At 40.5% G+C, this 144,179-nt stretch overlaps 2 protein-coding genes across 2 annotated transcripts; one reads left to right on the top strand and one right to left on the bottom strand.

The window, feature by feature from the left end:
- The first annotated feature begins 10,296 nt into the window (after positions 1-10,296).
- LOC146587765 (uncharacterized) lies at positions 10,297-12,730 on the top strand. The gene is made up of 2 exons (XM_085319105.1): positions 10,297-10,512; positions 12,191-12,730. The coding sequence occupies exons 1-2, from the start codon at positions 10,297-10,299 to the stop codon at positions 12,728-12,730; spliced, it is 756 nt and encodes a 251-aa protein (XP_085175231.1).
- Positions 12,731-23,651: 10,921 nt separating this feature from the next.
- On the bottom strand, positions 23,652-141,395 carry GRK5 (G protein-coupled receptor kinase 5). Its single transcript, XM_085319104.1, has 17 exons — positions 141,244-141,395; positions 121,180-121,292; positions 120,282-120,377; positions 82,001-82,113; positions 71,775-71,852; positions 53,032-53,132; positions 49,356-49,448; positions 45,449-45,512; positions 44,774-44,914; positions 43,703-43,893; positions 38,491-38,528; positions 37,586-37,675; positions 36,009-36,217; positions 29,160-29,297; positions 26,680-26,817; positions 25,664-25,795; positions 23,652-25,101 (listed from the first exon to the last, which is right to left on the bottom strand). The coding sequence occupies exons 1-17, from the start codon at positions 141,393-141,395 to the stop codon at positions 25,003-25,005; spliced, it is 1,986 nt and encodes a 661-aa protein (XP_085175230.1). The 3' UTR covers positions 23,652-25,002.
- Between the last annotated feature and the right edge of the window lie 2,784 nt (positions 141,396-144,179).

Here is a 144,179-nt window from a genome sequence, read left to right as displayed (position 1 = left end):
ATAACTATTGAACCTTGATTATGTTACCACATTTCTGAGGTAAACAGTTTCCAATACAAGAAAGGACAGACATGACACAGATGAGGATTTTTTCTCACTCACAGAAATGAGGGCTGYCCTCTTCTGTCTTCTTCAGGACAAGGATTTGATCTTCAGCAACAAAGTCATATAGAAAATTCGTATTTATAAAACTGTCCTTGTTTTTCAAAGATCTGTAAGAAGTTAAAACACMATCAAAACAGATGAATCACATCATGCCTCTGAATTTAAAGGGATGCTCCCACATACTTTTAGACACATTACTTGCCCTGCTCCCTTAGCTCATTGAAGACATTTGGGTCACACTGGGCAGCGCTGAACCTCAGTCATCCCTGAGAGAAATCAGAGAAACAGAGCACACTTCCCAGTGTGCTGCTGCTTGCTGTCTTGAGCCTGCTCAGAGGTGCAGAGGCACTATTAAACAGAACTGTGGGTAATCTCCAGCTTCACATCACAGCACAAGAGGAACACTGTCCATCTTATGGAAGATACTAGTCAGAGCTTCAACAACATGGGAGGTTTTGCAGGAGGTACATGAATCATTTCTTGTGTTAGTGAGCTCCTCTTGAACTGTGGCAATGAGGAATGGGCAGACACTTGGCACCAGTAAAATGACTACTGCTTTGAGAAGAGAGTTTCTTTAAAGAAAGGGAACTTTTTCCATGGGGATTTTTTTTATTTTTGTCAATGAGACTAGAAATTAGGGTTTCAGCTTATCCCTAGTGTAGCTGTTTTGACATAGATGGAGCTACAGCAAAAGTACATTTGGCTATACCTTGCAGTGAATCCTCTACAGAGAGCCTTGGCTTGACGCGGGTGGGCACTGCTTTGGTTTAATTTGCTAGTCAGTCTTTCCAAATGCATGTTCCACTAAGGCTGAAATCACATTTATTTCWACAGATAACAGCACTTATTTAAAAGTGATTTAATCAAGTGACAGCTTTTGCATCTGTTGTGGGTTTCATTGAATTAACACTGTTAATAGATTTGCATTTTGGGGACATCTCTTAGATAAGCCTGTTTGAATTGACAGAAGCCAGAGAAAGTCCTCACTATTATATTAACACTAGGATTTTCAGAAGCTTAAATACTGCCTAAAATTACAGCTAGAGGCAGAGGGTGATTTTCAGAAGCATCCTCCTTCCCATGTTAGCAGATGGAAGATGGTCCCATCTTATGGCCATCTTTTGTATCTAGTTTTGGAAAACTTGGCTATAAAGGAATGATGCATAAAGTTCAGCCACAATCATGGCAGACATTTGAAGCCTCATTGATTGAGAAGCAGTTAAAAAAAGAAAAAGAAGTTTTTACCATMCTGCCAGCACCTTTCTGTGATTCCTCCTCTGAGCCCCAGAAYTGTGCAGGTTAACCTTTAAGGTTAACTGTGCAGGCAAACCCTTAGGCTGAATTTGAAACCTCTTTGGAGCGGGAACATCTGTTCTGTGGTGCCTGTGTGGCTTCCACACAGTAAGAGCCGGAGCAAACACAACAAGCAGCTTCTCCCCTGATTCCCCATAAATGTCCAGCCCTCAGGGGCCCCTTACTCCTCCTACACCCCTGCTCCCCTCGTACCCGGTCAGGAAGCAGCGCTTGCAAAGCCAACTGGCAGGAGGCAGGGCTAGCAAACGCAGGCARTGAGTTACTGACTTTGCGCCGGTCTTACCCTCGTCGGCCCGAACGTGAGGGGCGGCGCGCGCGGAGCCGTTGGCCTGACGCGCGCGGAGCCGTTGGCGCGGGCGCGAGGGGCGGCGCGCGCGGAGCCGTTGGCCTGACGCGCGCGGAGCCGTTGGCGCGGGCGCGAGGGGCGGCGCGTGCGGAGCCGTTGGCCTGACGCGAGGGGCACGGGGCCGGCAGGGGGCGCCCAGGTCCCACCGCCCGCGTATGGCGCGCGGACGCACCTGGCAGATGATGGATGTTTGCATCTTCGAGCCTGCAGGAAGTTTGCGTTTTTGCTTTGCTTTGTTTTGCTTTGTTTTTACGCTTTGCTCTGAGTTGTTGCGTTAGATGTTTTGCACGGTGGTGCAATAACAAGTGTTATGTGAACAGCAAGGGGACTGCACATCCTTGCCTGCCTGCAGAGATGCTGTCCACTCTGGGCTGCTCACAGCACTGCTTGCCAGGCACAGGGCAATGGCTTTGTTATGGTAGGCTTTTAGGAGGTGCTGTCTAAAAGTGCTTTTTGCATATTAAATGCAGGCATGGCAAGCTCTGCTCCTTGACCATTTATCTTTAGGCAGAAGTGTCATTAACGTCAGTCTGTTTTATACAGCACTAGAAACTAACTTCATGTGTTTGCAGCATTTCCAGTGTTAGACACTGAACAGAAGCAGAGATTACTGTTATCTGGATGAGGTTGTATGCTAGGCAGCAGTGAGAGAAGAGAAAATCCAAATGTGATAGACAATGGATCTTGTGCTTCAGTTACATTGCCAGCATCTGGCTCCTGGGTGAGTGAGGAGGCCACCTACTAGCTTGCATTACAAGAGCAACAAAACATTGATCAGAGGGTTTTAGTGACTTGTAATGGCTCAGCACACTGCTTCTGGACATATAGGTATATGGAAAATGCTACATACTAGCTATTAGCCTGATCYAGCAGCAGGGGTTCTTTGTGTTACCTACCTGCTGATTACAGAGTTATCTAATTAGGTTTACTTTTCTATAAGGCTTTTGTAATATTAAAATGTTGTTTCTTRGATTTTGTTTTTGTCTCTTATTTTGAGCGCCCTGCAGAAGGAGGATCAAAGTGAACAGTCAGTGGGCGTTAGAGCCAAAGTGAATTTGTGTACTGAGTATCACCCGTGTCTGATCCGGGCAGTGCAAGGTCCATGCTTCTGAGAAGTAAGGGGTACAGCTCAGGAACTGCAGAGCTCTGCTTCTCACTGAAAGTAGGAAACATCACCTTCTCCCTGTCACCATTTTGCTGCTTTTAACTGGCAGAAGGGTCCCACAGTGCCTGCTGAAGTTGCAAGAGACAAGGGCAAGGTGATGTCCCAGGGGACATCTGGAAGGAAAGAAGTGTGTCAGGATATTTTTGAAGGGTTTTGCCTGTATTCAGATAGAGACAGAAAAAGCAGACATAACTGATACCTTCTTTTTAGCTAAGCAGGAAGCAGCTGCACCAACATTATCCCAGCAATAACATTTTTCTGGACACCAAGGGAACCATCCTACGGAAAAAAACCTGGACTTTCTAATCTTCCTCAATTCCCATCTCTCTGCCAATGATATTTTTGGTAGCACTGATAGGAGCTGACATTATGGATAGGCTTTTCATYGACTTACAAATACTGTCTTGATCCTGGATATTGCCCTATAGTAGTTTCTATCTAAAGAGAGATAGAGTTGCAGACAGAGCTGTTTCCAGAATGTGCAGATGATCAGGATACCAGGCACTCATTACATATTGGTTTGTGGGCAAAGAGCATCCCTTATTTGCCCTATTGACTTGTTATCACTGATGTGACCTATACATCAATACTTATCTCTGTTTGCTTTCATCTCCTTGCAAGCAATTCTCACAGACAATCACCCTGAGATGGAAGTTTAAAGCTGAGCTCGCAGACTGTTAACTTCTTTGGCTGGCACTGTTTCTACAGGTGTCTTGGCCAACTGTGACAAAGATGCACTTGATAGAGTGGTTTTCAGAGCAGCAGAGATCAAGGTGAGGAGGCCAGTTCATCCCTCTTTGGGAGAGGGGCAATTCTACCTTCCTGTCTTCTGTCTTTGCTCTGTATTGCTGGTATTATTTTGTACAGCTGCTAAGCTTGTCAGCTTTTCATTGCTCTTTAATGTTTTTGCCTCCCTGGCTGCTGTGGTATTTCCAAGCACATGGGGTCCCTGAATGAATGTGGGAAAGCCGCTTCCTGACACTGTTCCTCAGCATGGTTCATATATTCACAGTTGGTTCACATACGGTCACGTATGTACGTACGGTCACAGATTAGCATAGCTCAACACAGTTCAGGTACAGAACACAGACCAAATGAATGCATCTGGTCAAGCTGTCACCACCATGTTTATGACTTATGATATGACTTTTGCCTCATTTTGTCTCTCCCTTGGATTTTACTCACCTGTARATTTGCCAATGGTTCCTTGCATGTTAAAAATTGCTACAGGATGAACGTGAGGGATGAGGCACTTTGAGGTTGTGGATAAGCACATTAGTTTAATGCTTCTCAAACACCTGGCAGTGTCGACACTATCTTTTAAGTGGCCTCTTTTAGTTTTCTGAATTAGTCTCTCAGAGAGGGAGGAGGTTGCTTTTATAATTTTCAGAGCCCTCCCTTGAGGATGTGGAACTTTGTAACTGTGCTCCAAAACTGCCTCCAGGATCAAGAGGTTCAGGTGAGCTCGTTCTTAACATAGGATATCTGCCAGCTGGGACAAGGACACCATGCTGAACACTGCCAGCCCAGTTGCAGAAGCTGCAAACAAACAAACAAAAGCCCTGAGCACCTCATTCTGGGGAGCACAGTGGCAAACTTCACAGCTTCAAAGCTCCTTTATTCTGTGACACAAAGGATCACACATATCTGCTCCAGTTGAGATACCTACAGGGCAAAGTTTGTGCAGAAGGACAGCAGAATATTAATCACACTCACGTTGTGCAGACAGTTGCTCCCATCTACTTCACACGTTCTGAAAGATCTGGGCTGTTCTTCTCTTGTAACTCTGCTCTTAGATTATGCTCTCTCCCCTAGGACTGCTGTTAGATTATTTATTCCTTGCCAGTCTGTTATTTAACATCCACTTTTAATACTTTACTTCCTGAACTCTAAGCATTCCTAATCTCTTTTCTGTTCTTCAATCTATAGTCAATTAAAAAAAAAATCAGAAGCACTGAGCAAYATAAATGTAACTGCGGCTCAACTTAGTCAGCAAATGTTTGCTTCAGGTTTTAAGCTGGTGATTATGACAAAAATCTAGCCATCTGGGCCAAGAGTCTCCGGTGAAAATCCAATAGTAAACATGCCACGTGAGGCAAGCATTTGACATTAGCAAACGAGTGCCATCTGTTTCTTCTTTTAAGAGTATTAGCCATCTAATGAAGGAAAAGAGATGCATGAGATTGATCTGAGGTCAAAAGAGTGTAAGATCAGAGTTTTGATTGCCCAAATAAAATGGATGTGTGGAGTCACATCCCCACATACTGCTTTTTTGCAAGTGAAAGGGAGATACTGGTCATAGACACAGTCAAACCACCCAGCTGTCAGAGGGCTCCTCTGCAGTCTCACCTGACTGCATCTTACTGAGAATTTGAACTAGTTTCCTAGTCTCTGTTCATGAACATTACAAATCGATACTTTTACTTAGTGAAATGGCTGTAGGAGGGTGCTAGGTAGAGTTCTGTATGGGCTAACTACTTACACAGCAGCTCAGAGAGGTTTTGCAGAGCTGTGGGCTGTTTCAGCAGGACTTTTGCTAGTCTTAAGGCAAACTCAAGTATATTTATAGTACAGGACAGTGTACTGTAGCAGTGACTTCCATTTAACAGCAAGAATGAAAGATTGCACTGAGCCATTCACTTTGTCCTCTTTCTGAATTTGCCTGTGCCCACAGTATCACAGGAGATAAACAGTGTTTCCTCTTTCAGGATTTTGATGCATATTTTATTAGTTTTTAAAGCTGTATCTGCTAGATTCAGGGGATTAGATGAAAGTCACAGCTTTGATTTAAAAATAAACAACAGCAAATGCCCCTTGATTGGAGTTAGCTCTAAAAATGAATTAAACCATTACAAAAATGTAAAAAACTTTACAAAACTTTCTATGCCATTTTTAGGATTTAGCTCGTGGTATTTTCAATGGTTAGGCCTTTCAAGTGGTCCTTCATATTGAGAGTCAGCTTCGTTCCAGCTTCCCCTCTGTTCCAGCCTGAGAATTATTTATCTCAGAGCCAAAGTGTCACAGAGCCAATGCTGCAGAAGCCTCACTTTTATTAAAGGAATAGATCCTCCAGTAGCTACCAGACCTGCCTCATTTGGGATTTTTATCATACAAAGCAGCCCATGTTTGAAGTGGTAGGTTGAACAGTATGGCAACAGCCTCATGCTGCATGCTGTGYAGAAGCAAACCAGGGATGGGGGGAATACCAGTGATATTGAAATATTAGTAACAGATACAAGTAATTATTAGTCATGAATTAGTGGTAGATATGGTCACAGGTGTCAGCTTGCTGCAGTGATTATGAGATGATTGAGTTCAAGACCCTGAGGAAGGCAGGGTGAGCAGCAGATTTAGGACTATGGCTATTAAGAAGGTAAACCATGCTTGACCAAGCTGATTGTCTACTCTGGCAAAATGACTGACTATACGGATGAAGGGAGATCAGTACAATAATATATGTTGACTTTAGTAAGGGGTCAGCACATTACAGTTACAGAAGTTACACTTGGTGTAAATGACAAAAGAGGCTTTTCTAGTTTGTTGTATAAAAGTATATAGTCTTTCAAATGTTATAGCTCCATGAAGCTAGTACCCTGAGAATGAACCAATACTTTTATAACACAAGTTAAATATCTTTAACTAGGATTTAGTTATCACACTGATAATACATAATGATCATTTAAAAAGTGTAGCTTTTTCTTCTGTCTTGAGGAAATCAATTGCGTATATAAATAGTGTGATATAATATATTATCTGGTGGTTTTGGATGATTTTGGACCCCACGTCCAATTTTGGATTTGGATTTGGACTTCTATTAACATCTACCTGATTCAGTAGTACCATGAAAAATCAAACATTTTTCTTTTGCAATTTATGATTAACTAGGAATGTTATCAATCATTCACCTACTTACGATGTTTAAAGATTGCATAGAAAAATAGACTAGTTCTTATATTTTGGAGGAACAGTGAAGAAAATACAATTGTTTAACAAAAGTAGGTGTCACAGAAAGTTAAGTAATTCCTTGTATGAATTTTCTTTTCTCTATTTTACTCCTAAGGCACAAGAGCTGAGATTAATTGCCACACCCCATTCATGCAAAGAGCTATAAACTGTACTAGCTTATCTGACATTAGGAATGGAATAAGAATGTGACTTTCCATTTTAAAATCCATTTAAATCAATTTAAAATGTTTTTAAAAGAATGCAAAAGTTACGATATAAGGTGAATAACTAACAAAGCCTACATGGTGCTGAAAGCCATGTTTCCTTTCACCAGAGGATCACAGGATATTGAAAAGTTTCATGTTAAACAGGATAGAGAGCTTGGCTGAAGAGAGAAGTGCATTGGCCCCATGGTATGCTATAATGATATGGTATGAGAAAGAACATGGGATTATAAAAGAACAGTCTTTATGAGCCCTGATTTTAGACTGTGGGAGTAGAATCAGAACCTCCGATTAAAACAAGAATGTGRGACTTTCTTTAAAGCCCCATGCAAGTAGCATATTGTATGCAGCACTCTCATATTGAGAGCAATTACAGATTAAAAGCTGCTAGTGTCTCACTTCAATGAGGTAAATGCTTGCAGTGGAGAAGAGGGAATGAATTTTGATAATGAGAGGTTTTCAGGCTACAAGTTTAAATGGAAAGAAGGAACTCTTTACTGAGTCTACAATAACTGGTACATTTGCAGGACCCCTGCAAAGCCTACACAGTTACAATAGATCACATCTCCTAAAACAACTGTGTCAACAGTAGCTATTCTGCACAATTCTTATTTCTGTGAATCAGATGACAAATGTGGGCAGTGTTACCATGAGTTGTAAAATAATAACTCTCTTTGTCACAAGTGAAATTAGTTTGACTCCTGCTGTTTCTGTATTTATTTCTCCTCCTTCTCTTTGCAGGGTAAGGCATATTCTGCTACCAGCCAGATTTCACACTGCTTGTCTCTACATGGCTGAAGCAATTTAGACCTGGATGTGGTGACCTGGCTTGAATACTTGAAGGGAGAACCACCTCCTGCCTGCCTATAGGGACTTATTGGTCCAGGTTTGCCTGGAACATATCCCAGAAAATACTTTGGCTCTGAGAATATCTGAAATATCTAGGAAGGAGGGCTTATATATATATATATATATATATGTGTGTGTGTGTGTGTGTGTGTGTGTGTGTATGTGTGTATGTGTGTATATATATATATGTGTATATATACACACATACATATATTTTTCTGCTAAACTGGACTAGGAGAGACTTTTGGAAGGAAATAGGGTGCCAAGAAGCCTTGTTAATTRTCTCAGGTACTACTACTCAGGCCATATTATGCTTATGTATTAAGGTACCATTATGTATACAAAAATACAGATCATCAAGGCTGTACCAGGGATGACTCCTATTTTGTGAGCACTGTGACATCTTTACATGCAAGATCCTACTCTCAGCGTAGTGTTTGAATCGGGTGTCGCTCGCACAGAGCAAGGGACATAGATCGTTCTCTGTGATATTTAAGTGTGGAGGTAGTTGAAGTGGGCACTTATAACTGAGAGTTTTGCTATTTGGATGAGAATCRTTTTTCCCCTCAAATAAGAAATGCCAGGGACAGAGGTAGTAAAAAGTGGTGTTGCATCTCTGCATTTGGATATTGAATAACTGTTGATGTAACTGTTTTCATAAATTCTTCACTTACGCCTGACCTGCTTTTACCTATGAGCAAGGTAGGTGTTACTACTGAGGATTCTGCCCTGAGCCTGCCAAGCTGCCATCTGCCTGATAGTCTAAAGCACTAACCTGAATCCAACTGATTTTGTGGATAAGATCCAAAGCTCTTTTCAGCTCTCAGTTAGCAATCTGAATATATGCATGCAAATATTTATAGATACCCTGGAGGTGACCTAGAAGCCCTGGAGGCTGAGGGTATTGTAAGCCCCCTCTGTCTGCCTTCCACAAATGCCAGTGAGCGCAAAAATTACTCAGTGGCATGTTATGGAGAAGAGGCTGTTTACCCCTCACTACCATTGCTCTGCATGCAGACTAGCTACTGTGGGGCAGTGGATGGAGGTGCTGTCCTCCAAATGGCAGGAGATGCCATCTGAAACTGTTATTGAAATTAGTAACACGCTACTGGAAAGAATAAAAGCAGCGTTCAGCTGGTTTGAGAAGTATTACAACGAGATTGGGGCAAAGTCCCTAAGTGCTTGCAAAGCTCCCGAAGTTGCTTTTAAGCCTCCTGGCTTGACCTGCTTTTGTGTGGACTCACTCAAGAGTGTCAACACTGTTCCTTTCAGGGAGCTGAAGTGGAAGAGAAGAATCCAAGGTTTCRCCAGGTCTGAAAGTTCTCTACAGTGTCTTGGGGGAGTTGTAAGGAAAAGAGTGACTGTCATCCACTGCTGGGCAGGACTGTTCCTTTGCATAATATTGGTGCCATGTACAATGGGAAGCCCTGTACTGCCAGGATTCATGATGCATCAGTTATTATGACTACATATACTGGTCTTGTTATAGCAGATGATACCATTAACTTATCTTTCAATCAAAAATATGGAGCTCTTTCCCTGCCTACTGTTCATATGTGTTTTCAAAGCTTTGGCTGAAAGGAATCTTACCATGGCCTCTTGCCAAATCTGCAACAGTACCAGGCTGTTTGAAGACAGTTCATCCATCTCCAGGTATACAAGAACTCAGCTACATAGACAGCAAGGCAGTCTGGATCTCATTAGATCTCCAAGGCTGTAGCCCATCTCCAACCTCACTGAGGAAGCCTAGTGGCACAGGATTTCTTGGAAGGATATATATATTTTTTTGCAGCTGTTTACACTATCTTTCTTGACCTGTTGGTTAATTGGATTTACTCACCTTTTGTCTCAGGGAGCAAAAGCCMTTCATATCTTGCTAACCTTGGAGTACATGTTCAGAAGGGCAATGATCTACCTGCTCCAATGTCAGCCAAGTGACAGCTCTTGCATGTGGGCTGCTGATCTTCTTTAATTGCTGCGTCAGCAGTCACATTAGGCTGTCTGTGATGAACGTATGAGAGTTTATTGACAGAAGGTACAGCTTTGTAATCCCTGCAAATTCCACACCCATCTGGACCCTTTTGCGTTCATGGTTAGGGTTTACTGCCCTTCTATGAAGAGCTTTCAGAGGATAAATGCAGCATTGATGGTCTGAGGGTTTCAGGCCTCAGTGAAGGCACTGCTTGCCTAGGATCTCTAAGAATACAGTCTAGCAAGAGCTGTACTTGCCAGAGTTGTTAGACTGACTGCTGTGTCTGCTAGTACTTAGCATTACAAGGGACTCACTAGTATGAGCTTACGCATCAGAGAATACAGATCACTTCTAAACTCTTCTGAATTGCGCTGAAATGGAGGGACCTGCCTCAATAATATGTCTGAGAACTTGCAATATAAAAGGCTCTCAAATATTCCATTTCAGTGAAAATCCAGCTGACCTGAGACAATTCCATCGCTCCAGAAACTCCAGTTGCTCTCGCAGGATGACAAAACAAAGGTGGTCTAACAGTATTAGCATGTGTACTTTGCCCGCCATCCCAGAATATCCAGGCTTCCAGGACATTAAGGTTTGTATGCAAAAGTTCTTTTTGGAATTTATGGTAACTACCATCTGTTTTTCTGTTATAGTCATTCCCGTATTTCATGGTAAGTTGTTATTTGATATGATACTATGTTTTGGGCTGTGTCTTGGTATAGAAAAGCTTGACCTGAAAGACTTTTCTTCTACTTCATGATCAAGCTGAAATTTGTTTTAAATTTTTTAAGGCTTGAGGTTATTAAGGAGAGATTACTTTTCAGTCAAGTTTTAGCGCTTTTGAATTACCTAATTTGTTCCAAAAGTGAAGTCACTCTAGGCATAACCAGTAGTTTTGCTGGGTCTCTTCCAGAATGAAGTGTGATGGAATAGTTAGAGATCAAAATCTTGATTACATTTCAGTTTGTGGCCTGTCCAACTCACTATTCCTAGTTTGAACTCAATGTTTTTTATTCATCAGTAGTAGGCAACATGCCAAATCTTGAGGATGGAGTGYCCTGCTAAAACATTGCTGTGCTCTGACACTGGATTTGTGGCTGAACCCTTAGCAAATTATCTAACTTAATTAAAAATTGTGCAAAACAGCATGAATGATATTTTTTGATATCAAAAACATTGTTGGAGATAAAAAAAATTGCAAAATGTTCTATGATATACTGATGTATAGGTTATCTATATACAATGAAGTCCTTTCCTTTTTTTTTTTTTTTTTAATTGACTTGAAACAGTAACATAATACCAAGCAGTTCTTCCTTCAAGCTGAATGGCAAAGATTTTTTCAAAGTAAAAACCATGATTCCGTCTGACTTAGTGAAGAGAATCCAGCTCCTGGTAGCCTGAAACAAGCTGGGGTGTCTTAGAGTAGGTGTGATAAAGGTAGAAAAGGTAGACCAGTAGGTTTGAAAACCCAGAGGACACTTAAGTGTGGACATGCAAAAGTAATCTTACTGCTGAATTTGTAGCATATTTGTTTGAGACTCATGGATTCCCTCAAAGTAAATAAAATAGTATGGATTTTTCCCTAAAATTCCACTGATGTTAATGGGAGCTGGATCAGGGCCTTTGTTTGATTATTCAGGTAACTCAAGTATCAAATTGGTTGGTTACCATGGAGATAGGCAATTGATGACAGGAAGRGAGCAGAAAACTCCATGCACACCTATGATGTCTTGTAAGATAACAAACTTTTTAGTTTATAGAAACATATTTTATGTGAAAACTGCAATTTTTATAACAATACACTGTGATTCAGAGCAGAGTTACTTGGGAGCAGGGAAAAAAAAAGATCTCTCAAAAAGACAATTCATTTTGATCATGTGAAACAGCATCTATAGATTGATGAGACCTGAGAAGGATAAATCTGAAGTTTTGTTAATACAGATAGCTGAGGGAATATTTGAGGAAAATTAGATTTTTTGAAGAGGCTGCATGAAATTGTAATTGTAGGTCAGGAGGTAAGTGGGAGGTAAATGTTCAGCATTGTTTAACCTGGGGCCAGCAGACTTCTGTTCCAGACAGGGGTTAGTACGAAGCACCTAGATCTTCAGGGAATTTGGGTTTTGATCCTAAAATCTTCCATAACACTATATACTGACTGGAATCATAAACCTAATATCCTTTTGCTACTTAACSCAGCACATTTTAATTCAGATTCCCCTTTTCCTTTTACCCCTAACCCTGCCACTCCCTTCCTTTCATGTTTTAAATAGTTATCAAGAAATTATTCAAGAAGTCCAGCCTGCAGTCCACTTTTCTGGGATTTGGGGAAAAAAGAAAAGAGCTTCTCATCACAGCTGAGCAGTTTTCCAAATACAGCTTCATCAATGCATTGTTTGAGTGGCTCTCCGGGAGGCTATTTGAAAGGCTACCAGACATCTAGCAGTGGCTTCCGTGACAAACCATTGCAAGAGTATTTTAATGAGAGGCTAATGGAGCTCAGGAACTATGAAGGTGAGAAATTGAACAGGAAGACAAAGGGATTTGCTGATGAGAAACAGAACCCCTTCCTCACCCACCGAGGATGTCGGCGCAGAAGTAGTTGCGGTGCTGTGATACTGACCGGGCACAGCAAGAAAACAGAAGAATCCTGCAACTCAGAAAATCAAGTCAACAAAATAGTGTTAGAGTGTAATGATCAAGAGAGAACACAGAAGGTCTTGGACCTCTACAAGAGTGACTACTTGGACATTTTGACAATGCATATCATTGCTCCATTAGAAGCATTCATGCAGAAAAAAGAGATACAGTAGATAGCTACAGCTATTCTTGCAGTCCTCAAAACCAAGAGGAATAGTTTCTATTCAGTACCATTCTGACTGAAGTAGTCCATGTGTGTCGCTACTCCTTGACACAGTAACATGCTTGTTTGTAGGGAGAAATATTCTTTCGTTTTGTGTTCTTGATTGATATTGTCTTTGTTTTCAATTATTTTCCACAAAGAATGATTATAATTGAGAACTAAAGTCCTGAATTATTGTGCATAGAGATATTAGTATTTTAAATGCATGCACATATTACTTGAATTCTTATTTGCCTTCAAAAAAAGTAATTAGTGTCAGAGAAGCAGCCTGGTTTTCTAGGTGTAGGTTTCAGTGCATAGTTTTTATTAATTAATCTTAAGAAAAACTACTCTGTTTGTCCAGTTACTCTGCTGGTTTTAAGTTTCCTGGGTTTTTTACCATGTTACTTTGGCTCATATCATTTGTGGTGATGTTTTGCATGGATTGTACAACTTCATAAGAAATGGTTGATTTTTCCCTTGTTGCCACATCTGGTAATCAACAGATGTCTCACTGCAGCGGTGTTTGATATATGAAGAAGCAAACACAGACTTAAATTTCACTTTTTAATGTGGTCAACCATTATGGATTCATTCCCACACCCACAAAGCTTTGACTTAAAAAGCACTTCAAGGACAAACAAGCAACACAAGATTTAAGCAAGAATTATGGAAACAAGTGTGAAGGTAGGCTCCTTCCTTCATAATGTAAGTGTGAAAGCACCAGAGCAAATTCCTAATGGAATCTCAACTTCAAAATGTTTATTGTATTTTATTATTTATAGTGGTCATCTAAGTATATAATGTCAGCTGCAGCTGAATTTTTCTATTATGTGAAATGTCAGTGTTTAATTCTACAATGCACTGGATGAATGTCTGATCCAAAGCCAGGTAATTATTGCAAGCTTCCAAAAAATTTTTGATTATGGTATGATTAGCAATAAATTCCTCCTTACTGTATCAGTCTGAGTCAATGCTTTTTGCTTCAGATCTTTTTTTTCCAGAATGAAGGAACAAGTAAGGGCAATGGAAGGTATTAGGCACTGAATGCACCAATTGCAAATTCCCATTGTCAGAATCGAGCAACTACAGGGACAGTGGTCAAAGCTTTCTGTCAAAATCCAGACCYAGAGCTCCTCTGTCTGTAGGTACACACCTTGTAACAGGTGACTGAGACAATTCTCCTTTCTCTTGGTGGGAGCACAGTGGGAGTGGAAGCCTCAGCACAGCATGCACTTGCTGTTAATACACTCTGGACTTTTGCACTGCATGAAAGGAATTGGGAGCTTCCTTCTCACCACAGAGATGCCCCTCCTTTTCTCTTTCAAATGGCACCTACTTTCTTACTTGTTTTCACAGGCAGTTTGGTGGTAAAGGGTTTCTGAAGATGTGTGTTTTCTTTCCTTCAAACCTGCTCCTTTATATTCTACTTCATCTCAAAGAGGAGTGAACAAAAAGGATATTATATGGGAGARTCTTAGAGCAGAAGAAGCAAGATGCTCTTTCCTCTCATTTCTCCTATATCCTTTTGCCAGTGTTTCAGATTTCACTAGTCCTGTCCTGAACAGAAATGTTCTATTCATCCCTGATGTGATCCCGTTCCTGACGAGTCCTGACTTCCCTCTCCAACACTTCGTGCATTCCAGTTCCTCCCTCCCAATTCCTCTGTTTTCTTCAGCCCCAATTAAATTTGCCCTTGGATGTATCTTGTCCCTTCTACAGTTCGTATGTTCCCTCTTTCCAGTACTCACCTCTTTGTGGAAATACTTCTTTTAGTTCACTGTCTCCTCAGCTCTGGGCCTCATATTTCCATCTTTGCTTCTCTTTCCCCTTAGTTTTCTGAATAGCTGGGGTCAGAGCATGTGAATGAATGTATGTGGAGAGGACAAATGGAGGAATTTTTCATGTCCCTCATCCTTCCTCCTTTCTTCCCTAGAGTCAAGCTCGGGGAAAAGAAACAGCTAAAAGTCATTCCACATCCCTTTCCCAGTCCTGAGAAAGCACTGGAGCTAGCAGGATTCAATAGCATCTCTAAGTGAATTCAGATGGGATCCTAAAAGATCTCGGCCCTTTGTGTATGGGATAAAGTATTAAATACTTAGACGTACTTAGACTAAAGAAATTTTTCAGAATTCACAGTTGCCTTACTGCTGCAGATGGAGGGGAGTAGACAATTAGGTGAGATTTTTCCTCGAAAGAAAACAGCTCAGCTTCTTCTTCTCTTTTTTTTTTTTTTTTTTTTTTTTTCTAAGATTTAAATGAAGATCTGAAACACATAATGTATTAGCAGATGCCATGGAGGGGAGGCATATGGTCTTCATTGTAAATCCGCAAGAGGTTAGTTTCTCCTCTGTAAGTGTGTACATAATAGCACACTATTAGGTGAGGGCACAATAACAACAATACGTAAGGACAATGAAACAATATAAGTAGCAAGCAACCTTAATTCTTGCATTTCTTAGCTGCATGGTTTTACACCCTTGAACGTGTTCTTTTAACATTTAGTTTTTAATGTCTTTTCCTTCATACAAGCTTTTTTTTTAAAAAAGGCAAACTTCCTACCTTTCTGCTCTTGATATTTTAGTCATTATCATGCCACAGTGACACTCAGATGGATTATTACTAGGTTTGGAAGACCCAGAGCTTCTCTGCAGACCTCTGCCAAATAAGCTAACAGAGGAACATGGAGTCCTGCAATGCTAGGGAGTTGCTGATGTTTGCTAGCAGCAGAGGAAAAAACTTTCATTTAATTAAGAGAAAATTCTGCAGTGATGAAAAGAATGATGTATAATTTGAAAGAAACTACTTCAGAGGTCAGGCAAAACCTAACCAAGCCTATAAAGAGGCAATTCACACAGCTCAGACTCTGCAACAGTTACTCTTCTCCACTTGGAACAAATCAGAGCACCAATTTTTAACAGGCCTGTTTACATTTTATTTTTKACTTTAACTTTATACCAAAAATGTAATAATATTACAAAACTCAACAATTTAGACTCTGACTTGGCAGAAACTTGTGTTGCCTTCTCTCCCAGAAGCATCTCATAGACTGGAAATTGCAGTTAGACCCATTTATGGTATTTTTCAAAGCCCCTAAAGGATTAAAAATGTTAGCTTTTTAAAATTGGATTGCCTTCAAAATAATGTAATGACTTTTCTCTGAGAAACTGCACATCTTATGCCAGAGATCACAGGAAAAGTCTGAGGAAGATTACATCTGCCGAGAGGGAACGTATCTAAATGTCACTGTACAGAAAGGGCATCAAGATACAGAGAGAGCAAAAATACTAACTTTTAGAGAAGTAGTAAAATATCGCCTCAAGTCCACTCAGATTGTTAAAATCTCAAGAAGAATGGCTTGGATTTGTTTGGAAAGTGTTAATATGCATGACCTGCATTGAAGTAGCTTATTATCTTAGGTTTTACTGAATTTAGCTGCTGGATGTAGCTGCTGCTTTCATGCAGATAAACTGTTCTCACAATGTTATTTTGTGAAACTTGATGCAAACCCTATCTGTCATCTGCAGTCTTGCAAAAATATTCTTTATGCCTCTTTGAAAACTCCTTTTCCTCTTAAAGAAAAGCAACTGTAATGCTTTCCTGTTGGTGATTTTGTAGCTAACTGTTCTAGATCCTTTATGCACACAGCAGCAAAAAGCACTTTGTTGAAATTTGTTGTTGTTTTCTTGCTCTAAACACCTCCTTTCTGCCTAACTGGAGCTAAGCAAACTGCTCTATAGGACCTCATAAATCAGGCAGTGCTCTCTTAAAAAAATAGTTCATGTCTTCTGYTGTCTATGTCCTTACAAGTGATTTTGTCATCCTTTTCTTGGTACTCATTTTTAAGTTTGTAAAGAGTTGTGTAGGCTGTCATCTTGTAGTGCATCTTACATTAGCCAGAGGAAGGCTGTCTCAGGGAAAACAAAATCCTGTTTTCAGATGAGAATCTGAACTTCCTCGAAGTTAGATAGAACCTTGATTTAGTTTTCAATTCCCTCTATCTCCATGAAGATATGATGGAGCAGAAAAGAAAAAAAAAGAGTGTTATTAAAAACATAAAGCCACAAAGGCACCTAGCAAGATATGAGTTGCACCCCACTCCCACTGAAACTAACTTCAAGTTCCCAAGAACTTGAGGAAGCTCAGTTTGAATATATGTCTTGTAAAAGCAAAACGTATCATTTCATGTATTTAAATTAAGGAATTTATTAAAAAAAAACAAAGCCAAAAACCCCCAATCAAAACAGTGGTTTGATCTAGATACAGCAGCACTGTGACATTACTAGGACATTATGTACGAGGAATCCAAGCAGCCATAGAACACAGAAGCCTTTATCTTCAGTAACAATCTCAAAATGAAACTAGTGTCATCAAACAATGTTAAAGATCTCCCTGGAAAGAGAAACAAATCCAAATAGKACCCCCAACCCTCTAACCCTTTGGACACTAGGATGATTTTTTTGTACACTACCAACAGCCACTAGCTCTTCTAATTGAAAACACTTGCTTTAATTTATTATGAAAATGATTTGTTGACTCAGTTATGAAAGACAGCTTTTAACATTGCTTTAGAAGTGTCTGCTCTTCTTATAGACTACAGTATTAGAAGTGCCAAAAAACATTTAATTCTGGATATGCTCTTGAAATTCAATTAGAAGGATATTCAGTGTATGTTCATATACCAAATATGATTTCTAATTTTTAAAGAAGGTGAAAAGACTAACCCTAATGTGAAACAACAATTTTACAATTTAATTATTAGTCAGATATGGGCAACCACATGATAGTTCATGAAATCTTTAGGTCTATCTACATTGCTCAGAAACACAAAATAAAGTTTTTACATCCTTCATCTTCAAAAGGCTAAAATGTTAAGTCTTTTAAAAGAGCGTCCAGTATTTAAAATAAATGCAATCAAGGGAAATTGCATTCAATACACACAAAGTAACTCATCTGAGCTGGCTAATAAACATATTTAACAGCTGTGGGGTGACAAGGAAGGAAAACACATTTGCCATCCAGCCACTATCTGAAATGTTTCTTCTCTGACAGTGAATTTTCTTCAGTGGCCTGCTGATTTTCCAGAAAACCTGGAGTTCACCTTTGGAGTCCTTTGATCCCAAGAACGTGGTTACCTCTTTTTTTCCCTAGATGGGCAGTGAGCTGACCCAGTGTTTACCATGCATACACCACTGTGTGTACACAGCATTTCACCTAATCGATACCTAGGAATTCTGTTGCAGGCTTGGCCAAAAAAGAGAAAAATTGTGAAGCTGAACCAGTGAATGTTATTTTGTTCCCTTCTTCATAACTACTTATTTCCAATATAAAAAAGAGGAAGTGTTTGTGTGATTGCTGCAATTACTAGCTAGCTCTTAAATAAGAAGTGAAAACTGGAACATTTGTACTATCATCTTCTGTTGGAGGTGTCTTTACAGAAGAGAAGTGCATCCCATTTCAGCATCTGTGAGGAACTTTGGCAAACCAATAATAAAAAAGAACTCTTATTTACAAGAATCATATCCCTAGAGTCACGTAAATAAGAGCAGCTATGTCAAGCCGACTTCACTTATAATAAGAAAGAATTAATATTGATCTGTTTTATGCATAGACTACAAAGTGCTTTTCATTGATAGAGAGCATCACTGCATGTTTAAGAGTTGGAAAACAAAATTGCACAGAGGTTTGCCCAGGGTAGTGAGGAAAAACATGGGCAGAACAGGAATAAAATCTATCACTTCTGGCTCCAATAAATAAATCAAGGAGAATACTTTTACAGAGGCAATGATATTCATTTTAATGAATAGGCTGAAATCTCTTTAAAATTGTTTCTTTCATAAAATCCATTTGACAGTACTCTAGCTCAGCTGATCCAACCAAGTTGCTTGTAAAGCATCTTGTATTTGTATTATTACAGAGATGTCAGGGGACGTGAGCATATAATACAGTAGCGTGCTGCTGGCTTTCTCCTTCTTCATTGAATTCCTTAAAGGAAATAATATGCAAAGTACTCTGGATAAATTTCTTTCTCTTTTCTTTTTACTGATAAAGACAGAAAGGTATTACCAACCAGCACTGCATAAATGATATTAAGTATTACTAAGAGAGATTGTCTCCTACCCAACACATAAAGTGAAGAATTGTTTTAGACTTATGTACTCTTTCTCTCAAGTTTAGCGCCATGCTGGTAGTAGTTATTATTCTTATTCTAAATGATTAGTAGTATTTTAAATTGCAGGTTGTATTTGTGGAAAGTTTGACACTGACATCTCTGGAATCTTCTGTTTCCCAAGTAGTCACTGAATGGAAACAGCTTCTCTGAGTCTTCACAGCCATATGTACCTCCCTTCAGCCTGAGACAGACTAGGACAATCCTCAGCAGGAGAATCTTTCAGTCTGTTCACCACTGGACTTCTCTTCTCCAGGGCCAGACAAGAAGGCCAAGTATTGTTTTTATGAAGATGGCACCTGTTACTTAGATATTGAATAATTTTATTCTGGACTCCTTGAGCTTTTGCAGGTCCTTTTGTGCTTCATGCTATACACATTAAGGAAGGTGGGCTAGATCTCAAGGAGCACACTAACCCAAGAATGTTCATTCAAAGCAAAATCCAGTCTTTTCAAAGATTGTATGGAAAATACCTGGAAATGTCTGATGAATTATCTCATCTGCACTGAGATACTTAACAAGTGAATATTACAAATCTAAACAGAAAAGTCACAAGTAACTGCGGACCAGAGGTTGAAACAGCCGTATCTTGTCCTCAATGAAGTCAGGTTTCACAGGCCAAATCTGAGCCACCTGTTCCACGGCTGTCCATGAGAAGCAGCAGCTATGCTATTAAGGTGTGCATCTTGTTTATTGCTCTTCCAAAAAAGTCTATGATGAGAACTCCCTACTGAGGCTCAGTCACGTGGGAACACTGATCTGTGCAAAGGCTGTTCATACAGGCTGAATGGGCACCTACTTGCCTCTTTGAACTTTTACATCTGACTTGCTCACACAGACTATACTGCCTTTGAGCCATGGGCCAGACCCTCTACTTAACAGGACCTTGAGTAGTTTCAACATACTCTAGAAACTTTGGGTTACACATGACCAACCAAGGAAGAATGTGAAGTGATGTATAGTAACTGCCATTTGACACTTAATGGAGATACACACATTAAGGTAGGTTTCACACTGTACTTCAGTGCTCATGGCCTCTTGTCTTTTTTTGTCCTTCTCCTTGTGTTATTGGTATTATGGACTAGTTTTCTAGTTTTCATTTTAAATGAGTTATCGTGACTGAAAAAGATTAACAGCAATTGGATTTGAAATGTGAGGCTTTGACAGATAAAGAATCTGGTTTGGAGTCTGAGTTCTACTTGAACAAAATTAAGAATCAGTGTCTTAGAATAAGACTCTAGCAATGTTAGCAAAGATTATCTATCATTTATAGCACTGCTAGCTATAGTTTCTGGGGGAGCTGATGACTGTCAGCTGGGACAGAATCAAATTGTTACAGGCACCTGGAAGTGCCTCTGAACTGTCAGCTACCAGACGRCTATAATCAGTATGGCTGGATGAAAACTGCAACATTGAATTTTGCTCTTCACTAACATTCAGTTTGATCTGCAGTATCTGTTTGGTTTGATTATCTTCACACCTTTTCTATCTTAACACATACATTTCTGTTCACGAACAATATGAGTCACAGCCATTCTTGTAAAAAACTCTTTTTAGATATTCCAGGTCAAGTGTGCGTATGTAAGAGTTTGTTATTTGGTATTTTTTCTTGATTACTTATAAGTCTCAAAAGTCTGTCATCCAACCAGAGCACAAGAAGAATACTAGAAGACGTAAGTAAATCTTGAGGCATCACAGAAGATGAATAGAGAATTTTGAATCATAAGGCCCATMGGATAATAAATGTTTATCAAACTACTTAGTAAAGACTTAAAAATAACAGACTGATTTGCACAGTTCAGGATTGGTATGCAAAATTATTAAAAAGAACTATATTTGCTCATCAGTCTGTTTAAAACAAACAAATTCGAAGTTGTGCAATTTTCRAAAGAAATTGTATTGTAATTGAGAAGTTGATACAGAAAATTAATCAAGTTGGAAAGCTATTAAAAATGGCTTCTTTCTACTCCTTTGTTTTGCACAAAGCCACCTCAAAAACTATTCATGCTGAATCAAAATACTGTATATTCCTTTGTAGATGCTCACCAAGATTGTATGGTGAAATTACAAGCTTGTTTTCTTCCAGAACTGCTGAACACCCATGGTTCCCAGTGTTTTTTCAATGAAGTATAAGTGTTTGACTCCACAGAGACAAATTCTAAGTGTCTGTGGGAGCCTGGCTGTGCACGGGAACACCTCAGTAGGGCTGCAGCCCTAGAGCTGTGTGCTGAAATTGCACTTGGTCACACAAAGGAAATGAAGGACTGTGGTCTGTCCTGGCCTTGGGTGTGAGATGAGTGAAGTAAGAGTAACAACAGCAACAAACTGCACAGTTTGTTATTGTAGGCAAACCCTGACCAAACGTTTCCCAGTTTGTCAGCTCGAGTGATGTATGACATTGATTGAATCTCTCAAGTCTTGGATACTGAAAATGTATCACAATATTATAACACTGTTAAAAAAATTGTGGACAGGATAGTAACACTTCAGGGAAACAGCAGGAAATCTCCCTCTTGGTCTCTTACACACTCTCTGTTCCCCAGGGGCTGGGACTTCATTGCACGGTTGACTCTTTAGTACGAGCTGGACATAAGAATCCTTCTTCCATATCATCTGAGAGTTCAAGATATCTAACTATAGAATGATCTACTCCAAGGATTTTTACAAGCTTTCAGGACTCACTGAACACAGTTCTTACCCACTGCAGCATTCTGCAATGTCCTTGTGCTGAGTAGCGAACTGTCCCAGTGCAAGGACAGCAGAAAGGGCAGAGAGGGGCTCCCTTCTCAGGACAGATGTCGTGCAGGGCACAAGCCTGGTAGTCTGTCTACAGCCATACTGAGAGAGGGTATCCACATCCAATAATCATGTCATTTGCTTTCACTGTTGTCTTATCAAAAAGTCATCCACCACTAGCTAAGACTGATCGTCTAAGCGGTATATAGCTATGTACAACTATTTGCAATTTGCTTACCAGCTTTCAGTAAAGGATTTGTTATAATTAGGATTGTATTTCCCAAATGGTAGATGGTAAAAATAAAAGAAGAAAATTTAGTCTTCATGTTACAAATTGCTAACATGTAGAAAATGAAACTCTGGGTGAAAAGCTGTGGTCTTATCAGCTTTATCTCATGAAATATTGGGAAAATATGAAACATGGGCTAAGCCTTCAGACAACCCCCTTTTTCTCTCCCCCAGAGTGGTAAGTAGATATTATCAGTTACATTTTTCTGATGGGAGAATATGCCTCTCTGTTGTTGCAAAGTGATATAATAGCAGTGGTAGAAGAAGAGCTTAGTCTTATGCTCTAGCTGTTATCCAGCACCCCTCTTCCCTAGTCTATGCACAGGATGAAGTCAGCTGGGAATGTACAAGCATATTGCACACAATGCTGTTAACAGGTGATGACTTAGAGTGATAAAAACAGGTTGTAGTTGCATGACATTAGCAGTTGTCCAAGAACTAGTGTGTGTCTTGTCTCAAGTACACTGATATACACCAGTGATWTGGCTAAGATCTGTTCTTCCACTTCTCACCTACATTTATTGAAATCAGGTGAAATCTCATGTGTCATTGAAGAAAGCCTGTGAAAACCTCCCAGAGGAAGTATGTCTTTATCCAAAGCATGTTAAAATGACTAATCAGGTTCTTGTGCTTTAACATCAGGCTGAGAATAGAGCTAGAGATAACAGGCCCCTATGGGCATTGTAGCTTTCACCCCTGCAACATTTCATTCCCCTCCTGAAACCATTATAGTTTCATTTATAGCTGATCCAGAATGAAAATTACTCAAAATTTTCATCTCCTCTTTTCTCCCAACAATCTTGCACCTTGCCTAAGATCTGCAATGCCATCATCTGACCTAGGAGAGTGGCTGAAGCTCTCCCTGAGCACCATCTACACTGGGCATAGGAACTTCCTGGACACATTGACCTGAAGGAAGAAGAGAAATGTATTCTTGGTGATATTATGGCACATTTACAAAGCTTCCCTACATGTCTCCCAATGATCAAGAAAACTGGAGGCTTTTGGAATGATGTGTGCTTTCATCTCAACACATTTTGCTCCTGATAAAGGCTCCCAAGTCCTATCTCCCTTCTTTGACTTTTTTCTCATTTATGCAAATTCTGACCCTGTTCTATTACTCTCCCTCATKACCTCATGCTGTTTTAGTAAATCATGTCATTTTTCTCATTCACAGCTTTGCCACTACTGACTTGCATCTTCTTCCTTTCTTCACTGGCCGGATAGAACATATACGTGACAGTGTAATGAGTTTTGGCTACTTAGACTTCTGCAGGAATAGGTGCTTCCTCGTGCCCAAGGATAGCTATACCATTAGCCAACAGAGTTTCACACACACAGGCTGACAATCAGATGTTCCCTATTGACCCAAAAGTGTAAAACAATCAGTGCAGTCTAGCCAACACTGTAAAGAGTATGGTGAACTAACCTGTTTCACAGGTTACACTTTTGGACTATTCAGACCTTGYCTGCAACTGGGGGACAAAGTTTTTCCAATTTCTCTTGAAGAAAAGCAAAGATATTTTATGTCTGATCTGGCATTCTTAATAGCAGATACTAGCTTACTTGAGAAGAACATAATTCTGGTGCCTAAGGTACTGCTACTGATCCTGACTGATCCTATTTATACTAGTGGGAAGAATGTTTTCCACAATGGTTAAAGGATCTGGACAAAGAAGGATGGACCAAAGGTGGGAGCTATTATTTCATAATTGACATTTTATTCAATTAAGTGGAGGACTTAATTGATAGGATGAGCCATGGTTTGTTTGGCATGACACTTCACACATAAAAGAACTGTAAATGCAGACACAACCTGCAGGTTCTACTACTTCTCAAAAATGGAGAAAGGTAAAATAAAAATAGATGTGATGTGACATAAGCAGGTCAGATCCCATTCTAAACCTCCATAGGTCAGCTCTAGGAAGCTGACATGAACTCATGGTCAGCACAAAACAGCCTATTGAATTTCTCTCTTGCTACCTGTTGGATATGAGCAACTGTGGAAATGCCTTGAACTTCTGACTGTAACACTGAAATCACTTAGAATTTTGCTCTTATTTCAGTGGGTGCAAGTTTCAAGTCCTTGAAAAACAAATGATCAGTTGTTTTCCTGGTCACCTCTCACTCAATTTTGTTCTTTCTCTCATTAGAAATAGCACAAAAACAGTGAAGTAAAAGGGCTTAAAACAGTATTCCCTTTCAAACTAAAACATTTATGATGTTCTAACAACATAAGTAAGTGCAAATCWCAGCTGTGCTGGTCCCATGACATCAAAAACCTTAGGCTTAGCAAGTAGCATTCTTAAATGCATCAAAGCCTTATCAGTATCTTTTAGCATTTTATGTGAGACATTACAAATTAATGAAGTGGAGAAATGTATGCAGTGTTGCTGTAAACCAAATATACAGATGTAAAATAATTAAGAATAAACTGTTCCATAAAAATGCATGTCAATAAAACTCAGTCTGATAAAGTGGAATATGAATAATTTTCTAGAATTACTAAAAAGAACAATTTCTCATTTGAGGCTCTGGAAGTCTTGAGTCACATTTCTTTTTCTTAAAAAAAAAAAAAGTCTTAAAACACATGGCTTTACAGCTGCTGCTTGGAAAATATACACCTCCAAAGTCTGACTTTCATTTAAATACAAATGTACAAAATGTAAACTGAGACAATAGAGAAATTTACAAAACTTTTCTTTAAAAATAATAAAGACAAAATTCAGTTCTAGCATGATGCTATTTAAATACGTGCAAGTAGTCATGTTCATTGAATTTCTATTGCAATGTTCTAAATAGACAAATTTGATTCACACAGTCTTGAGTGCCACCTCCAAAAACAGACCTGAGTGGAAATTTCTTCTTAAAATGTGAGGCTCCACTGGAAGAAAATCTCCATTTTGGGGAGATCCTTTTTTTTTTTTTTTTTTTTTTTTTTTTTTTTTTTTTTTTTTTTTCACTCAGTGGTGGATGCTCTCTCATCCATAGAAGCTCCATAGATTATAGTGGAAGGATGCAACATGTTGTTTCATAAAACTCAGTTGGAACTAGCTGCTTCCAGTGGAGTTTGAACTTACATGATTTGAATTTATGTGGTGATTTAAACTGGCTTTTGAATTTGGAGAACTCTTTGAATTGTTCTGATGCTGTAGAAAAAGAAAGAAAACAATGACAATCAGATTTACAAAAAATCCCATGCTTTCCTTTTACCCAACACTGCTCATATTATGGTTATATTGTACTAACTGTACTGCAGGATTTTTGTTTGAAGATCCCTGGATGTAAAATATTCTTCACTTTCTTACCTGTGGTCTCTCTAGGTCAGAAGGAGCATGGGAGTTCTTAAGAAATGCAGAGAAGACAACACAGTCAAGCTCCAGGAGTAAATTCAATGTGCTGCAAACCGTCAGTATCTGCTAAACCTAAATGTGTTTAATAAAAAACCTAGAATACTGCTGAAAAATAGTCTGTGTGGAAGTTTTTAAGCATGTAAAAAATGTGATGAGTAATCCTAGGACTTCTAGTGGTAAAAAGTCACAAGAGGTAGATGGGAAACCTGGGACATGCAGTATTAGTCAGGAAATGTGACAGTCATCTCTCTGTAAGACATAGTATCTTTCTCCTAGCAGAAATATCACTAAAACATGGCTGTGACATTGGGCATCTAGACTATGGGAGGTTCCTTGTGTTAGTCATAAAAGATCTCACCTGTCGTTTAAATATTCTCTGTAGCAATCCTTTCTTGGGTGGCTCTGGGGGGTAGCTTTTATTTAGGTCTGGCGAAATAGTACCATTTGGTCCAAACACATTTAGTTCTTTGAAACACTCTGTTTCTATCATCTAGTGAAATACAGTAAGAAAGACAGACAGAAAGAAAGAAAGAAAGAAAAAAGATAGAAAGAAAGAAAGAAATGATCCATCAGCATTAAATATATTCCAGTAGTGCTAGGTTGTTCAAAGTCAGGATCAAGTTCATCAGCTGCTATTAACAGCTTGGCAATGTGTTAGGAGAGCTAACAGCTGAACTCCTGTTGGTGGCTRCAGAAGGTAAATGGGATACAAGAAAAAGAGAGTCTACTCTCTACGTTTCGCACATTGGTGCTAATAGACTTCTAGTAAGAAGTTGCCTGATAAAGCTTTCTATTCTTCTCTTCTTTTTTCTGGATAATATTAGGTAAAGACAGGCACACTCAAAAAATCCCAGTTATTAGCACCGCTCCACCAAAGGGAATCTGGCATTTGATCCACACTTGTATTATGAATCTGGCTCTGTTTTGATAGCAAAGATCCAAGACTGAAAATCCTAGAGCAGTTCAAGATCCAGAGTCAACTGGTGCAGCTGGGACCCACAGCAGATACAAAACAACGGGTGAGATCAGGATCACAAACAGAGACACATTAAGACATTCTCACATTAAGACTGCTATCCCTTCTGCAGAAGGTCTCCAGAGCTGTTGTCAAAATGCCTCTGTGGAAATTCAGGAGAAGGAAGTGCAGTAGGATCCTCGCCAATTTACACAACTGTGCAGAGCCAACAGATACAGTCACCTGAACCTGACATCTGTGGTACATTATAGATCTTGAAAGAGTCCATTTGTAACTTATGAAAGCATTAGAGTCTGGCAAGTTAGCTGGTAGCTATATATAATTGGAATGTACAGCTCCTCTTAAACCATCTGTGTTAGGGGTTTTATTGGGATAACTTTGCTACGATACGTCCTTACCTCATTTTGCCACGGAATAGAGACTGATCCTGTGGAAAACTTGGAATAGAAATCATCATCTGTTTGGTCCAGGTTTACTCCTTTCACTGTGGAGAATTGCTCGATGTCTAACACATCCTTGCAATATACTGCTCTGGGCTATCTCAGCAGGAAAAGAAACAGCAAGAGAAAAAATACTTCTGAATCTGACCATGTGCTTTTATTCATGGATTCAGTCAAATGAGAATGCCTAACAACAAGTAACTATTTGCATCCTGCTTTTCTAGACTTGCTCTGCCTGCACGTTCATCATCAAAGGCCAACTTTGCTTTAAGCTTGTTAAGTATCCTACTTTGAAGTCCTTAAGGCATCACCACAAAGTGGGTTTTAGTCATCCATATAGCATATGGCTAGGAGCTAAGGGAATAAGGACAGAAAGAGTAATAATCAAAAATCGATATTTCAGAAGTCTTTTCTTTTAGAGGGGGAACAAGAAAAAATTTGAAATGTTTATGAAAGACACACTGGAGATGGCTCTGAAATGGTACCTCAAATAGAACTGTCATTCTGTTCAGACAGCTGTGCGTTTTGCAGCTTGAAACTTTAAAGGAATGTATAATAATTGCTAAAGAAAACAGAAGAGGTTTGGCATTTTTCCATTGTTTTTATTAATAGCTCAGCTGCTGGAAGCTGTCCAGGATCACCTCTATTAACTCTCTTAACTTGGCTACATTTCTTCAAACAAATAGTCAAACATCTTTACCTTTTTTAAACTACTTAATTTTCTGAGATGACAGGCAGAACTCTACAATGACACTGCTTTTAGCTTTTATTCCAGCAAGAAACCATAGGAAGCAGAAATACTTATTCCCAAGTTATCATTATAGTTAGTGTGGTTATGTACATGCCTAGAGAGTTCCCACCAGCAACACAAGGCGCAGGAGCACCTGAGGGGCAGGCAGCTCCTCAGGGACTGCCCAGCCTGCAGAACTCAAGCACATGCTGAATTTTGCTCTCTTTGCCTGGYACCATGGCTCTGAACCCAGGGATCCCGCTGTGCAGTATTTTGTCTAGAACTGAGCAGTGTGACCAAACCAATCAAAGTGATGCCTGCCGAAGACATATTTGCCAGAGGCTGCAGCCCTCCACACCCCTAATGGCTGCAATCCACAAAATTATTGTGGAGAAAGAATAGTCTAGAAGAGGATGGAGAGACGTGGGTTGGATTACAACCTCTGCCACTGGCTGTAYAGCTTTGGGTGATTCAGCTGACTCCAGCAGAGGCTTGGAAACCTATGGATGAAGGGACGAGTAATTTAAATTAGGGTCAGCCCTTGAGTTCCCAAGAAATAGCCATAAAAATTTATGTACCTCTGCCTTAGCAAAAGCATCTATACGAGGTGCCTTCTAGTCCTTACATGCCTCAGTTAAGCTTTTAATATACTTTGGTGAATCCCAAATTTGAGCCAGAATTTTCTAATTTTCTACATCAGAAAGAAGTAGTAGCTTGTCTCCTGTTTCATCCCACTGAAGCAGGTCATAACACCATGGGCTAATTGGCAGGAATAACTAGGCCACATAGTAAAGTGTAAAGCAAAACCAGAGCAGCTAAAGTAAACTTCTGCAGCTTTCAAACCACTTTGGTTTGGTTGAGTTCACAGTAATGTGAACGAAAGCTGCCAAGATGTTACTTTCGTTAATATGTTAAAACAGCAGTGTTTACTCAGAGCCGTATGGAAACTTTAAGGATAGAAGGCCTAGCCAGAAAGACAGGCCTCCAGAAGGAAAATAACCAGATAATTCTGTGCACTGGGATAGAGATCCATGCCATAAAGAAGTGGAAAGTTTTGTTATTGCCAGTGCAACCAAGACTTTCGGTATGTGCAAGACTGGTAAACCTGAGGAAGAAGGTTCCACTTCCCATGAACACCGACAAGATCAAAATGCTATCTCAGGTCCAAGCACTCTGTCCTAGGTGATGCTTGATATCTGAACTTGGTTTGGACTTTCTGCAAAGAGCGCCTACTTTCATAATGAGCAATCCATTCCTCAYAGTGGTTTGGTCTTTTTAGTGCTAGTCTCACATTTGTGTATAAATCTCTGTGTCTGTATCTATACATGTGGCTTTCATTGCTTAGTTTTCTGAGTGCCATCTGGTTWGGATCGTGTTTTTTTCTTACATTACTCCCATAGATAAGTTTGGGAACCGACGCGTGAACAGATCAGGCACTGTTTCTAGCATCACACAAGAAGACTGCAGTAAGGCAAGTGAGAATGAATCAAGTCCCTGGGTAACACCCTAACTACAAGTCCACTCATCTTGCGTGCACACACCTGTCTACAGAGCAGCTCTCCTCCTCCCCACAGCCTCCCCCCTCCAGCTCCAYTGCTTGTCACATCGTTCTATGGCTGCCACCCACAGAAGACAGGTCTAAGAAGAGGACATTATTTTAGAAATAAATTTGTAACAGGCCTGTGTATGTTCTTTCCATTGTACTCACATCAGGGACAAAGGGAGGATCCAGCATTCCTGCTTCTAACCTCTTGAAATTCATGCTCTTGAAAAAGGGATGCCTCTTCACTTCTGTTGCACCTTCCCCTTGACATCCCAGCCGCTGCTTCACATCTTTGGTGAGGAGCTGAAACATGCCCAGAGGAATGGTAAGGAAGTTAGAAAAATAAGAGCCTCACAGTGATACTTTTTTCTCCAGGATTTTTTTTTTTGAATGTGTTCAGAGAAGAGTACAGAGGGGAGTTGTAATTATTGTCACGTAATGGTCAAAGCTAAATGGATTAGGATCCACTCTTCTAAATGCTGATCATGAAAATTACCTGCTGTAGAGTGTTTACAAACAAAATAGAGATTGCTTCTTCCTCTTACTTTCAGTGAGCACTTTGGAGAATAGATCTGGCATGCTCTCATAATGTATACATATATCTCCATATTTATCAGTTCCCACGTGCTTTTTCTCATTTTTTCGCATGTTACTCTTGTCATAATAATTTTCCTATGTTGCTTAGACTGGGTTACTTCACCATCAAATTCTATTTTCCCCTACCCATTACAGTATATTCCAATATAGCACATCACACATCAACCCAATTGTTTTTGTTCACTAGCCTGTCTCTGTAGAAGTCAAGGGGAGTTTCATCCATGGCTATACGTCTCCACCCAGAAGATGCACCAGTGCACTAGCATTAGTAATTATCCTTAGTTCAGCCTTGCTTGCTTTAAGAGAAGGGCAATGTATTACTTCTACACGCTACAGTGAGACCTGTCTACTTGCAGCGTACACTTTATGGAGCAGCAGGGGCTTACTCAACCCAGTATCCTTGGTCTATTATATAAAAAGGCCTGCATAAACACAAACACAGACAAAAAAGGGGGATAGCAAGCRAGGACCAAAACTCGTGGGGGATCTTATATGCAAGCAGAAAGGAACCAGCTGGCTCAGTGGAAGGCCAGTACTGGCAGTGACCAGCCAGTGGATGAGGACACAGAACATGCTGCTAACTGACTAAAATGTCTCTTCTTTTAAATCATATTCAAGAATTGAATGGGTCAAATCAATGTTTTAAAAGACGGCATCTAATAGTTGAAGAGAGACAGAGCTCAGCATACAATGACTGGTGCAACAGCATGCAAATGTCCACTTGGGACAGGGGCTTTTCTTAATGTACCACTGATTTCAGGTACTCTGCTGAAAAGTGAAACTAAATGTGGTTAACGAATTTGTTTCCTTTTATTTCCTCCATTTGTCTTTAAGAAAGCCTGCATGGATATTTGCTTAGCCAAAGCAGGGGCAAAGTTTGCAAAAGAATAACTCATAACTCATTACGATCTGCCTGGAGATTTCAATTGCCTTTAAAAAGATGCCTATCTCCCTGCTCAGCTGAGCACACAAGATGCACTGCAAACAGTCGAAAGTTTTTAGGTTATCTTCATTGGAGCCTCCACTCTGCAGGAAASAATGAATCCTTACGCTGCAACTTTACTGGGAAAATGAAAACGCCAGCCTTTTTCTACAAGAAAGGTTCATCTCCCGGAGTCTGGCAGGTAGTCGGGCAGACACCCCACTGCTGATCTGCCCTGGTTACCTGATTTCCCACAGGCTGCCCGAAGGAAAGGGCCGAGCAGCCCGCATCAGCACCAAGGCTGCAGCACGGCCCCAGCACCACTGGGGAAGGGAAGGGAGAAGGGAGAAGGGCAGCAGGGAGGCAGCAGGGATGGTGCTGCTGGATGGAGTTGGGGCGCGGTAGCGTGCTGGGGGCCGCCGGGAGGCAGCAGAGGAAAGGGCACTGCACCGCACTGCCCGCACCGCACTGCCTGCACCGTGCTGCACTGCACCTCATTGCACCGCACCTCATCACACTGCACCGCCTGCACTGCACCGCCTGCACCGCACTGCCTGCACCGCGCAGCACTGCACCTCATCGCACGGCACCTCATCACACTGCACCACCCGCATCGCACTGCACCGCCCTCACCGCACTGCCTGCACCACACAGCACTGCACCTCATCGCACTGCACCTCATCACACTGCACTGCCTGCATCGCACTGCACCACCCGCACCGCACTGCCTGCACTGTGCTGCACTGCACCTCATCGCACTGCACYTCATCACACTGCACTGCCTGCATCGCACTGCACCTCACCGCACCGCACTGCACTGCCTGCACTGTGCTGCACTGCACCTCATCGCACCACACCTCATCACACTGCACCGCACTGCCTGCACACTACACCACATTGCACCATCTGCACCACATCACCCGCACCGCACAGCACTGCACTGCACCACCCACATTGCACTGCCCTGCATTGCACCACACCACAGTGCACGTCACTGCACTGCAGCCGGGGCTGCGGCTGGGCACCACACCGCGGCGGAGTGATCCACTGCCAGCCGGATAACGAACCCCTTGGGAAAGGGTCCTGATGAGGAAACAGTCTTGGAGCAGTGCTGGAGACTCTTCGGTGGGGCGAGGCAGCTCTACCCTGGAGGCCTGGAGGATGGGAAGGTTCATGCATCCCCCTCCCCTTCTGGGCTGCCTGCCCAAAGGGGACTTGTCTCTCCTGCAGGAGAGAGGACTGGTCTGGGTTCCCTGAGTACCTGAGACCTGGAGGGTACTGKTCCTGGCTGGACAAGTTGTTGGGTCTCTTAAAGCTGTATCTGACAGCCAGGACAGTCAGCAAGCAGTGACTTGCCTTGCAGTCTGCCTGGGGCTCACTCAGGAGGCAAATACGGTTGGGAGGGTTGGAGAGAGAGAGAAGCATTTTAGGGGAATAGGTAGAAAATCAGGCATGACTCTGGAGGAARATGGGAAATGGAGCCAGGCAGCTTCCCTGCTAGGGCAAGGTTGTCTGGAGATGATGCTCGCAGGCTTTTCACCTCAGGGTATGTCTCTGTACCCTCAGTGCCTCAGTTGGTGTCTCAGCCCCATCATCTTGATGAGGAAGAACCTTGAAAGGACTGTTTGTTATGTATGGGAGGTCTGTAATCTTTCTTCTGGTGCCTGCCTAGCACTGGGTTTTCCTGTGTTCATCCTTGACTTACAGGGTCACAGCTCTTTAGACTTCTCTGAACACTCTGCTAACCACTGAGCGTCAGTGGTTTTCTTATCTGACTTCCACAGTCTGCTCTGTAAACACATCCTCAGTTCTGCTCTTCTTGCTATGGGGCTCATTTCCAGCTTAAGATATCAAATGGCTTTCACAGAATGCGCCCCACATATGCAGCAGACTGTTCTCCTGCCAATGCTGAGGCTTCTGTTCAACTCCTTTTGCCTCAGCAGTAGCAGCTGCTGGGCAGAGGAGACTGCAAAGATTGAGGGATGGGTGGGAAAGCCAGTGGTTCTGGCCATAATGCAGCTCCCAGCTTCCAAAAATCAGGCTCCCTTTCTTCCTCCCAGCTTCCTCTTCCTCTGGTGCTGCTGCTGTCTAGCTGACAATGTCTGCTCTGACTGGTCACCAAAACTGTAGAGAGAAAGCAGCTCTCTGGGCTGGACTGCTCTAGCATCCTTGCTATTGGTCTGCGCAGAAATCATGTGCATTCTTTAGATAAGAAATATAACCTCTGGAAACAAGGTCTTTTACACCTGAACAAATGACAGGTGAAGAGAGTGTCTCAGCTGTGTCGGTAAGATTTTGCCTAGAAACAGTGGCTTCCTTTTGTAGAAAGTGACCCTCTCAAGCCACACCTGGCTCAAAATCACTGTATTGGCAAAGCTGGTGGTTGGGAGTGTGACTGTTTGAGCACTAGCACTGCATAGGATCTGGAARCTTTGCAAAGAGTCCATTGTATTGGGTCTGCTTTCTCCAGGGGAGGTGTTCTCAGAGTCTCTGGGAAGAGGAGGATTTGAAGAAGCATTTCTATACTTTGCCATTCCCTGAACACACAGTAGATTCATGTAATACAGCATCATACAAATGCAATTCACCAGCTAGACAGTTCTGATGGCTTCTGTTGTGGATACCAAGAAATAACATGAACTAGAATATTTTCCAGAAGGCAAAGTCAGATAAAGACAGAAAGACAGATAAAAGAGCAGCTATTCCAGGCAGCACTAATGAACTTTAAGGTGTGATAATGTATGAACTAGTTGGTTTCCAGGATTGAAATCAAAGAGCAATAGTAGCGGTAAGATGATGGGAGTTTCTGCTCGTGAAAAAAAAAAAAAAAAGATTCATTTTAGGGAAAAAGAATCCGTCATCTTTTAGTTGGTTAGAGAGGCACGTCAGGAAGGAAATGGAGATACTTTTTGTGGAATAAAATGGGAGTTGTAGGAATAAAAAACAACAGGGAAGGTAGTCTAAAAATGCCTGGGGAAAACATAGACTAACAGCGCACTGACAGAGTGAAGAAGAGCACAGCAATAAAGGCCCATCCAGTGCTGTTGATTTGAACACGCTTCACGTCACATCCATGGATACAGGACTGCACTTGGGGAAACATACATGTATATCAATGATGTACGAGTCACAACAATAACAAACAGGGATCATTTCCTAGAAAGACTGGATTTTTTCACAGAAAAATAAACATGAAGCAGTTATGTTATATGGGAACTATGGGTTGAGGAACTTCCCAGAAAGCCAGCTGCCCCTGTTCCTAATTATTTATTATTCATCTCTGTTTCAATCCAAAATAAGGGCTGAATTATGGGAAATAACTTAGAAATTGAAACATGGAAATATGGGATGGATGCTGATTAATGGAAGCTATGATATGCGCCTGTAAACATGCAAAGGGCATAAACATCCAGGAGGGGAAGGTTGAACTGGGGTAACACTAACAGGTTTTCATATGAGTAAGTGAGTAAAGACATATGTCCTGATAGCGAGGATATCAGATCATGGAGCAAGCTTTGAAGAGAAGGTATGAGAAAGTTGACTTTTTCTATTACAATTTTGTGCTTCATTTTGTAGGCATGATGGGATCTTAATTCTTCCTTTTTTGTTTCCTTGATAAGATACTTGTACAAAGCAACAGGGTTCTGGTTTTCAGCAAAAACAATCAAAAGTGTTTGAGAGAAAATATTTAAATCTTGGATTTTTAACAATATCACTTGATAATATAAATGACTTTTGGATGGAGAGTCACAAATTCCATTATGCCCAGTATCAGAAGTAAGATTTTTTCAGTCTCAAGGCACAGTAATATAAACATATTAATGCTCACAAATGACAGGGCTATCTTTTGATACATCAAGAGTTTGCACAAATCACCTAAGCAAACATACCACATGATGGGACAGTGAAGCAGTAATGACCGAGTTGTTAGGAATGGTTTACACACAGCTTGTCCTTGCCTGAAGCAACGGAATGAACTAGATGACCTCCTGAGGCTCCCTGAAACCGTAGTTTCTATGGCTTGAAGATGAAAATGACCACTACAGTATAATGACTGCCTACTCTCCTGTAAGTGGTAGGTCATCTCGAGCACTATCCCATTAATGCTAAATTTAATTCCACTCATCTTTGACTTTTCATGGGCTTGGTTATTTTACAGTGAATTATACTTCTATTGTGCCTGCAACAAGAATATCATTTTTGCTTCACAACATTTCCATTTCATGTACAAACTTAATGTTGTGAAGCACACAAACTCTCTGCCCCTCCAGCAGAAACTCCTCCTTACCTGCTGGGAGTTGAGACGCTACTAGGTAAGAGATGGCAGGCTGCCAGATGTGCTGCCAGAGCACATTACATGGTCTGTACGGGCCAGTGGCTGTCCTAGATCCTCTCAGGCTGACATCACTGGGGGCTCTGAATCTCAGATTAAGGGCAATATATGGCCTAGAGTGTCTATCAAGAGTGATGTCAGTTAATTACTACCCTAGGGACTCAGCAGTGAATTGGTGCACTGTGAGTTAATGACTTCCAGGCATGATACTTGGCAATGCTACAATTATTATTTTGCAAGGAGACCTCAGTGTCTCTAATGAAGCCAGCCAATCAGAATGGTGTTGACATGCTATTCGCTTGCCTGTTGCACAAGATACTGGTGAAACTCTCACTACCTATTTGTTGACCTTTCCTTCCCTTCATTTTCCCTCTACCAGCATACATTGATATGTCAGTGTCTCCAAAGAAGACTTCTCTCTTTAGCAAACAACATCAAGAATAAGGCCATATCCTTCTCTAAATCACTATTCAGCCTTCTAAAAATGGATGTTGACAAGATACTGGTGAATTCAGACACAGCTTTGAGATTTCTCAGAGGGTTTGAGGATTTCCATTGTCAGACAGGGCTATTGTGCTACGAAAATGTCTCCCAGCTGAAAGGGTGAGAAAATATTTTAAAGGACAGCTCAACAGTATTAAAAAAAGCTGGATATCCTGGAACCCTGGGGGAAAAAGCTGCTAACAAAGTTAGTGAGATAGGGTGGGACAACATTTGAGTGTCACAATAATTTCATTGCATAATCTTTGTTCTGCTTACCCCAGCTCTCACCAAAGACAATGGAGCCATGGGGTGTTCAGTTCCTTGCAGGAGACACCAAGGGCCTTGCATCACTAAGTCCTTTTTATTTTTTCTACAAGATTATAAAAGTCAGAACTGCATTCTTGGCTGCAAACTAACATTCAAAGTCTCATGAGAATAGATACTGCTCTCCCTGCCATAGAACTTTGGAGAAGACTCAGTATGACTGTGATGAATCTCATRGAAAAGCAAGCCCAAATAAACACAATATGAATGAATGGAAAATGCAGACATCCCATCAACAGATGAGCTGGGTTAATCCTTGTCTCTGCAGCCCCTGCATGGCTCTGCGTTACCTCTCACACCATGTCAGATACAGCTGGCTAATGAAGCTGCCACACTGGACCTTGAAGCCCYTTACCATTTTACAGATGGACTTGGCATCCTCAGAAAACTTATGGGAGTATACTTCTTCTGTCTCCAGCACTCTCCTGTCCACTTCTTCTCTCTTCACTTTCTCTTTCCTTCCACGAAATGGTGATTGCCCAGCAATCATTTCATAAATGAGGCAGCCTAACCCCCAATAGTCAGGGCTGAGTGTGTATCTCTGGTTGTTCAACACTTCTGGGGCTGTGGAGGAGAGAGATGCATCTTGTGAAAATGCTTGACCTTTACATAGGCAAAGAAATAAAATTTCTAACAGTCCCTTTTTGGTAACTGAATACATGCACACACACACACGTGTGCATGTACACACACATACACACATGCACACACACAGAATGGCAGATAAAATATAAAAATACTTCCTGATTTCTGTCGACCTATTTACAGAAATGCAGYGTGCTACATGCCAAGTTCATATACAAACTCAGACCAATCAAAAACAAAAAGAAGTTGAAGCTAAGTATTAAGCAAACGCATTGCCAATCTTAGGAGTCCTTCCAGATTTCTCCATTTAGAAAAGAAATGACATAGAAACACCCATCCTGTAAACAAGTGACATTTCTCCAAAAGCAAATTCTGTCTTTTCAGTCAATTTATAACATTTTTCCCTTTAAAAGCAAATTCATTTGTTTTGTCTTGCAAACATCCAGTCTGCCTTGGGCGTACGGTCACTTTCTCGCAGCGATGCTCACCCTCCATACATGCCTATGAACACACACGCACACACACGTGTGCGCATGCGCACGCAAGCAGGGAGTCTGCCCACAGACTTACACCAAGAGAACAAAATTTACAAATGACAACTGATTTGCTTGCTTGCATTAAAGTCTCCATACGGTGTAACAGTGGTTCATATCAGTTGGTTTCTCTTTAGTCAAATAAGTGTATTTGTATATATGTATTCACATATTAGTCAAATAAGCATATTAAGTGTATGTGTCTTTATTCCAAAAAATATATCTGCACAGAGAAGGTATGGAAATAATTATATTGAGCTTAGAAAATATATTTAGTTAAATCAGGGAATGTTTTGTTTTACCCACATACAAATCTGTACTTGTCTTGTGTACAGGCTCCTTGTGTCCAAACAGCAAAACATAGGTGTGAACTTACCCATTTTATGGTAAACATACAAATACATACGCATAGTATAATTTCTTTTAAATAATATAAAAACTAGCATCTAGAAAGAGACCTATTTCTTCTTTTATGCACCCTCCTAAACTAAATAACCCTCCTAAAATAAATCCATGTTGCAGTAACTAGAAAGCCAGTTATTGTCTCCTCTTTTAATTTGCTTTGCTGATTTAGAATTATGGACCAGTTCCACAGCAGTTTCTGCCAGTCTCATTAAGAGGTTCTGTGGTCCCTCCTTTTGCCTACTTCTAACTTCCACTGGCATGATTACTTGGGCTGTCTCAGGGAACTGAAACAGTTGAATGTAAATATTTTTTTATTCTTTTTTTTTTCCAGGCCTACATAGCAGAAATATCTCCAAAGTCCAAGTAAGCTCAGTAAATTATAAAAAAAGATGAGCTACTGAGGACTTACCCATATACCCGACTGTTCCTACCCTTCCACGGATTGATTCGCCCTCAGGAATTTTAACAGCTAGTCCCAAGTCAGATATTCTAATATGACCTGGAAGGAAAAAAAGGAACAAAACAACACAAAGCAGCTATAATAACATGACTCCAAAATAACCAAAAAACAAAACTGTTATCATCACTGCTATATTCTTGCAATTTATTGTTCTGAAATTTTAAGAAACAAGTGTTTCAAATCACTAAATTGGAACAGTTTCATTGATAAGGAAAGSAGGAATTATTAAGGATGTTATAATGCAGTGAAATTAATTCTAACAGTGAGGCTGAGACTAGAGTGGATTGTGTTGGGTACTTTAAAACAAACCAAAAAAAAGGCAATGAGGAGCACACTGTAGGGAAATGTCTTGAACAGATCACAGTGGATCGATGGGCAGACCTAAGTCTGTAACTCTGTAATGGCTGAAGGGGCTACATCTGGTCTATAACTCAGCATGACATTTGATTATTGCTGCCTTCAGCAACAAATAGTATCTGGATTTGCATCAAACGAGAGCTGGCTCAGCAAAGGATGAAAGCGCTTTTGACAACGGAGAGCACAGGTTTAGAAATCACCGCTTGCTTTGCGTTGTGTCAGCCGTGCAACTGTAACGACGGAAAAACAACGGAGAAAAGGCAGACACTACGAGCTAAGTCGCTGTCTCAAGAACACAACCTGCTGCGCAGCACGGCTGCTTCGTCGACCTGTGCAGCAAGGGACAGTACTTTATCAGTCCCAAGAGTATTAGTGTATTAGAGTATGCTGAGCCTCTTACTCACTTCAGAGCATTATTTGCCTCTGTGCGGTATGTATTCACAACCAACCTAAGCTACTTTACTGTGAAAGAATCTCTGTAAACCTCTCAGACTTACCATAATCATCTAGTAGGATATTTTCTGGCTTCAAATCTCTGAAAATTAAAGATAGTAGTTATTTGTACACAGCTGGTCTGATAGTATAGGCAGAGAACAGTGCACAAGTGCATTTATTACCAGTAATAGACCAACAGGGGGTCAACCCATACAACAAAGAACTCATGAAACCAATACAACTTTCTACAACTTACTTTACAGATAGACTGAAACCGTATGTCTTTTTCTAAACTGAAGTTGCATTTTTTTTCACTAAGCTTAGCTTTTACTTCATAATCCACTCTATATTGGACCCATCCATCTAATCAGTAAGCCCTACAAATGAAGCCTTATTACCCTGCGTGTTGTTAAAATTCAGTAACATTTCCCATTATAAAATATTTTATTAAAATAAAAATATTGAAAATTCTAAAATACTGTATTTGTATATAAAAATGGAAATAGTAATCAGCTGGGCTCAAATTTTCTATGCCTGGTATCTGACTTAGGACAAATACGTGAATCTGTGTGTATGCACTTGTGTGCATGTACAATAGTTTCAGTGGAAATGGTTCAGCTAACTTGGAAAGTAAGAGAAGAGGGCAGAGAAGGGAATGCTTTACCCAGATTGAAATCCTTCTTACAAGCATTTGTGAAACTCTAGTGCCTCTGTGGTTTGGCGTAATGCCACGAAAATTGGCAAGATGGTCACTCTGATGTCAGAGATGTGCCTTTTACTGTTCCCACAAAAAAAAAAAAAAAAAAAAAAAAAAAATCCCCAAATCTGGCCAGGTTAAACATCTGCAAAATCTTAGTTTTCGTATATTTAGCAAAGCCTTGGCAGGTCATTCTTCTAATGAATTTGTCTGCACCAAAACTGCTCCACCAGGTGCTGCTTCTCGATGCTGACCAGCCAGCCACGTGCCATCCCATCGCCTGACCAAGGCCACCTTTCCACATCTGTGGGGCTGAGCCCAACTTTGCAGCTGCAGCTGCTGTTCCTGGCTGTATTGTGCTTCTGCCAAGCCAAGAACCAGAGAGCCTTCTTTTAACGCTCCCCTTGCAGATGTCCAGGCATAACAGATGAGAGACATATAGCCTGATATTAATGCACAGGAGGGGGAAAAAACAGGTAATGGGAAATGGGACCTGAAGGTGTGAGGGCAACGACTGGGAATTGCCCTGCAGGGACAGTACAAGAAAGACCATGAGACAGGGAGCAGCAAGGAGGGAGCAGGCTGCAGCTGGCTGCTGAGCCTGAAAAGGGGACTAAGGGGCCAAGGAAGGCAGAGAAATCATATTGCTACAACTTGCAATGTTCTGTCCTGACTTTTATCTGATTGCCTCCTATCGAAACGCAGCATTTAGCCTGGTGCAAATCCAAGAAGTGTTTGGCCTCATCATTTTTAAGGTCTGCTTACATTTGTGAACCAGCTTGATTTTGTTACCTTCCCAGCAAGACACATCTCTTTTCAAAGAGTAACCCTTGCAACAGAAGCCTGTGCAAAAATTTGCCCTGTATTTCAAACTGTATTACTTCAAGCCTCAAATTTTCCTGTGAATGGAGAGGGCTATAAAATACTATGTATTTTATAGTTTTGACAAGGCTGTATGAAATTTCAAAACCTATCTTGTTCTTACTTGTTATATGACGCAAGAACATAGAGTACTACGAACAATCTCCTCTTCTTGCTTGCTTCAGACCTTCCTGACCTCTCAAGATAAACTTCACTGAGTGCCTAGTAGTACCAAGTCTACTTTTCATACTTTTCAAATAAACAATGCTGAAATATGTGAAGGGCAGCTGAAAGCTGAGGAGAATCTGAGAATTAGTAAAACAGACTACTGTGGGCTTTCCCTCCATATCAGAAGAATCCTTCCAATACTGGAGCAACATAGTTTACAGCACTTYTTACATTTTTAAAAAATTTATTCTGAATCTCTTAGGAATAATTTCCTTGAAAAACTTAGACTTTATCAGCTATGTCATTTTCCATTCCAGCAATYATTAGTCCCATTTAAAGCTGTAACTATGGCTAAATGAAAAGAGTTTTGCATGCAAGTTCAAAAATGATGCTTTCTGTGAGTATGAAAAGAGGTTTCATAAGGGCTCTGAGAAGAGCAGTTTAGTTTTTACAGTTCTTTGAGATTTGGGGCAATTAAGGCAGTCTTTCCTTCCCCCTAGATTTCAGTTGTCTTTTCTGTTTTCAGATTTCTAGCTCCTCTGGATCAAGGACCGCTTCCTTTTCATGACTAACATTTGAAAGTTTCAAGGAGGAATGTAATTTTTGTACTGAAATAGCTGGAAGAAGTAAAAACTCTCCAAGGAGACAGTTAAATATAAGGATACTTCCATACGGTATAGCTGATTCCTCTTCCCATATGTAAATTACCTGTGCCTAAACATACCGAAACATAATTATACTGCTGCTACTGCATCCTTGCTAGAAAGGCTATGCTGCATTTTACCAATACAAAGAAGAGCAAAAACAACACAATTCACCATGGCAGACAACGCTTTACTCTATATTTGTATAATACCTAGGACAATGTGTTCCTGAGGCTGACTGGTTCTTCCAGGCACTGCTATATATATACTATCTATAATATTATATATAACATATTATATATCATTTATATACATATACACACACATATATCCACATGCACATATAATTCGAGGAGGACCAGAATCTTTTTATGTTTGCTTTCCACAAACAGTTGACCCGTTGGTCTTTACTAGCATACGGCTCTCAAGAAGTGTAATGTAAGCTCCATGTTTGGCAAAGCAATTCTGAATTCAATATGTAACTCTGATCCGGAAAGCTGGCCTGGTTGTTATCTCAGGTCATGTAAGTGGTGTGTTTCACTGTTCCATGAAATGGGGAGGTATTTTGGAACGTTGCGATTTGCTCACAAGTATTCTGTTCGTAGAAAATGAAATTAAGTCTAAGGAATAAGTTTTTTTGCTATGAATTATTCACCTTGATAAAACTGTAGCATTTAGTTGCTATATTTTGTTGACCTACATAGCACTTGCACAGGTCCCAAAACACTTTGCAGTATTACAAATTAGGGGTTTCTGCATATGCTCCTAAAATACTGCTAGAAAATGTCACCTACACAGATATAATGTCATTCATCATCAAAATAAAAGTGCCATCTGAGGTGAAAACTAGCAGCCCTTATAAGAATAACATGAAACAACTGCTTAAGGAAGCAGGATGCCATTTCCCTCAGAGCCTCAGCCTGTTTTAGGTAGCCAGTTCTAATCCATTTTATGAGAAAGTGCCATTACTATGGGATTTTAACAGCCATGCTATGAATGCGCCTGTCATTTTCATCAAGTAAAGTATTCTGGTGTTTTACATTTTATAACATTTCACATTATATATTTCTAAGACTTCTCTGAATGTGGCAGGATGATTTTTAAGGATAAGGGAAGTCAGACACCTAACTATCTGATTTTACAATTGAAATTAAACACCTAATTCCATTTTGTCCCTTGCAAAAATCTTCTGAGCCCATGCCAGCTAAACCAACATTTTACCTATGTAAGTCCTCCTTATGACAACTAGCACCAAGTGATAATTTGCTACAGGACTGCTCCAAGGAACAACAGCCTGATAATTTCTACATAAACAAGCACATACATAATGCTTATTGTAGGCTGATCAATGATTTAAAGTGGTTTAATTTTTTAAGAAATCATGTTTTCATCTATTAATCATTGTTCCTGGATGTTCTTTCACCAATTTACAGGTCCTCTTCTGCTATGAATGCCAGCAATAATGATTTCACAAGATAGGATCATGAAGACAAAAAATAAATACTTTTTGCAATTACATTAGAGTTTGATTTTAACCTYCCTCCCCCCCACACACACACATACACAAGCCACAAGAATTCCCTCTGGAAGCAGCCTGCTTATCCCGCAAATAAACCTTAAGACGCCTTGAAAAGTTGCTTGCCTATAGCTGTAAGCCAGCCTGGAAGCCAAGAACTTTAAACCTGTGCTTCATAAACTCGATGCCTTTTATAGTGCTGGCTGTGCTCTGCCTGCTTGCTGCGTCCGTGGCCCCGAGTACGAAGCAGCCAGCAGAACACCTCGGTTGTATGGCTGTAAACGTGCCTCCACCCATGTGTGCCATGTTATAGCCACCATCATGATCTATTCTAGCTAATTAAACTAGAGTTTTCATGTCCTAGAGCGTAAATCCATGTCCTTTGTTTCAGATACCTTCTTGCTTTAATCATTCTGCTGGAAGAAGGACAGATCCCTCATTGCCTGCGGGACACCACTGGCCAGTGTCATTGCTCTGCAGCGAGTAAAGGAGAAAGACCCAGAGATCGCCTCATTCTGCAGAGGCTGAAGAAGGAAAAGTGGAGACTGAGAGGGGAGGCAGATTTGTTGCAGGGGCCAAAGCACCAGCTGTGCTCAGGCAGAGAGCATATTGCACTGAAGAGGAAGGGCAGCCTGCAGCCTGGTTCCCGCTCAGATGGGGCAGGGCTTGACTGTCCACTTGCCAAACCTATTTGGCTCTCGGCCTGAAGGCAAGATGGACCATTTGTGCAAAGCTCGCTGGACTTCAGAGGTTACACCTGCTCTGCCACAGAGTATCTGAGAGGAGAACTGAACCGATCACACCAAATTGCCGCGGCTAATGGGCTGTGACGGTGACCATGCTGCCTGTGGATGTGGCTGGGAGGGAGCTCCTTTGGCGTCACACGTGAAGAGCAGGCGCACAGCACAAAGGCAGGGAGGTGCTCTGCCCCCCAGCAAACCCACAGCTGGCTAACATTTATATTCTACTCTCCGTGGGATAGCAGAGATTTTTTTTTTATATATATATCTGACATGCTACTACTACTACTAATCTAACTACCTAAAATAGAGACTTGAACAGAATGATCTCTGTTCTGTACCAGTTAGGAACTAGGTTCTGTAATAAAATCCCTTTAAAGGAACTTTCATAATTTTCTTCTGTCACCCAGTGCATGCTGAGGTAGGATTTGGGGAGCTTTATGTTAGTTTGATATGATTTAGACAGGAGGTACTTAGCAAAGGAACTGCTGCCTTCCATTATTACTGAATCATACACAGGATCTGAGAAATCTTGAGTGAAAGCACCAGGGCATCTAAACTGCGTTGCACTGAAATGAGCATGTAGGAGGGATGCAGAAAATTCTTTTCCACCTGAAATGATGTCCTAAGATTCTACAAAAAGCTTACCTGTATACAGTATTTTCTCTATGTAGGTCTTCTAAGCCACAAAGAATCTCTGCTGCATAAAACAAAGCTCGTTCTTCCTCAAAGCCTGGGTTTCCCATATTGTAGATATGAAACTTCAAGTCACCTCCATTCATTATGGTCAGAACTAAACACAGTGCATCCTTTGTTTCGTAGGCATAGGCTAAATTGACCTAGAAAAATATCGATAGCATAATTGTAACAGTTCGGCTATCTGCTAAGAGGAAATCACTGACTTTTTTATTAAAAATTTTGACTTGCAAAGGAAGAATACATTGATAGCACAGCAGCCAAAGATAACTGAATTTGATATGGGCCTTTTTACAAGAGCAAATGTACAATTAAAAATATAGAAAAATCAGATATTAGAATCTTACAAATAAATTTGTTGAATCCAGCCTATTCATTATCAGAAACCATCAGCTTTAGTGCTCAGATAAACCATTATATTTGCTTCTGCCAGAGGTAAGTAAATGTGRTTACCTTTGTATGTGTTGTATTCACAGTGTTTCATAAAATAAGTATAAAGAACACAACAGATGCAGAGATAACTGCATTTTTCAATCTAAGGCAAGTTTTTAGAGACACTAGCATGAACTGGCAGAACTCACAGTAGCTAGGAAAAGCCTAAGTCAAGCAGACCAGCTCCATATCACTGGCTAGGTGCTCGTACCAGCCCGTCTCTTCTGATTTATTCTGTTTGAATTTCCTTCAGTCTCAACCTCCTTCCTTTCTCAGACACTGGGAATTCAGGTAATCACTCTGGATAAAAATAGCTCAGCCTGATGCAACCCTGATGCAAGTCAAGGTTGTAAAGAGCATTATGTTCCCATGGTAAAAGCAGGCGCCGAGTTTGGTGCATTTCTCACAGACCACAGGCTAAAAGTGAGACTCAGCAAACGCGCGTGGAGAAGGGCTAAGGTGAAACGAGCAGGGAGTCAGCTTCTGGCGCATTTTACATAACAGGAAGTTGGAGGAGGCATCAGATTCARCGACAGACATTGTGCTCGGCAGGTGACCACAGCACCGATCTCTAGAGGTTTCAATACTCACTACAAACTGACTATTGACTTTTTCTAAAATCTGCTTTTCRTTTAGCGCCATGGATTCGCCTTTCCTCTTTTTTATTCTCTTCTTCTCTAATCTTTTGCAGGCATACATCTTCCCTGTTGCCCGGACTTGGCAAGCGCAGACCTGAGAATTAAAGAGAACAATTGCTTGGGTAAGTTAAAGAAAACACTTTGTCTGGGTAGCATTTTACTGCTCACAGTCTGATCTGATTTAGTCCTTTTAAGGTTAGAGACAGTGCTGTAGTGAATATGTCGGGGGCATCTGGGGAACTGACTTCTGTTTCCAAACCCGCAGTGTAACACTGGTTTAATTATTTCACTTTCCTCCGCCTGCTTCCTATCCCACCTCCTTTTGTCTGCTGAGATTGTAATCTGCTCCGAGTCCTGTCTGTGCCTCCTTCGACTCTGCTGCCTAGGCAGTGACCTCAAGCCACTAGTAAAATACAAACAAGGGTGTGACCCTAATTCCGCAGCAAATGTAACAGTCAAATGAAAAATAATTTTTGAAAGTGTCTTTTTGAGATTACAGTGTCATGAGAGGTTAAGTGAAACTGTCAGCAGTTAAGTGAAAATCAACATCTGCCTCATCAGGCTACGGTAACCTGCAGCGCCTGGGAAGTAAGAAATGTTCGTAACAGTAGCTTTCAAAATTACTCACCTCCCCAAAGCCACCTTTCCCTAGTACCCTGTACTGCCTAAATGTGTTTTTCGTTACTGGTTGCCTGGAAGAAAAGGAAATAAAAAAGACACACTATGTTTAATGCACTCCTTGTGATTTATTCATTTGAGAGCATACTTTTGAAAAGCAAAATAGATAAATATTATATAATTGTATTATTTCAAGGTAATCACATAATATAATATAATATATAATTATGTAATTACATTACTTCAATACTACATATGGCTTGAACTTTTCAATTCCAACATATTAAGCTGTAATAAAATACAACACATTAGTGAGTCATCAGTATAATTTCTGATAAAATCTTAGGAAGAAAGAGGGTTTTGAATCTCCATTACATAGCTTTGGCCTTTGCTAAACAAAGAGGAGGCCTAAGAGCTTGCAACCACATATTCATTCCATGGATCATTTCATGATACACAGAAATCTTTTAAAGGTAGTGCTGGGCAAACACTTTACTATTTTACTTGGTCCTCAAGCTGAGGAAAAGAGATCTAAGATTCAATCCACCACAAAAGTATTTCCATTTTCTTGACCTTTAACAAAACAGGACATTGATAGGAAACAAGTAAAAAACAATCCTGGGAACTGAAGGGGTGGATTCAGATTCAATTCACAGAGCTGGTAAGCGCAGGAAGCAGGGCTCAAAGCCCTTCCGGCCCAGCCTGAATTACCTGCCTCTGGGGAGACTACCATTGGGCAAAAGAGGAGGAAAAGCACCTCTTTCCTTTGGGCATGTGAAACAAATCCGCTGAAACCATCACGTGACAAGGAAGCTTTCTCATTTGGTTTCTTCAGTGAATTTACCACTGAGTCATTTTTTTTCCCCTGGTGAGTTAACCAGTGACTATATTCTGTGCATCACGTTCCGATTAAGGGCCAAATCATGGGCCAAATTAAGGATTAAATAAATCCCTCTGTCTTTGTGAGAGCACAGTGCCCTTCCTCATGGATTTCGTTTAGCCTCACTGTGCTAGAAGAGCATCTTCAGTGGGAACCTGTCTCTCCTTGTGCGGCAGACAGCAGCTTTGCTGGCCGTTCCACGTGCGGTGGGGCATGAGGCGGGCAGGGCTAACACAGGGACGACAGAGACGTTTAGGCATCTGCTCACTGCCCCTGGTTTGGAGGTTGCTATATGCCACATCTCRGAGACGCGTGCTCCTGGCCTGTGATGGGTGCCCGTGGACACCCTGGAGAAGGTGATGACGGAGGTGTCCCATCAGGCGCAACGAGGACGTAGCCTTTCTKTCACAGGGCACGCTCACCCAGCCCACAGCTCCTCTGCCCTGGGACCTTGGTGTGCAGAGCAAATACTCCAGAAATGGTTTGGAGCAGGAGAGGGGCTACGGCACTGACCTGTGCGCTCAAGAGATGCAGGCACTGGGCCAGGGGCCCAGGATGCAGGAGCCAAATGTGTGAGCTTCATGCATAATGCATGGCATCCCAGGGCTCTGGTGCTATCAGGAAGGCCAGCAAATTGATTTTTTGTTGGGGCTAGTTCCTAAACTCATTTTGGAAAAGTTTCTGCATAACTATACAGGTTTAATCACTATTTTACAGGATTTCCACAAAATTCAGATTTGATTTCAGATTAAAAATGCTCCAGCCCTAAATCAAACTTCTACACCATTAATTATCATTACAGTTTTATAATGTGATGGAGAAAGGACTCTAGATTCTAAGATATCTCATTTTATATCCCCTGCTCTATCACCAAGGAATTAAAATTGTATTAGCAGTCACTAATGAATATTCATAAGAACCTTATAATAGCTTTGTTTTAATAGCTGGCAGGAAGCCAGCCAGCAGAGGGAGCACAATAACGTGGCTGTGCTAACAACATTGATGACGAGATTGATGACAATAGGAATAGATTTTAAAGTGAATTGTTTCATTTATGTTCATTATTTTCTTTAAAAAAGTGGGAGAAGAAAAATGTTCAAAAGGCCGAAACTAAAAGATGTTATTTTCAGACTTCTAACAAGATATTGCAGATGCTATTAGGGTTAAAAGCAACAATTAGCAGTGATAACTACATGCTCAGCAATGTCCCTGGAATAAACGGACTGTTTGATCCTTTGCTGGAGCCAGCAGGCTGTCAGAAGGAGCTGTTGATCACTCCATGACACTAACATCTCTTTGCTAATCCCAGAAACAGCTCTCCGGGCTTAAGCTGGACAGGCACATCTGATAGCTTGTCATGTTTGTTGGGGGAATTAAAAAATATCCTCAAAGCATTTGAAAAAAATCTCTATCCTACGTGTGAAAACAGATAGGAAATAGCCTGGCTAGAGATGAATCATCTGATGTTTTCTTAATTAAAAATGGAAGAGTAAATGCTGGATTCAGTAAAGATGGCATGTGGAGCATGTCTTGGCATGAAATGGTTGCTATCCTCTCCCCACCACTTCCCTTTCTTCTCATGCATGAGCTTTGTAGCTTTCCAGGGAATGTAACTGGCACAGCTCCCTTGATCTCCGAGGCATTATGCTGATATACACCACTAAAGAATCTGGCCATAACTCATCTCCCATAATTAATTCAAATTGTGGAAACTGGGGCTTCTCTCAGCTCAGGGTCACTGTTACACAGCAGTGTAAGTAAGTCTGCTGCAGCACTCTCCAAAAAAGAAAAAGCAAAGGCCCCTTTCCTGGCACATTTAGACCCCAAAGGATACCTCATTATTAAGTGTGCTCATAAATGTCTAGCCAATAATATGGTGTGAAGACTGATATGCTGCGGTTTAGTCTGTTTACAGCGATGTTGATAATGGTGATAATTGGTCCAGATAAAAAGCCACCATATTCAGAGAGTAGCTAAGCAGGGAGACTGGAATTGTTGAATRTATTTTAATCATACCTAACGTGCGGGCCATTAAGCGGCAAAACACTTGAGCTTTAGAAGCCAAAACAAGCTTCCTAGTGTTTTGGAATGGATTCTTGCTTTATTATTTACTTCTCTAGCAAGCAGCATCTGGTTCAGTCTTGCTTGGGCACACTGTTTGCAAATGTAAAAGCCAGAGACTGGATGGGCATTTTATATTCAACATTATGGATGCACAAGGATAGGTTATAAACAAGGGCAATATAACCTTTCACTCTTCTCCAAGAACAGCTCATCGTGACAGGGCCTACACTGAAACTGGCTGCAGAGATTTGTCAAATCACAGAGGAGATTTGGATTCTCAATTTTTATTAGCTGTAAGTCTTCTCCTATTCACCTGTTGTGCTCAAGAGTGCTATGCAAAGCAGGTGTCCAAGCGGCTTGATGGAGTGTGTCACATGCAAAAATGTGGGTCCTTGAAAGAGAAGGGAAAGGCTGGAGAGCATCTGTGGGTGTGAACACACTCACGGAGGGTGAAAGGAGCGTGTTGCAGACACCAGGCCCAGCTGGATACTCATTTTATAGTTAAAGCGAGTCTAACGCCAGCATAACCTTGACTTTTCTACACAGCATCTTTCTGCGGCTAAAGCTGCCAATTCCTCTTGAACCTTCCAACAATGGACTTTTATAAACAAATGATAAAATTAGAAAAGTTGTCCCGGATCTTTTTGAGAGAGCTTGCCTCCACTATCGCTCAGGGAAACCAGTAATGAGTCTTGATGGGCCTTTCTGAAGGGAGAACAGTGAAAAGAGTGAGTGAAAAGAACAGAGAAAACAGAGAAAGGGCTGGAAATGGGCAGACATTGGGATGAGACACTAGAAGTGCTGAGAAAAGGCCAAACTCTGTCTTTGACTTGAAGGCAAAGGGAACAAACCTGCATTATCTCAGCTATCACATTTCAACCGTATTCTAGAAGCTTTGCATGAAAAGTGAAAATAAACCTTTTATTTTCATTTTTAATTAAAAAAAAAAAAAAAAAAAGATAGCAACACTTACCTTTCCAACCACTTCCACTGCAGAAACCTGTCGAAGTACATGCTGTTTAGGTATTCTTGGAATGGTTCCCCGCTGAGGTGGTCAAGGACAGATCTATCTCAGATGAAAAGGATATATAAGCATTTTATAATCCTGAATTTGGAGTAAAAGACAAATGAAACAAGTGGAAAAAATCAAGACTACTTGTAAATCAGAGTCATTTTACTTTATTTTCTGTTTTGTTTTATTCACAGTTTAAATCATTAAACATTATCTGGGAACAAAGAGATGTGCTTAGTTTATTTCATAATAGGAGGCCTTATAGAAACTGAGAGCTAGTTATGTATGCTGAAAATTAATGAGGAGTCTCCCACCGGCCTCAGTGGACTTTCACAGAGGCTGTTAGCCACCAGAGAACTAGTATCTTTATTTCTGCGAGTAAATTAAGACTAGCTTAACCTAGCTCCCTCAGAAATTAAAATCCTAAACTTTGGGGAAATGTTCAATCTGGATCCAAAATTTCTGTCTGGAGCCCATTTCCATCAAAAAGTGACCATCAGAGGTATCGTTTTGAGCAAAAACCAAAAAATCTCAATTCCTACTTTACAGAAGAAATAACTGTGATTAAAGTTTAAGGGCTTTTCCTGACAGCTGTGTGTCTTGTAGAGTAAAACAAAGGAAAGAAAGTCAGAGCAGGGCGGTGGATTTGTGTCATAGGATCAGTAAGGTTGGAAAGGACCTCTGAAGATCACCCAGTCCAACCTTCCTGCTCAGTGGGGTCACCTAGAGCAGGTTAGGCAGGGTTGCATCCAGGTGGGCCTTGAAGATCTCCAGAGAAGGAGACTCCACAACCTCTCTGGGCAACCTGGTCCAGGGCTCCGTCACTCTCACAGTGAAGAAATTCCCCCTCACGTTCAGGCGGAACTTCCTGTGCTTCAATTTCTGCCCATTGCCTCTTGTCCTGTCACACGGGACAACTGAAACGAGTTTGTCCCCATCCCCTTGACACCCTCCCTTCAGGTACTTGTACACATTGATAAGATTCCCCCCTCCGTCTTCCCTTCCCCAGGCTCAAGAGGCCCAGCTCTCGCAGCCGTTCCTCATAGGGCAGGTGCTCCAGCCCTCTGAGCATCTTCGTAGCCCTGCACTGGACTCTCTCCAGGAGCTCCATGTCTCTCTTGTACTGCAAAGTCTTAGCGGAAAGGCCTATCTGCAAATACGACAAATAAATATGTTGCCTGTGACAGGCCACAAGCAGCCAGAGACACAGGGAACTCCTGTAAGGAAGGCTCAGGGCTCAGAGATGAGAAAACACAGGTCGATCTGTAGAGCTGCTGGCCAGTGCTGCCTGAGACGAAGATGACCATGTTGCTTAATGGTGGGTTGTCCCCGTCAAACAGCATGGCCCCTGCTGGTTTTGGTTGTCCCGATGGACAACTGCCTCTGCTGGCAGTAATGCTGGGGACAAAGCTTGGTTTTGGGTGAAAATTGCCCACAACAAGCAATGTGTATTTCTCTCTCAGCTTCAAGGTTCAGTTAAGGTGGCTTAAGGGTGCACAGTCTTGGATCAGCCACCTACAGTCTCTCTAACAGCTTGCTAGTTCCTGACTGACTGATTTACTAGAACTGCCATTTTTTATAGCTAGCCATTAAAGCAAAATCTATGCTTGGATTTGTTTTGCATCCAAAYGCAAAACCACATCAGAGACAGAAAATTCCATTTAGAAAAATTCTGATGTAAATATATATARACACCTTTCTAGAATTTCTGGAGGAGAAAATTCTCTGTAGAACTATTTTGATTTGGAAAAGGATAAACTACATCTCATCCTGGTATGGTTCTAGAAAGAAGAAAACAATTCAGAATAGATAATGTGTCTCCTCAGTTTAGTTCTACCCCATTCTTGAACCACAATTCCTAAGTTTTTGGAAACTCTCAACTGTTGAAATTTATTTGTTAATAATTCTTCATACGTAGATTGGATCAAATCAGGTAATTGCAAATATACAACATTCGGAAGTCAGACTGCTGTTGTCTTCATTAGCTTTGACTGCACACATCACACAGTATAAATCTTAAGAAGAAGAAGTATTTTCACTAAGTGAATTTACATTTCCAAAAGAAAAAAATCTGTATTAATGAGCTTTAAAAAATGTCCAAATTCAGATCCAAAGTTATAGGGGAAATTAGTAGGGAAGAGACAGTGGAAAACAGCCTAAATATTGAAGGTCAAAGCAGAAGCACAGGTACATTTATACATACATTTCTCCTGCAAACCGACCTTATCTATGAGGACTCATCTGAAACTCATCCCTGTTCCTGCTCACACAGGATGTCAAGTTTCATATTTGTATGTATTGGTGTTTTTTGGTTTTACTGTGAACACTTCCAAAATTAACATTATTCAACACATTTAGTAAATAGCAACAGCAAGTTTTTAAAACTTCCTTTGGAATCCATTTCAGTCCATGTGAAATGATCAGCATATTTATTAGCAAGGTCTCATAACTGGCTAATTTATCTGTTTCAGTTTGGAAAAAGGAATAGCTGTCTGAATAAGAGCCTGAATTAAGTGCTGTCCAGAGCTAGCCTATTTCATTCAGTTAATTAAAAGCTTCACACACTTTAAAGAACAATAGCTGCCTTTCACCAGCTGTTTGCTTTTTAGTTCCCCTGTTTGGCATCAGCAAAACACGTTTTACAGTAAACTGTCAGCTTTCAAACTGATTTCAGAAATGGAAACAGACATCAGGGGGTTTTATGTGAAGCACAGCTCTGCCTTTGTCACTGTGACTGGCGCATACAACTGGCGCAAGTTATACCAGCATCTCAACATGACATGAGGCCAACACAAGTGAACTGGTTATAAGAGAAGGACAGAAATAACCACATCTCCTACCAATGCAAAGAATAACTGCAAACAGAAAAGGTCAATGAAATGAGTCAAAACAATGAATGACAGCAGAACGAATTTTACAAATCCCCATTACGTTATCCAGGGAAAACAAACTGTGCTCTGCCAGAAACCACATGGACTAGCTTGTGATGATCCCTCCTTTTCATATTTTTGTTGGTTTATGATCTTCTGGTGTGAACAAACCAGGGTCGGTGTTTGCAAATGCAAAGTGCATACCTGGAGCTTTAGACCATAATAGCACAAACCGCCTCACGGCTGCAAAAACTGATAAGCCTTTTCCCAGACAAAGCAAGAAATAACACATGTACATTTGAACTCCACAGACAGACAGAAAGCATTAAAAAAGCCTCATTCTCCTGTTGAAGATTTTTTGGAAAAGCCACGCAGAGCAAGTTTGCACATTCCTCTGTCTAAATKGACTGTATAGCCACTTAATTTTTATTCACTTTGAAACAGAGATGTTTTCTTTGGATACATTATCATTGTAGCTCTTTTCACTCAGCATGAAATCTATGGCTGGTTTACTTGGCTAGAACACTCTGTCAAATACCTGAAACACTAAGTGCCTGTGTGTAGTGTATATAATGGCATGGAAATATTTATTATATTTTGTTCAGATGAAATGACTTCACCATTTGTCGGTAATGTCTCTAGGATTCTGAACATAAGCTGAAGATACATGCTTCAGACACAAATTCAAATTTCTCTCCTTACCTGACACATTCTTTACAAGCTGCTGACTGCAGCCATGTGATCTCTGGATATCAAGTTATACTTACTTTGTACAGTGAGAGAACAGCTCTTTGCAGGGGCTGATTTTGAGTTTTTCCTCTGTCTGTTGGACAAGATCTGGACTGACATCTGGAACGTAAGCTGGAGACTAGGGAGAGAACAGAGGGGCACATTATCTCTGTGATGAGGTGCAGATTCTCCTCTGTTAACATGTAAAAGACACATTCATTATTTAGACCCTGAGTTTCTTCAATTCAATTCCAGTGGTTGTGTAAAAGCAAAGGAGCTTTACGTCAAACAGCAGTAAAATAGGATACTGTGGTAACTTACTCCACATTCCACTCTATCCTCATATTGCTTTTTTGCCTTCTTCGGTACCTTYACCTCCTTTCCCAGCCTCATGAATATGCAGGACCAATTCCTTGCCAATTCTTTGAACTGCTCCCTTACATCCCATGAAAAATGTGCTGGACTGAACTGTGTACAGGCCATTTGCTTAAACAAAAGAGAATTTGCCCAGTGTTTTCACTCTGTTGATGATTCATTGTGCTGTCTGAAAAAATCCATCTCTCTCTTTTTTTTTTTTTTTTTTCCCTAGCAGGATTTCAAAGAAAAACAAGAGCAGAGCATATGTATTTATTGATTTAGACATAAATAATAAGAAAAATGCTTGTAAAAGTGTCTGGACACTTTAATTCCTCATTAGAAGGACAAAAATAATCCAGTAGTTTTAAAATAATCATTTCAAAAAGGAACACTGCCAAAGAACTGCGCATAAAATCTTCTCATTCTCTCCTCCCTTTGGAGAGAATGTACCATCAGCCCCCTTTGAAAAACCCTCTATGAAAGAAGTCTTTTGCAGTATGCCTTGATGGTCAATCAATTTAGGACCTTTAAGACTAATTAGTCATAGAGACAGTTTTTAGGCAGTCCACATTATTACTCATTAAAAGTATACTGTAAATATATAAAAAAGTCTGTATACATGTATGTGGGTTTACATACCCCTTTTTAGATATTCATCCCACACAGATGAGAACCCCTTTATATAACCAATAGGATTGGGCCATTTTCAATATAAGAAAACTTAGCATGCTTATCCATGGCCATGATCACCAGATGTGCTGACTGAGAGGGTCACAGAGCATCATCACTCCTTCCTGGCCAGACGTTCTCTCATTAACTCACCCTTACCTGGAGGTATCCTAGCAAGACCTGAAGTGCACTGCAGGCAGAGTTCAGAAACGCTGGGAAAGAGACCTGGGCAGGGGGGGGCAGGGGCAGACCTGGAGAAAATCTCCATCATAGTGAAAGCTGAATTAAGCCTTTTATCTCTTCCTTTCCACTACTGAAATGTGAGTATGATCCTGGTTGTGATATAGAAATGTAAGTTTTTCTACTTTGATGTTTTTTAACAAGAACAGAACTGTCTGTATGTGCTGGGCAGTGCAATTTCACTGTTTAACAGTGAAATACAATCAGCCAAACACGTTGGATACTTCTGACCTCACTGAAAAATTTTGTCATATCCTACATATTTTCCTCCTTTTCCTTAGCAAAAGATGCCTAGGGAATGCCCATTTTTAATTGCAGACAGAGGATATTGTAAGCAATTGAGAAACCTCACTATACTTTAAGAGGTAGAGAAGTACCCATATGATCCTCTAAAAGATGAAGAGACTGAGATACTGCCAAATTTTCTCAGCTGGATTGGCCACTGAGGTTGACAGGAACTGAGAACTGTAGAGCAAGTCTCAGTGAATTGGACATCTTACAGAAATTCCTAAATACAGACTCATATAACTAAATCTAAGTCACGCTTTCAACTTAAGAGAGCAAAAGAAGACTGAAGCAGTGAAAGAACTAAGAATAAGACCAAGAAGTCCTGCTTTCCAGTCCTAGAGATGCTGGACTGTAACTACTGTAAAAAAAAAAAAAAAAAAAAAAAAAAAAAAAAAAAAAAAAAAAAAAAAAGGCTTCTTTAGGATTATTCATATAGTGTCCTGATCCTAAGCCTAATGATTAGCAGTCTTTCAGGTGACTTGGGTTAGGAATGACGTTTGAATTAACATGTAATTTACCTCTGGTTGATACTTTTTAGAGTCAATGGGATGAGTTACACAAGCTCATCTGCAACCCAAGCAGCTTGTATGTGGCTGTGCAAGTCTACTGCTCTAAGACCTGGTTATCTTGAATGTATCTCTAAGCCATAGCATACAGAAGCACCATTGACCTCTGTAGCCTCTGTAGGGCTGGGAACCGGGAGCGTCTTTTCTGATGTGAATGGAGTTACGCTTAAGTAAAACCGATACTAGAAGAGAACCAGGGCCTATAAATGAAGCTTCTACTAGTAAAATCTAGGGTTTGTTCTAGGCTTATAGACCAAAATTGGGAAACAAAGCTAAATACTAAAATCCATAATTAGGCATTTAGACAAAGTGACCTAATATTTAGAGGAGCCAGGTAACTTCATTTCCCTTTGGCTTCAATGGGAGGCAAGCTGCCTTGATTTTAGTGTTGGAGAAGAGCGTGCACACAGACTGCTACTGCAAAGTTACTGAAGAGCTGCAGATCCACACCCAAATTTAGTGCACAGTAGCATGCCCCTTAAGATCTCCAGAGATTTGAAAAAGGTCTTGTTTATTTATGTCCCAAATTATGAATACAAGGTCCATGCTGTGGACGAACAGATTTGGACATTCTTCGTGTCTCCGTTCCCTTTCACACATTAGGGATCTCTATGACCTCTCTGCTGTCAATATGGTAAAAATTCCTTAAAATTTTGTTTGAGATCAAAGTACATTTAAAAAAATTATCAATGTCAGCTAAGTCTTTTTCATAAAGAAGAAATTAATTTTTTTATAGGGAAAAGGGGAGGAGAAGGAGCAAAAGAAACTGTAAGACAAAGTGGGAAGTATTTATAAATGGCATGAACTGTGATTCCTCACTCCAAGTTTGTGGGAGATAGAGACAGCACTCAGGTTTTTTCAAAACCATTCATTGCTGACCTTTGAATCTTTGCTTCCTTTGAACAAATCAAGAGCAAACTAACAACATTAAGGTAGGTGAGATACAATGACATTCTCTACAAGGACTAAAGCCTTACCATGTAGTGCAAACAATTTACTAGACCACTTCATTTTCTGTAACAARAAACACTTCTTTCAGAGGCTGAGCATTTCCAAAGGTCCTGCAGGTCTATCAAAACATTTAGTGCTATTACACAGCCCTTCACAGTGCTCAAGGCAGCTGTTCCACGTTCATGGGATCTGCGCACCCAACCCTTTCTGTGTAGTTCTAGGGAGTGTTTGTGTATCTTTCCTGAGATTTTCCTTGAGACTTCATAATTCCCAGAGCTCCTATTAAATAACTATGACTGCCGTTTTCCCAGCTTGAGCACTGTGTGTATCTGCAGCCTTCAAACGTTAAAAGTGGAAACAACAACAGCAGCAGAAACCAACCCACCAACCTACTTTTACTCTGGAGAACAATTAGGTAGCACAGGTTATGAGTGCAAGAAAACAATTGGATCCCAAGAGCATAAACTTCCAAGGGCAACACTTTGCCTGACTAAAGAAGGAAAAGTTCCTTCCTCCCTTGAAAGGTGCAAAAGATTTTTGTGGCCCCTACAACATGGTTAGCAGCACTGTTCTCCTGCTGTATTGTGGGTAAGGGTGGTAAAAGCAAATTTGGCTTTTACAGGGGAACAAAGGCACCTTTTCAAACATGTTAAATGTTCTGTGGCAGCTGGGAGATCCATACACCACAATTAAGACCATGACATCTGAGCATGTGGCACAAAATATTCTGCTAACTCTCCAGAAAGCCCTTCCAAAGACTGTTACATTTGCTTGTATTCCAAACAAAATAACACTGAGTAGCTTTATCAAGTATAATCCTGTATTTTTGTTAGTTGTTATTCTGTTTTCTTCAGTCAAAGGAGGTGATTTTGATCTCATTCACAATAATGTAATTCAGGAATAACGCCAGTCAAGTTAGCAGAGTAACACTACAGTAAAGCTGACTGACCTGAAATCAGAGTAATGGTCCAAGACTCTGGCAGTGCCAAAAGTGGTTAAACTGATCTAATAAAAATTATTCTCATTAGGTTATACCATTTGACTATAGAGTCTGACAAAAAGTTCTAAGTGTAACTACTTTCACCAGTTRTAATTCAACTCTCTGATCTGCTGTATCTTCTAGTTTATGGTCTGAAACCAAAAACCCTCTTGTAAATGTTTTGTAGGCAAAGCAACATCTCAGTTTTATGATGCACTCTTGTTTAATTTTTAAGGAAAGAATGCAACTAGGAATCAGTTTAGTGATTATCTGAAAAACAGGAAATGGATATACAGTTACCTCTGAGTTCAAATAGCACAGTCTTTTAGAAAATCTGCACTTCCATTTCCATATATAGCTTGAAAAAAGCTGAAAACTGACACACTCTTTTAAGGCTAGCTGTATTCCTATCCACAGAAAATTGGAGATCACTTTTCCTTCCAAATTAAGTCTTAGGACCTGTGAGCTACTTTTCATATTTTGCTCAGAGGCTGATGGCAGCTTCTCCCCCTTCCTCTTCTATTGACAAGAATGCACTGCCTAATAAACAGCATTACGGCTAGGTTTGAAGCTGGATGCAACATCCTTCAGTGTTACCCATAAATATCAAATTAGTTTGGTGGAAGTTGAGACCATCGCAATGAGAATACGATTTGTCTGGTCATCCCTGCGTTACCGTAGTTGACACTGGCAGCCTGCACGCCAAGAAACTGATGCCATGCAGTTGTACATGGGTGCACCTGTAACTCTTCATGTCACAGGGCACTCAGCACCTCACTGAAAGTACTGAAAGCAAGCAAAATTTGATTTAGACTCAGATGAAAGCTCTCAGGCTGTATAATTCCCCATTATTTGTTATTTTAAGTGTCATGTTGTATCACTGTGCTTTAAAATGTAAACTCTGCTGTTCTGACAACTCTGTAACTTTTGCCACAGGCTACCTCACTCAGCCCTTCAAAACAGGGTATTAGGTGACCTCCACTGAACAGCAGAGAAACAGATAAACCTCTTCATAAAATCATCTCTATATGTTTGATATGGCACTTACAACATTTCTCTGATAGTATTTCCCCTGTGACCACACAGAGGACACCTGACTTTTTGCCAATYTATGAGCTGAACAAACTCTTTATGAAAGGGTTATGCAAGCTGAAATCTTGCAATACCAAGGGAGGCGTTCAAGTCACCTTCTCCAATAATTGTACTCTTTTGTTAAAATGCATTAATTGTTCTAATATTTCCTTAAGACAGGAACTGCCAGAGCTTTACAAAACTTTGGTCAAGATGTAATACACTGCAGGAGTTGCCTCCAGATCACTAAGGAGGTGAAAACAGGCAGAGATACTTGTCTCTACCACCACTGCCTCTGACAAAAAGAAAAAGCTTGCAGAGCCCTGAACTTTGGCTAACTATTCAGATCAGAAAAAGCGATAACACTGAGTTGGGTCAGACTGACTTTGCAACCAACAAAGCAGTTCTTTAGTCCAGAAAGATAATGATAATACTTTATCCTTACATAGTGCCTTTCATCTAAGAATCTCAAAACATTAAAACTTCATTGCATGCTTAACAAGATATCTTTAAAACATAGGTGGCAATCTTACAATATTTTACAGAACAGTAAACTCCAGAATAGGGAGGCTAACGATTCTGTTTTGCAGAAGAGTTGATCATCTTCATCTGTGACTGAAATCAAACAACTGAGATAAATTAAAGCTAGAGGTGCTCATATTCCACAAATCAGTCCATCTGTAGCTTGCAATTAGTAAATAAGGAATAAAAACACAGAAATAAAGGCTTTCATTTCATATCAACTCTTGACAGTGGAGGTGAGTCATCAGGGTATCTTAAAGCATGACAGTTCATCAATACGAAAATGATATGAGTGAAAAAGATACCACACTTCAAAATAAACTGACTTCGTGCCAGCTTTCTGGTCATAAATACAACTGCTTTCCTGGCAAGTTTCWGACATGCAGCCATGATATTGAATCACGATGAGTTGTTTTAAAAGTCACTTGCATAAAACAAATCATGTGCAGCATATGTTATGTCTCAGGTTATGAAAACATTCCACAAGAAACTAGCTTAAAACAATTAAGAATGTTTCAGTCAATGGACAAAAGTTCAAGCTATAACTTTTCCTGAACTGTCTCCAGTTGCAAGCATTTCTGTCTTAATAATATATGTATTTTCAGATGTGGACAGCTGATTTTCCACATGTAATCTATCTGCAAATCTCCATATGGATTTGCTACCACTACAAACCTTAAAACTATGGAAGAAACAGGCTAAAATAAACTTTGGTGTAGCATAGTGCTTTAGCACGATGTGATGAGAAGAGCTGCATACAAGAAAACTTGGAAAAAACTGGCTGTTCTGTTGCTGCATTTGTTTTGCTCTTATACAGTCATGACTCAAGACCAATCAGACAGAGCAGTGGTTTGTGTCTGTGATAGGAAACCGGCCACTTACAAGGCCATTTCTGATGTCATTATTGTACAGTCACATCTGCTTCCAAATGTTTGAGGGTGGCTCAGCTAGCTGGGGCCTCAGTTACTGGGACAGGCAGCAGTGCCAGCTGTCCTCAGCCCATTGAGGGAAACACTCTTAAGTAGTCACAAGGAGGACTGCAATTAGAGAGGAGACTAGAAAAAGGAGAAATAGGCAGGTATATATAAGTCATTCTGGCACCTGCGTGGTAGATGCAAAATCAGGGAGAGACAAGTTTATGTGGTCAGGTAGCGCATGTTTTCAAAGGGGAAAGCAAGAAGATCAAACAAAGAACATGAAATTGTGCCTCTCTGTGCTGCCAAGGCTGATCTGCTGCTCACAACTAGTGATTCACCCCAAGAATAGGCCTGTGGTCTCCCTGGAGCAGGAACAAACTGACGCAAGGCACAGCCGAGGTCCTGCTTGCCTGGCCACAGAAAGAAGGCTACAGCCATTCTGGGCTAATGCCATGTCCCTCCTTCCCCTTTTGGGCAGGAGGAGGCTACTGTCAACTGAGATGTAATCTCAGCTATAGCCTGGGAAGTAATAACCATGTGGCTTGTAAACTACGGTGGGGAAGTGTGAAGGAACTGACAGTGAGAAATGCATAGGAAAGCAATGAAGGAGATAAAGTAGAGTGTCTTGGTGGTGGTTTATACTTTGGGGAGTCCAGGTTAGGCATGTGTTTCAACCTTGCAAGGGAAAAGTTCCCAGTAGTGTCACAACACATGCAGTCTCCTGTTTCTTTTTGGTGTTATGCACAAATATGTTGGAATATTCTTTTTTCTTGCCCTGTGTGTCTRATCTTGTCTGTTCAAATTTAGCTGTGTTTGTAGTAAACAGCCAATTCTACATCAGGAGCAGCTGCAACATTTTAAGTAATCAACTTCTGSATTTTCTTTTTGTTTTTTTTTTTTTCCTACCACAAAGTCATCTGGGTCTGTATGAGGCAAACCAGTAAAACACAAGGCTTCATAATTCCAAGATATTTTCCTTGAGATGACAGATGTAAGAACTGGCAGTGAGGTGGATGAGGAGCATGCAGAACAGCTGTGTTATTAGTAGCATTTTATCTATTATGACAGCATGTAGACATTGTACCTGAAGACAGGGGCCCATAATGCCGGGCACTCTACATATGCATGACATGAGAACTACAGCTTCAAATCCAAAGAAACCATGGGAGTGGGAACTGAGCGTCAAAGATACAAAATACGTCACCCAATACTACAGAGCAGATCAATGGTATAGTCAAAAATAGAAACATACTGTGTCTCTGAAACAAACAGTAGTTCCAGTACTTAGGGCAGGATTGCTTGCTGGTAGCTCAATGAAGCAAATCAGCAGTGCCTATCAACCGTGGGGTTTGCTGTGTAGCTGCAAGCTGATCTGGAGCCATGATGAATCTGTTTTCTCTCACACTCTACTAAACTATCAAAACTCTCATATTCTGCTAAACTGTAATCTACTAAACTATGGGATAACACAATGAGTAAAGACAACAGAGCTTTCAGTGAACGGCTGAATATGTTCTTCTACCTTCAAGGGTTGGGCTAATCTATCACAAAGGGCCATGCTAACAAATGCAGTTCACGAACTTACTTGCTTTGGTAAGCCTGACCTAGTCTCAGACTGACTTTCTTGCTCAAGACTCACTGGGCTTCCTCTTAAGCTGCCTCTTTGGCCTTGGCAAACTAATTGGTAGGACAAGGATGAATGTCTTCTCTGGGTTTCCAACATTTTGCCTCTCACCGGAGGCCTTCTTTCTGGTGCTGGGTGTAAGCTGAGGTCTTAAACTATGCCCTTCCTTGGAGAAACCTAGGAACTACTAAAGTTTTCTTGCTGGCACATGCATAAAAAGTATATGAAGCATTTTTCAAGGCTCTTCTGTTATTCAGCAACAGGACTTGCCATCCTCACCTTATTTTTCCCATTCTTGTTAGACCTTTTTGTTTGTACCCACTATCACTGAAAGCAAAAGATATTTACAAGACACGGACCCTTTTTTCAATAGCCCAGCTACTCTGCATCAAACTCTTATAGAAACCACATTTCTGTTCCTAGATGGTGGCAAACAAGCAACTGCAATGCAAATGGTGAGATTCAGAATGTTTCCCACATAAAGATTTTCAGTTCAAGGTGGAGTTTCACTGGAATGTTAGATTATTTGATTCAGAAAAATTTTGGGGTGTAACCATAACTTTCATTTCAGAGCAACGAAGGAAGGGAGAAGATTGCCTAGATTAAGGAGAAAATTCTTCCTGGCTCCTATAGGTGGCCAAAGGAAATCTTAAGCACTCAAAACCTCACAGAAAAGTGATTTTGAAATAACAGAATATCCCATGAGACAAAATTTAGTCGTTTCATCAAGTGGAGGGAATCAGTTGCAGACATTACAGCCTTCAATTAAATGGAAACTCTCACCACAATCCCAACCAGCTTTGGGATTTTTGGTACAGTTTAGATTAAGAATTCAAACTGGTCCTCATGGAAGCTATGCTTTTGACTTCAATTAGTGAAAAACTGGGCTTCATAAAAATGTTTGGCAAGATATTTTTCAGCATCTTTAAACTCTAGTTCATTCCCACCCATATTGTTTTAATAATTCTTGGAAACCTGATTATAGATGCATCTTTGCCAAAGAAATATTTTTTTCCCTTTTTTGTGTAAATGCATAGGTTTATTGGTGTAGGGATGCTCCTGAATTAGCTAGCTGGAATTGTTTTATACAAACCTGTTTTTAAAGTGGGGAACAGAAAGTGTGRTCTATTGGCTGTTGCCTTTTTTCCCGCTTTAGAAGTACTTTGCAAGCAGATTAAATGATGAAAACATAGGTGAAATATACTCAGTGCCAGTAGCTGTCAGTAGAATGGTGGAGGTAAAGAAAGAAGGGTAATACAAAACAGTATTTTTAAACTACTCAAAAGTTAGTTAGGCACAGATCTTAGAAATGTCATTAATTCCAAAGAGTAACCTCTTTTGTTAGTATCCCATAGGATCTGAACCATTTGTTACAGTGCATTACTACACGGGACCAGATGTTTGATAATGCATTTTTGCAAAGAACAGTATTCTCAACATTAGTGGCAACAGAGATGACAGGACATTTTTAAAAGCTTCTGTTCTCGGAAGCTTTTTCTCTAGTCACGTGTGCTTAATAGGTTTGGATAGCACCCAGTGTCCAGCCTCTTATCGGAACCTTTCTACCTTTTAACATCCTCCCTCACTGATGGATAGCCTAACCATTAGCAAGTAACTTTATGTTGCAATAGTCATAGCTTGGCTTGCTCTAGTAAACCAAATGTCATTCGTTCCATTAAAAAAATCCCTAAATCTATAAACACTCATTTACAACCTCAACATTATTGAATGGCTTTCTTGCAGGAAAACAAACAGATCCCTGCTTGAATTCACTCCTCTGAGATATGAGCCTGTAAACCTGAGTAACCCTTCCCTTGCAAGCAGTTCTTGCACTGAACTCCATGAGCTGTTTGCTTTGCCTAAAGGTAACTCATGCATAAAGGCCGGATMGAGGCTGTAGTGAAGTCAATGGCCGCAGTGCTATCGGTCGCGATGGATATTTTGCAGAATTTCTTCTTCACCTTTTTGCAGAGCAGAACAAAATTATGAGGAAACACCTGAATGAAGAAATGAAAATCCAATAGAGAGTTTTTGAAGGCCTTGAAAACAATTAGGAAGTTAACTAAACAAACATCAGGCAGGAAACAGTGGGCCACTTTTACAGCAAGACTGACAACACCCATGAAAGCAAACAAAATAAGCATCTAGTGCTGCTGGGAACAGGGCATTCCCTAATCACCTGTGTCACAGGATCCATTAACAATCACACGGTAATAGCCATCAGCAAAGAATTGAGAGGAAGACATTTATTGTAGGAGATGACATGCTGTTTGCAGTGGCATATTCCACTCTTCCTCAGCTTTGCTTGTTGGACAAGCAGCATCTGTGTTAGGACAATAAACTTGCTATAATCTTGATTTTGACTCACATCAGGCTCTAGCCTGATCACACAATATTAAATTAATGTATGAGTTGAGGCTTGGCACGCAAGCTAAGTGAATTTTGTATGTGTAGTTGCATTACCACCCCCCCAAAAAAAAAAAAAAACCACACTTGAATAGTTTAAAGGCTTTTTTAAACCCACTTGTTATCAAAAAATTTTTTTTTTTTTGGTATTCATTCTTATTTTTTTACACTTACATAGGTGATATTTTAATGAGTTTAAATATGTATGTTACTYGTGAAATTTAATGCAGTGCTTAGAGCAATGCTGTGATTCCTGGATCTGAGTTAAAATAATAAACTCTAACATTATTAGCACAGTGATTCTTTTCACTGAATCATACTAGCCAAAGGTATCAGTTTCAGGCATCTCATCACGAATTTGCCTGGCACATTCCTGTGAGGCTACTCGGCTGCTGAAGTTTCAAGATGGAAAGCCTGTTATTCCAGAATCCTCATTCCCTCTTACTAGGAAATCAGAGGAGAAATAGGACATGTTTAACTTCCAACTTATTCGGTTGCCTCTTATTGGGTCTGCTACTACAGTTGGTCTGCTACTGCTTCTGAGTTTAGCACCAAGCATCTTGAGCTCAAAAAGACATTTGCTGTCCCATTACATTTTTAGCTCCAGAAATCCAAGGCTGGACCAACCTGGAAGGTTAGTGCAAGTTGCAGCTTGTGCAGAGAACAGCTGTGGATGACAGGCATTCAAATGGCTCCTGCAGAAATCATGAACAGAAAATTGTGTGGATATGCCATGTAAGGTAGTTTAATGTATTCTGAGTGCGTTACACCTAGAGTGGAACTGGCCTCACTGTACTTCAATCATGTAGAAAGGAGGCATTCAAAGTCACCCTGGGCTCCCTGTACAGTCAGAGTGCCAGAAAGAAGCACGTCATCTCACCTGTCCAGATGCCTCCCTGTGTTTGGGTAGATCAAGCTTGCAGTGCATGTGTTGAGAGCCTAAGGTGCTGGACTCACTGAAGGTCTGTTTAATGTCATTCTGTGCAATACACAAAAGCCACCTTCTGCGGAGTTCTTGACATCTTGCAAGCCGGTGTTTCAGACAGCTGGAAAAGTCTAGCTCCTTTCTCCCATGTGCGTAAAGTTTTGAGACAGAAGGTGACGTGTCTGGGGAAGCTGAATGAACCTTAAATCCTTAAAATTAAATTCCCTGGCCGTATGGATAATCTACATGAACTGAGTGTGGGCAATAAGGAGTATGCAGATGGGATGGGAAAAGACAAACCCCATCTCTGAAGAGTCACTCTTTATTTGCACAGTGCCCGCAGCCTTCTCGGGTGCCCTGGCTAGTCTCTGACAGCTGTTCCAGCAGCCTGGGGGGCCTGCCCTGTATCAACAGACAAATGTGAGCCAGGTTTACGTGTGTGGTGGACATGAATCAGCTGAAGTAAGTTTCCATTTTTAAAGAGCCAAGTCAGAATCTAGTTCCAGCAAACACAGGGCAGCTAAACGGCTTTTGCCCACTGACAAAGTCATCCCAATGATTTTCCTTACCACAAATGACAAACAGTTAAGAAGCATCTGCTCAGCAAAAGAGATGTGGACTTGGGAATGCAACCTCTCCAAAACAACAAGGAAATGCAGAGGTTCAAGTGGTGGTACTGCTTTGCATAAAACCAGTGTGGTTAATGACCCTAGCCCAAGCCTTCAATCAGCAAACATGTTACAAATGGAGCCCTCCTTAAATCTAAAGGGCAGGATACAGGGGACTGCCACAGGACCTATTCTGGGACAGCATCACTTGGATAAAGCAGGCTCCACGTTGTTTCCATAGGCTCATATGCAGTTTGGCATCATTGCAAGAGACAGAAAGCCTAAGTGTTTAGTTAACTAACATTTGTATTATAAACAGTGGGTAAAGGATTAGGAAACAGGACTTGAGCAAACCGTGAGAAAATGCCTTTTAGTCTCAGACCACAGCAAAGGGACTCCTAATCAAGGCAACACTGTGTGATTTTTTGGATTCCCCTGACACACTGTWTTACATCCTGGCCCCAATGACAGAAGAATGCTTATTAAAATAAATCCCAATTATAAAGCACTAATTTGAGTAACAAGGTTGCCACTCTACTGCTCAGATATTTTCCTAGAGTTAGACTTTGGAAAGATGAGCTTATGCAGAAAGTACACTGAGAAGGGTACTTTCCTGGACTGATACACAGTGATCAGCAGAGATACTGATCATGCTATCTCTGGAACAAAAGAATTACGTATTGATTTATTTGGAGACTGGATTATGTATTGATTACGCTAGCTGCAATGCAGAGGTTAAGTAATATTATCATCTCTGGGTAAAATGGTGCCTGTAGAGCAATGAAGTCAATAGAAGCGGGAGATGAGAAATCCATTGAGTCAAAAGGCAAATTCCTAAGCCAATTAATTAAGTGGCAAAATTCTCTTTTGCTCAAGTAAGGCCAGCATTTCTACTGAAGTATTTAGCATTCTAAAAAGTTTCCTAGTAGGAACTTAAGAGACACAGTGAATAACATCTTGAGCAAGCAAATAATTCTAGCCTAGCTTAGATCCATGCAACACACTGTGTGTTCTGACAGGCACTTCATTGCTTACCTCAGTTGGGTCATTAATAAGATGCGTAGGGTTTAGTCATTAATCTATCTGCAGGACTGCTGTGGTTTCAGAAAAATTTGAAAACTAGCTCTGGAGATAGCTCTTGGACCAAGCCCTAGGGAAACATTCCCAGTAGCCAGTGAAAGGCGATGTTATGTTGGCCTTTTATTATTACCAAGATAATAAGCTTACAGTTGGACAAAGATGACTAGCTGGATATAAGTGATATAAGCTGAATTTGTTTGAGAAAGACAACAGTGTAGAAATCGATTCCTGAAGGCTCTCTCTTCAAAACACAAAGCCTCTGTCTCACATTAAACACTGCAGGTTGCTTTAAAGAAGCTTTATGTTCTCTTTCTTTCAGAACTTCATTTAAAGTGACTCTCAGCTTTTATTTCAACCATTCCAAAAAATATAACATCTTCTCTGGAAGGCATTTAGTAAAAATAAATAGTTAGGGCAAGAGATCTCAGCACTTGAGTCCAATTCTTGTTACGGCATGACCTGCACTTCCACAAATGGGATTCAGCCAGAATCATTAAATAGTGATGCATTAAACTTTCTTTATAAGAGATGGAAGGTTTTAGTGATCAGAAAGGATGAGTCACTCAGAAGCATAAGCGCCTAAGTTTGCATTTATTTTGATGGTGAAAATATTTTGGAATGGGAAAAGAAATCTTGAGGAGAGGACAATGGTAGGAGAAGAGCCTCAGCATCAAAATTCTTTAATGGGGTGACTATTCTTTGTCAACTCAAGAGCTGAGACAACATGTTATAAGCATGAGTTTGGACTCAGCTGGGGGGACTTTGTCCATTAGAAGGGTTTATATTTATTTATTTATTTATTTATTTACCTATAAATATACCAATTTAATTTCTTCTCACTCATATTAGACAGATGTTTTTTTCTCCAGAAAGAACTGATGAGAGGAGAACACTTTTTAAGCCCATAGACAAGTAGAAGCCCAGGCACTGCTGATCAGCTAGTTTCCCTTTTACAGGACTTTACAGGGTCAAGACCCTCTCTTCCTTATCCTATAATTGTTCATAAAAACAAAGACATATTTTCATTTAGCAAATTACCTACTGCTGCTCTTCTTTRACAAGAGTAAGGAGGTTTTTGCCTTGTCCAGCTAACCTCTTACAGCAAAGAAAGAAATTGGAAATTGTAAACATGGTTTTTATGGTGTGTATTTTCTGGAAGAAAGGAGAAGAAATGTGAATTCAGATAAGAAAACTACTGCTGTTGCTGTTCTTCATATTCTGTGAAGTATATTAAAGGGATAACAATACACATCAGCCATCCTATTCAGTAACATTTTTAGTACCCAGCTGTGTCCAAATATAAACTGTAATGGCATATGGAGACCATCTTAAGGGCCATTTCAAATCAATTTACTTTTATATAGCGTCTCTTGAAGTATCTCAAGGTACTTTACAGAGAAAAAGAAAATAATGAGCTAGTGATTTAGTAGAGTAGGGCACAGCAGGAAAGTAAAAATGATCCATAGAAATGCATAACTCTACTTTAAAAGTAGCACTAAAGTAAGCATATCTCATTGCTCTTACATTACAAGAAGCCAGGTAATGAAGCTGAGTTCTGTTTAACTTAACTGTTCTATGAAACAGTGAGGGCTTTTCCATTTATAGATGGAATTGGAACCTAAATCTGAAACACTCCCATTCAGCTGTTGAGATTAAGAAAAGCCAGGAAAGAAATATTTGTGACCAATTCATATTAACAGTTTTACCATCCTATTTCTCAACCTCAGAAATTTTAGACTTCCTGTGGGTTGGACTTTTGCCCTCAGGGCTTATTTAGTCAAGAAGGCAGTTTTAAGTGCCTTTTTCACGGAAACTGTTAAAGCCTCTCTGAAAGAATCAAAGGTCAGCAAGACTAGTCAAGAAACCCTTGATGTTACCAGTGTGGCAACCATTGCACTACTCCTTTTAAGCAAAGGCAATCTTCAGGTGGGTTTGCCTTCAGAGTATGGTGCTGAAATGGCACACGCCCTGTTGGTACGAGTCTCTTCCTGCTAACAGACAAGGCTGTTTCATCAGCAGTCTTCCCTACATAGCCCTTGAGGAGTAGCTTGCTCACAGCAGGACTTCTTGGAGAAGCAGGTTAACGATTCTTCATGGCATGTGTCAGGGTGGAGGCATCTTCAGCTACACTATACCTCTTCTATGAGTTTTCTTTCTCCTGCTCAACACTCAAGTGAAGCTCCTACAGAAGCCAGTGAAAAAGCTTGTATTTTGGCATCTTTACTATATAGATCACATGTAGCCCTTACATTTCATTTCCATCAGAGTCAAATAGTTCAGAATGGGTCACTGCGTATGCATATTTCAATTTACTTCAGACAAGAGAGAGGAAATACTAGTATCTTCCTAGGGAGCAAGCAGGGACACACTTCTGCAGTGAGGCCCTGTCTCCACTTTCCCCGATGAGGCTCAGAGTTCCTACATGTCATTTCTCCAAGAGGTTTAAACTACCCACTTTCCCTTCCCCATACCAGGACAGACTCAGAATTTGTAGTCCCTGTCACTTATAGGTCAAGGAGGCTGTGAAAACTGAATGGAAGCCTGATTTGACTTATGCTGTCCATGTTGTGAGCCATGAAAAGAGGCAGTTAGATCTCTTCTCAACTGCTCCAGTGAGTGTGCAAAGGCAGCTCAGGATGTTAAAGCTGAGTAGAGCCTGAATCTTGGTTCTTTGAGAAAGTGCCTCCCTCTTCAACAATCTTGGGAAGTGCTGAGTTTGTTTAGCTGCCTCAGGATTGATGCTAAATGTTCTCAAGAGAAGTTATTTACCCAGGAATTCACTGCTCCCACACATTTGAGTTTGCCAACTGTACAGTGCAGTACAGTAACACCTTGCAGACAGTGGCTGTGTGAGTCATGAGGTTGTAAGTACTGGTGTGATGTCTATTCATCTGGGGAAATGTCTTCTTTTTCTTTCTGCTGTGCAAGTAGTGTATATTTTATTAAATAAAGTGCATGTTCCTTATGCAAATGAATGCACTTTAGAATAATGATACACTGACACATTGTATGTTAAATATGTATGACATTTAAACATCTAAGTAAGAACTAAAAATCATTTATAAATATTAAAGAGCATGAAGTCTACTTTTTGTTTAGATTTTGCTTCTGATCCTGCACTTTTGAAAAAATATTCTTCATATCATAAATCTGAATTATCTGTCCAAGAACTAAACCTGTAATTTTATTCCATCACTCAAGCTGTATGTCACATTGTTTTTATATCTAGACAATGAGGTTCTTCAAAGCACAGACATACACCTACTTAAAAGAAATGTTCCTCTGAAAGCAGAAGGTTTGGGAATCAGTACTTCTTTGTATCTTTCAAGGGACTGATAACTAGATGGAGAAATCTAGCACTTAAGGAAAAAAGGATTTCTTTGCTTGCCAGGATGATATTCCATTAGGACATTGGAGTCTAGATTCATCCCTATTGACTGCAAGCATGTAACCTGTCTTAGAATCTGTCACCCTGGATTCAGTGAAAAAGGAGACGGACAGACAGAGACCTCTGATGGCTTCATACCTGCCTTTTGGAGGCTCTTGTTTCTCTTTTCTGACTATAAACAAATGTAGTTCACCTAGACTCCTAACCTGAGTACCCTAGTTATGTATCTAAAATAAAAGAAATGAACACATGCCTTGCTCTAGATGTTTAAGTATGTGTGGAAGGCAAGCCCTCTATTAGAAAATCTAGTGGTCAATCCATTGCTACGGCACAGTTAACTTTACCTCTAGGAAGCATTTTCTGCTATTTGTAGAATGGCATAGATATCCCTCTGGGAAAAAACAGAAGTTTCCCATTGAGAAAAAAATTGCAGTGGGGCCAGTGCAGGCACTAAAGTATCACCCGAAGGCAGGCAGTTTTAGATAACAAGTAGCATAACTTCTTGTACCCTTCTCTCCAAAGATCTTAAGGTAATTTGCAAACACTAGAGAAGTTCCAGAACACACTGTAGATATCCTGTGCCCATTTCACAGGCTGAGAAACCAGCTACCCAGGTCATATACAAAGTCTGAGTACAGCAGAGAAATTCTAGCTCCAAAGTACTAGCAAATTACTTCATTGTAGCACCATCTTTTTTGCTTGTTGAAGAACAAACTGCTCTCAGACCCATCTGGTCTTCACATTCGTTTCGCTCACAAGCTATTTCTCCTGCTCTGTGGCGTTATTGATAAACAGACCGGGATGCCATAGGACAGAAGTGCCATAGGACAGCAGTGAAGTGCTCTGGTATCTGGAAACCTGCACAAAGACCAGCCACGCTTAGCTTCAGCTGAACAGTACTATCCTTCTCTCACTTTACTAGCCCTGATGTCAACAAAATACCTTTCCTCATTTCCAGATGAAGACTAAGGCAGCGGGAAATATCTTCCCTCAGTATTTATTCTTTTTTCCTCTGTTGATAGAAACTTTAAGATAAATGGTCATCTCGGTGGATTAAATTGCAGCAGAACTTCATGCCCCTAATGAACGGGCAGTAGGAACCCATACTGGCAGTACTAAATGACTGTACGTGAAACTAGCCAGGCTCAGTAAGTGAAACCAGATCCTCAAATGCAGTCTGAGATAACTGAAAGTATGCACTGAAATTTATTGTAGGAAAATGACTGACTGGAAAAAAAGTGGTCTGCTCTGCCCCTACACCTCCAAAACATATTGTACCATTTAAATGCGTTAAAAGGCCATTTGCCAAAAACGTAATTCATTTTCCCGAAGGTCAAATGTATTTCTCTTGTAAAACAGTTGAAGCAGCAATTGTATGTCTTGGTTACTCTTGTGAAAGCAACTTAGGAAAAAGCCTAGGATTGCTCTTATGTTTGAAGTTGGATGTTTATTGCTTACTGGCAGTGACTTTTGTGCAAAGGTTAAATGCGGTCAGCAAATGATCGAAACCCAGAAAAGAAGGGTTAGTCCCAGTGCCGCCAGTCCAAAATTCCTGCAGCAAACTCGTAGTTCTGTTCAGAGTGCCACCCTGTGGACACAGTTGCTACCATGAGCTCTCTACTTCGTACAGACTGGAGTTGAAATGGTCGGGAATTGGTAGCAGTGGAAACAAAACTGGTTATATCATCTCTCACTTCCAGAACACACYGTACCATTGCAATCTCATATGTCCATGTTTATTTTGGGTCAAACRGTGTGGGAAGGGGAGTGAATTTTCCTACCAATATACAGTGTCTGTTACTAAAAAGCCAATTTTGCCAATGCATCTGAAACACCAGCTCTTTTGAACAGGATAGGAAATAATTGTAGCATCTGCTGATAACAGCTCTCTTCTATAACAACACAGATGTAGAGTTTTCCACATAGAAAAGAGACTAGAGAAGCCCCTCTGTTCTTTCACAAATTGATTAAGTCCTCATAAGCTCAAGTTCATCTTTAAGAGTCGACTTGTGGACTGAAATGTAAATTTTTTTCTCTCCAGTTGTTTGCAAAAGACTTGCAGTTTTACTCACTGGAGACTCTCACCATACATTTTAGGACTCTGGTTTGCAAAGCCTGTGTAACAATCTTGTTTAGCCAAGGTGTGCCTTGCAGCATTCCTTCAGTAACACCACTCTGGCTGCCCCTTACCTCTGGGGTGAGGTATTTCATCATGATTTCTTTTCCTTTCTCTCCCAGCTTTTCATCTGGAGCAATTTCATACTCTGCCTGGAACGGATATAAAGAAATTGTCAATATTTGCACTCATACTTCAGCATTATAACTTCATTTTGGATATGGCTTTAACTGAATGATCTATCTGAAGAACCTAGAGGATAAATATTATTTTCTGCTGGAAGTAAAACATGTACACACAATCTTATTAAAAAGCTTCCACTATATTTTGATCAAGTCCAAGTGATGTGTTTTATGAGATGATACCTTTTAATTAAAACTCATACAATTTAATTATTTTATATTTTATAGCCTTGCCAAGCCAGCGTTTGGAAAACATTCAGTAACAGCAACTTTATTTGGTTCTGCCGACAGGGAAAGTGGATGAAGAAGGTAAAACTATTTCTCTGAGTAACAGAGTCAGTGAATTTTGTTAATTCTCACCAAAGGTGTTTCAAGAACCAGTTGAACTCTTTCAGCAGATTGTCTTCTTAGTAGTATGTGCCCTTCCTATTTATGTGCATCTTTCCTTTAGTCTAAGAGTCTGTTTCAAAAGCAGAGATTTGCCTATCTCTTACAGTGATCCTTGATTCAGTTCCTCAAGAAGGCCGATCTAAGAGTATTTTAGGGCCAAGAAAAAACAGTGGAGACTGTTTAGAGAAATAGACAGTACAGGCAAAAATCCCTTTGACTTCTGTGCATTTGAAAAGAAAGCACCATATTCCCCCCACAAAGTTCAGCTACATTTTAAAATTCTGACTATTCTATGTATTGCAGCACTCCTGACCTTTGATGAGTTTCAGGACAATGTTTATGTAAGAAACAGGAATTATTACTTGTGCACCACTAAGACAGTAAGCATTTTAGCTAAAGTTTTGGAATCATGGAAGGCATTCATAGAAAATTTGAATCTCAAGGGAGGTAGTACCTGAAAGATAATGACAAATTCTTAGAGACATGCTTCCTTGGCACTGCCTAGGATACCAGGCATTAGCCTTAAGATCAAAAGATTTTCCAGAAAAAAGTCAGCTGAAGAGTTTTTATGACTGCTCACATTAGAAATAGGATCCCAGAAAATCCTGCCAAACCAATTAAGTAACCCAGTCCAATACGAGCTGTCTGAGATGATAAATGAGGAGGAAGTTAAAAAAAAAAAAAAAAAAAAGAAAGAAAGAAAAGAAAAGAAAAGCAGACTGAACTGGCAAACACCTGAAAGACTAAACTTCAGAACTGTTGCCCGCTTTAAGACATATATACTGTTGTGAGTTTGATACAATAAATCTGAAGGAAGGTTGCAATGAACACCCTAGCTAGGCAGACTTAGGAATGACATGACATTACCACAAAGTAATAATACTGCTATTACTGATCTATCTGGCCAGTGCTGATTTAGCTATGGTAGCTTATGCCTAAAGCTGCATATTTATACACACACAGAACAGGTTGCCTGAATAGTTTAGAATTACAATCTGATTTGGTTTGGGAAATGACAATGACCACAAATAGCAGAAAAACTGATGAGAAATATACTGAAAGCTCAAATCCTCAAGTGCAGTACTTCCCTTTTAGTAACCATTTTGGGGATGAACTGATTATGTTCTCATAAAACTTAATACAAGGGTTTAAAAAAATCTTTCATCCAATTTCCTGTCCATTTAGACAGTATCTGAGTACGGGTCATTACAGCTCTCAAAGCATAAATACTCTAGAATGTTTACAGCATCTTAACAACATTTTTCTTCATGAATCCTTGCTAAAGGATAAAGCAATGGCAAGTATCACAGAAAGAACAATTTTTAAAAGGTCAAAGAAATTACATCTTATCTTGGCACAGTTATACAAAGGTCACACACAGGCTAGGTGTTTTCCATCTAAAAGAAAACTGGAACAATGTGTTTTAATATGAGAAAATATTTGTCCTTAAATGTAACCTTCTGTGCAGGTGACCGCCGAACAAAGAAGCAGATTTTACTGGTAACGTCTCAGCATGGAACCATCTAGGCACTACCGAGCCCTCAATTCAATACTATTTAGAAATTATCTAATAAGGATCATGCTCTCTCATTCAGTTGCTTTTAGATTGAATATTCTACCATACCACACTGAAAATGCCCAAAAAAGAAAATGGACCAGCAGATTCCATAACGGATCTATGTTGATATCGAGTGTTGGTCTGATAGGCCCCATTATCCTGAGCGGTGCAGAAAAGAGATGTAGAAAGCTGAATATGCAAGTATGCCTGGTAAGTGTCTGGTAAGTATCAGCACCTTGTCCTGGAGCTGGCTTTGTGTAAATACAGGATTGCCATACTTCGGAAGTTAAATACTAAACTGAGTGAGCCAGGATTTTAGCTTATGTAAGTGGAAGAAACATGAGTCTTCCAAACAGATCACAGATTTGAATACCCATATTTCATACATTCAGTGATGTCCACATATAGATATTGGCCCATCTCAAATTGTTTCAGTAGTCTCTTGACAATTTCAGATTGCTGGAGATATTCATCAGCCATAACAGTCTTTGATGATTGCAGTCATAAAGGGTTTTAAGTCAAGTATGCCAGTGGCATATATAATGTTCATCCTACACTAGATTTTGGAGCAATTSTGCCAGAAAGCTGTTAGCTTTCTCTTCAGATGGCACGGTTATTGATACTCACTAGATCTAACATGAAGATACAGACCTTGGAAAAGCTGCATGTGATACGAAACACAGTACACAGTTTGCCTAGCAATACTGGATTCTATTAACTCTCTAGTAAATAAAAAATGATTCAAAATATTTCATCTGCCATTCAATGTGCATTATGGGATTGTAAAAAAAATTTTATGTCCTTTTGCCAGAGGTATCCTATTATGTTTTCGTCTGATCAGAGTTGTAAAACCATAAGCAAATCAGGAGAGACCTCTGAAGAGGATAGAATTTTAGCAGGAACTGGATCAATGTTTTGAAAACGCACTTCCTAATGAGACTCACCACATGCACAGCTAAATGCAGTATGTTTTACACACACACACACACACACACACACACACACACAATTTCTAGTTGGGAAGAAATAAAAATAAAGTTTAATTATACTTGCATTTTACATTCTCAAAAAACACAAAACTGTAGTGGTGAAGGTAGGAAGCATCAGAGCGAAGATGTGAAAAGGAAATGTAAACTCTAACACTGAACAGTGTTGACAGAGATAGAGATTTAACTGTAGTGCAAGTATTAGAAGTCTATTTCACTTTGATTTTGTTATTATTCCTCCTTTCAGTGCCATTTTTTTGCTATGTAGCAATAATATTGGTACACTTTCAGCCATAGATTGTTATTACAGGAAGAATTACACAYGTACAGAGACAAAGTGGCTTCCACATGTTCACTCTGCCGCATGCCTGGGAAGTGTACCAAGGTCCTTAACTCTCAATCTTCTGCTTAAATCACAAGATACATCCCCTTCTTCCACAACACTCAAAAGCATGACTACAGCTTGCAAGTCCCTAATTGCTAGAAATAACATCATTAGTTAAAATCCATGTGGAAAAAATATTTTCCATTATTCCTTTGATGAATCCAGGCATGTGTTTCAAGGCTTCTGCTCTGTAGTCTAATAGCTTCTCCATGCCCTAGTTAGGTCAGACAGGGCCCTATTCATAGCTCATAAACGAGGGGAGGATTTATGATCACTCTGGCTGCATGGGACGAGCTGCAGGGGGAGGCTCTTTCTGTGGGCAGGCACRGATCCTTCAGCCCGAATGGCGAGAGGATGTGGGCTGGCCGCCATTTGTTACTAACTTTTCTTTTGGCTGCTGTTTCTGAAGCAGCAGTTACTTAGGTGGATCCTGTTTCCCTAGAAGCAACCTTGGCTGAAAGAATGCATGGGGGTGAGAAGCGCCCTTCCCTCCGGAGCAGCTGCCCGTGGTGAAAGGCCAAACTAGATGGGATGGGAAAATGCACTTCCACTGGGAACAGGAGCAAAGTCCAGTCTATGGCCTTGTTGGGGAAAGGACCATGCACTGGAGGGATGGTAAAGCAACAAGTTCAGGGACTGGTCAGTGATCATGACCTGCAAAGAACATTGCCAGAGCAACGTGTGAAAAAGTGCTTTGGATGAAATTCTGCTTTATTGGCTGAGACATGGGACACAGTGGAGGTTCACATCAGCAACCTTAATTCTGATACTTCATTTCATCAGGTGTTCGCCTTTTGACTTAATATTCTGTGAGCTCCTCTCTGGGTGTATGTGAAACTATATGGCTTAAAAATATGTGAAACTTGAAAAAACAAAACTAAGGGATCACTCCGGAGAAGGAGGTGGGCTGTCTCCCACAGCAGGCAGCTGCCTGTTGGCCTGGCAGAGCACGGTACAGCCACAGGAATTGAGTCCCTTCTACCTGCCAGGAGACGGAGATGGAATGGTGGCTTCCACCAGTGTGGTTTCAGGCTTCCTGTTAGAAATCAGATGGTGAAGCACAGGAGCTGATGCTATGATCAGCTTTTGAGGTTTGCAGGAGGCTATCAGCATTTTGGTCTCAGTTTTATATCAACATTTTCCTAGTTTCCTCCTGTTATCCCCAGATGCTCTACCTTCTGCTCCTGCTCACTCCCTCCTTTCATTCCAGCTGCTGCCCCGTGATTGTTCCTACACTGTAGCAACTATCCTTGCACTTGTCTCCTGTGAAAATGCAAAATATCTGACTGAAAATTGGAAGGAAGAAACCAAACAGCTTGGATTCATAACAACTCACATTCCCAAATGAAAAGTTAACTTGAAAGCACATTTTTCATATTTAAACATAGGCCAAAAAGAGCCCTTTTGAATATTTAAAAACAATTTTTGAGTTGATGAATTTGTTGGTATCAACAAACTGGCATTTTTGATGGAAAAAGGCTTGAACAGCTTTAAGACACATATATACAGATGGTTTATATGCCACATAAGAGACTAAATTAAATTAAATCACTCTAACAAAGAGGCAAGGTTTTTACAAGTGACATTAAATGGGTGCTCGTTCATCCTTTTGCTCCAGATAAGTGTAATATCTAGTGAAGCATTCAGCTGAAAATTCCACCTGAGGTAACCATATGTCTCACTCCCAGTCCTGGTACCTGCTCAAAACCATCAGAAACAACCTAGAGAGGCACTAGGCTATTTTCCTCCACAGGTTGTACTTCTTGGTGACTTCAGTGTAAAGAAATACAATGTATGGCTGCAGCTTTACAGGAAAATCCTCTCCTTGGTCAGAATTAGCCATAGCCCCCTCACAGCTCCGTCCAGTTAGACTAAATCTGGTCTACATTATTATGTTAAAAGCCCTTCCCTGAAAAAGAAAAGAAAAATATTAAAACTGATGCATGGGTAGAGGAAGCAGGAAAGGGAGTCAAGAAGTTTGCAGTAAGGTTTTGCCTTTATAAGGGCACACCAAAATGAGACGATAGGACAGAGAAATGTCAGGAGCTGGCACCTCTGGGAACAGTTATTGCTGAGAAGGGGATGCAGGTAAGAGGTCCCTGCTGAACTGCAATATTCTGGTACTGGAGGCACAGTCTGGCTGAAAAGGAAACATACATTGCTAACAGGTTAGCTGCTTACTGATCTGCTTTTCAGCACAGGAAATGTATCCCAAAACACTTTAATTTAATGGCTATCTTTCGACATCTACAAAGTTGTACGACATGGCTGAAATATTTGTAAGCATAGCAAAGTATGCTTTAGGGCTGTGTGTGAAATCTTTCCTTAGAGTTCATAGGGGAGCTAATTTAATCATAAAAACAGCTCCATTTAACATCAATAGTTTATGCTTGCATAGCTCCAATATGAAAGGCTATGTAAGAGTTTGGTGAACTATAATACGACAGTTTGTCTTTTGCTTATTTGCACACAGATAGGCACACAATATACATGACAACACATTCATATAAATAGGGACAGGTTGTAATCATCAGGACTTGTTACTAGATATTTCTACCTAGCTAAGTCAGGACCCCGTCATGAAATGGTCTGCACAATATCCATAATGGGAGATGGCCTTCTGTTCTTATCATCTTACAGTATATGATAGGGGAAGGGATTCGTGTTGCCTCATTTCCCAGAGAGGCATCCAGGGCCCAGACGAACATGTTGACGGCCACTCATTGAACCCACAGCCAAAGTGGCAACAGAACTCTATACTACACTGCACTGCTAAAGTCTGTAACTCCCCATTTTTATCACAAACGTTGGGACTTACTGCTCACAAACCACATATCTTCGTAGTCCATTTTACAGCTGATAGATGGTGACTAACTACTCAAACACTATTCTCAGACCACATGTAGAAACTTTGTATCCCTGAGCACTTTAATCTCAATTATGGCTTGAAATTGAGCCATAATTTCAAGTATTCAAAGTATTCAAAAGTTTTAGAGGTAGCTGGCAGAAACACACCTCCACACGTGCAGAGTGCAATGACACAATCCTTTCTTCTTCAGAAAGCCAGCCTAACATCAACTGCTTTAACGGTACAGACAAAAAAMCAGATGTTGCTAAAATGAGATTTGCAGGAGACTATCAGAGTAGGAGACTGTAACAGCCCAGGTTAATTATTTCACCCAACAGTTGAAATAAATGTTCAGCAAAGTGTGGATTTTTTTCTATTTATGTATCAGTAAGGTAAATGTGTGAGAGAGTTCTTGCAAAACTTAGTTTCACCTGAGTATGGAAATGGAGATTATTGGTAGGTTGCTGAGTCTGACACAGCTTCTAGTCTCCTACCAGGAGCACTGATTTGTTGCTTCCCTTGCAGGCACTGGTTAAAGAAATTGGACTAAAAATTGTGAGGCATTGATTTCTGGCTGCTGCAAATGACTTACTGTGCGACCTGGTAAAAACACTTAACCATGCTCTAAGCTTCACTTTCTCTCTGTAAAAGAGAGGTGGTCTTACTTCCCAACGAACAAAAAGCCTTGTGAGCCTCTGATGAACAGTTAAATATTTTTCTTTATTACTTTTTCCTTTTCTTATATTACATAAAAGCTAAGTTTTGCATCCCATGCTAGAAAGATAACTAAGTCAAAGAAAATGGAGAGTCTTGGCTTTTTCTGCTCAAGGCTTGTTACAGCAGATGGTCTCTAAAAGAATATATTTCACACTCCTGGTGGTCTCAGAATAGGCTGTAAGGTTAAATTTCTGGTCTCATTATAGAACTTTTTTGCCTAACGTASGACTTGGCCTGAATCCCATACTCTCTCAAAACAGTGTGATCCCGCTGGGTGAATTTCAGTAGCAATCATCCAATTTAATGGTTAAGGGTTGTGTTGCTAGACATTAATATTGGACAATACAGGGATTTTCACTGGCTTGGAGCAAACTTATACAGAATTTGAAATCAATAAACAAAGGAGACTGATGTTAATTAGCTTGAAAAAGAAGGGGGGGTAAATATTCAGACCTCCATGCAGCTAGACATTTTTTTCATGAACTGCTCATACTGCTAGTCTCAGCCTAACGGGGAATAGATCACTGGCCTGCACTGAAATACAGTAGAGGTACTCAGGGCAGTTCAAGCCTGCAAAAGCAAGCTGAGGGTGTGTGCAAAGCACACCCTTATGATTGGGGGATATTGGTCTAGGATTGCATGGGCTGGGAGCTTTTACGGAAAGCCAGGCTGTGGCAACCTTTCACGGTATTGGTGTCACGTACGCCGCGCTCAGGCTGGGAGCACAGTGAGCTTCTGCGTTTGGCATCACTTCGCACGGCTTCAGGAGGATGAAATGACACAGTGCCCTAAATTCCAGGAGCGAGGCCGGGCGCCGGAGCCCTCCCGGTTCACCCTGGAGAGGCTGCCGGGCAGCACTGCGAAGGCGACCGTGCAGCGTGGTGGAGGTTATCACGCGGCGCTCGGAAGCTTGTTGCACTGCTGCGACAGGAAGATAAATAGCCAAAGGGGGGAGAGTAACGTTTCATTTTGCCCAGACTTTATTACTGTTGTCAACTTAAACTACGTTCGGAGCACACGTCTCTGACCACATGTGCGTACAGCTAGCACAATGTGGCCTTGTTCTCCGTAGCCCCTACGTGCTACTGGAATAAAAACGTGATGACTGCTACTACTACAATAAATAGGAAAAGAATTGTGGCTCACAGATGCCCCAAATTCTGTAACTGTAACCCTTTCCAAACTGAAAACAATTCCTGCTGAAATAAAAAACACATGGGAAATTTTTTTTTGCTGCCTCCCAACTGTTTTCTACGGCTTTCTAAATGGACAACCACAGTCAGTCTCCAGAGGGCTGCAGGCATCAGACTTTTTGTGGTGATTTTGTGGTAGTGCCCACCCCTGGACTGGTGTGTGGCATTTAATCACTGGCAGACACCTGACTAGAAGATGACTGTTTGGTGCAGGATAAACCCACTCAGTGTATCTGGAACATGCTTCTACCTGCCTGCCTTCAGCATAGCGGCACAACACGTTTGTCAGATATAATAGTTTTGTGGACCTGTTTGGTTAAGCCCTTCTGCAGAGGGAAATCGCTACCAGCACCAGGAAGGTAAGATGGAAGTCATGATCACCCAAAAATCTCTTCAAGAAATCTTTCTGAGCTKCTGTGCAGGCATTTATTGAAAGGCTACTTTTTTACCCTTCAGAGATAGGAGAGTAAATGCTTTAGATCACATAAAGCTAAACATGATACTTTCTGTTGAGGTGAATGGAAGAAAGTCCTAACAGCATGATTTTGGATGTATCCCCTGAGAAGAATTACCAAGTTTCATCTATGCGGTGGGAAAGTCCAGACATATGAGTTCCCTTCTCAGGATAACACCACTGTGAAAGGTATTCCACAGTCAATTATATATTCTGTTTTCAAAGTAAGTGCAGTATAGTCTGTACCATGAATTCTATACGGGTCCCTCGGTCTAGGCATTGAAGAGCACAGTGCTGCAGTTTATCAATATATGCACCAAATGCATTTTGGAAAATYAACTCCTCTTCTGGTTCATCTGTTAAGTTGATTGTGTACTGTTTTTGACCACTTCGTGCCATGTAACTCTATAGACTGTTAAGCAGAAAGTGGAGCATTTTTCACCTGATGCAAAAGGTATATTGCATCATCATTTATTACTATGGCAGCATGGAGACTTTATGTCTAATATAACTAACACTTTGAGCCAAATGGCATCTTTCTTTAGTACTGCAGTAAAACATCCAAGGAAAAAGCCAATTTTACAATACATTCCTATAATTCTGCAGTCTGTCTGTGAAATCAAACTGCTGAATTAGTACAAGAAAAACAATATTCAAAGTATTATGATTTGTGCTGAGATAAAAATGCAAAATAAATTAATTTTAATGGCACTTTATCCAACACTTTCAGTGAATAAGATTTACTACAGATTCTTCAATACTAATATAAACATTAAGTGACCACACACCCTTTTCAGAACTCTTAGATCTGCAACATAAATTTAGTGTAATCCTAACAACTGCCTACAGCTGAGAAATAGTGATCTCAATCAATGTACTTCTAAACCTTGTGCTTCTGTTTCCCTATTTGAAAAACATGGATAACAATTGGGACATCCTTTGTATATCACACTGAAGTCTACCGATGAGAAGGTTTGGAAAGGGCTAGATACTACTATTCTCATAATCCTCACCCTCTCCTGTCAGGCCATGGGTGGTCTTTCTTTCCCTCCCAGTTCCTTCCTGCACTTCAGGCTTCATTGGCATCAACGGGCACTATTCACACCAGCTTGGTTGCTTGTACCTTGATGCTGTAGTGAGGCTACACAACCACCATGCCGGAGTGCCCGTCCTTCTCCCTTTCCAGCAGCTAGGGCTCCCCGAGGCTGGCACGGACCCTGTGTGCAGCACTGCCCCTCCATCGAGTGAGGGTACGGCAGCCTCTGGGAAGCTGACACGGTCAGTCCCAGTCAACAGCTTGCTCAGATGCATTAGATACAAAATCATATCCCATTAAACAGGGATTTCTTGAGATCATGGGACTCTTTCAAAGAAGTCTTTTGAGCGTGGAGTTACAGAACGACACTAATCTGATCAAACGAAGCATTCTGGCAGAGCACAGTGCATGAAAGGTTGCCGTCACAGGGCTGAGGCAGCGACCGCTATGCCTTCAGAGCAATGCTTTATTTCTCCAGTGGTGCACTTAAGTTCATTACCAAGGAACAGAGTGCTGCAAAGCACCGCAAAATACCACAAGAATTGACTTACCACTGAGTCAAGGAACCTAATGCAGCACTCAAGCTCAGGTCGAGTTTCACAGAACTGCCGAAAGAGAAGCCTTCCAATTGGCTGCTTTTCGCATATACTGCAGTAATCTCTCTCTAGAGGCAATAAAGAGAAGAAGAGAGGCATGAAAAATCTGAAGAGCTGCTCTCTGCTTTAGGGTTGATTAGGAATTTAAAACATGGTAAGTGAGTGCAGAACTATGACCCTAATTAGAACTCCCTTCTCCTATCTTGTCTCCCCCTCCATTTCAGGTATCAAAGTACAAAAATGGCTTTAAGAATCAAACATGACAGGCTCAATTTTACAGAGATGATATAGGTAAAAGCCCCACAAAAGCCATTCGCTATTACAAAAAGATAATTTCAGATTTCTCCATGCTAGAATTATAGGTACTTTATAGAGGTACCACTCAGACTGGCAGTGTTTGTGRGAACTTGAAAAGCCAATTACAAGGCCTTGAAACATGAATCTATACATTAAAGAGTAGGAAAGGTGGAATTTGTGTTGACTTTCCTGGTTCCTTCCCAGATATGCACTAAAATGAACCTAATCTCTGGAAAGGGTAAAGCCATTCTCTACTAAGTGATTATTGCAAAACATGCATTTTTACAGGTTTAAGAATTTCTGCTATTTACTTTTTGAGCATTAACCAAAGCATCAGTCATATGGCATCCAGCTACTGGGTTTCAGTAACAACACACACCTTTGTAGAAATTTATTTTTCCTTAAATGAAATTTTCAAGCATCATTTTCTGGTGCTGGACCTTCCCTGCATCCAGACCATCACTTTATTAAAGCAAAACGTCCATTATAGCTACCAGCTGCAGGAAAACACGGGAAAAGGGCAGGTATCATTAACTGACACCGTACTAGTACAAATGAAAAGGGCTTAGGATATTATTTTGGCAGAAGCAGCAAATCCCTCAGGCTGTTTGGAGCAGAAGTACTCGCTCAAGCACGTTATTGCTTTAGAAGCACACACATGTCAAACAACATACTGTGTTTCCTTAAGCGTTCTTCTCACCACCCTCCTCGCTGCCATATGGCAGTTACTGTTATTATGGAAACAACCAGCTTCTAAACACATAACATAACACTGCAAACAGACATACTAAACCCACACAAGTTGTCAGTGCCTTGGTTACTTCTCTCTCAGGCCTGGAGTAACTTGTGCAATGTCTTTTATTCCCCCTTTAGTTTGTCCACTCCCTCCCTTCAGCTCTGTCCACTCCAAAGAAAAAGCTGCAGGCACAAATCTGTGAACAAACTCACATTTACCATTCAGACACATAGCAGGAGGGTTCATTCATCACAGCTCATACCCTGAGGTCCATGCCCCTGCAAAACCAGGACATCCTCCCACAGCAGAAAAACTCTGAGATACCAAACTTGCTCACCTGCAGCTAGGCTGCAGTCAGGTTTTACACAGGAGTGTGATGGCCCGAGCACTCCCAAAGTCTCCCTCTTACAGAAGGAAGGACAACGCTTGCATAGTGCTTTACCTATATGCAGGTATGGCAGCATTTCAGGAACGGTCCTCTGAAGCACCTACCCAGTTTCTACTGGAGATGCAGATTGGGATTAGCTGGGCTGTGCTTTTAATTCAGTGTGATCCTGCTCAGGTCCATTTTGTACAATGGACATCTGGTACAATGTACCAGAACCACTGTGTGACTGGTATTGCCAGTCCATTTTAATTAGGATTTCATTCACTCTATCTAGAAGATTGCAGTGTTTTGATACCCTCTAACAAATGAGACTGGATCTAAATCACTGTTTTAATCTTAACTTGACCTCTAGCCTATCTAACTATCAGCAGTAGGCTTGTGACACTGGTTTGTTTGCATAAGTTGGAGCCTCTAGCTTGGAACATCATGACACAGAGATGTGCAGCGAGAAAGCCAGGAGGCTCAGTTTGACACTGAGCAGCCTTGGGGTGTCCTTGCAAGTGTTACAAGTTTCTGCCATTTGACCAAGTAGCTTTTTTAGCCAGAAGGGAATCTCTTTTCTCATTCTAGTGGTAAGCAAAGGAGTTCAGTAAGTGCCCAAGTGAATCAAAACAGCAACTTACAATGTTACAGAGCCATGCAGAGCCAGAGCTTCTGAGGCCCAGGCAGGCTTTCCTGGCAGCTCTGAAGGAGGAACTGTATCTATCTGATGCTGCTTTACACTATGTTGATTAATTAACTCTTCCAAAGATACGAATAAAATATACACCCTGAATGTCTGTTGCACATAGCCTTTCTTATCTCAGAAATCAATTCTAAAAGCCCAAATCCACAGTAATCTTTTTCAAAATTAAACRGGAAGTGCAAAAAATGTGATTTCTTAATCTGAACTATAGATATGTTTTAAAATAAAATACAGACCAACAAACACATTTAAGCAGTCAATTTGTCCTATATTTTCTCTTTTATGTGTTAGTTGATGCAAAGTATCAATTTTGGTGGTACAAAATGCACAGCTAGTTTTTCAAAGATTTTATAGTATGGTGATACTCACTGTAGCAAAGAGGATTCTCTTCTAACTAAAAAGCTAGAGTAGCAGCTAAATCAGCATGCAGATTGCATACTGAATAACTATATTTTATAACATGCCAGATAAAGAAAACAAGAAGCTAAACACTATTACATATGTGGATAATCTAAACATAAAGATATGAGCACAGACTTTCTTTTACAGCATATAACTTGGCCAACACACAAGAATGGTGACCCATTTGTAATGAGGAAAAAGGAAATACCAGAAATAATCTCTGAAAACACAAGAGCCAGAACAGTTCCCTGGAGCCATCCACTCCTTGGTAATGTTCACTTAAGTGCTGGATATACCAATACAGACAATAAATACATGATGTAACTGTTTTCATTCCTAGTAGGTGACACAAAATATTTTCTTAGGCCCTGATCTTGCAATTGACCTCACTATGTCAGATGAAGGATTCTGCTCATAGTTAATTTTTCAGATACCCGGGCCCTGAAACAGATTGAGAAAGAAAAATATCTCAAAACCAGACAGAAGAGGTAGGTAGTTTTGTTGTTACATGGAAAGAAGGAAAGCAAAGGTGTTCTACCAGCACAGCGCACTCCAGAGACCTGGCTGAAGCATCCTACCCCTCGCTGCAGACTGCCGGCCACGCAGGGAGAGGACAGCGAGCTACGCAGATAACACATTCAGAAGGCTCGCTGGGGTTGGGGTTAATTTCTGTGTCGTTCTCAGCTTGTCTGCCAGTATAAATATCCATCCAGTTTCAAAAGTTTAAAAAATAGAAAGAATGATTTCCTGAGGAAATGGAAATGTTAAACACTTGGAAGTGAAACCATATACTTAAGATGATGAGGTGCAACTAAAACAGTTCTGAGAGAGATATCTTTGGTCGGTAGGCCCTCCTGCTTCAGCACAATTCTGTTTAACACCTGCAAATCACTCAAAATGGAGGTGAAAAGAGGGGTGGGTCAAAGCCCAAGAAAAGCAGTCAGTTCTTACTGACTCTAAACTCCTTATTTAGAAAATATAACTGGCAAATTTTGTGGGCATGCAAACGAATTATTTATCTTCCCACATGAGCAACTACACTAATTAATATGGATCAGAATATTTATTAAAAGGTATTATGCAAAATGCTATAATAAACACTCTAAACACTATTCTAAGTTCTATTGACTCGTTTTTCTCTTGTTAGCTTTTATATTAAAGGAGTACTCTAAGCAGCACTCAACACGTAGAACATACCAAAGTCATTCCCCTGCAGCAGCTGCACCTGTCTACAGATAATGCCATCATCATTCAGAGTCTTATGGCTGAAAATATCACCTCAATAATTTTGGAGAGAAACAATAATCTGCAGAGGAACAAGGTCTCTCCTCTTCCATATTTGCAATATACTTCATGATTTTGCTGGACTGAGTGGTGAACTAGAAAAGTGGGTGATGATGCTTGGCTGAAAAGCAGTCTTCTCTTGATGTGTTTTCATTCAGGATTTATTGCAGGTGTCTAAGCAAGAAATGTTCCCTCAGACCACTACGGAAAGCTGTACTTCTGTTTCTGGACAGAAGCCCTCTGTTTGAAAGGCTGCTAATCCAACACCTGTTATCAGCTGGTGAGGCTTCCTCCTGTAAAATATCTGCGAAGAGGTATGAGTTTAGTTTAAATCCTCTTGCTTTCAAATGTACAAAACCCAGGAATATCCGTTTGGCTTTTTGGTCATTACTGGTGTGGCAAATGATTGCACTTATGTATTACCTATTAAGTAGCATTTTATTTTCCTCTCTAAAATAATGTAATCCTGAGAGAAGATATTTCAAAGAAATACATGGAGAATCACCATGAAGACATGCACCATCTTGTAACACATTAAAATTTGGATTTGATCTCAGGATCTCTGCTCCCCATAGCAATAAATCAGCCTGGATTAAAACTGAATAAGATCCAAATGCAATGTAATTCCACTTCCTAAAAACTTCTGAATTCCTAGAAATCCAAAAGTGCATGTGGGGAGAATTAATTGTTCATTTTCCTGTTTATGCTCAATTCTCAAAAGGACCCACTATGAGAAAACATGTTCCTTTTCCAATTTATCCTTTAGGACAAATCAAAGTGATAATCTTTCAAGCAGACATTATTCCACGTCTACTATTTGTCTGCTGCTGTATTCCTCTGGTCTCCTTCAATTCAGAATAACAAACAAGTATACCAAAGTCATGGAAGAAAACATTSAAATATAAGGGATCCCTCAATCCTTACTCTCAGGTCAGATAACAGGAAGCTGTATCAAAGCCAGAATGGGCTATCAGTTAGTTTGTAGCACTCTTATCACAGCTAAAATAAGACACCCCCCCCCGGTGTTTAGGCCTGTCAAAATGATTCCACCAGTCCTGGCATGAAGATGTTTCAAAATCAGAACAGCTTAATTGACTTCTCCCTCAACATTCAAATTTGGGGGGGAGGGTGGAATTTTGCCAAAATAGATCCTAACCAGCCCAATCCAAATCTAAAATCACCTCTGCTTTTTTTACACATCTCTGCTTTCTACATATAAGTTCTCTTACAGGGGCACACACTGGAAAAGAAGACCAAAGGAGGAGCTAAACCAAGATTAAAAAATATGAAGCACAACAGAACCAAACAGACTCTTACAGCCCATCTCACAATATGCACTTTTAGTAATTTGCTTCTTTTTGTTGAAAAAAAGACCAAAGACTTTAAAGTATACAGAATTGTTGGTTATAACCCTTGTTAGGGTACTAATGAATTACATCTTTAAACAATGAATTACCCTATTTAGAGAGATATTAATATAAAACACATTTTTCATTTAAAACTAGTAAGTCTAACAGTTGTTTGTTAGACATATCTAATTTACTTACACATATATGTTATAATTTACTACTGCTCTTCTCCAGCCAAATGTGAAATTACTACTGTCTAAAACTTAATAAACAGTACATACCAAATTGCCTAGTCTCTGAGGTTGATGAAAGTTGCTTCTTATCAAAGGCTCCTTTGTGGGTACTTTAAAAGGATGTTAATTGCCTTGACTGCATTACTAACAGTGTCTCTGTTTCTCTTGTATCTCAGAATAAGGTGCAAAGCTGGAACATTATCTCTTACTATAAAAGATGATTTTCCAGCTATAATAAATATGCTTCAATACAAAAGATAATCCTTGTATTCAAGAGAAGGATAACAGAATTGGCTGTGTTGACACTTCTGCAAACCGAGTTATTACATTCTGAATTTTATATGGTTTTCAGTATTGGAGATCTCACAGTCACTCCGAACTTCACATAATTTACTGGAGGCCCACATATTTGCAGAGGAAAATATGTCAGGTTTCTTTCCTTGAGAAGCGGAAAATATCGGCCCATTTTTCTTGAGGAGACAAGGACACTGCTGTTTGAACTGTAGCACCTGGCCAAGCACGTACACAGTAAAACAGTGGGGAACTTCATTTCCRTTGTGACTACCTCGCAACGTTGCAGGAGTGGGAGGAAGTGATGGAGGTGAAGATTCTTGTCTTTTTGTCTGTTTGAGGTTTTTTTGTTTGTGTGGGTTTTTTTGAGCTGGGACACAGATATATGAGTATCTGCTGTTCAGATGCTGAAGTCTCCCCATTTGCCCTATCTCCTGCAACGCATTTAAAAAGTGAGGCAAAACAGATGGTTAAAGAATATATGGCATGAACAAAAATGTCTCATTTCAGTTCATTCAAGAATTCCCAGGAACTGTGGCAATAAGTCATGTTATAAAAGCCTAATACAAGCAGCTAGACTCCTGTGGGGATTCAGTTACTAGTACAAATAATATTCTGCATACTGCAGACCTCAGTGGCATGCTGTATTTATTAAATTGGGCTAATAGCACTGCCCTACCTCAAAGCAGTGTGGCCAGAATAAGTATATTAAAGCGTGTGAGCCTAGAGTGCTACTGGATAGCCCTGTGGCTCCTTGCTATTTACTTGCAATGCAAACCCCTGGAGTGGAAACTTAGTCCAGAAGAGCACAGCAGAGTCTTTTTATACATTAACCGCTATACTGCTCCATAACTTCATCTGGCACTTCACAGAGATTAAAAATGACGATGTAGCCCCTGTCTTGGAGAGTGTTTATCTTGGCATGGCCAGAGCTGCACAGGTGCACAATATAAACTCTAAAGCCAATGGCTGTGATTATTATATTGAGTTATGTTACTGGTGGCAATAGAACACTCCCAACGATAAATATTTCATCTGTTTTTATTTTTAATAAAATAAGAAAATCGTTACACCTTATGACAGGATAATGGCTTGACAGATACCATGTTTTAAACAGCAGCTCTTCCCAGACTGCAATTAAAATGAGTACTTCACAGCTGTACACAGTGCTAGACCTTATATATTAAATACCAGGAAAGAACACATTTTTTGGCCTTTATTGATTTTTCCTTGTGAATTTAGGATTTTCTACAAGAAACTGTGAGAGATCCTCACCTGTGCTGTTACAGTGGGTGTTGCTTTGGCAAGTTTAATTAATTAAAAATACAAACGCAATCACGATATTTCAGACAACAGAATTATCCAAATCGGTCTTAAGTCTGCCAACTTAATTTTCTCTGCTTGTCAGCTGTTTGTTTTTAAGACAAACAAAATTTAATCTCCTGGTCATCAAACATCTAATGTAATTATTCAGATTCAGACAGTGTTTGCTTTGTGTAACTTTCTCTATTTTCCCTCTTTTCATGGCATTAGGCTACAGGGATAAACTCCACACATCACAGCAGCATTATACTAAAGATGGAAATAGTCCAAACCTTAGAGTTGGACCAATTCGGAAAAAATGTTTGGAGAATATTATGACAAATTCTCAGTTAAATACCCTTCAGTGATATACACGAATTTTCTCATTTGTTTTTTGAAAGCAGCTGTATTGAAGCTTTGCTCATGGAATTTTATTTGAAAAGTCAAATCCCACAAACAGTTGCATAAATATGTTTGCATGAGTATTTGAACCAGAACGTGTATGTGGCTTTGTTGATTTTGGATAAAGATTTTGGCAGGAACGTAACACTCCACCCTCCCTTTTGTAGCAGCAGCAGGAGGATCCAGCGAAATACTGTGAGCACCGTATAGTTACTGCACACTAAGCCGTGAGTGGGGTCCAGAGCTGGGGACCCTCAGCCGTCAGGGAGAAGTTTGGCAACCCAGGCATGTGCACGTACAACTGAACGGTAAGGAGCAAATGCCTGGCTCCGAGGGAGAGCTATTGTCTGCCAGAAGACAAAATCCCATCCTAATGAAATCCAATCATTATGCACTTTTCAGGAAAACGTCTACACCAGTGTCATGTCTGACTTATTACGGCCTTCCTATGAAAGTTCTGATACCTTCTAAAAGTCACAATCACTCATTCAGGCAACCACGCCACTGACACGTGACTTACAGAACAATTCTCTCCGTTAAATGCAGACTGCAGATACTGCAGTCAATAGTATTTTAACTTGAGAAGATGGAATTTATCATTAATGTTTGAACCACTTAAAATCAAAAAGTTTTTTAAAAAAGAATAATATTGTTGCACAAAATACTAGATGCAGCGGAACAAAGATAAATAATTGTTACAAATAATGACGGTGATTGTAAGCCTGCTGAAACTGATGGAAAGATTCCCATCAGTTCCATTGGGTCTGTGATTAACCCCAGTTTTTCCACCTGCATGAAACACAATTCAAGTGAATAAACACTCAGTATGTCTCTCAGCTCCACAGTTAACATTAACATGAACGTGAAAATGCATGCAGCATGATTAATAGTCAGGAAATGTGGACTGCAAATGAGCAATGGGAATATTTTAAGATCTTTTTCTAACTGAAGTTATTAGATACTCTGTTCTTTAAATAATCCTTTATTTTGTACTTTGCTACCAATTAGAATACAGTGTGAGGAATGGGAACAGACAAACAGGTAGGCTACGCTTCTGTGGGTTAAAAAGTCCAAACGACTAGTAAGCAAGTGGTTACTGTTCCCACAAATTACACTTTAAAAGCACATGTCCTTGGAGCAACGCTTTTGATGAGGTTTCCGGACTACAGTGTCTGAACTGTTGTCTTCATGGCTGGTCATAAAGCTATTCAGGGCACAGTGGACTTTCAAAATGACTTTATATTGGTCACAGAGGACACCAAAACCTCCCAGCACTTCAATGTGGTGATTGTCCGGCAGCCTTAGGGGAAGGGCTACCCACATCATAACTGTGACTGCTATGCCAGCTAGGAAAAGAGTTTATCTTCCCAAACAACTTTCAACAATGTTTCTGTGGAAAGGCCAGAGAAATGGAAAAAATCTCCCAAAGAAATATGAAAGTTCATCTCAGAACTGCCCTGGGAAATCTGAAGAACAAACACTTGATTGTTCTGATTTTGTTCTAATTTGGATCAGGATGACAGAACTGAATGATTTTTCATAAAAGAAGGTAGCTACTGCGAATTTTTTATTTGGGACTTTTATGTCCACTCCCAAAGATATTGACTGAAATACCTGACTTATTTTCTGTCCAGTGCTGTTATTTAGATTCCTTCTGGTGATATTCTGAGTAATACACGCTGAAAGAAAATTTCAGTAAAAGTTGTAATTTGAATATTTAAGGTTATGAAATCTACAGAACTGTTGCTGTTGTACATTGCACAAAATAAACATCTCGATTCCAGGAAACTAAAGGAGACATCTTGTGAATCGCTTTCTTAAGACGAAAAGAGTTCTGCAAAACTACTCTCTTGACTTCTAAACTAAGCTGGTAGAAACTGAAGCAGCCATCAAGACTAAACCTTTACTGAGGTCAATAAAGTGGTAGAAAGTACATAGCCACCAGCACAGTCATTCTGCAACTGCATATTTAAGCAGCATACATTTCTGACAGGCACACAATAAAACTATTCACAGGGATTACTAACTGTGCACGCTATTCAATAGTCACTGTGAGTTTTAAACATCTCAGCCATTTTATTAATGATTCCTTTAACAAAATACTAGATGTTATTAGTTGTTGCTTCATTGCTAAATTTCCTTTTCTCTTCTATTTTTCTGTCACTTTTCTTCATGATGTTTTGAAAATCCAAATCTCAAGTACAGCAGAACTCCACAATATTAAATTGGTAAATTACTTTTGTAAGTGCTTGTCAATTCCAACCTTTCAAAAAGTATAATTATTGCAAAACAACCCCAACCATCAACCTAAATAATCAAAGACTCAGTAATACACTGGGAAAAAAATAAATAAATAAATAAATAAATAAATAAATAACAGTCCTGAGCACTTTAAAGGGTTATCACTGACCACTGACAATGCTACTAATTTATCACTCAACTGGATCTTTGGTTCAGGTACAAGTGGCATACACATAATGTAGACACTAACTTTGACTGGGTTTATATTCACAGTCTGGTTTGACTGCCTGCTGAGTAATAACCCCTCCGAGTGGGTGTGAAGGAGCTGAGGTGCTGAGTAAAACTAATATGAAGTGTTGAAAGGAGATTTTGAAGTCATTTAGAAACCCCAAATACACTAAGAGGAACTTGTACATGAGGGGATTGCCAACGGAAAGTATTTTGTTCTCCTTCTTAATGGAGGTCTACAATACCAAAAAGCTTTTCATAGAATCATAGAATCGGTAAGGTTGGAAGGGACCTCTGGAGATCATCTAATCCAACCTCCCTGCTCAGCAGGGTCACCTAGAGCATGTTAGACAGGGCTGCATCCAGGCGGGCCTTGAAGATCTCCAGAGAAGGAGACTCCACAACCTCTCTGGGCAACCTGGTCCAGTGCTCCGTCACTCTCACAGCGAAGAAATTCCCCCTCACGTTTTCATACTATATTATTGGGATGGATAGAAAGTTTGGTGCCTGAAGTCCAAACGCAAGAACCTTGAACAACCTTAGGCAGGTCTTCAGAGAAAATGCATTTTTAGAGAGAAAATCCTCTTCATTTTTATGAAAACTGAGTTGTCACAGGAACCTAAGTGAACACCATTCTAATCTTAAAGATTATCCTAATACTTATATTTTTCAATTTATCTCCTTTTATTTTTTTCTTTCATTTCTTAGTTTAATTTCACATTGTAATGTGAATAATGTCCTAACCTTATAAAGTGTAAGGGTACGACCCCTTAAACATTTTCATTCCTACATTTCAACACACAAGTAGCAATGGTTTAGCAACACAAAATAATGGTCGTCAGCTCTGCAGAACAAGAAGCAAAGACTACCACCTCCAAAGCTGCTGAAAGAACATCAGTGGAGAGAAGAAGAAACTAGCAAGAACTTCATCAAGAGCTGCCCAGCTGGTATTCAGGGCAAAATTGTATTTTGATGATGAAAACATATTTAGACATTTTACTTCTCACCTGAAAGATGATACTTCAACTTTCCTTTATATCACATTACCTCTAAAGAAACACACCACTAGCTGAGATCCTAATGAGATTCAAAGTGTTCTCCAGACCCTTTTACCCAGTGCTGACCCAATCAGACATTGCTTCACTCAAAGATTTTAAAGGAGATAGGCACATACTGGTTGGTAAACTAAGCAAAGCATTTTAGAAAAACACTGAAATCTCATCCCATTGTCTCATGAACTTCCATGCTGGACCAACACTTGGCAAGGAACAGCAATGGTTTAGTAACAGCAGTATCACAAAGTCATTAGTCATTTGAGAATCTGTTCCCAAGCAGTTCTTTTCAAGAACTACCGTTAGTGAGATAATACAGAAAGGGTGGGGTGAACTGGGCTATAAATAAACATGGACTGGTTTTGATGCTATCTAAAGGATTTAACAAAACTTACTCCTGTGTGAACTTTATATATGCAAACCACACAGTTTCCCTGAGAAGTGGGGTTATTTCAGTCAGTTACAGTACATGAAATACGCTATGCTTGGTCTAGCAGAAAGTTGGATGACTCAAGACCATAAACCTCTTTGAAGATCTAGAACCAAGGAGTTCTAGGCAAGGCTGCTCACGAAATGATGAAATGGGCCATATGGAGCACCCTGCTATTCGCTATATTGCGATGTTTGCCAACAATCGGAGTTGGAGCCAAGAGCTTTCCCCATGACCTCTACCCACTCCACTACTGCAAAGAGTCACTGCCATCATGGCAGACCTATGCCAGTGGAGCATCCTTAGAGTTACTCAGCACCAACATTCCAAACATATTTTATCCTACCATCTTTTTAATCCATTACAGTGTCCATCATTATCTTTCTATTCTACTGTGAAAAGGGGCAACAACATTAATATAAAGATTGGGTTTCCAAAGCATTCTGTCATTTTGTGGTGTTTTGTTATTATAATTGTGTAGCTTTCACACCATGCTCTTGATTTCCAATGCTGCTTTGGCTCAGTCCAAGGTATCCTCATCCAAGTAATGCAGGTCTCAGAACCAGCTGAGATCCTACCTGTTCTGGAACAAGCTGAAAGATGCTGCCAAAATTTGTACAGGTCGTCATCTATTGTCACCTTGCAGCTTGTCGGTTTCATCTTGCCTCTGTGCTAGGCATCAGTTCTTGTACAGGTATTGTCAGCCTGGCTTCCATGTACAGATATAAGTTATCACTGGTTAGAACTCAGTAGAAGCCAAGGGCTGCTGCCTCGCTTAGAGGCATCATGCTGAGGTTGAGCTGACAGGCACCAAGTCCCTGCACTGCTGCTTTAATTCTGGCTGTCCCTGCAATTATACCACCCTAAAGAGTAGCCTCTTGTGCTTGCACCTTCACACTGACCTCAAGAAAGGGTAAGGTAGATGCTGTATGTGGCTCAGCTGTTTAAAGGAAGCTACTGCTTCAACAGCAATATTCTGTGGTTCCTCTGCATAGCTAGACTACTACTGTTACTTCAGTTAGTTAGTGCAAAGCTTGCTCAGAGGATTTGGCAAAATACCAAAGTCAAGGTTTCTGTATGAAGTTACACCTTAGAGATAAGCACCCTCTGAGGGTGGTATATAGGAACCTCGAGTGGAGTGAACTAGGCTGGAAGAAAGTCACCTTTCTCAGCTAAGAGTTAACATTTGAGGATGGAGGTGCACTGTGCTTCTTTGAAAAGAACAGGGGAAAAAAGGAACGGAAAAAGAAGAGCCACGTGGCCAATCTGAAAGGAAAGCGTGTTTGCGCCGACACTGAAACATTAGAGACATTGTTAGAGTGAAGTTCATCCTTGCAAAAATATTATCCTCGTCATGATGCCAAGGTCGGTGAAAGTATGGGCTACTTGCCATGGAAGTGCAGGGTATTTAGGCTAGACCTGTCATGGGACTTATTTACTCTCTGCACCCAACGTTTCAGACACACTCAAGTTTAGTGTTCATGTCTTGGCAGAAATTTCTCGTTCATGCATTTTCTCCTGATCCCCTTTGAGGAGTCTTCATCCTCTGACATTGCAGCGGTTGAAGTTTCATTGCTTGCTCAGAAAACCAACACTGATTAATTTCATCCTACTTGCATGGAAGAGGTAAAGTATGCAGGTCTCTAGCCAGGGACAAGGAAATCCCTGCTGCTTACATGCCGCACTGAATAAGCAGCCCATGGTTGAGGCCACTGGACTTCAACAGGCTTCATTCCACAAGCAGGAAAGAAGCAATTAACCATAGCAGCATGGGAAGTAAACAGGAAGTAATGCAACATGCTCACTTTTGATTAGGGTTTTTTGTGGTTGTTGTTTTTTTGATAAGAAATAATATTCCACGAGGAAGAACTTTGCTGTTGTGTTGCATTGATACACTCCATTTTTTTAAAGTAACATGACTGAGGTGGTAAAGTTAAGCCTCAAGAAGCAGGGAAAACATAAATTAAAGTTGCCTATGTAGCCTGAATTCAATTCCTTACTGTGCGTGCACTCCGGTACAGTCTTTAATTACATCACTACAAACTATTTTTCACACAGGACCTTCAGCTCATCCAGCGCACAGAATGGACAGTGCTTAATTAATGAGCAGTTATTCAGCATTTCACTTTTTGCTCTAGTTCAATGTGTGGCCCCAGACTTTATTTACCGCATACCAGTGAGCCTTGCTCTCAAGACAGAATGATTCATTTCCCCCTGGACCTTTCTGTGGCATTCCCCACTGTAACCTTTGAATACTTCACACACATACATGGAACTGTTTTCTCACCACCTCTGGGAGATGAAGGGGATGTCATTAATCCAGTTTTACAGATGGGGAATTTAAACATATGAAGATTAAGGTAAAAAGTATCCACTGATAGAAGCAAGTTCATTTTCCATATATTTCTATACTTTATATGCTGCTCTGTTCAAAGCCAATCTTCTGTTTGATTCAGTTGCTGACATTAGTACTGAGACCCCAAAATTTCAAGACAGCTACCCAGAAAATGAAAAATGTGCAATTAGAGGCCAACTGTCAAAAACTCATTTTAAGGAACTTGCCTGTCATCACATCAGACCTAGTCTGACCAGCCTGCACTGCAGTCCAGTTGCCTAGTGTGTCATCCAACGGCCTCAGCCATGGGACAATTCCCTTTGTTCCTGCAATTCCCTGTTCAAATCAATCACATACCTTTTACCTCATGAAATAAATGAGTCAGGGATTCTAGCCGCCTTCATTAAACAACCCACTTTCATCCTCAGACTAATTCAGTCTTTTAAACTGAGCAATAATGAACTGAGAAGCTCCTGTGCAAGAAAACCAAGTGTGTGATTTCATATCATATAAAAAGGGATAGGAATTTAAACTGCATAGGCAACCTTACTTCAAACTCCATTTGAGGTTCTTGTCTTGTAACCTTAATGCTATAACATATATTTTTGTGCATTTAATTTCCAAATCTTTTAAGGTAATGGAAGACTGAAAGAAATCCTGCGTGGAACAACACAGAATCCCTAGCTCGTAAGGAGGAGCTCATACAAAAGGCTAGGAGCTTTAGACTTGGCAACTTTAAGAATGTTCTTTTATCACAGCTTTTTCTAAGCCATTTCCTAAGCTTTCCTCCAAACAGAAATTCCATCCTGTTGACATCCATATTGATGGATGGTGTCAGCAGAGCTGAAATGGTTATGTCACTGTACACACTTGTGATGCTGGGAGCTGAGAAAGGAGCTGTAAATTGTGTTAGCTGATCATCCTCTGTAAACACCAGAGGGAAGTGAGCTACACAGCTCACCAGACACGGCCATAGATACTGACTGGCTATTTATTCTTTTGTCTGAAGAGAGAAGTCCAACCTTCAACACAGGGTTTTCTGCCCATACCTCAGCAGCTGTTTCTCCTTCCTCTGACATCTTGTCCCTCACCATGTTCCTTACTGGCCATTCTCACTCTCTGCTTTTTACAGTCTCCTCTCATTGTCAGCTTCCTTGGCCAAGAAGCTGTATCATCCCCCATCCAGGCGTCCCTCTCCTCCAAACCATCCCTATTTGCCTAGCAAGCCCTAGCCTCGCTGCTCAGATTCTCTACCTCAGTCTCAGCCCAGCACTTCGACTCACATGCAGTCTCCTGGCCTTATCAGCTCTTGGCATCCACCTTTGTGTTTGTGTTTCTCAGTGGGATCTCCAGTTGTTTCCTGTCCTCACTAACAACATATTTGCAGTTCTTTACCCACTGCTGGTGTCTCCCACTTTGTCTTTCCTCAGTGTTTTTGTTTAGTCAGTTCCAGTGTCTCTCCAAACCATGATTCCCCATTTCTTTTTTTTTTCATGCTCCTTCCCTCACTCCTCACCATCTTTCCCAGCAGCACTCCTTCTCAGTACTAGATCTCCTCTGTTGAGCAAGCTTTCTCCTCCTCCACAACCAGTCTTAATCTTTTTAGGTAATGGTTCCCAAATCTCCTACTCATCTGATCTCAGGACTTGTCCAGTACAGACAAGACTGTATGAAGCAGGACAAGTGTGATATGGATTTACAGCATACTGCAGCTCTGCAACAGCTCTCCATGGACATCCTTTGGGAAATATTTGCTGAAACTAATCTCAGTCTAAAGTGGCTGTTTTCCCTTGCTGGAGATTCAGAGGTCCTGAAGCTAGGCTCCTTCCCCGAAACGCACCCTAGATAGAGTTTCTTTTTTTGACTAAGAGGGTGTGTAGGTAGCAGCAAAATACAGTTAGCCTTTGTGGACTCCCCCAGTAATACACAATATAACTAACCTAATCTGAAAGCAGAATAAACTAACTTGCACCTAGCCTCAATGCTTAAAGGAATGGCTATAATGGTGTGAATTCACCCTCAGGCCTACTGTGTTCATTTCCTCCATGGACTGATGCTCAGTTTCCTTGTCTTCCTGACTCCTACTTCTGGGTTCAGCCTCTTGCTTCTAATCCAAAAAAGAAAACAAAACATGGCATGGAAAACACCTAGCATGGAAAATTTCAGCCCACATAACTCTGGCAAAATCTTAATATCATAATGTGCAATATTAGGCAACTTTAATAATGGTGCTACCCAGCTGACTAGGAACTGCAATTCTTACTCAGAAGGTTTGGTTTTGGAAATATCACAAAACAGCAGAATACAAGGAGAAAGTAACAGAAGAGACTTCATAAGATTTTTGTAATGTTCGGCATAATTTCATGATTTGTAATAATTAAGTATCTCTGCTTATCAGTGATGAATATTATCTTACTTTCTTTGAATTCCATTTAATTTTTACATTATGGATATTCTACTTGAGCACTCTCTTTTCTCAATATTTCTGGCACAAATATGAGCCTCTTTTTGGTAAGGACTCATAAGGTTATGAATGTCTGGACAGCCTGAGTAACGAAAGGCCATTTGGGGCCGAACCATTGACCACAGGTCTAACTTGCCAGGAAGGATAAAATATAAAATGTAAATTAGGTACTAATAACCCATTCTCCTTCTAAATCCTTGGTACAGATACGCAGCATGAGGCTGAGACAGATTTTGGAATACTTTTCAGTTAAAAATATTGTATGGAACCTTGTGTTGTGGCCTGAGAAGAGGCTGAATTGTGAGTTGTTGCTGCTGCCCTTGAACCCACTTCATTCAATGGAAAGTTTCATTGGCACCTGGATTTGTTGCTTTGGGTAGCTGCCTAGCTACAAGCAAAACCCAGCATATAATACTGTCATCAGGGAAAGAGGAATGTGGAGTCTAGCGAGCAAGACATGCATGGAAAAGTACATTTCTCCCAGCATGTTTTGCAATCTCCATGCTGCTCCCTCCCCATCTTCCTTTCCACTGATCTCATCTGTGGAGATGAAGTCAGAAAGAAAATGTAGGAAGTACCACCTGCAAGGCAAGAACATTTTAACGCCCATTGAATGACCAACACCAGACTTCACATACGTGAAGACCTGACTCTCACAATGGCGACATGCCATTGAAAACAATGGACTTTCAGATCTACTGTTCACCAGTCAAGCGATACCAGTCAAGGTAACTTGTGGTTGTGTGGCCCTGTCTAGTTCATACAACGAAGCTGGTGCTAAACCCAGGGCCTTGCCTTCTGTTAGTAACAGTATGCACTAAACTGTTGGGAAACAGTTCTGCCTTAGGCAAGTTATAACACAATGTTTCCATTGTGTAGTTTTCAGAATACACACAGACACCTTCTTCACTTGTGAACTCCAAACTCCAATCATATTATGTAAGAATGCTCAAGTCTTTAGTTTCCCTCCTAAAAAACTCTTGTTCTTGCTCTTTTCACTGCAACCCAGCTATGAGGAAATAACACTTCCTTTTCTCACCTGGGCCCAGGACCATCTAGAAATACAACCTGTGGAACTAGTTTATTGAATTATTATATTCCGGGTAAAAATAAACCTGAAATATAAAATGGCAGGCCCTGGTACTTGGCCTAATCAGATCTGAATTGCTTCCCCACCTCATGGCACATGTCTGTGCTGTATGAAACCAAAAATCTTGCTACGTTTCTATAGGTCAGGATGCTTGACATGGTAGATCCAAGCAACTGTTCTACAGTTCACTAATTCCTACCATTCTTTGCAGTTTGAAAAGATAATTTAATCAACAGTTTTAAAAAGAAAATAAATACTTGTTCTTGGCTTACTAAGAAGGAACTTGTTAGCAAAGCAGATTTCACAGAGGAAGAACTCTGCAATTTTTCAAGGTACCCTAAAGTTCATGCATCTATTAGCCCTAAGTAAGAAACCTCAGTGGGAACACTCAGGCACTCCTATACATACATTTTAAAATTGAAAGCAATGTAAGCAGTGAGTGGGTACACCATGGTAAATACCACACACAGACTCTTTACAAGAGAAAATCAGTGGCCACCTCACTAATATGAGATCTAAAGAAAACAGAGGAGCAGATCACTAGGTTGTTCCTTGCAGAACTGCCTTCCTGGAATAGCGATCTGCCTAACAAATCTCCCAGATGACAGCAAAGCAAAGAAAGGGAAGCCCTGATTATTCATTCCCTCTTCAAACTACTAATCTGTACTATTACTGCTAATAAAAATTATTTTACTATGTTAATGTCTAATCATGGCGTAGGACCAAGATCATATGAAGGGGAGCATGGTGCTAGGCACTGAATAAACACAGAAAAACAAGGCAGTCCTGCCCTGGTGAGTGGAAAGGTTTAGGGCATAAGAATAAATATTCATTGCTTTTGGAAGTGTATTGGAGCCACCTTCCAAGTCTTCTCAGGTTCAACCACTCCTACTGACGCAGTARAAAAGAATCATGATTGTGTAAAGGAAGAGATTCCTTATAAACACATGTTCTGGCAAAATAGAAACAGACTAAATGAGCCTCTTGAAGAAATATATATTTGAGAAACTACCCTGATGTAAAAGATATGTCTTCTATCTTTCATGCGTTACATGGACTCACGCTACAGCAGCGTCCTGGAGATATGCCATGTGATATTATCACTTGAGGACACTAATGCAGTAGAAAATTCAAAAATATTCCAAGAGTAAGCAAATAAACCTTGAGATTATGAAGAAAAAAGAAAGAAAGAAAAAACCCACCAGGATCTGGTCTGGTATATGTCGTCATTGTTAACATCAACCATGAATGCACGGCCCAGAGAGCAGAGCTAATGTAAAGCAGGTCTTACGGGCACATGCATTGCTAGCAAAGCAATTGCTCTCACATAACGATTGAAAAGCAATATTTAGATGAGCTGAATGTAAACACCCAAGCTGGAATTTGGTCAAGATGCTAGAACTGACACCCTACTCTTAATAAGAAATGCCATATAGGCTGCAATGTTCAAGTACAGCAGCCGCAGACTCAATTTAAAGATCTCATCTGAAAGTCCCTCACACAGCAAACTACACAGAACACAATTTACAGTCCTGGGAAACGTGAAGCATTGAGTTGACCCTGGCTGCAATTGCCAAATGTGGTATAGCACTTGGAGAACATTTATTGTTGATAAAAGCAAGTTAGTTTTGCCTAAAGGGTCCCAGATACATCCCACAGGAAAAAAAAATTGTCTGCAAAATGTCTTTCTTCCTCTCTGTGCTGTTGACCAGCTTCTCCTGTGTGTATCACAGTGCTCTGAAACGAACTTATTCATAATCTTATGACAACTTCCCCATTTTTTTGGATGCCAGGCTTCAAATGAAAGGAAATTACGGTGTTTGGAAAGTTGTCACCTTATTCTCTGCCAAAGACCAGGCTCATTTTCTTTCTTTTTTTTAAGGAGGACAGCCAAACCACTGTTGAAGCACATAATCAACATGGTGAATATGGCTGACTTGCTTTAAAACAAAACTAAATACATTTTCTAAATTTCACCACCGTCTAATCTTTCCTCTTTTCCTATCTTTTCTCTCTCTTTCTATCCTATCTCTTTACATACTCCAAACCTACTCTTTCTGGTCTTGTCTATCTCTCTCTTTCTATCTCAGCCTTTCCTGCATGTTATTCTTTCCTCTTCTCTCTCCTAATTGAATCGAATCAAATCAAATCTTTCTTTCTCCTTTTCCATCAATTTGTTTTGATAATTCCTACTCAAATGGGAATAGAGGTTGGCTCTTTCCAGCCTCAAAGTTGGTATGCATTTTCGCAATTCACCAGCCAACAGAGAGATAATATAGTATTTAAGAAGAAAAAATTGAAGGCCTGGCATTTACTTCAGTTTCATTGATCTAATTCCACTGACTTCAGCAGAGTTGCAATGACTGGAAAACAAGGTGTCAGAACAGGTTTTGGGATTTGGGCTTATTCTGTGTGACCTCTGCTATTGCATTCAGGACCTGTTGTCATTTGGAAACTTGCTTAGATAAGTCTTGTGTGTGTCTGTTTTTACTCATATCATGATATTCCCATCCTGCTCTATCTATAAACTCTCAGGGCCTAACCAAACTGTTTATTTTCCACTGATAACAGTCRAAGGTCTCTAATAAGAATTCTACTACTATTCCAAATATCAATATCCAAAATTAGCTGTAAATCTCTGCTGCTGCTTAAGCTCAAGGAAGTTCACTGATTTTGAAGTTTGGTATCTAAAAAACAATCTTCCTTAAATAGCCCATTCTGAGATATAGAGTGAACAGAAAGGATGTAGACTTGAAAAATCTTGCAGAAATAACTTCAAGGTACCCTTCAGGCAAAGTCAGTGATTCTGCCATATCATTGACTTATTTATTACTTTTCATTCTTAGATCAGAAGAGTATTAAAATATTAATTATCACAAGCATAAGGAAGTATTTAGTAAAAATGAGTCATTTAACTCTGTCTGCTGTTGCCCACAGCAGTACTGGCCAGAAAACATACAGAACATACAGGAAAGAGCTCAGTTTATCTGTAAAACTAGAATTAAAAATATTAAGAGTATCTGGAGATATCAGTTGACATTTGCTGAAGTTTCACCATGGAATTGTTTCTGCTGGAGAAGCTTATACRAAAGGTATATTTTCCTTTTAAATGTTGGCAATCTACTTTTAAATTTATTATTTAAAATGTTTAGGCCAGGTTAAGTAATTGGTTACCATTGAGAGGAACACAGTCTAGATGTATGCTGCTAAAATCTTAGCCCTGCTAGGGCCCTCCAAAATCAATAGGTTAAGTCCCTGTTTACTCCAGGCCACCACTATCTGAAGATGGATTACGAGAATTAAAAATGGAACCAAAACTCTTGGTATCCTTCTCTAACTATTAGACATGACGACATCAAACACCACTTTCAGCGGCCACAGTCACAACAGAAGAGGTAGCAAGATCCTCTGTAGATGGAAGAAACATGGAAAATTCTGGTCAAGTCTTGGAAAATAAAAATATCTGAATCATGGTGTGAGAACTGAAGGCATCAAACTGTATCAAACTATGTATTCATTACTTTTAATGTCAAATCAGTGGTACTTGGAGAAAGGAAGACAAACTGTCATATCCTGAGGTTAATTATTTTTTATGTTGCATTCATTGTTGTAAGATATGTTGGTTTTGCAGGGAGGGGTTATGAAGCAAAAAAACACTTGGAGTATTATCATACCTTGCTTTCTGGTAAATGCTGAATTAGCAAACAAAATTTGTTTGAATAGGGTCTCAGCAGTGCAAACATAAAGCCACAATGGAGAAGGTTAGATGCTCCTCAGTATCCCACATTCAGGTAAGGTGCACGTAGCTGTATTTTACAGCATTTACATTTAGCCATCAACACATTTTGATTTTTCAGGCAGAGTAGGTCTACCACTTAGAGAAAACTATGATTCTGATGCTTTAATCAGCACATAAGCTTTAATCAGCACAAAAAACTGTGTAAAATTATGTGGTGAAGAGTATTTCCAAAGCATTCTTCAAGAGTGTTTCCTATCTGACTGCTACTAACTGACAGAAAAGACTATGGAAATCTAGTTTCAAAAGTCAAAGTCAGTAAAACATTTAGATATGCAAATATTCATTACTTTTTAATGTATTTTAAAGTGATGAACAGGAGAGGCCTAAGTAGTAAACTCTTGGGTTTGCCGATACACATTCAAAGAAACAGTTCATCAGTATGACTATCTTTAATTGCTGCCACTACATTTAGTACTCCTTTTTTTTAATCAATCAGGCAAACTGAAGAATTAGGCCAACAATTCATCACATGGCTACTGCTGCATGTTTCAGCTGAGATAAGGTGCCAATCCAGCTCTCCTGTGTGCCAGGTAGGCTAAATGGCCTGCTCTCTGATGTCAGTTTTATTCATTAATAGTGGATTTCTTTGGAGTAGGGTGCAGTGGTGCCGTTGTTCTGCATTGCCCCATTGCATGGCAGAACTCTCCCATACAGCAACATCTGAAGAGCTCTCCAAGGACAAGGAAGCACTTGCAGTAGCAATGGTCCAAAGGTAAGGCCTTCCAACCAGCAGGTGGATTTTTGATCAACATTGCAAAGATTTGTGCAGCAGTCAACATGGTTCTATTTCTGGCAAATTGCTGTATTCTGTGAGGGTATTGGAGGAAGCATAGTGTCTGGGATTTGATAGGATAGGATTGGGGTATTCTCTTCCTAATCGCATTATAGGGAAGACATGCTGAGAGGGCAACTTCTCCAAGTGTCCACTGCCCAATAGCATCCTCATTTAGAACATGGGAGGGAAGCTAAATTACACCATAGGTCTTTCCTTTGACTTATTTTTCCCAGAAAAAACCTAGGCTGTTCAATGAAAATAGCTTGTGCAAATATAGGCAGCAAATCAGCAAAGCTATGACAGAAGGAAGACATAAAATTACCAATATAGTTAAGAAAACTGCAGTCAGTAACTCTCATCAGTCAAAACTAATTATATCAGTAAAGGCAGCAAGACCTGGCTCTAGAATGGAATAATCTGCTTGYGTCTCTCATGAACGATATTTCCACTGAACAGACCCCAAACGGTATTTACCTTGCTTGCAGTGTCTGCCTTGGCATGTTCTAATTTCATCCATTCAGTCACAAGGTCCTCTCTTTGGTACACCCTCCATGAAGGTATTTTAAAACTCATATTTCTGTATTCAGAGAATTCCTCTCTGCCTTCATTATTATGAAAAAAATTTACAAACATCACATTCCAAGACATTCCAATAATTCATACAAAGTCTGTTGATTTCATTGGCAGCTGTGGGACTGTGGAATTCTCCAGATTAGACAATTCATCTAATTTAAGTGATGTTTGTTTCTCTGATTTCCCAGTTCAGCATGTTCATGTGGCATTTTGACTTGTGACCTTTCTCAGTTTCATATCAGATTTTCCTGTATTCTTCTTTCTAGTCTTCAAGTTATTTTCTGATTAAATCACTGAATAGTTCTACACCCAAAATAGACCAGGTCTTTCAGCCTGTACTGAGAAGAGCGTGAAAACTTCTACAGGCTCAACAAGCAAGGCCACAGCCTTTGAATTTAAATTTCCTATGTAGGTTCCAGCATTTAAATTGCCATGTATTTGGGTTCCACAAATCAAGAGGAAAATCAGAAAATACCGATTAACAAATTTTGGGTTTGTTACTGCCCACAGTGTTGACAAGGACTACTTTGTGCTCCTTGTATCTGGTATCACACTGTAGGTATGTAGCAATACATCAGGCCAGCTATATTGAAGGTTTTTATTTCATTGTTGGGCCCCACAGTTTTTCAGTGTATATGAGCAGGCAGCAGCTTCTATGTAGAAAGAGTAGTTTCAGAGGGCTACAGCAGGTCATTAATAACAAGAAGTGCCTGAAACTAAGCCTTAAAACATCCTCTCTCTAAAACTGAGAGAGGCATAAGTTACACTTGCTGAAATTAAAGACCAGAAAGCCAGAAATTAGAGACCAGAAAGTTCCAATTTTTAGCACCCTAATAAAATAGAATGGATCAACCACAGAATGCCATTGCAAGTACTGACTGGGATATCAAATGCCAAATAGGCTATCCAAGCTGCAACAGGCAACAGCATAAAACACCATGGAATGGTCAACTTCAGTCTGAGTGCGGCCTTCTAGAAACGTTAGATGTTCCTGCTATGTCTTGACTGTTTGAGCCTATGCTGCCACTTTTTTCCTGCTGTTCTCATGCACATTGTATTAAGCTATCTACAGTAACACCTGTAACTGATGGATTGCTTGGAAAGGCCCCAAACAAATAGCTTTTGTCTACCCAGTCAAGAGATCTGGGCAGTTTCTATTGGTGCAAACCAGAGTGCCTATTGTGGTGCTGATTTTGCTTTTCCTGATTTGAGTTTTGTCTCTTGATGATACGTTTCCATACGTTTAATTTTTTACTACTAATCCCAGCCTTGTGCTGCATGACAGATTGCAGTTTTTGTGTGCACTCTCCACTCTCTTGAATCAGAGCATGAGTTTCTACTCATAGCCATAGCTCTGAAGTCTTCAACCACAATCAGTTTGATTTTAGGCCTAAATATGACTTAGATGTTGCGTTCTTTGTGTTGACTGATAACTACCTCCAGGACATGGAGGACTATTTATCCACAACAGTCCTTTTAAACAGGCCAGCTATATTTATCACTGCACATTGACCAAATGGCCTTCTGCTTCTTCAGTGATACCAATATGTGGACAGCAATATGGCAAGCAATGATTCTTTGACCCTAGGGACCTCCATGAGGGGTTCACATCACTCCTACTCTCCTACTTTTGCATCTAGACAACACTGGATATACTCTGGAGTAGCTTAATGAAAAGTCAATCCAATATGATTCAGGGACATAACTGGAGCTTATAAGCCTGGGGTAAGAAAGTAAGTTGATTTACTTCAATAGTGTGAGAGAAACAGCATGCATAAGAGGCCAAAATGAAGGGGTCAGGTTCAGGACTGGGTTGGATTTGCTAAGAGTTTTTCCATTTATGACTGATGAGAAAACTGTGGGCCTGACATCTGAATATGGACCTTAACATGGTTATTCATGCCTTTGCTGCCTTCCCAAACACTTCCAATGACAGAGAATGGAATTTTCTTCCTGGGTGCCCTGCGGGGCACTTTGGAATTGGATCTTCTCAAACACAGGATCCCTGTGACTATCCTTAGCTAGCATTTGAATTCCAGCTAAAGTAGAAAGCACTGAGTCATAACAACCTAAATATCAGACATCTGCTGTCTCCATGCCCTAAGCCATGTCACTTGCGATCACTTGAAGAGCACAGTATCAACTCGGCGGTTTGAAATAGAGAGCGGTAGCTGCAAACATACTTGGTGAAAGGATTCTCTACTCTGGAATGTACTTCCCCACTTGAGCTCTAATAGCCTGGATTTCATGACCTCCAGGTCATGCTGTAGGGTCCATCTGCTTTCCCAGGCTCTAAACAGGCAAGAGGAATTTGGGAAAGTATAAGGCTACTATAGGAAATGTTTAGTTGCACGATGGCAGGAAGAGGTTTTGCCTAGTGATGTTGATTCAGTGGGTACAAACTGTACCAATATTCTGTAAATCTACCCAGAGAGCAGAATGGGAAGCTCTTACTAAGCTAAAGAAACAAACATTTCTTCACTTTGCCTGTGGGATATAAGATAGAGCATTTTTATAACCTGCTAAGTAAAATTATTCTGATTAAGGTATTAAAATCTCTCTCTCTCTCAAAAAAAAAATACTAGCAGGAAACATAGATTTTAATGTCAGAAAATAAGAGGCGAGGAAGGAAAAAAAAATCCCTTGAGAGACTGCTACAAGAGCTCATTTAAAATATTTAATGCTGATTCCTTTGCCTTCTAGCTCCTTAAAAGAAATCACCTCTTACATTATGCCATTCAAAATGAATTATGCCTTCGATTTTTCTTGTTTCCTGTTATATTCATATTAAACTATTACTCTGTTCAAGGGAAAGAATCCAGTGAAAGCAACTCATCTTACTGCATGCTAGGAATGGTTTTCTTTAGATGGCTTTAATACTGAAGGCTTTTAACAAAGGTCAGCAATTTTACCCCAAACAAAGCATTGGAATTAATCTTTCCTCTGTATATGAGCAGCATACTTACATGACCTTCACAGGGTTCTTTAACTACATTCCTATTGGAAACAAGGGCTCAAAAAACCCCTCTAAAAAGGCTGTTCATTTTTTTTCCCTGAGAGACTCTAAACTGTGAATACTGCATTAGGGAGCTGCCAAGTTATCTGCAGAGGTCTTCTACCATTCTACCTCTTCCAAGGAGAAGCATATTTAATTAACGCATTCCACAAGCTTTAGGACTCCTTGCAGCTGGGAATTCCTTTGGTTTTGACACATGACAGTGCCAGCTCAGGAGGGCACAGACAGTTCGTGTCAAGCCTTGCAGCTTCACTGAACAGCTTTCCTTTGCACACTGACGGAGCAGCCTGGAAATGCATCTCAGAGCAATAAACTGAAACCAAAAAAATTATGACTTGGAATTGGGAAGGGAGGGGAAGTCACCTGGAAATGTGCATTATTAAAATGCTGTAGGATGAGAAACAGATGCCGGAATGCCATTTGTAGAGTTATATATTACACAGCTTATGCTGGCAGATAGCAAGCTGAATTGGTATCAAATCCAGAGCTATGCAAACCACCACCACAGCTGACATCCAGGCTGGCAGACCTAGCCATGAGTGAGTGATTGTGCGGGCTGAAATATTCTCTCTCTCTGTTCTGGTCCTTTGCAGGGTTGAGGTACAATGGCAAGAAAGGGTAGGGGAAATCACACTGTACCTGTTGGGCAAATAAACAAAGCATTTTTCTCTCATGAGCTGTCTGCGTAGCATCTGTCACCAGGACTGAAATTCATCTAATGAAGAAAAAAGGGAGGAAGAACACCAAAGTGGTGTATTTGCTCTGTAATCCTAGTCTCGATGATCTGTATCTCACACTTGGAGCTTCCCATTGCCTTCTTGCAATTCAAAGTAATTCAAAGGCAAAGATTTCTGATCCCTCTCAAACACATGTTGCAAGTGGGTGAGTTGGCAGCAAGATGAGATTCCCTTCCTTACTGCTGCCTACTAAAAAGGGAAAGCCTGGAAAACTACCAGATCTGGTGACATGTTAGGGAAATACAACTTTGCTGATGGAAGGACAAGAAAAAAAAAAAAAGACAAAGCAGAATTCCACATAATTTTGCCAGCTAGAACATTATTTTGACCAGTATCAGTAAAAAGAAGCCAGCTTACATATAAGATAAAGCTTTTGAGAAGATGTAATTAGCACCAACACTCTTCACCACCTAGTGAGACTAAAGGCAAAAATCACTAGAGTTCAAAAGTAACCGTAATATCTCCTTAATGACACAGAAGGACAGAAAGTTTCATCTGGTCTCATATCAAATGAGAAAAAATAAAAGAAATGAGTATCTTATGTACAACAGGAGATACAGTGAGCATTTATGGAGCTTATCATAAATTTCAAGTGGTCTATAGGTGCTTACTAGTAATTGATTAYTGGTAATGATTATTTTGCATGTATGAAATCCAAGCAATTTCATGGTGCTATTGAGAATAAAATCCTCTCTCTTTTCTGACAGAATGATGGGTCCCTGTTCATGCTCTTCTGTGATTTGAAACAGAGACTAGCACCAGAGAGCTTGCCAAAACCCCAGGGCCACTGGGCGGGTCCACGTCCTGCCTCTCTCTGTGCTGGCCCTGTTGTAATCCCTCTCTGCACTAACGCACGAAGCCCACTGCAGCACACAACGGGAGTAACCACAACCTCATGTGACCTCTGCATTGGCAGCTCCTCCACAGAGTTTGAAACTTGGTGTTGCTGCCTTCCACTCTTTAAGATCTTAGCTAAACATGTTGATTTTTAACTCACAAGAAAGGCTCTGACCACTGAGGATACTTTGAAGTAAATTTCAAAAAAGATATTAGCTCTAGTCAGAGGACTAGGGGTTGTGTCTGGCAAAAAACAGGAATAGGCTCTAGTTCTACCTTGCAGCTCTTGGCACTGATTCACAGTCACACTGGCATAGACAATACTGGCATAGACAATATTTTTAGAAGGAACTCTTTTTCCATAGAAGATAATGAGGTTATGTGCCCCAGTGACACCCATGGTCTCCTGGGTAAGATGACAGCAGTCTCAGAAGGAAAGCACCTTCACCTTTAGGGGAGAAACTTGAAACAGAGCTGAGGAAGGTCATGAGGTCCACTCCTGAAACAAAGGCTATTTAATAGCTGCTGTTTTCGTTCTAGCTTTTTTCTCCTATCCCAAGCAATACAAGCCTCAGGAATACTGTCGCTCACTAAGCAAAGRGATGTATTCTTCTTTACTGGCAGTCACCCTCAGCCCATCTATGGCTCCTGCCATCCCCTCCTTCAGCGCAGACCTCAGGTGCATGCAGGAATCTCCAGGAACCAACCGTGCCAGCCCTTTCCCGCTCCAGAGACAGGTAAGCTTCCACCCGTGTGGGACCCAGCCAACCTTAAGCACTGAGGTCTTTCCTGAAGATACCGCACCCAGTTACTCGTGCTCAGGCTAGGCAAGCACAGCTATGAGAGCTCAAGAGAATCTTGCTTGAAGTGACACGGCTGCCAGCTTCAGCTCTCAGAGAGCTGATCTGCATGAAGGTGCCATAATTTGCTGCATTAAGTTATATACTCCATGATATTCAGTAGGCAACTCGCCATTGGTTTCTCTCTTTTGTGCTTTAGATTAAGTTTTGTACTATGCCTTTGCAGCAGGGCCAGTTACTGCTTAGACCTAACCTGAAGCTCTGTATGTTGAATTTACTGTTCATGAGATGAACTATATACATGCTGAAAGGTCAAATGTGAGGAACATTACACCCAGCTGCTGAATATTGTTTGTCTGGATTGAATAGAAGATTTCTGAAGTGACTTATACCAAATTTTTCCAATGCTCAAAACCATTTTGTCTCTATTAACCATGTTTATAAATGACAAAAGTATTTCAAATCAGGAGTTATGAAAGCCTGAAAGCACTTACTTATAGAGAACTGTTTCAACATTGCAAATACTAATATGCAGTTGAGCTGKATCCTGCTTCCATGAGAGCAGCCTTACACCAATCTGTCAACACAGCCTTGTCCTAACTTGTCCAAGTGAGATGTCAGAAAATCAATGTGATGTGGAGAGACCCTCAAGGTCCAAACGTGTTAATGTGCCAACATAATGCCAGTGCAGGGCAGGAAGATGGTGAGTCTGGCAGCTACAAAGAAGTTTGTAACTACTGCAAATAGGTTATAATTTATTAGTTACTTAATAGAACAGAGATTGCCCAACCTTTGAAATGAATCAATTACTTTTCTGGAAAGGAAAAATATTCAACATTTTTCTTAATACATTAAATTAAGTTTTGACTTAAATATCCTGGTCCTCAACATATTTTTTAAGAATTGTAAGATTTCAGACCTTTTGCTGAGCCATTTTTGCATTGATTTTTACCAATTTCAAGACAACAAGGATCTTTTCAATAAAACCAAATACCAATCTATTTTGTTCTCCAAACTTAGATTTTTTTCGTTTGCATTATACTTTCACTCACTCTTCCCATGACTTTATCCAAGAGATAGCAATTTAGGGTACAGAATATTTTTCTTTTACTTGTCTTATAATTACCTGACACTGTTTTGCATGATAAAATGTATGATATCTAATAAGTAAAAGCATTGTAACATTGTTAAGAAATAGTCTCATAACTCTTGCTTCCACCCTGCTGGTGGGGCTTCTATTCTAATGCCAACATTTAGTAGAATTCATGGCCATGCCCCAATTTCTGATTGACAGCACAGAGAAACATTTCCAGTTATTACCTCCAAACTTTTTTCAAAGCAGCAAATAGTAATTATGTGAAAAATAAACTGAATCTTTAAATGACTACAGGGATCCAGCCAAACTACCAAAAATCTCGCCTTTAATACTAACCATATGATTTCCCTCACATTGTATCTTAAAACCAGAATTAAAAGCTATGGGTAGGATCACCCCCAAAGTTCTCATGCTCTTTTCTCCTGGAAAGGTAGAAATCGGAAACACTAGAATATTAATATTTGGTTAGGTTATTAATTATTAATAATGAAAAATTAATTTCATTAATTTATCCAGGTCTTGTCTCAGACATGGATTTAAAGTGAGTATGAATACATATACTGTTAACCCACAAATCCATTTGCAGAGTCTTAAATGATAGTTAAACCTGAACTGTTGCATTCACATTCACTTGAGTGTCCGTTTACACTCTCAGAAAGATATAAACTAAATCAGGGGAACTGAAGTGCACAGATTAAGGACCTTCACAAAGCAGGAAGAAGTACACTTAGTGCTGGAGAGAGTTTGAATAAAAGAAGTGCCAAAAAGATAGAAATAAAATTTAAAAGTAAAAGCACATGATTGCTTTTATATATTTTGGATATTCAAAATAGCATATACCAAAAAAAAGTGAATTTTGCTTTCCTGGACTTTAGAGAACTTTTGTCTAAGTAAAGACTAATCTCTTTTTCTAGTTTTAAGCAAAAAAGAGGATGTTTCTCTTCCTCCTGCCCCTCTTTCACTGAATAGGGAAAAAGAAGGGCATTGAAAGAGAAAATAAAAGAGAAAAACATTGGTTTTCAGCTTTTTATCCAGAACAGAAATAACTCTTCTTTTCTATGATACACCTTTCATTTTACAAGCCATTTTTCATTACAAAATGTTTCAGCAAAGAGCTCAGACCCTTTTCTCATGTTCATCTTCAGTAACCTGTAGCATTTCAGTGTCCCACACTTCTATCATGACTCTTTTTACCACAGCCTAAAATGAAGCCCCGGCACAATCCTGGAGGCCTTTGTAATAACTAGAAGAATCTATGTCAAAAATCAACTGCTCCAAATGAGCTATTTCCTCGCAACAGGCATTAAGTCGTGGCCGCTCCCTCCATCGCCAGCAGCCTGCGAGGATTTCAGAGCGCTCCACCGGCCCGCAGAGCAGCGTGCTTCGCAGCACCCCGAGGAGGCAAGCCTGCTTCACATTTTCTCTCTCTCTTCCCTCCTTTCAGTTTCCTCCTTTCATTATAGGATGGCTCCTCTCAATTTAAATTAAGGGAAATATTCTCTTTGACTTCAGCAGAGCCAACAAAACCAGAGGCTTTTCTTTGCCCCGCTACCTTTTTTTTCATTAATATCAGTAGTAAAGTTATAAGCGAGTTCACTACGAAGAAGAATATTTTGTCATAAACGTAGCCCTACCTCTTATTTCCTATATCCAACAAATGCTAAATTGGTTTTCAAATAAATTTTCTCAACAATCAAGTACTAGTATTTAGCAGGACCCGTAAGCACTTCTATAGCATTTTACAATTGCAAATCACTGCATAACTATTAATTAGCCTTAATGACTCATATTACCCAATAAGATAATGAAAAACCCTGCAGCTTGCAATATCTGCTTCTGTTTTCAGAGATGAAATGGATCTTTTAAARGGATACATTTGCTCATAATTCCTTTTCTGCATATCACTGTAATAACTTCTGRAAACAATTCAGAGTGTGTCGTGGCACTTCTTCTTCTTAATTTGTGAAGAAGAATTTTTTGCATCAAATATAGTATTTGCCACAAAGGTTCAGTGATAATATTCCTTCTTCAGGAGGCTTTTTTTTTTATTGAGTAACTACTGGTGYGGACCTATAGTTTGGTAAGGAGATGTGAATTTGCTACCTATTCTTTATAGAGAATAGCAAATCTTTCTTGGTTTCTTTCTGGGTTGCCACTGCCAAGGTAATGCTTAATGGATTGAGTCTTGTGAAATAAAATCTGTAAATAGAGTGTGAGCTGAGATCATTTAAACTCATTTCCCCTGCGTCCCCTTCCCGTCCTGGAAGCTGTCAAGTACAAGCAGCCAGCAAGCAGCCTGTTCTCCCAGTGTTAGTTTTAAGTCTCACTAGATGCATAAAGCAGCTTGTTTTTCACATACTTTCTGTGATGGCATTAAAAAAAATTGTGAAAAAAAACTCCTTCTCAATTCCACTCATTGCTATGAACTGGCTACAGCTAATCTTGCAAGGGCAGCAAACATTACTCTATTTGTCCATCATCAGAGCACTAGAAACCTATGTTTATGATAGAATTATAGTCGAATCTTAAGGATTTTAAAGAAAGGAACTGAACCAACTGTGGGTTTGTAAACAAACAATATGGTTTTGACGTCAGACATATCATTTCATATACTGGAACAGCATCTATCAGACAGACAGTTCCTGCCCCTAAAGAGTTTCTAATTTAATTTAGATGCATTCATGAAGTGGGATAGAACATCAAATTCGAAAAACTACAGGATACTGCTGAAGGCAAGGTCTATGCTGGAAAGGTTGTGAGAGATGTACTTTGAAGGAGCAATACTTTTCGCTCAAGTAAAAGAGGTGAAAGTTGTGTCTGCCGTAGGAGAAAAAAAGAAATGGAGGGGGAAGGGAAGTGTTCAAGGGGGAGAACTTCATTTTTCTTTAGAAATAAATTAGTTTGATAATTTTTCTTTACTAATGCTCTCCAAAAAAATCTGTGTAACTTTTTCCAGAGCAAAATAATCCTTTGTACAGCTTTCAGCAGTTCTTCTGATTTTGCTTTCCATCCTTCTTGGTTCCTCTCCTTCTGTTTGCTTTCTGTACTAGCACTGCAGAGAACTTTCATGAAAGACAACTCATTCGCGGAGATTTTCTGTTATTTATCATTCCAGCAGCAAAGGGACTATCTGCCCCACGGTGTTAGGACCAGCCATGGAGTTCTTGTGCACACAGTGCATCCTCCAAAGGGCAAGGCAGAGCAGCTAAGTTAGGAGCCCATTTTTCTCCCTTAATCAGAGGGGTATTCTGGGATGCTAACAGATTCCTGTGGTAGGTACTTATATTTAGYTGATGAAGAAACACCAGCAAGACAGCCCTTTACTATTGCTGTAATTGACAGCAATTTATCTTATGCTGCTGCTATCTAATGGCACCGATGTGGAAAAACTTATTTCAATACAAACCATAATTCTGAGAGCTGCTGTGTTTATCAGCGTGGGCCTTAAACGATATGGAGAAAAGTCTTCAGTCTCTTGAGTTTCTCTAGAAGCATATTTCAATGAATATTATAACAAYGATCCTTTTATTTTTAACTAAATAGTATTTTTTACCTAACTGCTTCCAGTTTCCTAGCTTTACAGAAAACCAGTCCTTTCCAGGGATGTTTTAGAGCTCAGTTGTCGTTACTCAGCTCCAGCTGTATGCACACAACACCGGTATCTTCACAATAAAGCTAACCATATGCCTACATCTTTGGAAAGACAATAGGAGGTTCATTTCCCTACATATAATTCCATTGTATGGAATTCTGACTACCTGTTGAAAAATTATTTCTAATTTAAATGTAAGATTTCTTTTTCAAGGAAAGCTGATAATTTCTACAAAAAAGAATTCTCAAATATTCAAAGTATATTTTTGGCCAAAAAAAAATTACCAGGTGTAATATTCAAACTGATATTGTAAGATCATCACAGAGATTACAGTGATTCATATCTGRTTATTTATAGCAGAAGGAGAGTTGCAATTCCTTTGTTTGATTTATTTGTGAGCTTCAGGATTATGTTTTTAAGCCATGCTTTCTAATCAGGGTAAACATCAGAGCTGAAGAATTAAGTGGAGAAAGTCAGCTACTTCTTTATGTCCTGAATTCACCAGTAAATATGAACAGTAAACATCAGACGGGGCTTCTGAGGCTTTTTTTTTTTTTCCTCTATTTCAGTGCCTGAGCTTCATGAGTGATACCACCACTTAGTCCGAAATTCTGGGATCTGCACATTAACTGTGTTTGTTTGTCTACATCCCCGCTCCCTGACTGGAAACACTTCACAGCGCCTGACGTGGTCTGCAGCCAAGGCAGGGCAGCGTGCCACACTGCCACATTATTTTGTTACGAACATCAATATGCCACACTGTCACTCGACCTCACGCGGGCAGCTTCCCTCGCCCGTGCTCCAGGAAACGCACGCTCTCCCTTTGCAAGGAGCCCAGCGGCCCTTCACTCATTCCCTTCTCTCTGCAGAGCTGGCGGGGAGCAGGCACCAGGGAGTTACTGGTGGGAACTCACAAAAGATGTGAGTCGAGTCACAGGTGCCCAAGCCACCCTGAAGCCAGATAAGTAGGGTATAGCGGCAGTCGTTCTGCCACAGGATGGAGCTCAGTGCAGGCTGCAAAACATTTCTAGGAAGCTGGATAAATACTCGAGCATTTTTCTGTCACTGATGTCTGTACTGCCGCATCTCGACTGCTGAGAGCACCCGTGCTCATACTCATTCAGGTAGGTCTACATGCCATTGCAGAATCTGCACCATTGATGTGCCTCCAGATAGAGGACAGCCAGAATAACTGAAAAAATCGTTTAGGTAAAGACCTTGATCATGTCTGAAGAAGTACAACACACACACACACACACACACACACACAGAGAGAGAGAGAGAGAGAGAGAGAGAGAGAGAGAGAGAGAAAGTAAAAAAGAGCCAGTCTTTGAAAAAAAGAGCATGTGAACTCCACGGTTTGAATTTTGCCCCACTTACTCTGTTCACCATCCTTACAAACCATTTCTCACACAGAAGTTCAACAACACTGAACAGAACCTGTCAGAAATGGATGCTCATAGCTAATTTTACCCTGGATAAATGGGACACAAGTGACATATAAGAGGTTAAATGGCACAGGGAGGATTTTCTTTTCTTTTCTTAAACCAAGCATGGTAAAATTAGCATTAATGGGGCTCATCTTCTGATGTAGAATCTAACTGGTTATAAAGATTTAGCATAATAAATCATCAGAGTTCTCCTCCTATCTGAATACAATGCATAACCAGAAACTTCTTTGCTGAGGGAGTTAAAGGGTTCTTGAAATAATAATGCAACAAGTGAGTCTAATGCAACAAACAGCAGACATTCTGTGGCAGTTTCCCCCATAAACTTCAATCTATGGGAAAAATATCTTGATTTATTATATAGCATTCGGACAGTTACGAAAGAAAATTTGCCAAAGATCAGAATAATCAACTCTTTCACCCAAGCAGTTTTTTATGAAAGAAAAAAACACAGAATGGGTCTGAGCAAAATAAATAAAAATTCCACACTTTTACCCAATAGAATTTTTTGCATCATTTAGAAATATTTACAGACATCCACAATCTTTTATCATCAAAAAGACACTCTGGCCTTTAAAATTACAACCTTTTCTTACATTTTCATTTACTGATAGCCTTTGAATAGTGTGTATCACTATCTTGTAGCCTCTATTCATGTCATGTTTGTCAAATGTAGGAATTTTTAAAATTGCACCTAACCTATTTTTTCCCTTCCCTTGAAACATTTCATTGGCTAAGCCATCATCTATGGATTTTAAATATATCAGTATTCCATTTTCAAACAATATCCGTAACACGGTTAATTATTACTAATGTCTAAAACACAAGTTTTGATTGATTGAAAGGACAATTAATTCCAGTATTAACCTGCAAAGGGCTAGCTGTTTTAATACTACCTGCCTTTGCCTGCTTTGGACCCATAGGAGGGCTGCAAAGAGAAACAAACATTAGCCATTCATTGCAAACGTATGAGCCTCCCTCGGAGCACAGCAAAGGCATTAGCGTTGCATCCTTCTGAACACCTCTGCTGTTCTACTCGCCCGTGTAATTAGCAMACAATGCAGGCCACAGAATTTCTTTGCAAAAGATGTTGTGTATTTTGGACCAAAAAGAAAGAGGAAAAGAGGTTGCTTTAAAATCCGATCCGAAAAATAGCTCTTTGGCTAAATGGCACTTTTAATAAAGATGTTTCCAGTGTTTGTTTGTTTATCAAAAAAAACTGTTACTCTCTCGTGTTTTGATTTTTGTTTCTGTGCACAAGAAGGAGGGGAAAAAGGATTTTACTAAGCAAGTCTTTCAGTAAGACACCAGATGATGGATAGTCAAACACAGAGTCTCCTGTAAACACAGAGGGAACCAAAAAGTATGAACTGACTCATAATTGTGTCAACACARGTCGCAGACCCTTGGTTTATTTCAGCCTTCCTGTTTTTCACAGATTTCTTTTCACACTACACTACTTTTTTAAGACATAGACTCTTTTCAGTACACCTTAGTGGGGTGCAAAAGCACACACATTTTTACACCAAAATGAGAGCATTTACACACACAAGTAGACTAAATTTCCACAATTACAACAGCAGCATTTTCCAGCAATGGCTTATGGTTGCATTAAACTAAGCAGTGCCTTTCTTCACAGCMGCCTTTGCCAGCTCTAATTGAAAGGGAGAAAATGTCCATCCCATTCCTACCCCCAAGGTTTTCCACAGAGGCTCTTGGGAAGTATCCAGAAAAGAGGAGTGTAACAAAACATCAACAGCCCAATCCTCCAGTTCATGCAACCCACTAAGGTTCAAGAAGTTTTTTTTTTTTTTTTTTTTTAACATGTGACAAGGTAAGACTGGGTCTGGGCTATCATATGAGCAAAACTATTAGAAGGCTGACATATGGCAAAGAGGTCTGTTATAAGCAGAAACCATCAATTTTTGTCTTGTGTCTATAAACAGCTGAATTGATGTACTATTTTCCTTAACAGAAAAATGCATAAAGTTTTCCTTTTCTGCTGGTTGCAGATTTTCACAGAAATTGGAAGAACGAGCCTCTCTGAGGTCTCTGTTTCATTATCAGATATGATTGGCACTGAGCAGTGGGCTGAAAAGCCATTAAGGGAGGGATTGATGAGTGGACACACAGTACAGCCGGATTCCCTGCAAGCAAGACAGCAGTTCAGCTGACAGGTAATCACAGAGGGCTGTTTCAGAACATTCCCTCACAAAACACCTGTGGAAATACCTTGTCAACTCTTACCAACAGTTCATTTAAAAGGACTTGTCGAAAATAACAAATGAAGACATGCAAAGCCAAGAGACTTGTCCTGCTGGACCGTCTTCCTCAGTAGAGACAGTAAAAGCAGTTTATAGCCTGTGAGCAATGACCCATGTTTGTCACTGGCCATACATTAGCCGTACATAGCCCACTGTGTGGGGGACTTGCAGGACCTGGTGAGCCCAGGATAAGGGATCAGCACGTGGAACAGATCCATGCTGTGTGCATCAAATGTACCTCACATATGCAAAGGGCTCCATGGGACAGACCCAGAGAGTCTGGCTCATCCTAGATGTGCCAGATTCACTGCACATGCGAGGGGGAGCTTATCTATTTATAAACAGTGACTATTTGTCCGGGATGTTTCAATCTCAGCTAGATTAACTGAATAATGGTAGAGCCAGCAGGACAGATGACCTTATTCAGGCTGAGTAGTATCTCATTCCTTGTGTAATCACATCCAGCACAGTGGGAAAGCTATTCAACACAAAAAAAGAGACACAGAAGCAGGATCTGGACCTTATTTCCCATTGTATAAAAATCAGTTCCCATAATCGCCAATCAACACTTAATCTTTGCAGTGACGCCATATTCACAAAGAGCGTCACAAGGTGAACCTCTTGCCCTATTACTTCTCCAGTTCTTTCATGAAAAAAATGAAAAATAAATTACATTAAGCACAATGCTGCCATCGAAAAATGCCAGAAACAGCATTTCAGAAACACAAATCTTGGGCAGACTTAATTTTTTAAAACTAATCCTTTCAGGATAGTATTCCTTTGTAAAGAGCAAGAATCTTATTTGATGCATTTTTCCCCTTTTGGAACCAAGGTAAATGGAACAGCAGAGAGAATTCTCTATGTAAATTACAATATATTAAGTGAGATTCACTTCCAGCAGGTTCTATACCATCAGAAATTGTTCCAGGGTTTGCATGTCTGTAGAGCAGATAAGCGGCCTTGAACTAGAAAAAACTCTCTTTTTGCTGCCTCCTCTACCTTTCTTTACCTCCTTTTAGGTCAACAGCAGAACATGACGGAAGTGAAATTTACTGAAGGAGACCATGAAAAGAGTTTCAAAACATTCCACATATTTTCTCTACATAAACACGCCATGAATTTCGAATGTAAACAGTGTTAGAGSACTGTCAATCAGACCCCAGGAGTTCACCCAAGATAGACAAATTATGCTGCTTGCTATCTCAGTTGTTACAGTTTCTTGCCTTTCATTCATTCATTGCCAGTGCCAGGATTTATGTCAGTGTAAGAAGGGAAAAAAGGAGGCTCAATGGCTGAAATTAACCTCTTCCTGTGAAGTTTCACTGAGCTTTCCAGTGAAAATTCACAAGCAGACATCTGCTATCATTGTTTGGCAAGGAAGCAGTTAAAAGTATGTTGAAATTTCTCAGATATAAGCAGGAAAAATTCTGTGTTATGGAAACAGTCACTGCAAGTTCCACTTCCAAACCTTCTGTATTTGGCCCACATAAAAAAATAATACAATTAAAAAAAAGTTTTATGAATCATGTAAAAAAGTAGACAAAGATAGTGTTGTGGTGTGAATATAGGTTGGTACTGCTGAGCTAACCTGCCTGGCAGAGTGAAGTGGCTACCACTTCAAACACTATATCCAGAGAAAAATTAATATTAATCTCCAGCGGCATCAGAAATCTCACCGTTTCCATCATGTCTCATTTCCTAGCTGATAAAGAGTAATGCAGGATGTGATGAGGGAACTCGTTTCTGAATATCCTTCAATAGCCACATTGGCTCTGATACGTACCAAGCCAAAGTACCTGTCCCATATACCAGGTATTATCTAACTGTAAAGTCCCTTTGGCTTTAGAGCCTGTGCAGGTAAAGCAAAGGGGCTAGACACTATCCGACCCTGCCTCGCAACTACATCACATCTAGTTAGGAACTAAAAAATGTTTAGTTTATATAGCAGCATCACAGCGGCGGTGTGCAGTGCATGATCATCTTTAAACTGATTCCATTTAATAATGAGTATCTTTAATGCAGTTTTCCTGAACCAGTGTTCATAGCACATTTTATTTCTACAGTATTCCAAGAAAGGAAAAAGCTCTTACCTATTGTTCTTCGGAGATCTTCACACTGGCTGATGTGAGGGAATTTCAGTATTTCCTTCCACTTTTTGCTTTTGCCTTTGCGTTTCCCTCCACCTCCTGCAAGCAAAGAAACATCAGGATTAGATTGCTTTGGAGGCTGTGCCCAATCCAAAGTCCCTATGGTTATCTTTAATAACTATAGCTTAGACATTGTGGAGCTAGATGTAGACTAAAGTGCAGATTACACTAAAGTTTGAGGTTATCTAGGCTGAGATAGGCCAAGGAGGCCACATCTGGCACCAAAGCAGGTTGGCAAAGGTTAGGAGCTTAGGCTTGCAGTCTCCAGTTCAGGTAACAGTGCCTGAACTGAGCATCTCCAGCATCACCTCCATGCAAGCTGAYAGCCATTTCATGCCAGTCAAACAGCCTGGTAAAGTTACAGCTCACCTCTTTTCAACTTGGATCTCCCTCTCCTCGTTTGGGAATGAACCCTGACAACATCCCTAAAAAAGTGTCTGCCTTCCATCCTTCACTTTATGTATACTGTCTCTGTGGCATTAAGACTYGTGCTACACACTCTGGCCACACTCACTTCACAATATTCTTTGGGAGGAGGAGAACAGTGGGAGAAAAGTAATATAATATCCTCATGTAGAGAAAATCTCTTTGTGCTTTTTTTTTTCCTCTCCTCACTCTTCCCCAGGAGTTCCTGAATCTAACTGTCCTCACGCAAAAAATCGTAGCTAGCTTCCTCCAGTTCTGGGAGAATGAGGTCTGAGGTCCTCAGCCCCTCCACACACCCACTGACGAACCTCCCTCATCAATGTCCTTTCATAAAGACCCTGCTGCAGGTGTCACTGGCATCTCTAGGTGCCACATTTGAGCTTATCTAGCCAAGACACATGCTCCTGGTGCTTACTCTTCCATGGTCCCCACAATTCCTTGTTTCCTTTTCCCTCCATTTCACTTCTCCAGTTCTGTTCCCCGCTCTTCTCTTTTTCTAGTCCCCCAGTGCTTTCTCCTCCTCCACTCCTAGGTTGCCAGATCAGAAATCCCAAATCCTCATATTCACATTCTTTAGTCTGTAGATGCTTTTCCCCATTCTTTCAAAACTTAAGCTGTCTGAATTCCTGTTTCTAATAGTTCAGCACCCCAGATGGCTCAAGATGGGGGATTCAGGCCTGACACTGCTGTCACAAGCATAACACAGCTCTGAGGACCTGTTTCTGGTGCCCTGTTCCTGGCTTGGAAGAGGCRAGGCTTTTGCACTGGAATCTGACCACTAAAGGTAGCTTTTCTGGCATACACAAGTTTACTCCTTGCTGGGATCACTAGAGGATGCACTGCCTACAGGGTTAGGCTCCCTCAGCCTGAGCAATCCTAAGGCAGGCTGACATGATGTGAGAGCTGTCCCCCAGTGTCATGCTAGAYGGGCTCTCAGATTTGAAACAGCTCAACTTAAGAGAACATTTGTATATTTTTCTTGTCTTTTTTTTTTCTCTCCTTGGGCATTTCTTTACTCTAGCTGTTCTCTTGGTTTCTCTCTTCTGCTCTCTCCCTGCCGCATGCTTGTACCCAAGAAAGGGACTCAGCTGCCACATCAGCATTGATAAACAGAGCAGGAAGTATGGTGCTATGTTGGGAGTTTTATTCCTGCCTCTTTTGTCTGCCTGTCCTGCTCAGATAGGCTGTGAAGCCAACTGAGGAAGAATACCCCTCTGAATGCGAAAGCCCAGATGCAGTCTGTGAGAGTCTCCGAGTCACTGTACTTAGTGCAATTCAGTCTCCGCACACAAAATCTGATTCACTTGAGTCTATTTTACATGCGCTGGCACGTAGAATGACTAAATCAGAGCTGAGTTAATTCTGTAGAGGAGCTGGTAGAGTCACAATTGCAGACTAAGAGTGTGTTGGGTACTACATGGTATTGCAGGCTAAATTAGGAATATATTGACTCAAAAGGTAGCAGACTTACATAGAAAACATGGGCTTTTGAAAAAAATGCCAAATATTGCTCTCTGTGGAGCATTTCTGATCACACAGTGATCACACAATTTTCCACAGACTTCAGCGAGGGAGTGTGTCCCACCTTTTGTTCTGTTGATTTTAGTGACCAGTGATTTTGTCACAAAAGAGCTTGCCTTGAATTACTTTAAACTCTTTACTGACAAGAATTTAAAGTATGTCTACATTGTGCAATGTAGTGCAGAGATATCTGCATGAGCAGTAAAGGAACTAGCTTGTTTAGACTATCAGGAGTACAGCTGTGTTACCCTTTCCAGGAATTAGTCTCCAGCAAAGCTTAGAAAATTGTGACTGTCTCCATATTACTTGGCATTATGCAACACCGATGTGCCCTTTATGTCTATAATGAACACTTCTTCAASCTCCCCTCTTCAGTGGATCCAAAACACTGCTGCTAAAGTAATTTCTTCTTTCATCCTTCCAACCACAATATCAGAGAAACTGTCTTGCTCTCTTCCTGTGGTGCATGTCACTTAGTCTCATGTACTGAGGTCTTACGTATGCTACAAGGCGCTGAGAAACGTTTTGTGGACTGTGGTGTGGGAGCAGCACACTGAAATAGTCTATCAGCTCTCCCGGAATGCAGCCCTCTTGCCTGGCCACTAGCGACAGCAGAGGTTGGATCTGATGACCTGGATGGTCCATCGTTTGCCTTCCTCTCCCTGAAAGCCCACACCTGCAAGTCCTGCATAGCTGCTCCTGTCTGCCAGGCTCCGCTGCCATGCCCACCTACTCCCCCAACTCTTTCTCTTCCAGGAACCTTACTGCACACTCCTTTACAGTCCTGGTTTATGGTTCATCATACTGTACATTATGCTTACCTGCCCCCTCCTACCTGCTCAGCCCTTCCTCCCTTCTCACACCCCTTTGGGAAATCATCCTTCCTCCAGGAATTCTCACTTCCTTTTCTTCATCAATCATTCTCTTCAGCTACATTTTCTTCCCTGAATGATTGTTCATGTTTTCCCTAGCATTCACTTATCTTGTGAACTTTCARTCCTATTCTGTGATACCAAACCTCCATTGGAATTAACTGAATTAAGTACGTATTTATTAGCAACGGGGGAGGGATAGGAAATAAGGGGAGGGAAAGGAGGGAGAGAAACTGCTAGCTGGTGTTAAAGCTGAGTGCTTCTGCTTTGATGGCCACAGGATCTGAATCTGGGTTTTTGAATCTCTTCCTTAGCCTGCCAACTCCTAGAGCAGCCCATCCCACCTCCACATACCAACATGTGCCTCTCGCTCCTGCCTTGCTTCCTCTCCCACTGCAGAGAGCCAGTTTTCTGCTTTTGCTGTCTAATGGACAGGGAGGAATACTGGGGTAGGGAGCCACAAGTTCTCTGCTGGAGAAATGAACAGGCACCAGAGGCAGTAGAAGTGATATTCAACCACTTGGACAGCTGTTCCTGCTAGAACAGTATTCCCAATAATTCCTGGGCAAAAAGGGAGGCAGGAGTAAGCCAGAGGAAAACATCCTTTAAGCTGCATGTGCACAACATTGGCAAATTTTCACCCACGGAAGGTCTACCCTTTAGGCCGAAGTACTGGATGTTTCAGGGTCCACCTGCTTCTCCAGTCACTTTCAAAGAAGTCYTCACAAAATGGTTGCATCTGTAGCAGCATTAAGCAGTGCAGGGCATTATAAAATTACTGTTTGCTCTAAATGACATCCCTGAGATTTGTGCAGGGAGGCACTGACTATACTAGGCTGGGCCAGGATGTTTTAAAAATCCATTCAATGTAAACTATATATTGATATATTTACACTGGATGATGTATTTCTAACATTAAATTTCCATCAAAACTGGAGAAGGGCTCCATGGTTCCTTATTACAACTGTGATCGATACAGCCAGCATGTTCTCTTCTCTTTTGTGGCCATCCTCCAGAAATAAGCAGCCTTGCCTGATGAATCATTTGCTCTTAGCTGAGCATGAAGTAGAATTACTATTTTGCCTGTGACGTCTTTATGTTAAAGATTCTGATCAACTGCTCTAATCGACCTGACCTTTCCGCTCTCAGCTTTTCTTGTGGAGCCAGCAAACACTGCAAACGTAATTGTGTGTGTGTGTTGGGGGGATGGGGGGGTGAAGGACATAATGCAGCGAGGCAGCTGAGATAGGGTAAATTGTCTAGCAGAGCTAAAAGCTAAAAGAGGAGGTTTCTCTGAATAGGTCAGTAATTGTGCAGGTTGCAAAGGGAAGCTTTTCACACATTGCCTTGATTGCTGCCTTTGCACTGTCTATTCTGTTCGGAAGGATTTGTAATCTTCAAGGGAGCTTTTCTGAGCAAAATCTGACAGATTTGTCATATTTTATATGTGAGTTTTATCATGTGGATGGCCTAGCTAATTTGAAACCTTGGTTTACTGGTGATAACAAAAGGTGAGCTCCCTGCAACAGCACGAAATCTCAGTTCCACCCCCTTGCATTCACTTAACARCTCAGCATTTGTAAACTGGGGATTAAAGTTAACTCTCTAATACATCAACTAGCCCTACAGGAAACAAAAGCATTTGCTCTACATACTACCTACTAAAAGTATATGGCATCTTCATCCCATCTTATGATAGCGGATGGCAAATCTAGCTCTGATCTTTTTGTGCAGAGAGATTTCAGCAAAAGTACACATGCAAAGCATCTGGGAGCAAGAGCCTATAGCATATTCCATTAGCACCTCACACCACCATGCCATATGGCTTTTAAGCATGGGTAAACTGGCTTCAAACTTTTTGTTCTGTTCTCACCCAGGCTAGTAAGCATGCATCATGCCCCCATGCTACCAGACCTGGCTAACCCAAGTTGGCCAATATTTCATTACCTTCACCTGTATGTGCAATGTGGTTAATCCACAACTTAGGTAAACTACCCACAGGTCATTGAGAGAGGACCACAGTTTGTATCTTCCATTTTGCAACAGTAGCTAGGCTTTCATCCAAGTCCTTTACACACAAGAGTGTAAGTTCTGTACACTCTGATTACAAGGCCTTGGTTACAAAGTACATGAAAATAGTGAAACAAACTTCACAAAAAAAATTGAAAGTCCAAAAATCASGGTCAAGAGAAGGCTGGCTTTTAATAACAATCAGTTTCCATTAACCAGAATACAGAGCGGCAGCGCAGACAGACTCAGTGAAAGCATGTTTTTTCCCTTCATCCTCCTACCAGTCTTCCTTTACTCACTCTCCCCTGTCAGTGTATACAGCTGTATGGCACTCATCTGCCTGCCTCTGCACCTCCCTCCTAGCACTCCTTCTGTCGTTTGGGCATATTACATTAAACAAGTTGTCTGTCTAGTACAGTACTGACCACAGGCAGCTTCAGAGCAATATCTTAGAAATTAATTGTTTTTTCAAACATTTGGAAAGAAGAAACTTTCTTCCTCACCCTATTACTCAGGCATGGCTAATAAAAATGTGAAGATACGTTGCTTCCAAAACTTTCTTCTTTTTTAAAAATACTTATACTATTTAAATTCAAGCTGTTGTTAGACTCCTAGTGAATGCTGCAGACCATTGAATGCCCCTTTGCCTCATGTGCATGTGAGTTCCAAAGATTAACTACGTATTTGTAAAAGAAAAAAAAAAAAACACATCAGTTTTAAATACGGTACTGCTTATTTTCCTGGAGTCTCTTCCTAATGAGACAGTATGAATAAAAATTTTCAGCCCATCATGTTTTCCTAAGAATTTTCAGCATCTTTTATACATCCTCTCTTGTTCATCCAGTTTCTAAAGCAAATGGTCCCATTCTTCTTAGTCCTACTTCACATGGAAGTTCATCCAAGTGTGCCATTYTTGTTTCATATCAGTCCCACCTATTCTCTGCACTATTAGCAAATTTAAATGGTTTGTTTCCAAAGAAGGAAAGATACTGCTCAGTCTCTTCCCTTCACCTTATCCTTCTCATCTGAGAAAGCAAAAAATCCAGGAATTTTATCCATACAAGACCTTAGCCCATCCTCTTGACTAACCTGTGCTTAAAACAAGCAAAACAGTAAAATTAAGGAACATCCTTAATTTTTAGCTTCTTATTCTCAATTTCAAAGTAAACGATGTATGCTGGGCCACTGGTACAAATCTGGACACTTATGTTTGGTTTAGTTATGTTTAGTTATGTTACCATGCATCAGAGAGTTCAACAGGCTGTTGAGCTGAACTAAGCTGATGGATTCAAACAGAAAGATGTCTAGATAGTATTTAATATTGTGGTTGGCAATAATAGTAAAAGAAACAATACAATAAATAAATCTAGAGACAACAGAGACAACTGTGTTCCTTTGAAGATTGGTTCCAGACCTGTTAGGTCATTTGGAGGAACATTAAGAGGCCCTGATGTCTGAACCTGGGGAGTTTTAAGACATTTCATTCACCAATGTGACAGTGACACCAGTAACAGATAAAATCTGTCTGTAAATATCTATTGATTACCATGGGTGATGAGCATTTTGAACAGAGCTGTTAGGAATCTGAGTTATCACTCTCCTAAGAATGTTAATATCTTGGAGGAGTTTTCCTCAGAACAGGAGCTGAGAGAAAATATTTAAAAATTCTAGAAAATTCTGATTCGAACACATTAAAATATTTCATTTTGATAACATTGAGTCATCTCAGTTCTCTAACGTCAAAACATTATCATAGAACATATCAAATAGAATATTAAGATATATTATGGGAACAAAATGAGTATGGTAAATTGACATTCTTTGTTGAAATGGTGTTTCTATATTATCAGAATGAAGCTAGAAAAAACACATTCCTTTTTCTTTTAAGTAGACACTTTCTTGTAAATCCTTTCATTTTTGATGAACCTCCACTTTCAAAAGGAAGATTCTTTCGTCAAAAACTTTCTCAACTACCTCATGTTTTGAAGCACACAAGAATTAAACAAGGACATGGCCCCCATATATCTGGATGTTCAAACGAATCTAAATCCCTACATTGCTTTCCTGTTCTCTTAAGTCAATTTTCACAGCTGCATTTTACATTGACTGTAGGAGACCTGCTTCCCATTCTTCCAAGGAAAGAATGCAAACCCCAGCTACAGAATACCTACTTGAATAGGGCTTTATAATATCTTTCCAGGAAGGAACTGCTCTTTAGGCAATGACTTTTTAAACTTAGGACATGTTCTATAGATTTATTAGCCTTTTTTAGTAACAAGGATGCAAGCTGCAAGATGTTGACACATCTCAGAGCCCAGATCTGCAAATGCAACTCATTGCCTATGCATAGTACTCCTGGATGCAGTGGTGCTCCTCAAACAAGTTAAGGCACCAAATGTTCTTAGGGCTGACCTTTAAAGCCAAAATACCTTGAAGGGACTTCAGGAACCTAGTTAGACACTGAGAGAAATGACTAGAAGTTTAAAGCGCTCAACAGATTTGCTGCTTTACTTTTTGCAGTTCTGGTGATCAGTAGCACAATGGGCAGCACAAAACAGGCAAAAGGAGTACACAAGGAAATCTAGCCTTGGTGCAGGCAACTATACGGAGCTTGGCTCTTCCAAAAAATCTRGTGTCAATTCTAGAGGGTGAACAGTTGAAAGTCTAAACCTGAGCATGGAAAAATCTGGGTTCACTCTGTTCCCATCAAAGAGCCATGTGGGCTTTTTCTCCTGCAAATAGTTCTGCAGTCTCTAAAAAAAGAACTTAGCCTCTGTGTTCCTGACATTTGATTTTTATAAGGAATATTTCTGAACTGTGGAGAGGAGATCCAGCTGGATGGGAGATGAAAATTCAAGTGTGTTCCTATCATCAGCCTGTAGCCAAGCTCTGAGAATTACATTCTTTTCTGTTTTTTTTTTCTTTTTGTCCTCATCTAAATAAACTCACAAATAAGAGAAAAGAATTTTAGTAAATGTCATGAAAAAATAATGATTTAAGATGAGTTGTTTTATTAGCCCTCATGGATTTATTAGTTGTACCAAATTGGTGGAATTGGTAGAGCTTTTAGATGCTCTAATAAGAAACCAGAAATCCAGATGTGTTTTGCTCTCTGTACATAAATAACAGCATGCCCAGTAGAGATGGCCTATTTCTGATCCAGGAAAACAACCACCAGTAAAGTAGGAAAGAGCCAGTATAGAGCACCCATGATGGAGGCAAACGAGGAAACCTCTCAAGTATCTAGATAGTCCACCTGAACGTACTTGCAGCCCTGCTCTTTAGCAGGCAGGCAGGCAGCCCCCCGAACAGTTAGATATGCAACACACAGGTCACAGCTATACAGAGCCTGATTCAAAGCAACTCTGCAGCCCATTCATTCTCTCTTTGCATACAAATACCCTACTGAGTTGCTGCATTACCTCAGCCTCTCCTCCCACACTGAATATCATTGGCAATATTTGGCCCTGGGAATGTGCTGATGTGGCTGTCTGAATAGGCAGGCACTGAGGAAACGTGAGCAGATGCCTAGTACATTTTTATTTTGTAGTATTTCTGTATACTGGCAGTGGTCCAGAGGGCTATTATATCTGTCATACAACGCAGAAAGACGGCCCAGTAGCCATAAGAAGTGACCCTCATCGGTCCTCACAATGAAGCCTGCCTGAATCCACCAAAACTTTTCAGACAGTGGATGCAAACAAAATAAAACTTGAGAAAATTAGGCTGAGAATTTCCTGAGAACATGTGTACTAGACGTACTGCCTGAACCATCTGCATTATTGGGCCAGGATTGTTTTAGAGGAACATCTCTTCTGTGACRCTTCCACAGTCAGCCAGAAATAGCAGTGCAGAATAGTAACATCTTAAAAATRGGAACTTTCTATTTGCAGTGAGAATCAGCCAAGGTTTATCAGTGAAAGCCTTATTGACAAAGATATCCTAATGCAATTGCTTCACTACATAGGAACATGGTCGTTACAGGAGAGGAGGTGTTATGGCTACTTCAATAAAATTCAGAGGAGACAGAAGAGRACTGGTGAGCTTTCAGAGCAAGAGTTACACATCCCTGCCCACTAGCCCTCAGCAGACCTAAGGCATCTTTGACACTTGTATTCAAAGGAAACTAGCAAGAAAGCAAAGCAAATTAACACATATTTCTTTGCCACAAAAGCAGATAATGATGCTCTCCATGTTTTGGCTCTCCTGCGGAATACTACGTCTTCAGCTCAGATTCTTACATGCATAAAGCATAAATGAATCATAAGTATATAACAAGCCTTCAAACACTCCATGCAAAAAGAGGAAAGGTGGAGATGGGGATGAAAGCACCCTGACATGCTCATTAAATGTGAGCATTTGCCAGCTGTAGTGACTGGCTAGTGGAGGAGAAAAGCAGCTAGCACATGCCTTGGCTTTGGAGGAGAAAGGTACTAATCGAATGGTGGGGCAAGGACGGAAGGGAATGCATAAGGCTGATGTGACTGGAGGGAGACATCTTTGGGGGAGACAGAGGTTGTGGCAGTGTGGGAGACTGCGGTGTGAATGATGCCAGGAGGATGAAAAGGTCAACTTTATGGCAGGAGGGGAGCAGTAAAAACAAGCAAACAGAGTTGACTTTGAATTCACCCAAATTCTCCTCCTTAGCTAAAAGATCTGGCTTTGGCCCCATCAACTGTACAGCAACATGGTACCAACAGCTCTTTTCTGTGGATCTCTGTGACATACCCTGCTAAGTCATCCCAAAATCACTGTCCCCAAAAATCACTGACAGCCCAAGACCTTATGGTAACACAGTGGTATGTGTCAGCATTTAGGATCATTATTGTAAAAGGTTACAGAAKGGATTCAGGTTAATGGAGGTAATCTGTGATTATCTGATGTAACAGATTGCTCTGCCGGTGACTCACTCATTCTGCCACAAAATATTGCGGGTTGCAGCTGCAAACAGCTAGCAGAAAGGAGCCAGTTCCCAAGATGAGGCAGACTGTCCCCGTTTTTCAGAGAAACTCCTACAACACAGGGTGCCAAGCCATTGCAGGCATGTGAAAGCGCAGCAGAGCTTTCCTGCAGGGAGTCAGTAGTAGTCCGTCACTCATTCACTGCTGTTACTATAGTTACCCGTTGAAGGACTCAACAAGAAAGGCAGCAAATAAAAAGAGAAAATTAGGAGGTAGAAGACAAAAAAGAGGAAACCTGTTGGAAAGCAAAGGCAGAGGGTTCCTCTGAGCAGTTAACACAGTGCTTTAAAAGCAGCAACTGAAATACGAGGCTTGAAGGCTGCACAGTGTAAGTGTCTACGTCAGATGATGCAAGCGGCTGCCCAGCTCGTCCTGACTCTCTCACCCACCCACCCAGGCAGCCGGTGCGGGTAGGCACCACTTTCATAAACGCAAAACCTCAGCCTTGTGCCAGTTGCCAGATTAACTATTTCCCTAAATATAAACAAAAAACTATTTCCTGTCTCCCACCTGCACACCCAGCAGCCCTGCGGCAAGAATTAAAGCAAGGTGCTGATTTGGCTGAAGCGGCTAAGCAGCACGTGCGTGCAGACGTACAGGACCCTACAGCCAGGTGCTGCGCGAACCGGCCCCTGGGRGCAGAAACAGACAACGACAAACAAGAGGAGCTGCTAACGCTGCCTTCCGCTCAAAAGAGCCCTCGCGGTGAGCGCGCTCTCCCCGCGGCCGAGCTGCTCGGTGAGGCGCTGGGGCAGGGAAAGCAGCGACCGGGGCCGAGGCCTCCCAGGCTCAGCTGCAGCAGGGGAGATCGATCGGAGAGTCAAGCAGACCGAAGCAGCGGGATTGTGCCTGAACATCCATGGCGACAGAATTTCCTCTCTCTAACAGAAGCCACGACGAGGCCGAACATTAGTTTTGACTTCATTTCTGTTTGTTCTTATCTACTCTAAGAGTGACTAGATGCTGTCAACTCATTCTGGCGGCCTCAGCACACCCAGCTGATCTAGTACAATGTCCTATCACCAGTGACCTCCAGGAGAGAGCAAAATCTAGGAACCGTCATATYCTAGACAAAGAAGGATGAAGAGAAAATTATCACTCCCCATTCAGGACTGTCTGCATCATATCTTCTGGCGTGAACCTCTCGACCCCACTTCATAGCTGCCCTCATGTCCAAGCTAGCTCAACGCACCGAAAGTAGCTGCACTCAGGGAGAAACACTTCTAATATGTACATAAATCTAAATAAATGTATAGTCCCTGCCTGCAAGCTTTTCTGACAGCTAGCTGTTGCCTTTTGCTGGCTGTTACCCAGCACCCATTGTGGGAATGACACTTACGAGAGCAGGTATCTGGAGGGCCCTGCCCCGGCTCTGAAAGCCACCATTGGCCCAAGGTCRGCGATCACCAGCTTAATTTTCGGATGAATTAATCGTGATGAATGGTTTTTCCCCTCTTGTTAAAACTGGCACCAGATTTTTCAGAAAAGCAGGAGGGCATTTGTCCACCAAGGAATGTTTTGATGGCTGAAACTGAGCTTGCTTGCTGCCAGTCCCAGCCTGTTGGATCAGTTTGGGCCAGACCCCTTTCCCGCATGAAGTAATTGCAGAAAACTGCTGTTGAACACAGCACAGAACAGAGCCCTCTGGGCCTGGCCCAGCAATCACCAATTAGCCTCCTTAGTTTGAAAAGACAGAATGATTGTTTACACTTTTCCAAAGGCAAAAATCTAAGTATAAAAATCTACGTATAGCGAGTGTAGTAAAAAAATAAATAAATTGGAGGAGTGTGAGTGGTGCCAATAAAAATCAGGCTGAGCTTGTTTATTCCTGCTTTGCAAACAAATCTAGAGTGATAGGAGGAAAAAAAAGATATTTAAATAAAGTTCTAAAAAAAAGACAAAAATTTTCTTTGCCATTTCCCTCTCCAGAAAATGCTCCCCTTTCGTTGTCCTGTCTAATCCCTTTTCAGTAGTGCCTTTCTGAGCTGTGTTACTGTGGGAGGAATAACAGAAATGGGAACTACTTGGGGAACATTTTTACCCAGTTAGTGACATTTTGTGAAGCTGGTTAACCATTTACAATTGCAACAACTTCTTTCATGGTAAGAATGAGGTCTAGTTACTTACTTTTTATTGCTCAATCTCATTTCACTTTAGATTTTAGTGTGGAACTATAAAAATAAACATGAAAGCTTCTCTTTGTTTTAGGGTGGTTATGCTAGTTTTGTGAAATAGACTGAAGGGTACATCTTTTCCTTTCATCTGAGTACATGTGAACCTCTGTAGCATTTAATTTAAGCTGCATAAACAAGACACACTCTCAGTTTTAAAAAATACAGTGGCAGTCAATTTCTGAGATCCTTGAAGTGACTCTTTATATCCTAAGTCATGCCCCTCATTATGGTACATGCTGATATCTTTAATTAATAGCTGTAATATGTAACACTGTCAACAAGGATGTGTAACACTGAATTAGATGGCTACAGCCTAAATATTCTTTCCACAGAGGTCACGTCGACCAGGGAAGAGATACACTGGTTTTCAAGTAAATCTATGCGCTCAGTCTCTGACTAAGCTAATTATAACAGTGCCTTTAGTATTGCTGTATTCACCAGCGTATCCCTTACAAACCACTAGATTCATGTTTTCCTAGCCCAGATGGAAAACTCCSATTTTCAAATCAGAGACAGTGCTAGCTCCAAAGCTGGTGTACTTACATCCCATGTGAGTCTAGCTTGCTGAGCTTCAAGTAACACAGGAGAAGTTAGTGACAAGCYGTCACTGAACTGTGTAATTGCTTGCTTCCTGCTTCTGTCGGTCATCAATACCGAAGAGAGAAAGGCTGCTAGCTCAACAGAGACTAAACAGTTGCCCACTAGACTTACTACAGTCCTGAAGGGGTAAAGTGGTTCAGCAGTTAAGAGTTTGCCTGACACTCTGCAGAGCAAGTCCTGGCGCGATGGTGCTATGTCCTGAATGTAGGCGTGCGTCCAACTGCCCTCTGCCGGACAGTCACCCTGTCCCCAAGGTCCCTGGGCCCACACTACTACAAGCTGAACAAAATTAATGGAGGTGCTTTTGCAGTAAAAGACTCTAATCTGCAGCATCTGTGCTGCTTCAGAGACAGCAGATGGCAAGGTGCAGCACAATGCCATATGTGAAAGTGTTGGCAGTACAAATTATGTTACAAGGTGCTGTTACGATACATCACAGCACATCACCACTCTGCTAGGTGCATGCCGAGCTATGAAGTCAGTTGCACAGAGCAGTATCATGATAAACTAGGTATATGCTGCTTGTACAACACTGATAGTCTGTTTGGAGCTGCACAGACCTAAAGGAAGACACAATCTTGCTGCAAGAACTGTTTTCTTTTCAGGTGTATTACAAAATCATATTTTGGGTTATTAGTACTACTCCTTCCTAGGTGTCATGGCAGGAAAAAGAAAGTTAACTATTTAGTTGGTATTCTGATTTTTAAACTCCAAGTTTCCTTCTCTTGTTCAACTCCCCCAGCGATGCAGCATACGCTGTACCATGCAAACCAACATAGCATCAAACACTGATGTTGGTGTCAAAGCATTTAAGTCCAAGTGGCACATGTGCTATTTAATCACCTCTTGGGAACACTCTGCAAGATAATGTAAGTGTTTTTTGGTGATGGCTATTTACCACACCCCAGTGGGAAATGGCAGGCTGTGCTTATGGAACTTGAACCCAATTAATACTCACTTCCTACTAGTTTCAGGTGTCTCCTAATTTAAAGCTATGCTTACAGACAAAACAGGTCAGTAACTCTTGCTGGTGAGCCAAACAGTATCTTAATTACCTGTGTTTAATAGGAAACAAATGACTGAGCACTGATAAAGTTCTCTATTATGCTTTTGAGGAAAAGAAAAGTGACTACAGAACAATCTGATAACAAGAGAATTTGCTTCCTGTGTAACTTGACATTTATAAACCTTCTCAGTAAGGGGGCAAAAAGGAAATAATTTCAGCTGGCTGAAGTTAACATTCTAAAATACATTTTAAAATTACCACAAAAACAGGTCCCCAACCAAAAGCAGTTCTTATGGGAAAGATTCAGAGAAATGACAAAAGGCAGGAAGCCTAAAGCCCAGGCTGCCCTCCGCTCCCAAGGCTCATGCTCTCCTGCTGCCCAGCACATGCCCTGCACCTTGCACGGCAAGGCTCGGAGCTTCACCTTGGCGTGCTCCTAGAAACACACAGTAGTAGAGGAGATGTGCTCTCCACTGTGAGAGGTGAAAGCAGGCTTGTCTTGGTTGTATTTTTTGTATTTCCATATGAAATGACTAGACTTAGTAGCCTTCCTCCATCTCTAGTAAATACCCAAGCGGCTCATAAGCAAGAAGACATGGGATTTTTTTGAGCTAAAGGCTAGACTTGCAGCCTTACCATACTTGGCACTTCAGTCGTTTCCATGCTTTTGTATATTTAACCCTCTTGCAATGCAGGCAGTGATTGCCCTACTCAACCATAGTAGCCTGAAATCCAGCTATATCAAGCAACCTGCAGCTTCCATTGATTTCTCTGGCAGCCGTGCCATCAGTTCTTAAAGAAGTCCTGTGAGAAAGCTTGAGCTATGAAACCTAATTTAGGACTCCCCTCTCCTACAAAACATAGGTGCAGTTTGTTTTTGGAGTAAGTGCTGATTTCTGAGATTTCCCGGTATGGAAGATTTTCATGGGAGACTAATGTGGCAGATGTGGAATAGTGCTTACGGTGACAGTAAAAAAAAGAAAATTTTAATGCCTAAAAAAGGCAATGTTCTCAATAATCAGAAAAGAGATGTTTATCTAGTGTACTCAGAGCAGCGAATAGAACAGCAAAACAAGTAGAAGGTATATCTACTTTGTTTCACATTTTCCATGTTACTGAAGGACAAAGCAGTTTGCATTTTGCTGTCTTGGCTTCAGGTACCAAGTAAAATATTTCAAAGTTTAAAGTATATTAATAAAAATAATAAAATCAGCACATCCCTTGGCTTTTCAACAGTGTCCTTTACTTAAGGACTCAAAAGCATTTTGCAAACAAAAATAGCAAAAGCTTTTCCAGCTTAAAGAAGAATTTTGCCCTCAGATAAATTAGCATGACTTTTACGACCCTGTTGAGACACTCCACACGCACAACTGGGAAAAAAAATTACCACAGAAAGTTTAAATGCACAACTTCAATTAGGTAAACAAAATAAAAACAGACCCTTTCCTCTTGAAAAGTTTTCCCATTGGTATTGTTAGAGGGTCTAAGAAAACTAGAACCACCAGAAGCTAGAGGGAAAGCTATTTTTTCCTTTACTTTTTAATTTACACTCTTTGTTTTAAGCAGCCCACCTTTGCAGAGACAAAAGCACACGTGATGGTGCTGTGTGCGCAGGTGTGGCGTGTATCCCCTCCAAGACCTCTGAACTGTGGGTCAGTTCTCACTTCATTTGTCAGAGGGATTGCATGCTGCCTTCCCGCGCCGCCGAGAGAACAAGCAGCTGGGGAGAGCAAAAAGGCCGAAACTCACCCTTATAAAACACCAGAAAATCCCTGCAGAAGAGAGGCACAACAGCARCTTTAACTTTAGAAAACACTTTATAAGACACAGGAGAATCCAATCACAAGCTGCACATCCACTGAAGCTTCATTACTCCCGYGGCTCCTAGAACAACTCGTTTGGGTTGAACATTTGTCTTGTTGCAGTGCCAAAGGACCAACAAGTTCGGGACTTCTCTGTATGAGGCAGTGCGCAAACACAGACCCATCCCCAATGCTTACAGCTCGCAGGACCGCAGCCAAAAGCCCTCTCCGTGACATCCTGGGCCCTCTTCTGCCACTGGGGATCCTGCCTCTGATTTCAGCGAGGATAGGATTTCATCCCCTGCGGCTCTCGAGTGCCACAGTTTTCCCACTCACCAATGCAACTGCTTTCTGGGGAAGAAAGAGAAAAGGCAGACCCATTTTTCAAAACAGGGTGGTATTACTTTAAAATCCTGGAAAGTTGCCAGGAAAATAAGAGACTGTAAATGCACTGATGTTTATAACTGACTAGATTTCAAAGAGATTTAACAAAAACATGAAGATAGAAGCAAAACTGAAGAATAAGRGCCAGTTAGATCCTTTTCCTTTTCCTTCACTTTTACTCCACTATCTCCTATTTTTCTGGCTTCCCCAGTTCCATACATCGCTATCATATCAAGCATTAGCTATTTGTTTCTGTTTTCCAGATTTATCCTCTTGTTTCTGTTTTCCAGATTTATCCTCTTTTCACCTCAAAACTCTTGTTATCAAAATCCACCAGCCTTTGATGTTATCCTCCTTCTCTCACCTGTTCTAGGCTGAGTTTCTACCCTTCTACATCCTCCAGACGCTTATAAGCAGCACTGCAAATAAGGACCTGGAGCCTGTTATTCTTATCTTATTTCAGGGAAATGCTTCTAGCAGTAGACTGCAGAGCCCTGTTCCCTCTTACTTGTTCTCTGCCTCTGGCCTACGAACCTTAAATTCTCTTCTGCACACTTGCACACTTTGAGCAAGCAGAATAACTTGTACAACCTCTCACTACCAGCACAAGTAGCCTGACCAGCAATCTGATGTCCAGGACATCCAGGCCTCCCATCAGAATGAAAAGCCGTCCCACAGGGTAGACATGTCCTCTGTGATATAAAAGAAGAAATCCCATATTGATTGACTTCAGCATGGCCAAAGTTTCACTGTAAGCCCACCCAGCAGGACCTGGCTTTGGCCAGAAGCTCCAGCTCACTTTGATGACCTCTGTCACCCAGTACCAGCAGTGCTAGTGTCTGAAGAACAACATTTAAGGGATGCAGCTTGGCATTTGAAAGTGCCGGCCACAGGACTGTTTATCCTCTTCAAGAGCTGACACATTAAGATAACTGAATAGAAGGAATTCTCAGCAATTTGCTCACATACAAAAGCCAAAAATAGGACTAAGTCTTGTCCTCAAATCCAAGAGAGATTCTGCAACAGATGTACTTCATCTATATGACCTTTTCCACTAAGACAAAAGGGAGACAGGATATTAAATCACAGTTTAAGATTTTAATGAATCTTGGCAAGCATTTATTTATTATGAATTTGTTTATTTTGGAACATTGTTTTTAGAGGAAAGAGTGTTATTTTTTGCACTTTTCATGGAACTTCAGCTGAAATACCATAAAAGTATCTTAGGCAAATTTCTTTTGGGTGATTTGCACACTTTCAAAGTCACAAGCTGACTCCACTTCCAACTTGGATTGCTCAGACTAGTATGTTTAAACCAGGACAAACATGTGAAGATAGCATGATGAAGACAGCAATTCATTTTTCATACAGCATCGGAAAATCTTGAAGGCACATGAAGTCACGTCAAGTAAATCCTTTAATGGCTAGATCTAGATCAGGAAATGTGCTTAAAGGCCGTAGCATGTCCCAGGCAAATGTGTGGAAAACACACACGTGTGCACACACCCACTCAGTGGCAGCAGAACACAGCCCAAGGAATGTGGGAGAAGGTATGGATAAACTGCATTTCTCTCCTTAATTTGCTTAAAACCTTTGCTAGAGAGATTCCACAACATGCTCAGCTTGCCTCAGGGATGAATAAGCAGATAGGAAGATAGGGATACTATTAAGAAAGATAATCCACAGGAAAGGAAATTCACCTTGGACTCTGAGAGGGTTAGTTTTAAATCCTTCTTCTAGCCAGATTTCTTGTGTGATTTTAGGCAAAGAAGAAGACACACCTCCTTCACAGCTGCTGAAATTCGTATTACTACATCAGGCTATAAACTAACTGCGGGTATGCATTTAAGCCAAATCTACTCAAGATCACGAGTCAGAGCCTTTAGTCTTGTCCTGAATCAATTCCTAGTACATAACACGGAATGAGAGCTATTTCCTAAGTCTCACTTTGATGCTCGAGYGGTAGAAATACATTAAAGACTAGGAAGCACAAAAAATAGATGGAAATTTTTCAGTGGAATATTTTCTCCTCAGAAAATACCAACTAGCCATAAGTAAATGTTTCGTAGACATGTGTCAATTCTAATGACATTTTATTTTAAAAAGAAAAAAAAATAAAAAGCTCTTCAATAAGGTCAAAATAGAATGTTCTGATCTTCTATTCCAAACCAATTTTCATCTCCTTTAAAATACTGCATTACATCATATTGAAAAAAAAATGGGATTATTTATTAACAAATGAAACATGTAGGTTGAGTTCAAGCATTTTTTCTCAGATTTAAGTTTCACAGCAAATTAKAAATGTTTATGTTCATTTTGTCTTTGAATAAGAATATGTTTTCTATAAATTTGTGAAGAATTCCCCCTCTCCGCCTACCCAAAAATACTGGACAATAACAAAACATTTGGCCCTCAAAACCTCTCCAAAGCCCTCAGATCTTGCAATAGTGAGGGTAGGTGAGGACAGGCTAGAACTGTGAATGTTCTTTCAGAGTGACTAAAATGCAACATGGGCCAAATGCAACCACATGATACTTCCAAAATGAGAACACATTTGGCTGAGGATTTTTGAAAAGTCAAAATCTGCTTGCACTGAAATCAATGGGCGTATTACTCTTGACTTCTATGGAAGCAGGGTTAAGTCAACAGCGTATAAGATGGGAAAATCCCAATATGAGATGAAGCACATTCTTCCCCATAAAGATTATTCATACAGTGTGTAGACTTCATGAAAAACCAGAAGGTGCTACAGAGCTGTTATTTTTAAGCTGAGGGTGAGAAAATGGGCAACGAAGCATGGAGCATAACTTCTTACGCTGCTTCATCACCATTCTCATTAAGGGACACAGGGAAATTATTTTAAAGATAAAAAGGTTGCTGTTATTTTTTGTTTCTTCAGTTCAGAATAAATTTATTTTTTGTAAATTTTCATGATTTTTGCAATACTTTTGAATTTTCTGAAACTATTTGTTGCTGAATACTGTTTTTCTAAGAACCACACGATTTACAGAACCACCAAAATTGCCCAAGAATATTTCTTTAAACTACTTAGCAGATATCAGAAGACATGCTCTTCAGGTCCCTGTTTTCTTCAGAATTTAAACATGGTCCTATCTGTTCACAGTGCTTTTGCAGAATTGAATACTATGTCTAGCTTCTTTAGCAAAAAGCAAACTACCTGGAAAATCAGGAGCACAGACACTGAAGTGGATCACAGGGAGCATCTGCGCACAAAGACTGAGACTAGCTCTAATTATCAGCACCAGAGGACTTCAGTCCCCAAATCCAAGCATAAGCAATTAAGTGTCAGAGATAAGAGCACAATTTATTCCTTGTAGTCAGACACAAGAGGAATATCCCATTAGGCACCAGTTAGCTTGTTATGCTCATTTTAGAAGGTTTAGCAGGACCACTTGTTATTTGTGAAATAATACTAATAAGAGGGGCTCTGAGCCATCAGACGAGTTTAATAAGGGCTTTACCAAAGTTATCTATGATCAGGAGGCTGTACTTTCATTACACATGGGTTTAAAGTGCTTGCATGGAARCCAAAGCATAGGAGCTTCATGGACTTCTCATACTGTAACATTCATAAGTTTCAGATCTCTCACCCAACACATACACTCTTACGCATGCAAAGGTTTGGAGTATGTCASTTAATTCACCACTGAAAAGAAAACAGTAACAACAAAAATATAAGATTTTAACACAAGGACCTTAGATTTACATTTAATTTAGTTGACAGGGCATTCATACGCCCCAGAATACCCCAGAAATATCTGTCTGTATCTTGGCCTCTAAATTTCAGCAACTATTTCAATATATGTGTTAACAGTTACAATTTATAATTAACAGAGGCCTGTCCGACAGCTGGGACAGCCGTTTGCGACAGAGCCCGGGGAGGTGTTCTGCCAGCGCCATTCCCTCCTTCCCTGCTCCTGCTCGTCTCTGAGCGTCTCCCATCCCATCCTCGGCTGCTCCACTCGTGAAATCCAACAGAAGTGGCAGCTCCATGTGGCTTGGCCGATGTGTGAGATATATCAGAATGGAATTTGTTTTTGCTTAGTCCAGCAGTCCCAAGTGGAACTGCAAAACCAGCGATTAGGGCTTGCGGAGAACACACATCGTTACGGCTTTACCCTTGGGCATTTACCAAAAGAGTGATTTGTTTTTCTAATTGGCTCAATATTTTGAGAAGGTAAATGGTGAATAATAACAGCTTCTGCAGCAACGCGAGACAGGCTAAAAGCAACACAAACTCCCCGCTTGTGCGTTAGGCTGCCCGGCGCGCGCCGCCAGCCCCYGCGAGCGGACGGCCCCGCGGCAGCGGGCAGCAGGCGAGGAGCGAGGAGCGAGGAGCACCTCCCTCGGCGCTGCTGCCGCGAGACGGGCTTCAGGGAGCCGTGGCATGTTTTGTACGGCTGCAGACCTCAGGTTYAGGGCCGTGAGAGTAAAGTGTCTGCATGAGGAATATTTGCATAGGAACCCACAGAATTAGCAAATCACTTCCTTTATTGGGAAGAAGAAATAAACATTTTTTTCGGGGAAATAGCAGTATTTCATTTGTGAGAGCTGGATGCTGTTCCAAGTTTATACCAGGTAAAATACTGATTTCTGCAAAACATTTCCTCTACAAAGCCAGCTTTATAAATGGAATTTGATAATAGCAACAAAATCTAATATTTTCTTCAGATATTGTTAAAGCTACATACTTGGTCCTCTCACATACGAGGAAAAAAGAAAAATATTAACATCCATCATTAGGTTAAACATGATTGGTCACACTTAACCTCTGATAATTTAACCACGCAGAGTATCTTTTATTCATAAAAGCCACAGTAAATGCAATGCAATCTATAAATATCACCAAGACCACTGATGACTGGGCTGCGAAGCCAGACCCCTAGGTCCCTGATCTAAATGTCACGGCTTATGAACACACAGGGTGATGCAGCCACTGACTGCTGCTCCAGGTTGAGTGCTGACAGATGTCACTTTAAAGATCTGTAAGGTGGAATGAATGAAAAGCCTCCACACCGTTCCCGGCTGTCAAACAGCACGTTTTTAAACGTAACCGAAAATCACACTCTTCTAAAGCCTGATGAAACAGCTACAAATATATCCCCTGCAAGCAGTCTACCTTCCTCACATCTTTTTATCTATGTCGTTGTTTCGAGTCTTTTTTCTTTTATGCGAAGGCATACAGCGCTCTCGCCACAATGTTAGGGACGTAATTCTCGCATTTGCAGGGCGGATTGCGACCTCAGTCTCCTGCTCTCCTCGAAAGAGCGTATCTTCCATTGACGTCAAGGGTTCTGTACACGTGGGGAGATAAGCGTATTGGAGGCAAGATCTGCTACGTGAATGAGAGGGGGGAATTTTGCTGTAGGAATTTACAAGCCTCTCACAGTCTCCTCTCTTGATTAAAGCCGGCGGGATCATTACACAAATTCAGCTGCTGAGCCCTGGCAGTCTGAAAGCTGCCTCATACCAGGCTCTCTGCTGCTAGCCCATCCTGCTTGTCTGAGCAAGACAAAAAACACCATTAACCAAAAAGACAGGCCAGGTGTAAAAAGAGCTGTGCCAGAGRGGGGTTGCTCTCAGAAGCTCTGGATGATACGGCAAACCTGCGAGCTCTGAGGAGCTCTTAAAAAGACTACATCCTATTTGAGTTTGAGAATTTAAGTAATATAGACATGTGGGTTAAGCAGGGTTTTTTATACCCAGTAAAACCATTATTTTACTGAGACAAAAGATGGACATGCCTGCGTGGCTCAGTGCAGTGCTTCAGATTAGCTTTGCATGAGCCAGTTCACCTAAACATGTGGTGCAGCACGGCACAGAGCAGGGATACCTCTAGGGCTCACCAGGACTGTAGCTGCATCAGCTAAGCGCCCAACCTAATTAGCCCCTGACATGGCACTACTGTTTATATGATGGCAGCAAACCTAGTGTGTGCTGGGTCAAGGACCTTTGCACACGCTCTGCTGCATATGCAACCCTGCCCAGTGTCAGCTGAAGAGAATGAGTTTCGCTTGCAGCTATTCCCCCTCCACAGTGGAGTTTCTCAGCCTCACTTTCCTTTGCCTGTCAAGGATGCAAACTCTTGGCTGAAGGCCACAAAGCATGGTGCTTTGCACACCAGAGTCCAGACCCTTGGGGCTACTACTGCATGCTCCATTAAAAGCAGCTCAAGATAACCTAAACATAACTCAAGCTGACACTTGTTGGATTCTACCATAAAAGTTCCACTTCACATGTTGGCAATATCTAACCTTTATAGTCACAGAACAGCACAGATTGACATTGCCAGTGTCTAAGCAATAAGCAATGAGCTCCGTGATGTGCTCTCAGGTGAGGGGGTACCTAAGGGGCACACTGCAGCTTCCTCCTTGCCCAAATGCCTTGTTCCCCTGAGGCTCAAGAACTGGAAKTGACCTTGAGTTCCCCACAGTTTAGACAAATCCCAGAAATACACTCAAAAATACAGCGAATAATATAGCACTCTGCACAAACACCAGTCTTCCAAGCAAAAACTGCTTATTGCAAATATCATTACAGCGATTATAGACCAATGGCAGATGTTTGATTTCACCACAATGTACATTTAAACAGAATGATCAAAAGTTAAGTTTGTGCTTAAGCTTCCTTTACTCTCATACATAATGTATTTCCCACTTATTCTTGCAATACATTGGTTGAGTATGTTCTGTCTTCACTTTATCACCTTTTCCTGTATTGCAACTTGTGCAGTAATAAGGCATGCACATTACTAGTGCAAGAGACAACCTGCATTTGAGAAGATGTATATGTAATAGCCAATTCCCAGTTTTCTATGGAAAAATCTTGAGGGAAGGGAATGCTGCTACTAAGCAGGCAGATTCAGCTAGTAATTTTCATGGGCTGTTGTACACACTGGAACATCACACTAGAATCTTCTGTATGTAAAGCCTAGCCAGGAACACAGAAGAAAGTGATGCCTATCTACAAATATGGTATATTGCATTACAGAATTTAAGAAATATTAATGACTGTACACTTAAAACTTGAGTGATGATGTGTAGGCAAAAGGTGAATCTTCAGTTTGGCCTCTCAGACTCTTCTGATGTTAAATGCCAGCACATCTAACCTCATACAAGCTGCCAAAGGCTGTGAGGACTGGATGGTAAGGCTGGATTATGAGCCCGTGGACAAATTGTATTCCACAAAGCAAAAAAATCCATGCTTAGATGAAAGGTAAACACTGTGAATGAAGTATGCATTACAAGAATTTATTAAGTCCATTCCAGGCTCAATCTACTTCAGGATCAAAGCTTATTCATAATTTTTTTTGATATTACTAGGGAAGGAATAAGCCTTCAAAATACCAAAAGCCTCCTCCTTTCCTATTTTCCTGCAACCTGGACAGATTAGGTCAGGTATGTTAGAACGATAAAATAAACAATCAGYTATAATTTACATACAGTAATGGCAATATGCTTATTTACATACACTGCTGCAAGCTATTGGTTATAATTTCTTAGCCTTGATCACATTGTTAGCTCATTGGTTATGCTTGATACTTTAGAAAACAGCATTTGAAAATGCCTACAGAAGTGCTTAATATGAAGCTGGGAAAGAGACAACTAATAGGTCATGGACGAATCATAGTCATCCAAGTATAGGACTTCATTTTCTCATTCTTCCTATGCAAATCTACAAACTTTATAAAATATATTTTCTTTGGTAGAAAGAATATTGGTATATTTTCTTTTTGGTAGAAATCTCTACCAAAAAGCTGCAGCAGTGAGTTCCACAGGTTGACTATTCATATACATTAATTTCATTTTAAACATAAGTATCATTTTATTCTTTTCAGCATATTGGAATATGGTTTAGAAGGATGAAACAACATGGGAATATGTGATTCTGAAGTTTCATTATAGTTACATACAGTATTTTTTCTATTCTCTAGTTAGCATTTTTTTAAAAGGTACATATTAATTTCCAAAATATTCCAATCAAATAAATTAAGGCATTTTTTCATTTTTCCTTCTTTCCCTCCCCTTCAGATTTCACATAAGTTGCTGGTTGTCTAGGTGCCAG

Source organism: Rhea americana, unplaced genomic scaffold (assembly GCF_003343005.1).
Source record: "Rhea americana isolate MKP2758 unplaced genomic scaffold, rheAme1 scaffold_57, whole genome shotgun sequence".
NCBI lineage: Eukaryota > Metazoa > Chordata > Aves > Rheiformes > Rheidae > Rhea > Rhea americana.
Note: the sequence above shows the minus strand (reverse complement) of the source record. Positions and strands in the feature narration are given on the sequence as shown.

Excerpts from the sequence above, each read along its gene's own strand:
- LOC146587765 (XM_085319105.1), top strand. The coding sequence starts at position 10,297 with ATGGAGGGACCTGCCTCAATAATATGTCTGAGAACTTGCAATATAAAA. Across the intron at positions 10,513-12,190 it reads CAGGCTTCCAGGACATTAAG|TTATCAAGAAATTATTCAAG; the intron begins GTTTGTATGCAA and ends TGTTTTAAATAG.